The sequence below is a fragment of the Ctenopharyngodon idella genome, chromosome 14 (genome assembly GCF_019924925.1).
Source record: "Ctenopharyngodon idella isolate HZGC_01 chromosome 14, HZGC01, whole genome shotgun sequence".
Lineage (NCBI taxonomy): Eukaryota > Metazoa > Chordata > Actinopteri > Cypriniformes > Xenocyprididae > Ctenopharyngodon > Ctenopharyngodon idella.
This window is the reverse complement of record NC_067233.1, coordinates 28,437,521-28,558,036: the sequence shown is the minus strand read 5'-3', so window position 1 is coordinate 28,558,036 and position 120,516 is coordinate 28,437,521. Positions and strand designations below refer to the sequence as shown.

General features: G+C 37.0%; 7 protein-coding genes across 11 annotated transcripts; 3 read left to right on the top strand and 4 right to left on the bottom strand.

Moving 5' to 3' along the window:
• Positions 1 to 5,237: 5,237 nt before the first annotated feature.
• nsdhl (NAD(P) dependent steroid dehydrogenase-like) lies at positions 5,238 to 14,142 on the bottom strand. 2 transcript variants are annotated; one of them, XM_051860573.1, is made up of 8 exons: positions 14,028 to 14,142; positions 13,765 to 13,814; positions 13,206 to 13,367; positions 12,981 to 13,127; positions 11,344 to 11,472; positions 11,033 to 11,175; positions 6,821 to 6,923; positions 5,238 to 5,853 (listed from the first exon to the last, which is right to left on the bottom strand). In XM_051860573.1, the coding sequence occupies exons 2-8, from the start codon at positions 13,783 to 13,785 to the stop codon at positions 5,521 to 5,523; spliced, it is 1,038 nt and encodes a 345-aa protein (XP_051716533.1). In that variant the 5' UTR covers positions 13,786 to 13,814; positions 14,028 to 14,142; the 3' UTR covers positions 5,238 to 5,520. The 2 variants fall into 2 exon arrangements, with proteins under 2 accessions (XP_051716533.1, XP_051716534.1); XM_051860574.1 differs by having other exon boundaries at positions 13,944 to 14,045.
• Positions 14,143 to 14,812: 670 nt separating this feature from the next.
• cetn2 (centrin, EF-hand protein, 2) lies at positions 14,813 to 18,709 on the top strand. Its single transcript, XM_051860582.1, has 5 exons — positions 14,813 to 14,961; positions 15,426 to 15,584; positions 16,271 to 16,399; positions 16,482 to 16,619; positions 16,717 to 18,709. The coding sequence occupies exons 1-5, from the start codon at positions 14,959 to 14,961 to the stop codon at positions 16,804 to 16,806; spliced, it is 519 nt and encodes a 172-aa protein (XP_051716542.1). The 5' UTR covers positions 14,813 to 14,958; the 3' UTR covers positions 16,807 to 18,709.
• Positions 18,710 to 19,247: 538 nt separating this feature from the next.
• Positions 19,248 to 29,535, bottom strand: gcna (germ cell nuclear acidic peptidase). The gene is made up of 13 exons (XM_051860569.1): positions 29,391 to 29,535; positions 28,661 to 28,823; positions 28,382 to 28,562; positions 28,219 to 28,285; positions 27,139 to 27,188; positions 26,978 to 27,044; positions 26,817 to 26,893; positions 26,029 to 26,385; positions 24,779 to 24,944; positions 24,526 to 24,670; positions 21,072 to 21,207; positions 20,790 to 20,994; positions 19,248 to 19,849 (listed from the first exon to the last, which is right to left on the bottom strand). Exons 2-13 carry the CDS (start codon positions 28,748 to 28,750, stop codon positions 19,618 to 19,620), a joined length of 1,773 nt encoding a protein of 590 aa, XP_051716529.1. The 5' UTR covers positions 28,751 to 28,823; positions 29,391 to 29,535; the 3' UTR covers positions 19,248 to 19,617.
• A 4,920-nt stretch (positions 29,536 to 34,455) lies between these two features.
• Positions 34,456 to 40,431, top strand: med19a (mediator complex subunit 19a). Of its 3 annotated transcripts, XM_051859939.1 has the most exons (7): positions 34,456 to 34,844; positions 34,939 to 35,085; positions 35,253 to 35,386; positions 35,483 to 35,579; positions 35,674 to 35,768; positions 36,703 to 36,775; positions 40,211 to 40,431. In XM_051859939.1, the coding sequence occupies exons 1-6, from the start codon at positions 34,625 to 34,627 to the stop codon at positions 36,766 to 36,768; spliced, it is 759 nt and encodes a 252-aa protein (XP_051715899.1). In that variant the 5' UTR covers positions 34,456 to 34,624; the 3' UTR covers positions 36,769 to 36,775; positions 40,211 to 40,431. The 3 variants fall into 3 exon arrangements, with proteins under 3 accessions (XP_051715899.1, XP_051715898.1, XP_051715900.1); XM_051859938.1 differs by lacking the exon at positions 40,211 to 40,431 and having other exon boundaries at positions 34,457 to 34,844; positions 36,703 to 36,966; XM_051859940.1 differs by lacking the exon at positions 40,211 to 40,431 and having other exon boundaries at positions 34,462 to 34,844; positions 34,963 to 35,085; positions 36,703 to 36,966.
• On the bottom strand, positions 37,934 to 56,375 carry slc43a1a (solute carrier family 43 member 1a). The gene is made up of 15 exons (XM_051859937.1): positions 56,075 to 56,375; positions 51,935 to 52,089; positions 51,580 to 51,757; positions 50,159 to 50,214; positions 48,476 to 48,552; positions 46,568 to 46,660; positions 45,389 to 45,516; positions 44,279 to 44,376; positions 44,013 to 44,159; positions 43,886 to 43,921; positions 43,645 to 43,777; positions 43,172 to 43,301; positions 42,108 to 42,181; positions 40,446 to 40,569; positions 37,934 to 39,248 (listed from the first exon to the last, which is right to left on the bottom strand). The coding sequence occupies exons 2-15, from the start codon at positions 52,086 to 52,088 to the stop codon at positions 39,057 to 39,059; spliced, it is 1,620 nt and encodes a 539-aa protein (XP_051715897.1). The 5' UTR covers position 52,089; positions 56,075 to 56,375; the 3' UTR covers positions 37,934 to 39,056.
• Positions 56,376 to 79,500: 23,125 nt separating this feature from the next.
• On the bottom strand, positions 79,501 to 94,345 carry clcf1 (cardiotrophin-like cytokine factor 1). Of its 2 annotated transcripts, none has more exons than XM_051860861.1 (3): positions 93,925 to 94,345; positions 86,537 to 86,697; positions 79,501 to 82,633 (listed from the first exon to the last, which is right to left on the bottom strand). In XM_051860861.1, exons 1-3 carry the CDS (start codon positions 93,938 to 93,940, stop codon positions 81,674 to 81,676), a joined length of 1,137 nt encoding a protein of 378 aa, XP_051716821.1. In that variant the 5' UTR covers positions 93,941 to 94,345; the 3' UTR covers positions 79,501 to 81,673. The 2 variants fall into 2 exon arrangements, with proteins under 2 accessions (XP_051716821.1, XP_051716822.1); XM_051860862.1 differs by lacking the exon at positions 93,925 to 94,345 and adding an exon at positions 83,984 to 84,175 and having other exon boundaries at positions 86,537 to 86,655.
• Positions 94,346 to 95,816: 1,471 nt separating this feature from the next.
• ssrp1a (structure specific recognition protein 1a) lies at positions 95,817 to 118,494 on the top strand. Its single transcript, XM_051860404.1, is given in 19 exon segments — positions 95,817 to 96,002; positions 96,460 to 96,515; positions 98,410 to 98,479; positions 98,482 to 98,594; positions 100,354 to 100,459; positions 101,448 to 101,641; positions 101,725 to 101,825; positions 104,373 to 104,502; positions 105,745 to 105,848; positions 105,931 to 106,059; positions 106,481 to 106,702; positions 106,897 to 106,969; positions 109,452 to 109,581; positions 110,866 to 110,911; positions 112,177 to 112,312; positions 112,607 to 112,774; positions 116,985 to 117,079; positions 117,747 to 117,909; positions 117,987 to 118,494. Coding segments are annotated over 18 exon segments (2,106 nt in total). The 5' UTR covers positions 95,817 to 96,002; positions 96,460 to 96,461; the 3' UTR covers positions 118,059 to 118,494.
• Positions 118,495 to 120,516: the final 2,022 nt, after the last annotated feature.

Below are 120,516 nucleotides of genomic sequence, written 5' to 3'. Positions count from 1 at the left end.
GAATACTTTTTGTGCGCCAAAAAACAAAATAACGACTTTATTCAACAATATCTAGTGATGGGCGATTTCAAAACACTGCTTCATGAAGCTTCGAAGCTTTACAAATCTTTTGTTTCGGTTTGGAGCGTGTATCAAGTCATGCCCCCCAGTGGTGAACCACTGAAATTTCGAAACACTTAAGCGTAACGAAGCCTCTTTTACTGAAATCACGTGACTTTGGGAGTTTGATACACACTCCGAACCACTGATTCAAAACAAAAGATTTGTAAAGCTTCGAAGCTTCATGAAGCAGTGTTTTGAAATCGTTTGTGTTTGAAAAAATTTGTGTTCCGAAGTTGAAAGAAGGTCTTACAGGTGTGGAACGACATGAGGGTGAGTAATTAATGACAGAATTTTCATTTTTGGGTGAACTAACCCTTTAACAAAAGTTCTGATTTACTGACCCTGTTGTGTAGCAAACCTATTTTACTATGTATTTTTAAGAAATTAAAAAGTTTTCCTGAGGTTATTGTCACATGTGGTCTGCAGAAGGAGGAGTAACACAACAAACAGTCTTTATTCAGAATTCTTTAACACTTTATCCAGTGAAACTGAAGAATCTAGGGATTCTCAATAGCAACCTGTGTTCACAATATGAGCCTGATGAATCTTGACATTGTCATCCTGGAATATGGCCATGATACATCTTAATACATGGTTGTTTAAGAAAGGAAAAGCTACACACTCCATCTTTTAGGGTTAAAAGAACCGTTGCCAAACATATGACATGCTAGAAAAATAATAATCACTGTAATAATGATCCATCCATAGACTCTTACGTCTAGACTCTTACGTTTGCCTATTAAAATCCAAACAGCGCCTTTTTTTTTTTTTTTGGCTGGGCAGTGTATAACACTGTACTGGTACTGTACTGGTCAGATGAAGTCTGAGCATTGAAACACGTGCAACTAAGATTATTCTATAAACTCTGCTCTTTTTATCATCACTTCATCTCCTGCTTCTGCTCTTCCCCGGCTTTCTCAGTCAAACTCTCAGACTGATAGAAGACTTAATAGAGTTTTGGGTACCAGACAAGACTTTCTGTTAACAGGTTTTACTGGTTTTGGACACCAGATAAAAAACGGATATGTTCTGGCAGGGATTCGGTGTCCTGGGTCAGATCTGATATTTCTGACGTGGAAATCTATCCAATCTAACAAAACGTAGGAGAACTAGCAAACCACACTAAATGAGAACCGACAAAGAACTGGACTGAAACAGGAGTATATATACATAAACAAAGATAGAAAAGTGAAAACCATAAGTAACCATAGAAACAAACATGGACATAAACAGTAATGAAACCAAAACTAAATAGAGCGGGGAAACAGGAACTAAAGGAATCAGAGCATAAACCTGACATTTATAACATATGAAATGAGATTTCAGTCTGACTGATACACCGTTTTATGGTTGTCCTATCATATGACAAAAACACAGCTTTTGTTACATCAAAGGAAATCGCTTTGATGGACAAAATTGTTTTCAAAATATTAATATTTTGAAGCAAAGCTGCTTCACTACATAATTAAAAAATAATATTATTAAAAATACTTCATTTATTATCATTATGAGAACAGTAAGAGAGCTATACCAGCTTGACATTGTTTACTTTATGCCCCACAAACAAACAATAAATAATGTATTCATGTCATTGTTTGTAAGAACGTTTTTTTTTTTTTTTTTTTTTAACAAATTAATAGATTCACATCCAAGATTTTTTTTTTTAATTCATTTTGAATTCATTTATACTGATTCAAAACAACTCACACATATAGACTTTGTAAAGTAATGCCTGCCTACGTACTAACTGCTTACATAAACTTGTCAATGATATCACAGTGTTCATTGGAGGTGAACAGCTGAGTCAGTGTCTCTAAATAAAGATCGAGGGACCGATACAAATCACAATGTTTTAAACAAGTGAAGTGTATACAGTCTCTAGGATACTCACTAACCCAATGACTAGCATTCTGCTGCCATCAGACTCATTCACGCCCATGTGTACATGCAAGAGAGGTTTCAGCACTGGTGCGGTTTCATCATGGGTTACACCTACTGCTATAGGACAGAAACAGGTTTGACAACTGTGAGTCACAGTGATAGCGATTCATATCTTTGAGTGGGGAATGTCAGCTATCCGAACAACACCCCCACCTCCCATCCAACGCCTGCTGGAGGAATCACAAAAATTCTTCATTGGTGAAACTTTGCTGTCATCACTAAAGGACGGCTAGCATAAAATAATAATAGTTATACTTAAATGCAATTGAAGCTGTTGATGGGAGATATTGTATGGCGGAGGTGGAAGCGGGGCAGAAAGGAAAAAAAAGTAGGTATTAGTGTCTATTCATCCAATAATTACTCTAACGGATACAAGACGGATCATACATCATAATGATTACATTCTTTGTAATTACATTCTTTGGAAACTAGAATTTTGTCAACAGCCTTTCTATTATCTCACCAAAAGTTAATGAGGCACTTGATTGCAGGTTAACAAATGCTTTCCCCCCGTCAAGGTTCTAAGAACGGTAAGGAATGGTTCCAGTTATATTTCCACTTGAGCTTGATTCGGCACGGCACGATTACAAACCGCTCTCAACCCGGAATTCTCAGCACGGTTCAAAAGTATGTGAAGTTCACAGCACCATTGTTCTTGAATAAATTGCACGCTGGTATGTTATTGCGGGGACGTTGACTTTACATTTTCAAGCCCCTAAACATGACGCTGAACGAAACAAACCTATTTTTAATTTTACCCCTTCCATTTTCAATTTCCTTTAAACAATCAGACTCCTATGGATGCACAAAAGGGACATTTTAATGCTTTAGCCTTCTCTCGGCAAAATTTTGTGTCCTCCAATAAACTTTGCCTTTATTCTCAAAGAACTCAAGTTTTGAGAGTGAATGTTTCTTGGGGGAACGCAAAAGCATTAGAGCATTTTTCCTCCCATCTCAAATATTTTCTCTCATCACCATGTCCCTTTAGGGTTTCCATAACCCCTTACATGACCCACAACAAAAACAAACAAATATATACGTTCAATAAGGGATGCAATTGCTAGACTAACTACTTTCGACTTTTTCATCTCTGATGATTGTGCCAATGTAATTCATAAACAGTGATTAAATAAAACACTTCAAATTAAATATATTATTTTTGTTTGATATTAACATATTTGGGGGATGATTTTATGGTGACAAAATCTTTGTTTTTTTTACTTTACTGTACTGAAAGGTTTAATAGGTAGCCTAATGTCTGCGTCTGCTTCATTACTTTAATGGTTAAACTAATCAAGAGCAAAATAAAATGATAAATGTGTGCATATATTCCATGACACAAATGTATTTTATTACATTTTTGTTCCTAAAATCTACCCTTCTGCTGGGATCCCAAACTGACAATTGGATTGGAAGAAGATTGGATTTTGTGATCTAATCTGATTTCAGAATCCTTTTTTTCTTTTGAACAACCTGTTTTCAAGATTTGATCCAATCCGATAGCTGAAATCCAATCAGATTACTTTTGAACTAGGCCCAGGTCTTTACACTGGCTTCCAATTATATTTACAATTGATTTTTAAGTACTATTACTTGTTTTGAAATTACTCAATGGCCTAGGACCTCAATACACTGCAAATATGTTCAATGAATATAAACCTAACAGATGACTAAGATCATCAGGATCAAGTCAGTTAGAAACAGCAAGGGTTGACTCAAAACAAGCTGAGTCCGCTTTTAGCTATTATGCCACCTACAGCTGGACCCAGCTTCCAGAAGAGATCAGATGTGCTCCACATTCAAATCCAGACTCAAAACACATCTGTTTAGCTGTGCATTTACCAAATAAGCCCTGTGCTACAGATTGGACTGATTGCACTGTATCTTTCTATGTATCCTTCTCTTTATTCTTTTAATACATTTTAAATCAATTTAAAATCAATCAAAAATGTTTTATTATTTGCTTTGTTATTTTTATATTTTAGGCATCTGTTGTGATTATTTTATGATTCTTTTTAAAACCATTGTGTATGAAATGTGCTATATAAAAAAAACTTGCCTTGCCTCATATCATTCCAAACTATGACTTTCATGAATCTTCGAATCACACAAGATGATATTTTTAACTCTCTCTCATCATTTTTGTCCATTCAATTCAAAACTTTCATGCATTAAAAAAGTACAAAATGATATTGCAAAATGATTGTGGTTTAATCCACGTCTGAAGAGACAATATCACTTTATATGATGAGCAGATTTAATGTAGGCTTTTTTTCACATATAAAAAGTGATCAATGCACATACACAGAGCACATCAAATATGGTAAACAGAAGTTCAACCGTACTTGCATGATCTTAACTGCATTGGTTCTTGCACCAAGCTTTGAGCTTCTGTTTACCATATTTGATGTGTTCCGTATGTGTGTTGATCAATAAATTATGAATAAAATGGATTATGAATAAAAGTCTAAATTAAGGGTACATTTATACGACAATAATGTACTAAAAATGGTAACGCTTGTTCTTTGCAGACGACAACGATGTCAAAACTATTCCCATTCACGCGGATCTGCGAAGACAACTAAAATCACTGTATTCTGCTGCCAGGCCAGTAGTTGGCGATGTTACTTTGTAAAGAAACACTACGCGCCGATAGACTGAACACGTAATACACATGCGCATGACTCCACTTTTTTGCGTTTTTTTGTAGTTTACACAGAGACGATAACGGCATTGTTCTCAAAAAACTTGCACTTGCACAAAAGTTTGCATTTCAGGCCCCTAAAATGCAGTTGTCGTGTAAATGAATGGCCAAAATGCATAAAAATATTTCAGATTTTAGTTAAAGAAAACTGTGTTGTGTAATCTGTTCATCATAAGAAACATAATGTCTCTTCAGAAGACCTGTGGCTTGCTTCATATGGATTATATTTGCACAATGTCTTTATGAACATTTTGAAGAGTTTTGGTGTATTGAACCTTCAATGGAGGGGCAGAAACCTCTCATGTAAATCTCATTAAAAATATCTTCAGTATTTTTGTTTTGAAGATGAATGAAATTCTTAAGGGATTGAAATGACATGAGGGTGAGAATGTTCATTCCTGGGTGAACTATTCCTTTAAAAATGACAGGTGGTAAAATAGGAAGTGAATGCCATTTCATGTTGTATTGAAAAAGGAACGTGACAATTAGAAACTTGATTTGAAATTTATACTGCCAAGTTTTGAAAACCCAAAAAGCTCTTACATAAAGACTGAATACTCTTGGACCAAAGTCAGAAGAGACAAATGTCCATATCTGCCATCTGAACTCAACATCACTGTTGAGCTACATGCTGTTACATCCTGGTGAAAAGGTACATTTAACATAGGAATGATTAAGTGCATTGTTAATAAACACTGGTAATCCCACAGATCCTCATAGTGCCATTCAGCAAACAGTAATTATGTCAATCAACATTCAGCTTCACTGCGGTGTTATGCTCCTTTCCGTAGATGTGGGTAGCTCTCCACAGTGCGCACTATTGCTTCTTGTAAAGGCACCAGGGGTCGGTAACCCATGTCCTTCTTGGCACGAGCACAGCTGTAGTAGTGGTGGGTGCCAGCCAGAGCTACTCGCATGGGTGTGAAGGTGGGTTTGAGCTGGATGAGCGGCCTCAGTACTAAGGCCACCAGCCACAGCAGCAGGGCTATTCCATAGACCAGTGTGTAGGGCAGGTGGTATCGAGGAGCACTGTAGCCCAGACCCACCAGAATCTGGGACATGAAGTCCCAGAAACGCACCGGCTCGTCATTGGTTATATGGTAAGCCTGTTAGTACAAGAACATTGAAATTGGATACGGTACAGTTTTGGTTTAAATAAATATATTAAATTAAATTTTAATCTAAATTAAAAGGTTTTGGATTATACATTCATTGCTACCACAAGTTTCCTAAACATTTTGCCAATAAAGAGCTGTTTGTAAGTAGTGTCAAAATGGTAATTTTTGTCAAAAGGTCAATGAAAGTTCAGCAGTACAAATGAAAATAAATTTGCCACAAATTGGCCATAAGTTTGCCAAATAAATAGTTTTTGTAAGGGTTTCACACAGAGGAAGGGTTGTTATGCCATGATTGCTGGCAAGGCTGTGCGGCAGCATTTTTTCAGTAACGTTCAATTAACCATTGCTTAATGGTTTAAGCTACTGGTGTTTATGGTCAGGGAACATGGCCTCTCTCACGATACATAAACAGCTCATATTAGTTGCAATAGGTAAAAGAGCATTTATGATAATATGCTACTAGCAGGTAATTAGCCAGCTAATGTGGGTTACTAGTGGCTTGTTAAAGTAAGCTAATGAAACATATGTTTAGCTGTGTCAAGCTCCTATTGGCCATATGACATCTTACAAAAACTAAAACAGACACCTGGCTTTATTATTTTTTTTAGCATCACACTAAAAATAAAACATGTTTTACAGAGCATCTAGGAAATGTTCTCATTTTCCATGACTGGACAATTGCATGACAAAATTCAAGGTCTCTCAGGATGTGTCTGCAGAAAACTGCATATAGAAAAGGTTCATTGACCGTGACTGCACTTAATGAATGACTGAAAACCCCTATGAGAGAGTGTTTTTGTTAATAATGCATTTCCCTTGGATATGGAAAGTCAAAACTTGATGTGGGATGTTTACACAGTATACACTTGCGTGGGGCTAGATCTATGAATGCACATCTAGAAACATCTAGAAACACTCCTTCAGTCTCTCACATACTCACATACACATTCCATACCTGAGCGCAGAGTGGAGAATCAGCCTTAAGGTGTTCAGCTGCTAAAATATGCCCATGAACTACATTCTCCACATAGGTGAAGTCCACAAGATTAGATCCATCCCTGCATATAAAGAGCAAATCAGCATCAGACAGCAGTGATTTATCACATTATGTCCATCACATCAACATACAATGGGGTTTAATTGTCCACATTGAAAATCTAAGATTCAGTATCTACTTTAATGCAGGACATAAAGATATATATATAAAACTTAAAATGACAAAATGAATACACTAGGTCAATGATCAAAAATCAATCAAAAAACTAAAAAAAGGGTCAGATTTTCTTGCTTTCATTGAAGCACAAGATGCTTTCTGGATCATTCTCAAATCATGCTGGAGAACATTATCATCAGGTTTTGCTCATGTCATGTCATTGAATGCTGTCATTAAAGCAAATGCAAACACTGAAATCAGTTTGGCACTTTAAATCAAAACATGGTAAATGAAAATATTCCAAGATAGACTGGACATTTGTTGTCTCCCCCTAGTGGTCTCTCTAAGTTGAGAACCCTTTGCCACATTGAGCTTATCAGCAGATAACATCCCTTTGTGGAAGATTAACAAAAGTGTAGGACTGGGCATTGACACATATTTCATGATTCAATTCGAATTTGATTCACAAGCTTTTGAATTAATTGGGGTATATATATCAGGTAAGTACATGGCAAATTTCCTTAATCTCTTAAACTAATACTGTAAATTAGGCCTATACAGGGAACACCAGTAGGTACATCACTTACATTTAAATGGCACGAAAGTAAGTTTTTTTTATAACATTATAATAATAAATTTTTAATGACTTAATTGTGTTTCTACTCAATATTTTTATAAACATTTAAATGGTGGCTGCCATAAAAACATGACAGATTTTTTCAAAGTAATTCAATATTGAAGAACAAGCTAAGTAAAAATACAATGAATATGCAATTTAGTGCATAAATTTAGCAAAATGCTAGCTGACTAACGAGTTTTGAATGGCTTTTCTGAGGTAACTTAAAAATAATTGTGACAGTTTACAAGCTGTTTCACAACGTCCTTCTTGCAGTTTAAACACTGATTGAGCGATTACATGACACATGATACAGATTTCTGTACGTTGTACTGTATCTTGCAACATACCTTCTGATGTTCAATCATGTTTATTTAATGCTGTAGCTAGTATTAAAGTGGAAGAAATGATCGGTTCACGTGCGATTCGCGCTGCCTCTTTGTTTGATCTGAGGCGCTACAACGATCTGTCGCACCACATTAAAGAGTGCCAAAACATTATTTATTGCTTGAATTTCGTAATGAAATTTTAAGAATTTGAAAGCTGAGACTTTGTTTCAAATAATAAGTAACAAAGGACAAAGCTTACTGCAATTTATTGAATGGGAGGCGCTACAAAGCTTTGTTCATCAACTGAAAACAGCATAGACTGAAAAAAATAGATTCTTGGGATTTAAAGGGGTCATGACATGGATTTTTTTTATGCTCCTTGAGGTTCTCTTATAATGTAATAAAGTTTTTTGTACAAAAAACAAAAACAAAAACAAATATATATGTGGAAAAACAATTATTTTCAACCCTCATTCTGAGCCTGTCTAAAATGATCCGTTTTTAAAGGGCGACTCCTTAAAGGCTTGTCAGTGAACAGTCACTATTATAATTGGCTAATGTCACTGCATAGGAAACGGTATCAACGCCCACTTGCTATTGCATGCGAGTATGTGTTTTGAAAACATTATCCATATAAAACCATCATTTACAGACAAAGCATTATTAGGCAGCTGCTGTCAAATCCAATACAGCTGACTGCTTCATTTGTCAACAAAAGTTTCTTTGCAAACTGTCCATTACACTGTGCTTCGTTTACAAAAAAATTTGCAGTCAAATTCTCTGAACAAACATAATCTTCGGATGCGATCCAGGACTATCCAGGACCATCCACTTGTTTCCGATGATGGCATCCTTCTGAAGTCTGTACAGAGACGCAAGGACACGTCAAAGTGAACATTCCTTTCTATTTACTTTTTAATTCCACTTCTATTTACTCTTCCATTTGTCCTGTTGTCGGCAGACTCAAGCGAGGAGTAAAATAAGCAAGCATCTGTATACTGTATCCAGCGTAGGCATCGTCAGTCATTATAATGGGTTCTAACTGCTTTTGATGTGACGCTCACATCTAGTTAGGCAAATGTCAGCCGTTAAGCAACTGAACTCCAGTGGGCGGGGTCTATAGTGCGAAATGTAAAGCTATTCGTCGATGTATTGCTCTGGAGGCAGGCATATGCAAATGTATTTGCTTATGTGATGTCACAAATCCCCCAATATCCAAACAAGCTGTTTTTGGAGCATGATTAAATAAATGTTTTGTTTATAATGAGGAGGACGTTTAAGATCTGAAACTAGATGTTTTAATGGTACAAAGACCTCTTATAGGTCAAAAGATCAAGGCAAATTTGATTTCTCATTTCATATGGCAAGCAGGACGGGGCCGAGAGCCGTGGGAACGGAGCGAGCCTGTGGCACGAGTGTTAATGAGCACACCATACCGGTCTTGAGTCCCACGGAGGAGCTCCGGAAGGATAAAATGAGGAGTGACGACAGTGAAGGAGAGAGAACCAGGCCTGGACTTTATAGTTGTTGTGTTTTATTATGTTTATATGCGGTTGACGTCCATGAGGGGCTGCCGCTTTACTTCTGTTTTGTTATTTGTTTATTTTTGGTTTAAAGTTTGTTAAGCATTCACCGATCCCACCTCCTCCTTTTCTTATCAACAAACTTCATTACAGTATGTTTTCAAATATTCCTAATTAGATTAGAAAAATAACTGAAATATTGTGTAAAAATGTTTAAGTAACAGGTGTACACCTCAGTTGCTTTAATTCAACCGTATTAGCCACCTGCTCTCTAGCCATTGGTATCATTGAAAATTTAGCAACTGGTAGCCACTGAAAAACCCAGACTGGCAAAAACACGTCCATCTCTATCACAACATGTGGTTGCATACAGAGCACTGCAGAATTCACATTTTCCAAAACACTGCACACTGTACACAGTACAGAAGGCTGTATGACAGAATATTTCCATCATAGTAAGCACACTGCAGCACAGTCAATGGCACGTGAGAAAGAGAGGAATAGAATAGTTTTTTTTTTTTTTTTGTCATTATCTGTTTAGTCTCCTGCAAACTACCTCTTTAAAGGTGCAATATGTAAGAATTTTGCAGTAAAATATCCAAAAACCACTAGGCCAGTGTTATATATTTTGTTCACTTGAGTACTTACAATATCCCAAATGTTTCCAACTATTTGTAAATCGTGAGAAAATTGCAATTTTAACCAAGGCTCCGGGACGTGTGAGGAGTCGTCTGTCAATTGCGTCATACCTGCGTTACCCTCAGTTTCCGGTTTTATTTTGTAGAAACCATGGAAACACCAAAGACGCTTTAATATTTACGTTTTAATAGACAAGGGAACAACTGTTTTGATATATTTATAGACAGAAAAATAATTGTTGTTATATAGCTCAACACGTTTAGTCTTATTGTTTAAATCTAATTTTCTTGATTTTTTTTGCGAGTACCATGCTTTACCACGCCTCGGAGAAAAACACTATTTTGTGAAGTAGCTAACATAGCATAATCAGATGCAGCTTTATTTTTAGTAACAGTGATACAGCATTTTCTCCATCATACAATACGTTTTAAAATTAATTGCATGCCATTTATCATCACAAGCCATCCAGCATTTAATATGATATTCTAAAATCGATCTATCTTACTGTAGTGCGTCTCAAACAAGTGTCTTACAGCAGTAAACTATTGACTGAACAAAATTTGGTTTGCTTTTCAATATCATTGGGTAATTTAACACATCTTGTGGGTAATGCTCAGTTAGGTAGTTAGGTACTGGTGCAATAGAAATGCTCTTTGGTCTTTTTATTTTGTTGCTTTTTGCTCTGAAAACCATATTCTTTACCAATATTGTTAGTTATGTTACTACTACTATGTTTACTAATATAACATGGCATTTCACTGACATGTCAAAACGATTGCTGACAGTGAAGATAATATTCAAGGTGAGAGTCTGCCACCTAGTGGATTAAACCTGTCTGCACAGCTGTTTGAATGGGGTGTTACAGAGACCTTATAGGATCTTTCAGCAAAATGTCACCATCTCTCACCCGATGATGAACTTCATCTTTCCTTTGCGGGCTGAATCTACCAGGATGGGCACTAACTGAGGGTCCCGGGGGCCGAAGATGCCATGAGGACGAATAGCGACAGTAAAGAAACCTTTCTCTTTACTGCAGGCCTCCAACACCAACTGAACAGATAGAGACAGATTATTGATGATCATAATGCTTTAGAGACATGGAGGATTCAGCACATCAACCAACATTAATGAAACTAAATAGTTCATTTCAGAAGAGAGCTAAAGTTCAAGAGTAACGTTATTGGGAGAAATAATGCCACAGATATGATTCATACCCACCTTCTCCTGCTGGATTTTGGTCGCTGTATAATAATCAATTGGCTTTTTTGCATAAGGCAAATCCTCTTTACCATTCTTGATGTCAGTTCCTTCAAACACCACACTAGCACTGCTTGTCAATATTAATTTCTGTAAAAACATGTCAATAACATTATTTAAAAGAATATTCTGGATTAAATAAAGAGTGTTGAAAGTACCAAACGAAAACATATTATATACAATTTATGCATATATATATAAAATAATACATAATTTTTGATGTACAGAGTGAGTCATATACTTTATACTTGCGGTAAGATTTTCAAAATGTTTTTGAAAGAAGTCTCTTCTGCTCACCTAGGCTGTGTTTATTTGATCAAACATGCAGTAAAAATTGCGAAATATTATTGGGTCAGTGACATGACATGCATATTTTTGTGTCCAAGTGCATTATTTCCTTTTAAAATAATTTGATAAATTCATGACATATATCACTTTATTCTATAAAACCTATTTAGTTTGAATTAATTTTTATTATATTTAAATAATACATATTTTATATTTTGTTATCTTAAACCCCCAAAATGTCAGGTGGTGCAACTGTCCAAACAAGTGAACAGACTAAGAAAATGATTTAAAATGGTGTCTTAATAATAAAAAATTAAAAACTAAATACTGTAATCATTTTAGGTTTGAAAACTTTCATATAAACAAATTTTATAAATATATTATAAATGCATCATCCAGAGGACCTCAACTGATCCCTGCTGCAGTGTAAAAAGGTTTGTAGATCGGTCTCAAATACTGGTAAAAACTGTTCATTTCAAGCATGGGTAGGTTGGTACACTTTCCATGTCAGGTGATACAACTACAGTATATACAACTATTTGGTCAAACTGCCTGACATAAAAACAGTCAAAAAATTTAAATACTTTGAAATATTATTTAACAACTGAAACTTGTTTAAACACATTGTTCATGATTACATCAGTTTTGAAAATATTTTTTTTTTAAAAAACACCTTTTTTGAAGCTTTATTTGTCAATGACCCTATTACAATTTAAAATCTGTTTTCTATGTGAATATACTGTAAAATGTTATTTATTCCTGTGATCAAAGCTGAATTTTCAGCATCATTATTAGATATTTGTACTGGAAAACAAAACAAAAATACTGAGGAAGAAAATAATTTTTACAGATTCTTTAATAAATAGAACGTTAAAAAAAAAAAAGCATTTATTTGTATTAAAAATCTTTTATAACACTGTAAACGTCTTTACCGGCATTTTTGATTGATTTAAAATAAAAGTATTAATTTCTTAAAATGAAAAAAAAAAAAATATATATATACAAATCTTACTGACCCCAAACATATGAATGGCAGTGTAAATTACATTTATTTTTACTTAACACATTTTAATATGGGAGGGCCAGAGAAACATTTAGTTGAACTTCAGCTCCTTTACTCTAGCTTTGGTAGAGAAGTGAATATTATGAATTTGTGTAACATATCTTCACATAAATTGACTTGAAATCAAATAATAATTGGCAAACCTCCTGTTACAGACCCTTGAGCCTACTGTGATAGCATCACTTCCCAGTGCTTTCTGTGTAAAAGTTATATTCAATCTTACGCATTATATGGAAATAATACATACCTGTACTCCTGCCTCATGGCAGGCCTGTATGACAGTCCGTGTCCCATCAATGTTGACCCTCTGAAACAGAGCGCGGTCATCACTGCCTGGAGCAGGTGAAGCACAGTGAAACACTATAGACACTTCTTTCAAAGCCACCAGCAAAGCCTAAAAGAGAAAAGAGGAAATCAGCTAAGAGAGTAAAGACAGGGTATCGGTGTCAGACTGAAACTAAACAATCCCCACCTGTTTGTCACACAAGTCCCCTTGGTGAAATGTCACTCCTGGAAGTTCATAGGCCTGTCTGATGTCAAACACATTCACTGTGTATCCTCGGTCCACTAAACGCTCCACAAGATGCCTGCCCAAAAATCCAGATCCCCCAATAACAGCACAACGCTTGTTGCTCTGCGGAGGAAAATGTTCACATTCTCTAAAAGAGCAGGATTTATTGCCATTTGTCCCTTAGGGTGGCAGAAGCGAAGATGAAATATCTATAAACCACAGTGTAGAACAATTACAGGGAAATAATAAATACAAACATCCACAAATGACAATAAATTATACAATAAATAAAAGTGAATGGAATGTATGATGTTCATTGACAGTGAATGATTTGACAGTGTGATCAGCAGTGAAAGGTCAGGATGCACAGCACACATGGGACAGAAATTAAAGGTTTATTAATATTACATGTTCTCATATGCCAGTTTCTGCCAGTTACTGTGCTCACGTGCGCCATTCAAACATGCTGAATCTGAGCAGGTAATATTGAAAAGGTGTTTCAGGTGTTAACTATACTCACTGGTCTGATACGAGTTGCCATGTGTGGTCCTCTCAGCTCCCGACAGCAGTCTACAGATTAATAACAAATATTCATCTGTTTAATTACTATTCTTAAAACAAGCTGGCTGACCTTTAAACCATTTACTTCAGATTTTCTACTAGTTTAGGTTTTAGTCGGAATGAACCAAACAAACTTACTTTTACGAGCTGGTTATGCTCGAAGCCCAGTATACAAGATACAATTAATTCTAGTTCTGTAAACATTAAGTTAGCAGCACTCACCTGTATAACTCAAACTAGAGTAATGGTTATGAAGGAAACGCAAAGAGTTGTATAGGCAGAGAGCGGAGAAACATCTGATTAGTCGAGCCAACTATCAGGAATCAACCTGACATTTGAGTCTAACCAATGAGAGAAGGGCTACGTCAAAGAGCGCCACTCCGCGGCCCAATCAGTAAAAAGAACATTGTTATCTCCTCATGACATCACAATCACGCTCCTAAATGTGTTTGAGTTTATATATTATTTTTATATTATAGGAAAATTTAAGTTAATATAGTGTATTTGTTAATAAAATACTTTTATAAGATATACAAATAATAAAATAGAAGAATAACATGTAAAGGTAATTTACGTACACACAGACAAAATAAATTGCCTGATTTCGGAAAAGCATGCTGCTCTTACTGTTCTCACTATGTAAACATAATAAATAGTAAGAGTAGAATCCGCTGCCTGGTCTGTGTGCAGAAATAACATGACCAGTAACCAGTATGAGCCATTCAGAAATCAGTGCGGTAAAGATCGGCGTGTTTGTGTGGTAATATATTGTGTTCAGGTTTATGGATTTAAGATCAACTTTATAATGCCCCAAGTTATGTGATAAAAGTAACATGTGAACTGGATAGTATTTTATTCTCACAGTTTGCGTTATAATCGGGTGAAGATGCTTTTGTACGAATAGTACGAAATTACGAATCTTACTATGGCGAATAGACTTGATTAATTAGGTTGTGTGGAAGTTGTTTCCTGCAGCCTCCTAATTATTATTCATGAGCAGCTGACTTCCGCCCACTTGCCAACGTCTTCCTTTCAGCCAATCAGTTTGGACTACTGACCGAACGTCACGAAACGTAATTAATATTCATAAGCCAAGCCTTCACCATAGTGTGGTTTATATTATTCTCCTCTTGCTGGTATTCTCTCGGTTAAGATGGTGAGTCACGACGACGGCAACTATGTCGCAATTTGTGTGATTTGTATATTTATTTTTGCGAATAATCAAAGTAGTGTCACTCCCTTTTAGTGTCCGTTTAATTGCCATTATAGTATGTAAAAATTGTGTCACATATGTCATCGTATGTGTTGCTTATTATTGCTACTGGTCTTTCTTTTTAATCGGACAAAATACAGAGAAAATTGTCATCAGTGCATTTAGGATTGAATTTACAACCACGACTAATTAAATGCTAGTCTTATTTAAGAGCAAAGAATTTTATATTCCTCTTATTCTCGATTTCTTTCACCTAACAATCTGTATTATCTCTTATGTGCACCGTCTTATTTATGTTTACAGTTTGTGTATTGTATTTATATACTGTATTGTAATGCACACTGCACTGGACTGGTCCTATTTTAATAAATGTTCTATTTTATTCTATTCTATTCTATATAACACAGGCTACTAGTCCCAAAAGACCATCACTGGGGGCAGTAGCCCCTCGTAAAAAAGCCAATCCAAAGCCTGAACTGACAGAGGAGCAAAGGCAGGAGATCCGAGAGGCGTTTGAGCTCTTTGACACTGATGGTTCTGGTTATATTGAGGTGAAGGAGTTAAAGGTGAGATATAATGCCATGAATTTATTAAAAACATGGACACAGTTTGAGCAGTGTACATGCCAGTGTGCCATTGTTGGCTATATATAGTATATCTCTATACAGAGGGGTCCAAACCCTGAAACCGCGCTGAAAATATTATGATTGTCTTTTAAATTAGGCATGAAACTGAAGCTGCACTAGTCTTTTCTACCCTATTGTGACATATCCGAGTGAAATGGCTTCCCAAACAAGAACAAACGTAGGGCGGGGCTTGATTTTGTCCGTGGGGAATTGATTGGATGGTTGTGGTTTGCTATTGATGGATCTCATGTGAGTGACAGGTTGCCCCACCCTCGCTCGAGTAAACACGTCATCAGAGAAAAAAGAGAAGGTCGTTGCAAGAGGGAGGGGAAGTTATTTTGATTCAAGAACATGAATTTAGAAAAATATTGATGAGATTAATCATTTATAATAAACATTGCAATATTCCATCTAAAAAAAAAGTGTCAATTGATTTCAGGATGACTTTTAACTTGGAATGTTTTAGGATTTAAAAAAAAAATTAAACGAAAAATGTTTGCCATAATGAAATGAATACAAAAATGTAATAATTTTTAATAGCGCTGCCAGACCTTTGGTCTCCACTGTATCTTTATATGACATCTATATGTCAAACTTTCTGTGAGTAATGAAGAATTCTGCTCTAGGTGGCCATGAGAGCGCTGGGGTTTGAGCCTAAAAAGGAGGAAATCAAGAAAATGATTGCAGAGGTTGATAAGGATGCAACTGGAAAGATCTCGTTCAATGATTTTCTGGCAGTGATGAACCAAAAAATGGTAAGGTATTTTTAATAAAAATATTCTAGTTATTCCAGGCAGCTAGAAAAGAAAACTCGTATTGTTGTTTGGAAATCTCTAGGCTGAAAAGGACTCTAAAGAAGAAATTCTTAAAGCTTTCCGGCTGTTTGACGATGACGAGACTGGAAAAATATCTTTCCGGAATCTAAAGAGAGTGGCCAAAGAACTGGGGGAAAACCTCACAGACGAGGAGCTGCAGGTACAAGAACAGTCACACAAACCTGCTCATGATCCGTGATAGATGTTGTCACTATGAATTGGAAAACATTTTTTTTTTCATGTATGGCTGTCTTTAGGAAATGATTGATGAAGCAGACAGAGATGGTGACGGAGAAGTTAACCAGCAGGAATTTCTTCGCATCATGAAGAAAACAAGTTTGTACTGAATGTTATCAGAAGCACAGGAGTATAACAAATATTAATTTCTATGTAAACATATTAGAGTTTTTTATCCTTTCACTGTTTTATGCACCGTACCATTCCAAAACCTTGATGCCTGTCAACCCTAGTGGTCATATCAGATCTGTGCGGGTTTGCCAAATAGCCAAACGTCAGCTGTTTACACACTATAGTCTCAAATCTTACCGGTAAAGATAAAGGTAAACATAACAGAGGTTGTAGTGATTGAGTGAGTCATACAATGATGCACTCAAATATTTTGTCAATCTGTCATTCATTATATGAGCTAATTTTATGTTTAAAAAAAATACATTTGCATTAAAAATAAAGTTTATTTTTAAGTTTTTTTTAAATTATTTTTAATTTTAAAAATGATAATCACAAAAAATAAATGAAAAGTAAGATACATGGATGCTTTACTTGAAATGCGAATTTGGAGGGAAAATGTGCTTAATTTTCCTGACAATACAGACAAAATGTGCTTAATTTTCCTGAAATAGCTGCGTTTACATTCACCCTAATAATCGGGCTAGTAGCAGTATATAAAGTCACATGTAACCACTTCAATCCGAATAAATCGACCCAATCTGATTTGAATTTCATTCAGATTATAGGGGGTGGTTTCAAACCTTTCTAATCCATTCGATAGAACATGTAAACACATGACTGAATTGAAAACCGAAACTAGAATGTTCTGCGCATGTGCGAGGACATAGAAATGACGTACAGACGTATGACGCACAGAACAAGCTGCTGTCGTGTCAATCTAAAAATAAAATTTTCCTGCCAATCATCGTCTGTAAAATGGTGCAGGACAATGTTGTCCCACCAGTCCTTGCATCCACAGACACCTTGTTTTGGGCATGGGAAAGAGCTTTTTTACTGCTTGATAAACATCAGCAGCAAGGCACAAAGCCTCAAGTGCTCATCGTCTTCTAATTAGGACCCAAAATATATAAATATTAAAGGGATAGTTCACCCAAAAAATGAAAATTCTGTCATCATTTACTCACCCTCAAGTAGTTCCAAACCTGTATGAATTTCTTTGTTCTGCTGAACACAAAGGAAGATATTTGGAAGAATGTTAGTAACCAAACAGATTTCGCCCCCCCCCCATTGACTACCGTAGTAGGAAAATAAATACTAGGACAGTCAATGGGGGGGCGAGATCTGTTTGGTTACTGACATTCTTCCAAATTTCTTCCTTTGTGTTCAGCAGAACAAAGAAATTCATACAGGTTTGGAACTACTGATGACAGAATTTAAATTTTTTAGGTTAACTATCCCTTAAAGTCTGCCTTTTAAAACAAACAAAAAATAATGATAAAAAAAGAAGCGATGGTGAGATGATGTACGCACCAACAGCGGATTTCAAAAGATTCATTTCAAATATGAAGCTTGTTACATAAATCAACCCGATCACTTATTTAGAGTTCATGTAAACAGTATGTTCGGATTCATCAATTGGAAATTAAAGGCGTCCATAGCTACTGTCACAATATGAAGAATTAAAATGTTAAATGTATTTTTTCATATGCACTGATATATACATTTAAGTTTCTGCCTTGTGTTTTTTTTAAAAGTATTTATGAATAGTATATCACTTATTAAACAATTCAGAGACCTGTTGAATGATTATTATATTCAAGTTTACAATCCCTTCTGTTGACTTTCACTGCGCTTTCAGGGATGTCTGTACTACAGCCCTTCTCTGTGCCTCAGCTTCAATAGAGGAGATGTCTGCAGTTTTAGTAAATACATACGGTGATCCTGTGGTATTTTTCCTATTTGCACCATCTCTCTTTAAAATTAGTTTCATGTTTTTTTTATTTTTATTTGAGATGCTATTTAAGTATTATTTAAAATAAAATAAATTATATTAAGCAGCCATTGAGATTATTGGTGTTGACCTTTATTCCTCTCTCTTTATTGTCAATTTATTTTCTTGCCCAATTTGACTTACATGATGCAAGCAGAGAATCTTCCTATGGAGGGTAATATTCCGTGTTCAGAACCAACTTCAGTTGTGCTATAAATATATAAGTCTATACATAAAATACACTACCATTCAAAAGATTTTTTTAATTCAGCATTTTTTTGATTAAAGGTGACAATTTTACCAAAGATTTCCATGTTCAGAAAAAAATACGGTTCTTCGGATCTTTTGATGAATCCTGAAAAAAAATGTATGATGGTTTCCACAAAAATATGAAGCAGCAGAACTGTTTTCAACATTGATATTAATCAGAAATGTTAAGTAAAATGTTATTACATTTTACAATATATTACAGGTTATTTCAAATTGTATTTTTTCACAATGTTACTATTTTTACTGCAGTTTTAAACAAATAAATGCAGCCTTGGTGAGCATAAGCATTCAAAATATTAATATTTCATGGGCACAGAATAAAGGGGGGAAAAAAGAAAGTAATAAACCAATTGTTTATTCTGAAAAAATAAAACATCTGAACACAAATAAAACACAAGATGAGGCATAACTAACCAACATGACACACAGACACAAATAACAGAACACGCATTTACCTTTGATAGCAAGAGGTCGATCTTAAGATTTAACAACAAACTCATGAATATGGCTCATATCAAATTTATGGCCTTTGACCATAAATAAAGTTATTTCACAGTATAAAACAAATAAAAACAATCTGATGGAGGGTGACAGGCAGGCAAAAGTCAATATTTCAAGTAAGCTGATGTTGCTTATCAACAGAACTCAAACTAATGCAGCAATCATGATGGTTCGAGGTATGTGAGTCTTGTGTGTGTCTGATCAGAGATCAGCTTTGACTGAGACGTGTCTTGCTGGCGAAGTCGGCACTGAGTTTGCGCATGACCTCAGCGTGACTCTGGCCTGCCAGTTCCTGTCTCGCTGAGCTGTAGTTCTCCTTCACAAAGGAAGCAAAGGGTGTGGGTGCCCGGGGCTTTGAGGGAGTCAACAAAACCAGCTGTCCGGTGCACAAAGCACACACAAACTTCGTTGTGTCCAGTGACTTAGAGTGGCGGCCGATCCTGTGAGGGATATGAACACTGACTATTAGGGACAGCCATCTGTTGGTTAAAGGGTTAGTTCACCCAAAAATGAAATTTCTGTCAGCAAGTACTCATCCTTATGTCATTCCAAACCCGTAAGACCTTCGTTCATCTTCGGAACACATATTAAGATATTTTTGATGAAATCCAAGAGGCATCTGAACCACACATAGGCAGCAACAACATTGCACTTTTCAAGGCCCAGAAAAGGCATCGTTAAAATAGATCATGTGACTACAGTGGTTCAACCTTAATGTTATGAAGCAACGAGAATACTTTTTGTGTGCGCTTCCGGGTTCTATGTCAGAACGCCGTCTCAGTACTGCATCAGCATCACACGCATATGTCGTGCTGCTCACGTGAACAGCGTCAGCCAATAATGAGCCGGCGTTCTGCATAGAACCCAGAAGCGCTGCAGTGTCTCTACAACGTAAACCTCGTAGGAGACTGACGGAAGAGAAGAAATTGCTGAATAAAGTCGTTATTTTTGTTTTGTTTTTGCACACAAAAAGTATTCTCATTTCTTCATGGTTGAACCACTATAGTCACATGGAATACTTTAATGATGCCTTTGCTACCTCTCTGGGCCTTGAAAAGTGCAATGACATTGCTGCCTATGTGTGGTTCAGAAATCTCTCGGATTTCATCAAAAATATCTTAATTTGTGTTCCAAAGATGAACGAAGGTCTTGCGGGTGTGGAATGACATGAGGGTGAGTACTTTATGACGGTGAATTCATGTGACCAAACTGTTGTGAAATCTGTGTAGGAAAATATTTCGCTCACACAGAACTTCAGATCACATGGATTCCTATTAAAATGACTGGATTTCACCCATGGAAATTGCCAAACAATGGTAAATGTGACAGTACCTTAAAAATGTGACCCATAGCAGCAAATCAAGACAATTCTGTACTTACGTGTTCTTACAGCGGTTACACTGATATTGGTATTTGTAGTTGATGTCGTAACTGTGGCAGCGGGTAACCATCGGTAGCTCAGGATGTGCCAGCATTGCTTTATGGGCATGAAGCCTCCAGAACGGCCCGTGGCCGTCACGAACATTGTTTATGAGCCATGTGGCAGCATGACACATTTCATGGACTAACGTATCCCGTAAGCGATCTATAAGTGGAAACACACTGTGTTTATTGCCAAGTATCAAGAGCTGTTGAGAATTTCAAAACCGTAATGACAAGTACCTGCAGAGTCGCACACTTTGTCAGACAGCTCAATGCGGGCGTATCGTTTCCCAGTGCCGCGCTCCTGGCCTGAGATGCAATATCCTGCTGTCTTACGCATCTTCTTGTTCCATGTGACAGACATGTCGGTGGGAAGCTGAGGGGTTGGAATTTATATTTAAAATTAGTGATTTTAAAACAACCAGAGGCTTTTCCCCCCCATTCTGCACTACTGCCCTGCATCTTGAGTTTTAAAACGCAAAAAAACGCATTCTGTGTGAATGGTGGTTGTCGCCATCGGTCGGTGTCTGTTGGTGCAGTGTTAATTAGCCTAAAAGTATTGTGACTGGTTGCCAGTGCATTGCTATGCCATTGCTAAGGTGTTCTACAGGGTTTTAAAGAGTGTTATTATGCAGTTGCAGCTGGGTGCTTACTGGCTCAGGTTAAAGGGTTAGTTAACCCAAAAATGAAAATTCTGTCATTAATTACTCACCCTCATGTCGTTCCATACCCGCAAGACCTTCGTTCATCATCGAAACACAAATTAAGATATTTTTCATAAAATCCAATGGCTCAGTGAGGCCTCCATTGCCAGCAAGACAATTAACACTTTCAATACCCAGAAAGCTACTAAAGACGTATTTAAAACAGTTCATGTGACTACAGTGGTTCAACCTTAAATGTTATGAAGCGACGAGAATACTTTTTGTGCGCCAAAAAAAACAAAATAATGACTAATATCTAGTGATGGGCGATTTCAAAACACCGCTTCATGAAGCTTCGAAGCTTTACGAATCTTTTGTTTCGAATCAGTGGTTTGGAGTGTGCATTTAAGTGTTTCGAAATTTCAATGGTTCACCACTGGGGGGCGTGACTTTGGCAGTTTGATACACGCTCCAAATAACTGATTTGAAACAAAAGATTCGTAAAGCTTCAAAGCTTCATGAAGCGGTGTTTTGAAATCACCCATCACTAGATATTGTTGAATAAAGTCGTTATTTTGGCGCACAAAAAGTATTCTCGTCACTTCATAACATTAAGGTTGAACCACTGTAGTCACATGAACTCTTTTAAATATGTCTTTAGCAGCTTTCTGGGCATTGAAAAAGGGAGTGTTCTTGCTGGCGATGCAGGCCTCACTGAGCCATCGGATTTTATCAAAAATATCTCAATTTTTGTCTTCCAAAGATGAACAAAGGTCTTATGGGTGTGGAACGACATGAGGGCGAGTAATTAATGACAATTTTCATTTTTGGGTGAACTAACCCTTTAAAGAGGCCACCCTCAGGTCTCTATAATATTCTGGATTAGTGGTTGACCGATATATTGCCAAGGCCGACGTTATCAGCCGGTATTTGGCAATTTTTAATCATTTATCTTCTTGTGTGCAGAGGCTGCATTAAATGTCTGTACTGTAAATGTCTGTGCATAATGGTCTGTCCATGTGATGGATTCAAGTAGTGTTAACTAGATAGAATTCAGCTGTCACTGGACATTAGAGGTCAACCAATTGAGCGGTTTTGCCAATTAATCAGCACCGATAACCGATTGTTCGAACAATCCGTTATCGGCAAAAGTCCATATCGATGGTTTTTCCAGGTTGCGTCCATTGCTGGAGCGGCTGAGAAGTGTTCATTGTCACTATATAGCATGAGAGCGGCCTCTAGAGGCGAAATAAAACCATCACTGATGCCTCGTGGTGCTGCATTAGTAGAGAAAGAACAGCAGTATGTTTGCCATCGAGGTTGAGAGGACGCCAACATTACTAGTACCTCAAACGGTTAAAACAATGTGACAAAAACAACCGCAAGTCCAACCGAAATGTTTAATGTCACGATTGTTACCAATTTTAATTCGATTATATCCAGCTAGTCGCTTTTATGCATTCGTTATCCAGCGAAGTTGCATATTTAAAGCTAGTGATGTGAGAAAGCAAATTGATATGTTCATGCAGCCGAGAGAAACATTAAAGGATTAGTTCACTTTCAAATGAAAATTAGCCCAAGCTTTACTCACGCTCAAGCCATCCTAGGTGTATAAGACTTTCTTCTTTCTGATGAACACAATCAGAGATTTATTAATACGTATCCTGACACATCCGCGCTTTATAAATGGCAGTGAGCGGGATCAATGACTATGAGCTGAAGAAAGTGCATCCATTCACATCCATCCATCATAAACATATTCCACACGGCTCCGGGGGGTTAATAAAGGCCTTCTGAAGCAGAGCAATGCAATTGTGTAAAAAAAAAATATCCATATTTAACAAGTTATGAAGTAAAATATTTAGCTTCTGCCAGACCGCCTTCTGTATTCAAATTACGGAAAAAAAAAACGGAACTAGCGTCGCGTCACTTAAGTTTGTTTCCGTAAGTTGAATAGGAAAGGCGTAGGACGTAGGCTAGCATAAGCATTTTGAACTGCAAGAGTTTTACACTTTCTTTGCAAGTAGAATACAGAAGGCAGTCTGGCGGAAGCTAGATATTTTACTTCATAACTTGTTAAATATGGATATTTTTCTTACACAAACGCATCACTTTGCTTCAAAAGGCCTTTATTAACCCCCTGAAGCCGTGTGGAATATGTTTATGATGGATGAATGTGGATGGAGGCACTTTCTTCAGCTCATAATTGTTTGGTAACGCTTACTGCCATTATATATCGGATGTGTCAGGATATTTATTAATAAATCTCAGGTTGTGTTCATCAGAAAGAGGAAAGTCATATACACCTAGGATGCCTTGAGGGTGAGTAAAGCTTTGGCTAATTTTTATTTGAAAGTGAACTAATCCTTTAACAAATCAAAAATGTATCCTAGTTCAGTTCTTTTTTATTGTCACTGTAATACATATTTTGTTATTTTGATTAGATAATCAAGTGTTCTAAAATAGAAGCAAATCAAGTGAGAGTATACATACATTTCATTAACTCATTAACATTAACTAAGGTTAATAAAAGTATTATTCATTTGTTAATTTCAACATTTTTAGATTTCAAAGTTGTATCTCTTAACAGTTAATTCACTATGAACTAACATGAATGATCAAGATATACTTATATATATTTATATTAAAAAAGTACAGTACATTGTCATGGTTCAACACTTTTTTTTTTTTTCCCCATTCAGTATCCATTTTAAAAACTAATCGGTTGATTAATCAGTTATCGGCCAGCGTGGTCCAACCTAGTGATTGTTATCTGCAAAATCGGTCCACTTCTACTGGCCATGCACAAGTAACAACTTTAAATCCTTGATTTCAAACTATGCTGCACTATTTCCAGTTGGCCGCTCCATTAAAGGAGGGACTAAAGCAGAAGTCTCAATTTAACATGCAATACACACAGTGAATACGACATGAATACGGTGTGGGTTTAAACAAACCTCTAACCCTAAATATTAGACCTAGTGATATGAGTGCCTGAGCAAAAACCACTAATAATTACTACAAATGCAATTGCAGGTTTTCACATGTACCTTACTGTCAAACACGCTGGTGTTGTAGAGCTGGTAGAGTTTGCTGGTCAGCTCCTCTTTGTTCTGTTTGAAGCTGCGGCAGTACAACGATCCAGGTACAGACAGAGACTGCAGGAAGCAGCCTGGAGTTTTACAAACCACCACTCTGACAAACAGGAACAGCAGGATATGAATGTCATGAACGACACTGCTGATGGCATGTATACGATCCTCAGAAAGGCAGATCTGGGGAGATTCAGAGGGTCAGCAGTACCTGCTGTTGGGAGGAGCTCTGGGTTCAGTATGGCTCACTGGTCTGCTGCTGGGTGTCCGATGCACTGGGGTCTGGATTATGGACGGTCCATTAACTGGTAACTGGCTACCAGCTTTCTTACCCCTGGCAGATGGTGTCGACAAACAGGGAGGTCGTGGTTTGGGTTCTACATGGAGAGAGAAAAACAATTCTTAAAATAATCAATAAAAGAGAAAACAGAAAACAAAATACTTAGTTCCACTTGCAATTATAGCTGGAAACTATGCAGATATAATTTAGATCCAGACTTTTGCTGGAAAGCGATGTCATATGGGGATTTGTTTATCATTTTCAATTGATACTTCAAAGATTATCACAACTCATTTCAACAATAAAATTGATAACCTTTGGTAACCAGGGCTGTAGCTGGTGTATCCAGGGCAAGTTGTTGCTGTGAACCCCCTTGAAATCAGTTGAAATCACATTCCGGGGGCAAAGCAAAGGACAAGCACACTTATATGCATGTCAGTAGCTATGCATCCATCCATCTTTTTTTTTTATGCACATTTTGGGATATTTCATAAAAAATAAAATTAAAAAAAAAACCTAGATGGAAAGGTTTTTATTTGTATACAATAAGACAACGTGCATAAACTACAATGGAAACACATTTACCAAATAAATCCTTCGATGCGCAACAAAAACTTTATGTGATCTTGCCTAAGAAGAGGGTGTGATTGGATAACCAGCGGACCAATTGCACCACAGCATCTCAAATGTTGGTTTAGTGGTTCTGAAACGCCTTAGCCAAAGTCTGTCATCAGAATGACTGGATTTAATTCCCTCCCAGAAGCGTCTCATATGTTTGCTTTCCCAAAAACCAGCATCCAAATGCAAGTGTACATGAGAGTTTATTGCGTTTGATCTGCCGCTCTGAGACGCAATGCTTTTATGATGGAGGAAAAAACAGCAACAGCTTCTTCCCCGATTGCAGCAACTTTGGTACTTTATTCGCAAATGTTTTATGCGATATTCCAATTTTGTGCACAAGTTAAACGCGCAAATTTTGATGTAAACAACAAGCAATAAATGTTTTTCATTCATTTACCACACATCAAATCAAACCTACTCTAAAAATCTGCTTATGAATCCTGAATATTTAAGGTAGTCAGTATTGTCACTCTCATTCATAAGTGAATTGTGTCAACTACATTCAAGACTCCAAACAGGACTGAACCATATTCTGCTGCTGTGTGAACTGTGAGCCGTACCTGGAGGCGGCTTTGGGCTCGCAAGTGTTCTGCCTCCTAGACTCTGATTTTGTCTGACTCTGTCCAGTAAAGACTGGAACTCCTCCTCAGAGCTGCATGTGTCATCTCGACTGCTGTGTGTCGTCACAGTGACTGCTGGTGGAGGAACACGAGGTTTTGCAGTCTCCTCTCTGTTTTTACTTGTGGTGTGAAGTTCCTCTGACGGTGGACGGCTGTGTCTGGTCCTCCAGGTGCTCTTAATAACAACATTACTGTCGTCATCACTGTCGCTTAGGAAGACTGGAGAATTGCAGTGAAGTGGAGGTTGTTTCTCTGTCTTCTGAACTGATTTAGGAGTTCTAGCAGTCTTGGCTTTCCCTGTACAGAAGAAACAGAATTTGTTAGATACACTGTGTTCACAAAAAAAAAAAAAAAAACAACAACATTAAAACTTGATCTAGTGGCTATTATATATGAAAGGAACAGTGGTGTCTGATCCATGAATGAATAATTCACAACGGTTTGCAAAGTGGATCAACAGATTCATTAATTAACAGACACAAAGAATCACTGGTTTACAAATATGATGACCAGACATCAGAAGCAAATCCAATTTATATATATATATATATATATATATATATTTTTTTTTTTTTTTTTTTTTTGTAGATCTAGAAAGTGTTGACAGCTTTACAAAGTCTTATGCCATTTGGATCAAGGGAACATTTTTTATTTCAGCAAACGTCATTTGAGATCAAAAAGACCCCGAACAGCTTACACGGGTTAAACGTACTCAAAGATAAGCATACCTTTATTAATGGAAGGCTTCCTCTCAGTGACAAAATCATCATCAGATGACATGCTGTCCACTATGAAGCGTTTCAAACTAAGGGGTGAAATAATAACTGGTGATTGACAGTCATGGTGATATATTGAAGAACTGGTTTAAGGCAAATTGTGTTACACTGACCTGTCATCACTGCTACTCACAGACTGCGATCGCACTTTAGCCTTTGGGGTTTTCACTTGATTTAAAACTAAAAAAAAAATAAAAAATGCAAATGTAAAAATTGTGTGTGACATCTGTCAACATCAGTTATTTGATTTGAAAGCAGTTGATAGAGAACTTACATATTTCAAATTCATCATCACTATCTGAAGACAAAACTTTAATTGGTTCCCTAAGGGGAAAAAAAAAAAAAAAAGTTATTTAGCTTTACCTCGTGTCAAGGTGTTGATGATGTTAATATAGTGAATATATAGCCACAGCAAGCAGGGAGTCACTATTCACCATACAACAATCCCTACTGCCTGAAATTCCCTCTCACATGGATTCCTATTGAAATGACTGGATTTTGCCCTAGAAAATTTGCGGTAAAGACAGCGGTAAATGTGCCCACACCTTTATCGCTGTTATAAAATGATTAGTAGATAATACTATTAAAGAGGAACTATTATGCCCTTTAACAGTCTTGATTTTGTTTTTGGGCTCTACTAGAACAGGTTTTCATGCTTGAATTTTCATTATTTTCCCATATTTGACATTGTTGCAGCTCCTCTCTTCCCAGTCTGCCAGTAATGCTCTGTTTAGTTCCTGTCTCTATTGGAAACTATTGGAGAGAGTTGTTTCCCGTCCCCTCCTCCTCAGACTCGACGCTCACGTGGGTTGCCAGATTGAGGTCAAGCAACAGGAACGAGCGCAATTGCTAATGGAAGGCGAGGAGACTTACATACTCTAAGTTGATTTATCCAGTTTTTAATATGCTCCGTTCATAGAGATTTTTAGATTTTGGTCGGGTGGAATCTGCAATCTCTGACTCAGTTTGTTTGCTGGCTTTCATGGCTGTGTTTTCCACCAACTGGCAACCCGGGTGTCAATACAATTGGCTAAATTGGCAGTGGGCGGAATCACTCAGACGGAATAAAAAAACAAACAGACATTCCGACACGGAACGCACATTTCAAAGTAGAATAACTTTTCATGTTTCCTAAACATAAGCAACCACATTATGGTTTTTTTTTGTGTTTTAGAACGGTCACAAAATTATACACAGCACCTTTAAATATTTTTTGTAAATTAAGAAAATTCATTGAATACAATCCTTCTGCTAGGAAATATGATCCCCGATTGCTGTTTGTACAGCAGCTGGTTAATGTGTCTGGCATCAAAGCTGTATAGTAAAGTATGTTTCAAATTTATAAGATTCTCACCTTGGTTTCTGGGCAGCTGATGCAGACTGTTTAAATGTGGATTTTGGTGTAGCCTTTGCAGCAAGAACTGTGGAAATAAAAATCAAATATAAAAATAATAATTCATTCATTCACATAACATAAGAATCCATGCAAGCAGTTACAGTGTAAAACCGAAACTTACACTTATCAAAGTCCTCATCATCTGACGACAACAGCACGTGATCCTGTCGAGATGGATTCTCTTTCCCTGAGCCATCAGTGTCAGACAGCAGCAGTCGGTGTGCTGGATCTGAGCCTGAGAACGGGTTCGAGTTAAAACTGCCCAGCGCTGGACGTCTGCTCTTCTTCAAGCTCTTCCTCAACTGCAATAACAGCAAGAGACATTTGAAGGACAGGCTCTAATGAGACATCATGGGATGTGTTGTTTGTAAATGACATATGTTCATTATAAATACTACACCTTCTCTTCAGCTTTATCAAGACCACCATCTCTGTCCCAGCCCAGTTTTTCAGAGACTCTCTGAAAAAGCGATACAGTGCCGGAATCCATCGCCGTTTGAAATTTGGAAAACACCTGATCAGCACCTGAGCACTTCACTCTCCTGTTGTCACGGCAATTAAACCTGAACACATGAAAAAGAGATAAAACTGTGCAGTTTTAAAGAAAAGGCACTCTCTTGTTAGAAAGCCCCAAGGTTTGACCTGAAATGGTCAAATACATTTACAAATGTAAAAGAATCTGGACTGAGCTGCTGTAACTAATGATGTCTTCAAGTGTTATTATACTCAATCTAAGGCCTTTTCATGTGTTTGCATTAAAATAGATTAATAAATAAAATATTGAATATATATAATGAATACAATACATGATAGTTGAAAAGTATAAAACTATAGTAATATTAAACAATACAGTATTATAACTCTAATACAATATTCCAAAGCTGTGAATACGTGCAAAAATAGAAAATAAACATTAACATATAACTAAAATTAAACCATATAAGATAACAAATTCCAACATTTGTGAACGCTTAATATCTATTTATCATATTTGTCGGCGTTTTTCGTGTCCGCAACATCATCTCGCTTCTGTGGTTCACTTAATAATCGACCATGTGACAAACGCACACGCTTAACATACTAGCAAAAAGTTCAGCTTTAGCCAAAAATATTTCGTTTGCTCAACATACCTTGTAAAAGCGGATTTAATATATCGCGCCTTCAATCAAATGAGCAGAGCTTTAAATTTTAAACCATCAGCTCAGTGAGCGACCGTGTAACAACGTTCAAATTTAGCCAACCGGAACTTGTCATCAGCCTGAGGAAAAAAAAAACTTCCGGTCTCAGCAGCGCTCCTAGTTTTTATAATTATATAACACAGACCTAGTACATCTTAGTAGTGCATCTGATTTGCAAAAAAGCCTAATATTTCATAAATAAATACATTTTCGTTAACGTACAGTTTGTTTTTTCACAAATTAGGAATGAAGATTTTTCAAATTATATATCTGCTTTAATGCACTGTATAACAAATAATAACAAAAGCAGTCAAAAGGCAAATGTTTCGGTTTTAATGACAGAAAGAAGTAGCCTATTAACTTGCAATCTTTCAAAAAATATTTAATGTCTATATCTTTACAAACACAAATTCATAAATAAATAAATAAGCTGTTTTCATAAAATGTAAAATTTTTTGCCACTGTTTGAACGTAGAAAATGCCCACAGATGTGGCAGAAAACATCTGGGTCATGTTTGCATTTTCTGGCCATAATAGTGTATACATGTGAAAGAATTGAACAAATAGTTGTATCATGGGGCCAGTTGCATAAACATAGCCATTATGTTAAGACAGTAGTTGCGTCCCAAATGACGCACTATACACTATGCACTTATACACTATGCACTTATACACTATGTACTTATGCACTATGTACTCATCCGTGTAGTGCGTGAATTGTAGGTTATTTTGTCATTTAACATTGGAGTCTAATCCCCTCTCGCCCTCCGCAACGTAATTAAAGCTACGACAATTGAGTGCATGAAGTGTCCGACATTCCACACTTTGTTTTTTCCGTTAATTTAGTGCATCATCCGAGTATTTAAAGTGCACTTTTTCTTTTTGGAATTTCGCACTATTTGTACTTAAAAACGTCATAGAATAGTGCATAAGTATGTGAATTGGGACGCACCTAGTGTCTTAAGAACTAGTATGACTCACTAGCAGTTAAATTGATGACTAACTAGTTAGGCTGCATCTGAAATACTCTCTTTAGTAGGTAGTGGTACTTATTTTGAATAAGTAATTACTTATAAGAACTTTTACGACTGCTAAAAAAGTATATTCTAGCAAGTGTCTGTAGTATGAATGTAATCTGGATGTACTACATTCGCCATGTTGTCATTATCATGTGACCTACCAGCGTCAGTTGCGTCGCTTAACTGCCATTCACAAATCCTCTCCCGTGGCCTCATGGGATTGTAAGGCCCTGTCCCAAATGGCACACTTCATATGCACTTTCGGTCTTGTGGACTTATAATGGCTGCCGTGTGACCGTGTCCGTTAAGTCCATGAGACCGTAGGGTGTCCCATTTGTCACGCGCCCTCAATGCGCACTTTTGCTGAGCCCGCACTGAAGCGAGCTCCGCAGCAGACTTCTTCTCGACAGTCAAAGCAGCGTTATGTTAAGGAAGTGCGGACTCATATGAAGACCGTGAGTGTTTAGGGTGCTATTTGGGACAGGTCCTAAAGTGTCCATCGATTGCACACTTCAGAATCTCCCCAGAAGTAGTAGGTCATCTGGGTGCTTTTTGCCTACTCTTTTATGAGTACTGTGATTATATATTAGGGAAGTATGCAATTTCGGATGCAGCCTTAGTGGTTTATACACCCAGCCCCTGGCTGTGCTGTTGCATATGTCTATTTGTGTTTCCTATCCACCTCCCACTGATCATTTAAGGTACTGCACTATGTTTATGCAGTACAGTTTAATATGGGTTAGTCTCAGTGAATGCGGTCAAGAGGAACGTGCATGCACTTCCTTTCAGCTATTGATTTCATCATTTAAGCCTTAAAAAAATGAGCACTGAAGAAAGCATGAGCTGAAACGTCTGCTCTTTGATCTGTTTTTAAGACACTTTTCACCTTTTTGCACTTTTTTCACTTTGCAGATGTTAAATTAAAGTATTTTTGTTATAGACCCTTGCCCTGGTCTAATTGGATGTCTTTCAGTGTGCAGACAATTTTGTTTTTTGGTTGATCATTTAAGCCTTGGAAATGTTGTCCATAAGTCCTATATATATATATATATAATTTTTTTACTTTTTTCTTTTTTTTACTAAATAGTGATTTGAAGTGTTTATTAGATTGAGATTATTGCTGTATTTTTGTTGTAAGCACACTCAATTTGCATTATTACTAACATGCCATGTGCTAGCGGTGTAACAAATATGTTAATTTCACTTCTATTTAGGGCCCAAGCTCTTAGGGGCTAAGCTGGGCCCTATTGTTTTCCTAAGGTAAAATTTTTTCGGGCACTTTTTGGGGCCCTTAACATGGGGAGCTCTGTGGCGCACCCTTTTAAATGGTTGTGTTTGAGGGGCTTCAAACTGTCACACCAGATGTACACCTGTGAAAGGATTCTTGATATCTTGAATACTGTTGTCATGGCAACCTGTCAAACTTTATTCTTTCTGGGTGTTTTTGAGACAAATTGCATGAAACTCGACACACATCAGAGTTGTCAGCCAGAACACATGGGCAAAGCCTTAGAAATGGGTGTGTAGGAAGGGCTCAGTAGCGCCACCTTTTGACTAAATTGGGGTGTTAGTTTTACCTACAATCACCAAACTTGCTACACATATTGTTCTTATATATGAGCCAGACAACTTTCTAATTTACAGTCATTATCTCCGACCAATGGGAAGTCAGATATTTTTGTTTGAATGAGGATTTTTTTAATCTAGCTCTGAATTTTTAACTACTGCTCCAAACAGCTTCATACGATTCACACCAAACTTTCTCAACATGATGCCAAAATACTGAAGATGTTAAATTGTGTAATACATGTGTCCGTGAGTATATTTTATACTCTTGATGGTTTAGAGTGTAACCCTTTCTTTGCTGTGTGGTTATGCCTGCATTACAGGATATGAAATCTTTTAAGACTTAGGATCTGTTTCTATCAGTTTTAATGACAAAATAAAGGCATAAAACCAGTTAATTTGTAGTGCACTGACAACATGGTTTTATATAATTAGTTTAATAATAAGGTTAAGAAACATATTTAAAAATGATAAATACTTCTGGACTTACAAAATTTTGAGCTGCAAATGATAACTTCACACTCATTTGTAAGTGACCTATGACATCCTATGACCTGAAATTCATCTAAATTTAAATGATCTCATGGATGTGGCTATTGTAGTTCATGGCCATATTGGCACCAGCTGGTTGCAGTAAATGTGGCATTTTCAAACAACTTTGACATAGTTCTTGTATATTTACCAGCTTTACCTTCACCGGGGCTTGGGCCCGTCATCACTGCTTGCAGCTATATTTGTACTTATATCTCATTTGAATATAATTTCTTCATATGTATATTGCTTAAAACAATGTTAAAAAGGAACTATGTACAAAATCAAACTAATGTTAAACTGGATATGTGCATGTAAATGTAAACATAATGTTCATACATATTTTCTCTTCTTGTTTGTAGATTTACAACAAAATTGAGAAGAGCAATCACCAGTAAAGTCACAAAAGTTATGGAGACTGCTTTCTGGAGTTCATTTCTGAAGTTGTACACTATCTGTTAAGCCTTTGCTCAAGCTACGCAATTAAAGAAACTGTCTCAGAGGGAATCACATGACATCTTCTTTACATTACAAACAGTTGTCGAAAACAAACTCCCCCTTTTTTAAGTAGCCTGACTGCTCTAGTTTTGATGTTTGCTGAATGTTGTATGACAAGAGGCTTGTTAAAATAAGGTAAATACATCTACTAACCACATAGTCATATTTAAAAGATACCGAAAAAAAAGTCAGTTGGCGCATCAGTTCGCTCAGAGAAGCTGTCAGTCAATCATGATGTCACACTCCTATTTTTATAGCATCAAATAACTAAAACCAAACTTATTAAAAAAAAAAAAAGGACACTTGAACTTACATCAGCATGATAAAAAAAAAAAACTACATAAAATGACAGAAACATCTTTGTAAAAAATTTAATTATCCCATGATTTACTCACCCTCAAGCCATCCTACAGCCATCCTTCTTTCAGATGAACACAATCGGCGTTATATTAATAAATATGGATATTTTTCTTACAAAAACCCATCGCTGTGCTTCAGAAGGCCTTTATTAACCCCCTGGATGGATCACTTTTATGATGGATGGATGTAAAAAAAACAAAAAAACAATAAACAAATAAATTATTAGATAACAGAAACATCTAAAACAATAATTAAACATAAAAATTGTCATCCTTCAGGAAATAAACAGGAGGTAACTCTTTTAATGAAATCATAGTTTTTTTCAACAGTAGTGCAGTTTTAGCAGCTTTTTTGTTAAAGGCAAAATATGTAAAAATTTGCTGCTAGAGGTCGCTTATTCAAAACAAAAGCACCTTGTTTCTTGGAAACATTTGGGATAATGTAAGTACACAAGGCAACAAAATACATAACATTGTTCTAGTTGATTTTGGATATTTTAACCCAAAAATCTTACATATTGTGCCTTTAAGCCGTGAACGTGACCGGTGTTTTGTTTTGCTCTATCTTCTGCACTTCTGTGTTTGTCAGTGCGTCATGCGTCAGGTCAGAGATTACTCTTTTGGCATAAGTCGATTTGCGTAGGCCATCTGCCAACTAGTTATTTTAGTTTAGGCTTGAGGGAGAGAGTAAATCATGGGATAATTTTCATTTTTGGGTGAACTGTCCCTTTAATTCATAAATATTAAGTTAAAGTGAAACAGCAGGTGGTAGGTAAAACTAAAATTATATAATCAAGAACTGGAAACAATAATTCGGGAAATGAATGTTATAGTTTTATTTTTCAGTATCTTAAAATGACTAATTTGTGGGAGAGAATATAAAAAAGGTAGGGAGTAAGTCATTTTAATCCACACTCCATACCAGTGGTGGTGGTAATACACCATTTTGTTGTTTGTCAACCGCCAAAAAAAAAAACCTCAAAAGAAGAAAAAGAAGAACAGCAGGTGGCAGTAATGCAACATAATGGAACTGCAGTAAAACACCAAAGAAAAAACAGAAGGCTTTATGCCGAACGTCACATGAACAAACAGGAAAAGACTGACAGACAGATGCTTGAACACAGTAACAAACGCCTGTGACCGGCAGCAGTTCAGCCTTTTTATTTGTACTTTTTTGATATACGAATATATAAATGATTTAATTTCAGAAGTTATGACGGAGATATTTTCATCTTTGTTCGGACAAAATGATGCACAGCCACCGACGGGGCCAGCAGCTTTGGGGTTCGCCCCCGGAAAACCTCCGGCGCCTATGCCGCCCAACCAAGCGCCGGTGGCGTCTCAGATTCCAGTACAGCACGGGGATGAGGGGCCTACTCTGCGAAAACCCGGAGCCATGAACGAACCTTTCTATTTACTACGAGAACTGCCTGGTAAATACGTTTATGGTGTTTAAAAAGACCTGTATTGTGTCCATGTGTGATTTGTAATAATGTTATTTAACATGATACACTGCATGTGGATCAGCTTTTTTTGTTCGTTCTGATTCAGTTGGAAACGACCTGACAGGAAACACGAACCTCATCACACACTATAATCTGGAACACGCGTATAATAAATTCTGCGGCAAGAAAGTGAAGGAGAAGCTAAGCAACTTCTTACCAGAGTTACCAGGTAAAGCAATTCTGTTTGTGTTTGAGAGAGATAGATGCATAATATCCAACGAATTTAGTTCAAGTACTTGCCATAAATGATGATAAACTGGCATTTGACATATACCATGTTAGTACCATGGTGTTGTTATAGTATTTTGCCACTAAGATGTGTTGCCTCTCTTGCAGGAATGATAGACTGCCCAGGGGTTCAAGATGGTAGTTCTCTGCGCTCTCTCATAGAAAAGCCTCCGGTCTGTGGAAACTCTTTCAGTCCTCTGACAGGAGCTCTACTCACTGGATTTAGACTACACACTGGCCCGGTAAACTAGTTCACTAGTAGTAAGCTGCCTGCCTAGACAGCATATTGTTTAAAACATTTCAAAGCTTCATGTTTATAGTGTTTGTGTGTGCTGTAGCTTCCAGAGCAATACAGACTGATGCACATACAGCCGCCAAAGAAAAAGAGCAAACACAAACACCGACATCATCGACCGCAGGATCCTCTACCGCCAGGTGACATACTAATCTGATACATTTTCACATGCTGGTAGTCTCTGTGCATACATGCATGCATTAATTTGGCTGTATCCTGTTTTGTCCTGTACAGAAACCCCCTCAGATTCTGATCCCAAGAAGAAGAAGAAAAAGAGGGATGATGACCCTGATCGCAAAAAGAAAAAGAAAGACAAAAAGAAAAAAAAGGTGAATGTCAGGACAAGCTTACAACAGTCCAGCAGTCAAAAGTACTTTTAAACAAGATTGGGTCTTAGAGGACAGACTATATTTGAAAAAATAAATAAGTACAATAATAAATACATAAACTTTGGAGGCTGTTTGGCTTCTGTGTAAATGAGAATTTGCCCTTGTCATGGAAGAGTATATATTTCATAATTAATTTGAAGTTGCAGATTTTGTTATTTCATATTTTCATTTGTGGTTCTGTATTCATAATGTATATTTAAAACTTTAATTCTGCAGTTTTAATCCATGTGTAAATGCACTTTTTGATTGTACATATTTATAGCAGCTTTGTAAAGAATTAATTTAAAATAATTTTATTTTAATACAATAAGTGCTGTTACTGTTAACTAAAACTACTACAAATGTTTTCATTAATGGATGTAAAGCTAAAATAAAAATATAAATATTAGATTAAAAAAAACAACTGAGAAATGAGGGTATCAATGTTAGATAAATATCAGATTAAAAGACCCTAAATACAACAAACTGTCATAAATTTTAAGTACTAAAATTAAAACTGAAATAAAAATGAGAAAAAACTAGCAAAAATAAAAGCATAAAAAATTAAAACAAACTAAAACTACAATGACTAAAAATATAAAATTAATATAAATACAAAAAATTAGTTAATTCAATATATTAATAAATATATTTATAAACTTTAATAGTATATAAATAAATAATACAATATTAAATGTATAAACCTCAAAATCAACATCCAAAATATCAAAATGCCACCCAAAACACATCCATACGCTGTGGAATATTTTGCCTAGAATCTTACTAGACATGCCTATTTCTAAACTGCTTTGATCCATCTCGTTTGTAGATCCCTGTATGTTCTGTGCATGCTATTGAAACATCTGGTTTCTCTGAACACTCTTTTTCCTCTCAGAATCGACACAGTCCTGATCATCCTGGTCTTACTGGATCTCAAACCAACAACAGCAGCCTGAGATAGAACAACTGTGAGTGTGTGTGTGTATTTTTGTGTGTGTGTGCGCTTGCATGAAAGAATGTTGAACAGTGTTAGAGACCCTGATATGGACCAGTGTGTTTGACTGATGTTTACAAAGACTGAGTCTTTACAAAGATTTCTGCCATTTTTTTTTTTTTCTGAATATAAAGAACTTGAATGAATAAACTTTGTTATTCTTTACACATGCTTCAAATGAACTCTGTTTTTCACAGCATGATTGGTAACAGAGAAAAATACTTATTAATTGCACATTTCAGGCATATTACTACCAAACAACTTGTTTACCCAGTATGGTGTTCTGATCACATTTTTGTAGAGCCACAGTCATGGAAAACATGGAGATATCAGGGAAGAAAAAGTCATGGAAAGTAATAAATTCTTCAAAAGTCACAAATTTCTCTAGTCAGAATAATTTGTTTCAGCTCTAAAATCAACTAGAAGTAGTGCAGTCTCATTAAAATCACTTTAAAAATCCTTATCCACTCAGGAGAGGGCAGTGTTGCTTCAAATTTAGTGTAAAAACAAAATGCCTTATCGGAGGCAGATTTGCTTCTGTGTAAAAGAAATGCAGCGATAGTGCAGCCTTAAACATTCACCTTATGACAGAGCATATATTTCAATATTAATTCGACGTTTTAGAATATTTTCATACATGGTTCTGAATTTATAATGTATAACATTATTTCTGTAATTCCTGTGTAAACATTATACCTATTATATTGTGTAAATACACTTTTTGATGCTATACATTTATAGGCCTATCAGTTTTGTAGTTGTTTTAAAGAATCTTACTTGAATAAACCCAGTGTTACTAACTAAAACTATTAAAAATCATTTTCTTTAATTGAAATAAAGCTGAAATAAAACAATGTAAATATTAAATTTAAAAACTGCCTTACTAAAATAAAATGAGTACTAAAATATAAAGCAAAGTAGAAATAAAATAAAAAAGTGACAAAAGAACATACAATTGCTAAAACTAAAATGAAAATATAAAAAGAAAATCTAATTAACACTGCATATAATTTTTAAATAATAGGTGGTCAGTCTGGCTAGTTTTTGAATTGCAGGTACCACTAGATGGTGACAGTGAGACTCTTACATTACACTGACCCATCAAATGAAGACTCAAGTGAAACATTCAGAATAACTGTATGCATCTTTTAATGTTTTTGGTATTTCAAATCTGAGATTCTTGCACTCATGGATGGTACATGGATGCTGTCTTCCTCTCGCACATCTGTGTCTCCGACAGTCCCGTATGGCTTTATTGCTTCCATGTCCAGAAAGTTCAAATGGCTTTGGTTTCCCACGTCGCTTATCTTTAGATTTATATTTAGACTTTCAATAATAACATAAGGCACTAGTTTCACACAAATGGAAAATCAGGTCATTGGTTCCTAACCTTTTTTTTTTTTTAAATCTAACCTTTAAAAACAAACAAACAAACAAACAAAAAAAAAAAAAATCAACCCATCCCCCAAGCTCACTGCAAATAAAAGTAAAAATAATGAATACATGTATTATGTACACAGAGCACATCTACTTTCAGCTAATACACATTAAATGATAAATGACGTCACAATAACAGAAATACAAAAATAGTTCCCTTTCAATTGGGGGGAAAAGCTGAATACACAAAATTCATTTCTGTTGCTTTATAAAAATCTTGTTAAATCTGCCTGAAATGTTTTGCTTTGGGATAACACTTAATGTAGTGAACTAAAAGAGGAGAATAAAGTGATACACTTTAAAAAGCTCCATTAGCAGTGTCTTTGGTGTTAGCTGAAATGCTTGTGTTGATTGTCTCCCAAGTTTTTCAATCATAGATCAAACAGACAGAAAAACAGACACTATAATACACACGACACTCAACCCTTTCTCTTTGGTGTAGGAGAACAGATGCTGAACAGGCAGAATCCCCTCCGACTGCGAGTCCAGCGGTTGGCTGAGGTAGTTCATGTCCGTGAATCACAGCCAACGCGTGCGCAGTTCAATAAATATTCCTCTAAAAACTTATAAAAGAATTGCATACTTTTTACAGGCAGATTTTGAAATTTTCAATACGCAGTAGATCATCGAACAAGACAATACTGATCTGATGCCTGCTTTTCCAAGCGTCAACCACATGTCTTATATACAACAAAAAATGAAAAAAATTGCATGTTTAATGAGGACGTTGGAAGTGGAAACGGAGTTTGTCGCATCTCCTGCAATTGAGGTTGAAATGTGAAAGTCCTGTGACAGTCCTTTGATACTCCATTTCCGAGTTAAGCTTCCAGCGGGATGTGACCGTTGCTGTGTCCATTGGCCAGAGGCTGGGTTACAGCTTGATTCTCAACAGGAATGTGTCCGTTAGCTTTTCCTCTGGCCCTCATCTGAAGAAGTTGTCTGCGATGGTAGAACAAGTATCCCGGCAACAGGAAACCAAAGAATGAGAAGATCAGAAGCCCCACGTTGATCTGATTGGATTAAAAGAAAAAAAATTTAACTAAAGTTAAGCCTTGCTGTCTACAACCTAAATTGAGGGAAAAAAAATAAAAAAAATTGTAGGATTTACTTTGAAATAAATAAATAAATAAATAAATAAATAAATAAAATTATTTACCCAGGAATTGTTAGTAAATTTAAAAAAGAAACGGCAAGTAACACACTGAATTAAACTGAAATAGAAAAACAGACATTTTCTCAACTATTTTCTTATAACAAATTCAATAATTTTTTTTTTTAAACTTTGAAAAATTATTTTTTGCAGCTACTTCTAAGACGGCATCCTAACTGAAACTTATGAGAGACCGATCGATTTGGGAAAGGTTCATGTCATAGAAACGTTAAATGAGAGATGTGACAAGTGATTCCAATAAACTTTAATGTTACCAAGTTGTTATGCTATGCATCACATTCATAAGCATAAAAATACAAATTGGCTTAAATATATTAATTCGATTTAATGGTTTTATCGATACAGTTTGATGAAACTTGGGGGTCAGTAAAAAAAAATTTCAAGAAATTAATACTTTTATTCAACAAGGATGCATTACATTGATTAAAAATGACAGTAAGACATTTACATTGTAAAATATTTATATTTCAAATAAATGCTGTCATAAATCAGCACATGAGAATGATTTCTGAAGGATCATGTGACACTGAAGACACTAAAGTAATGATGCTGAAAATTCAGCTTTGATCACAGGAATAAATCATTCTATAACAGTTATTTTAAATTGTAATAATATTCCAAATTTTACTGTTTTACTGTATTTCTGTTCAGATATATCTTGGTGCACATAAGGGCTTTTTAGCTTTATTATTATTACTACAATTATTACTGAGACAACTCCTTTTTTCAATTGGTTCAATAAAAGAAAAGAAAAAAAATGTATCTGATGTATCTTGACTGTTTTGTTTTTTTCTTCCACAGAGCTTGTCACAATGCATTCTGGGTTTGCCCTCACCACAAAGGATTTCAGTTGTCATACAATACAAGCGTCTCAGAAGTTGTCATAATTTGTTTCTTACTTTTTGGAACGGGTCCATGATGCTTTAAAAAGCAGCTCACTTCATTTTGGAACAGAGCTATAGATTTAAATATAAACTGGATCTTCTGATTCTGGAAAATTCCTAAATATAACAGGTAAAAATTTTGCATTTCTTACCCAGTAAGCATCTCCCTTCAGAGGTCCCAACATAATTATGAAGAGGGGCTGCTGCAGTAGAGCCACCACAGCACTGATCATAGACTGCAGCCCGGTAAGAGTGCCAAAATGATTGGACGGGTACCTGCAAGAGAGACAGAGAATCAAACTGTTAGCAGGTTTCTTCATTTTGTGATTGCAATGAAGCATTGTGGCATTTAAATGACAGGTCAAAAATGTGCATGTGTGATTTCATGACACTAATGCCTAGGGTTGGGAACCGAGAACCGGTTCTCATCCGGAACCGTGCAAGATTTCTAAGTTTTGGTTCCGAAAATGGTTCTGGTGTGATGGGTGGGCGAAGTGCGGGGAGCGTATCTTTTAGAGACGTCTCACCTCGTGAATATTATAGCAATAAAAGCACTGAAAAGCCCTCGCGCTACTCATATACGTCAGATATCAATGCAGAGAGAGAGAGAGAGAGAGAGATGCACGATTAATCTTTAAAAGATCGCGTTCTCGATTTCATCACCCACACGATCTAATTCCTAAATGACAACGATTCACCCGTGTATATTAAACCTTTCACGCTGCTGTTGATCTGAAGAGTTGTCATGTGTAGATATAAACAGCTTCACAATCTTTTCAAACGCACAGTATCATTATTTCTGTGTGACAAATATTCCAATTATATCAGAAGTACACAAAAGTTTATTATTCAGATAGAAACGCTAATGTTACCGATCAAAATATAATAATTTACCTTCTGAAAGTAATTGGACTTCAAATAACAACTGTATCGATTGCATTGTTACGCCACTAGGTGGCAACAAATTACTGTTAAAAATGTGTCTATCACTGAATCACTCTTTCAGAAACAAGTCTTTATGAATCCAACTTACAAAAATATTGTTTCACCTGTCTGAATCTTACATGCGTGTTCAAGCATCTTATCTAATTTGTGGTAACACTTTACAATAAGGTTCATTTATGAACTAACTATGAGCAATACATTTGTTAATGTATTTGTTAATCTGTGTTAATGTTAGTTAATGAAAATACAGCCGTTCATAGTTTGTTTATGTTACTTCACAGTGCATTAGCTAATGTTAACTAATACAACTCTTGATTTTAATAATGTATTAGTAAATGTTGGAATTAACATTAACAAAGATTAATATGCTGTAGAAATGCAGTTCATTATTAGTTCATGTTCATGTAGGCCTAGTTAACTGATGTTAACTAATGAACCTTATTGTAAAGTGTTAGTGAATATGAGATTAGCAGTCTGTTAAATTCATTTTACAAGAATAATAAACACAAAAAGGACTGTTTGAGTTTAGTATTGTGCATTTTTCCCTTACTACTATTTTTTATTAGTTGTTTAATTACTTTAATGGAACCGGAATCAATAGGCAGAACCGGAACCGGAAAATTTCTTACGATTCCCAACCCTACTAATGCCTGTCACCGGGTCTGGATTTTACACATACTAAATATGCTACAATTCACACACAAACAGGGTAAACCTGATCCTGTCAAGTACAGTGTTATAACCATCCAAGTCTGTACTTGACAGTGTATTTAAACAACAGGTTTAGTGAAAGCAAATGAAAGGTGTGTGTGTGTGTGTGTGTGTGTGTGTGTGTGTGTGTGTGTGTGTGTGTGTGTGTGTGTACTTACACAGCAGCATACAGGCCTCCACAACAGGAGTGAATGAAGCCTCGTACCATAGTATGCAAAATAAACGTCAGAATCTGGACAAAGAGAATGACAGCTATAAGAATATTCCCAGGTGACACACCTACTGTAATTAAGCCAGTTTTACCTATGCAAATAAACTACCGTTCAAAAGTTTGAAGTTTTTTTTTTTTTTTTTTAAAGAAATTAACTTTTATTCAGCAAGGACACTATTTCAAAAATCTATTTCAAATAAATGCTGTTCTTCTGCTGTTCTTTCTATTTTTTAAAGAATCCTGAAAAATTCATCACATTTTCACAAAATATGAAGCAGCACAACTGTTTAACATTGATGGTAATACATTTTGCTGAGCATCAAATCATCATATTAGAATGATTTCTGAAGGATCATGTGACACTGAAGACTGGAGTAATGATGCTGAAAATTCAGCTTTGCATCAGGAATAATTACATTTAAAAAAATATCTGTATGTGTGTGTGTGTATATATATATATATATTATATAAATATATATATATATATATATATATGTGTGTGTGTGTGTGTGTGTGTGGTCAAACTAAAAATTATTCAGACATTTTTGATATATTTTTACTAGTGGGTGCAGTGCACTACAGTTCATTTATGTAAGTGAGGATAGCAAAATTAAGTAAACTGTGACATATTCTACCCAAAAATTCTTCATACAGTGCACTACCAGTAAAATTGATAAAAAATTTGGGACCAAAATTTATTCAGACACTTTAACCTGACCATGTTTTGCTTAAATGTTATCTGACATAATTAAGATTAATTATTTCTGACAGTTTAACTCTGAGATCTTGTCATATTTTATTACCATTTTTTTTAAACTAGTGTGAATAAACTGTCTTAAAAAATGAAATGTTCAAGGTGTCTGAATAAATTTTGGTTTGACTATATATATATATATATATATATATATATATATATAAAATATACACACACACATACATCAATTCAGCTACTTGCATCAATTGAGCTCATTAGTCTGCTAACAGTGTGTATGAAGTCGATTAGGTTGTTACCTGTAGAGGCAGGTTGTCTATGAGTGAAAGGATTCCAAACAGAATGAGCAGCAAATTTGTGAAGATGAAGGCTCTCATGGCATTGGTCAACTTCTGGATCTTTCTGTCACGCTTTGGTACAGTAACAGCTCTGGCAGGAGACAAGAAGTCAAAGAAGATACTTTATAGAACAATCAGGAGACTGTTCTTTTGCTTCCTAAAGTCAGCTCGGTATGAAACGGAAGTTGTGATAGACTTTTCTTCCTTATTGTGATGTATATCCGAGTGAAACAGCTACACGTACAAGAAAAAAAACAACAACAAAAAAAAAAAACTGTAGGGCAGGACTTGATTTTGTCCATGGGAACTGATTGGATAGTTTGTGGCTTGCTATTGGTGGATCTGATGTGAGTGACAGGTTGTCCTGCTCTCACGCCAGTAAACACTTCATCAAAGTAGAGACTACTGAAACCAGAAGAACTTAAATTTCTTACTCTTTTTCTATCTCTATTGTCTTCTGATCCACCTCACACTCTTTCATCTTCCAGTCCATGATGTATCCAATCAGAGGACAGGTGACCAGACACAAGAGCTGCAGCGTGCCAAAGATGGATGCATAGTAACTCACTGGAAGTTAAAATATAGTCATAATCAGCACATTTATCGTGCTCAGATTGCCCTGAAACACATTATTGGTTTCATTCATCAAACTAACAAAAGTTTTAAGGGTCTCACCTTCCTTATTTGCCTCCTCCTCCAGTTTTTTAGAGTCTAAACAAGACAGAAATGCATTTTAAGTCACCTGGAAAGATGTCAGGTTTAATAAATAGTGATAATGCACAAGTTCTGTTGCCTCACTTACCATGCGTCTCTCCATGGGTGACCAGGAACTCGAGCATCTTGTTCATGGCTCCCATAAAGAAGATGATTCTCAGCTGAGTCATTCCCATAGTGATCAGACTCCACAGGAAGATGGGAGAGAACACCGAGCGACGGAACGGGACAGAAGCTGAGAAAAAGATTTCCAGGATGTCATTTTTCAGAAGCCAGGACGCATCTTCAGCTACACATTCACACAAGTGTAACAAACAGTCTCCAAATATATCACTTTGTCTCAAAGTGTCTCACATTGTGTATCCTGAGCTACAGCAGGCAATTTCTCGGTTTCTCCTGTTGCCTTTTCAGCTGGTGTCAATTTGTAGTTTTCAGCTGATTGCTTCTTTTTCCTAATAAATGGTTGGAAAAGGAAGGAATTTTTATTCAGAAATCAAGACTCCATATTAAAGGTTTCAGTGATTCCCTCTCAAAGAGGGTAAAGGTTAGGTTGGCTGTTTTTAGGGAGAGTTCACCCAAAAATGAAAACTATCCCATGATTTACTCATCTTCTTTCAGACTAACACAATCGACGACATATTTAAAAATATCCTGGCTCTTCCAAGCTTTATAATGGTAGTGAATGGGTGGCCACATTTTGAAGCCCAAAAAAATCCATCTATCATAAAAATAATCCACACGGCTCCAGGGGGTTAATAAAGGCCTTCTGAAGCAAAGCAATGGGTTTTTGTAAGAAAAATATCCATTTTTAAAACTTTATAAACTTAAATAACTAGCTTCCGGCAGATGACTGTATGCAAACTGCGCAAGTTGACTTGCGCCACAAGAGTAACCACTGACGTGACATTTGACGTAGGTTGTAGGAGTATCGTAAGCTTAGATGCCTCTCACAGTTCAAACAAATAGAGCTGTGCAACAAACTCAAGCTCCTCTTCTCTTATATCAAAATCCTCCGACATTTCTCTTTAAAATTTCTCATTTTAGACTTCTAATGCGTCGGGTCAGGGGTTACTCTTCCGACACAAATCGATGTGTACAGCCGTCTGCCGGAAGCTAGTTATTATAGTTAATAAAGTTTTAAATATGGATATTCTTATTACAAAAACCCATTGCTTCACTTCAGAAGGCCTTTATTAACCCCCTGCAGCTTTATGGATTACTTTTATGATGGATGAATGCACTTTTTTGGGCTTCAAAATCTGGTCCCCCCTCCCCCCATTTACTACCATTATTAAGCTTGGAAGAGCCAGGATATTTTTATATCTCCGATTGAGTTAATCTGAAAGAAGATGGCTTGAGGGTTCTTGATGGCCTAGGATGGCTTGAGGGTTAGTAAATCATGGGATAATTTTTATTTTTGGGTGAACTATCCCTTTAAAAGGATTGCAAAAATCTTGTACTAACTCAATCTCTTCAGGGGTAGCAAACCCTTCTGCTGGCCAGTTCAGGAAACAGTTGAGGCAGACCAGACCTGCCAGGCCCGCCCACATCCACATGATAACAGTAAACGACACCCCGGCATCATATATCAGCTGGAGAAAGAGAGAGAGACAAAGACGAGATGTAATATTAATGATGTTTTTTTTCCATTTGTATGACATGCTTGAACGGGCGTGAAAAGAAAAAAAAAAAAGATTTTGCTTGTCTGCAGCATCTGGTTGATAGTATCAGGTTTGAATGAGGCTGAAGAAAGTGTATGTACCAGTACCACTGTGCTCAGCATGACAAAAAAATCAATTAACAATATGGTCCAAAATACGCTCCAGCATTTCACACACATTAGCAGAATATCATTATTCTTTAGAGTACTATTGACACAGTGACACTTCCAGGCATAAGGAGGTCAGCATGTACACTTCAGTAAGACGTTTGTTTTTTTTTGGAAGAAATTAATACTTTTATTTAGCAAGGATGCATTAAATTGATCAAAAGTGACAGTAAAGACATTTATAATGTTACAAAAGATATCTACTTACTGACCCCAAACTTTTGAACGAATACTGCTGTACTTTTTAACCAACATCAACAAGATAATTTTGTAGTTTTCACGAGAGATTACAAAAGGCAACGCCATTGATTTATCTTCAAAATTATACATTTTTATTGAATGTATTAATTCAGCTATCAAAAAAAAAGATTTAAATGATCTTAATTCATTTTGATAAATTCTGAAAAAAAAAAAAAAAAAAAAAAATTATATATATATTATATATATATTTATATATATATATATATATATATATATATTTATACTAACATAACATCAGATGTGTTCTAAATAAAATGAAGTACATGGGGTCCAATTTGATTTCATGTTGGCATTAAAATAATTTTACACTAAAGGATTTATTGAATTAAAATCTGGCCATATACAATCACAGCTCAAAACCTGGAATGAATGAATACCTTTGCTTTACCACTTTTATATTATGAAGTTTAAGGTGATGAGTTCTGCACATGTGGCACAGGTGTTTCACTTCCCCTTAATCTGATGCAATGTTTCATCAGAAGGTTTGATTCCTGGCACACTGTACACGTCAAACTGGTTTAACCTTTATTTACACACACAAAAAAAAATAATACCTTGACCCCAGGGAAGGTGACAGCCGACGATGCGTACGAGCCGATCATCAGTGACAGGACAGTTGAACTCAAACTTCCAAACATATTAGGCAGCTATCACAGGAAGAAAGGAAAAGAACATTGTTATCAGTCTAGGAAAATCATAAGATGCAGCTGATCCTACATTCGCAATAAAAAACTCGCCACCATGATGCTAAGGTGTTCTGGATGGTTGCTTAATGACAAGTCAAAAATAAATAAATAAATAAATAAATAAATAAATAAATAAATAAATAAATAAAGCGAACATCACTTGTCTAACCGCATCACATGTCTAACTGCAAGTATGAGCATAGTGATGCCTGACTTAAATACCAATAATTAACACACAATGAATAATGTGTAAAACGAAGACAGAGAAATGTGAGAAAAGCGGTGTGAGAAATATATGCTTCTGTAAGCAGGCAGTCCTGGCATGGATTGTTTTCAAAGAACTTCCAAATTTGTTTTCCAAGAACTTTCCAAGCAGTGCTTCGTTTTTACAGACTCCTGTAAACTAACAAGAGTGTGCTAGTGTGTTTAACTACCCAGTGTGAAAAGAAAAGGTTAAAAACACATACTTCTGAGAAAAAGCACATTTTTACTTCCTTGTGGTTTTCACACACAAACACAGAGTGGTACGACGTAAAGGAATTTGTTACAGAAGGTTGCGCACCTTAAAGATCAGTACAGTACCTAAAGAAATTTATTCATAGCTTAGGAAAGTTAATGAAGTTCTCAGTTGTGTTAATTGCTAATATCACATTAGCACTTTGGTCAGAGCGGGAATAATGCGATTAAGGTGTTTACGTGCCTGTATATTGCTATTAAAATCGGCGTACACCACCTAGTTTAATGCCATTATGCTTACTACGATTATGAGCTTAATCACATTGCTTTAATCGAAGTATTGCGTTTTCATGAGGTAAAGTTTAATCGCAATATTGGCAAAATCCAATTATAATTACAATTTTTTTAAATCTGAGCATAGAGTGATAATGCCGATTATGAGATTAGTGGGGCCCTTAGAAGAAACATCTGAAAAGGAGATTTAAGCAAAAAGTTTCCATTTGCTCTTGCCTTCATATCATTGCTGTCTAGGACAAAAAGTAAAGGAATTAAAGAGATTTTTTGGATTTTATTATGTGTAATGAGTACACAAAGTCATGGAGGTCATTGACCTGCTGATCACAGGTCAGTTTGGATAACATCATAACACATTAAATGGAACAGGGTAAATACAATGTTCAGTGCAATATCAGAACATGCTGCTATTTTTTCCATGCTGGTAGTAAATCAGTGTCAACAAAGACAAAGAGAGTCTTATGCCATGTTTTTCTCAGACGTGTACATCAGGATGTCATTGAAAAAAAAAACAAAAAAACAGCATGTGTTGTATACGTGCACACTACATGAGACCTGAGCAGCTCTAGATGACCAATGTGTATGCACAAGGTTAAATGTGTTTTGGCGTCTGCATCCGAGGGCAGCTGATATATATAGTCATTCTTTCCCACGCCAGGTGATATCACTAAACCGATAGGAAAGTCACAATCTGTTTGTTGATGAGTGTGGGTACAATGTTTATGCCCTTGTCTGTTTCAGCTAGAGGTTGATGGGAGGGAGAGGGCGTCAGAGAAGGCATGTGGGCAGTTTAGCATTCTGATTGGTGGGCACTGAAAAGGCCAGAATTTCTCCTTCGGTCATGTGCGTCGATCCTCTGACTGGCCCAAACACATAAATACACACATGCACACCCACACACCTGTCCGGACAAAATAAACTTCAAAAAGCTTTGTGTGACAGCTGCACTACAAAACATGCAAGTCACCACAGGTGTCCACCACCCCACGTGCTCTTTCACTCTACCATTTTCTCTTTTTTTCTTACCGTGAGAGACGTGAAGGTCAGACAGATCCCTCCAAAGCCGTTGAGTGACAGAGCCAGAAAAATGAGTGCAGAGAGTACTAGAACGAAAGGCACAACCATTATTACACAATTAAAACAGATATTTGGTCAACTGAAAAATGTGACAATGACTTTATTATGATGCATTATATTTTATGTGTCCACTGTATACAGTAGCATACATATAAATGCTAAATTTACTACTAAATGCTACATTTGAGACTCTGTATGACTGTGAACATATATTTTACAAAAAAAATTACTTACAATTTATAAAATTTACTTTGAATAAAAATACTACTTTAATATTTGAAAAGAAAATGCTCATTATGTGCTGCCTGTACATTTTAACATTTTTAAATTGAACGACCACTTCTGTTAATTCACCAAGTGGGCTAATGCTAATAATCTGACAATTAGGGGTGGGAATCTCTAGGCACCTCACGTTTTGATTCAATTAAGATTCAGAGGGCTGCGATGCAATGATAAAACAATTATCGATGCATCTTTTTTTTTTTCTATACATATTTTCTTTTTTCTCACTGTGTGACTACTTGGTACTTTTAAAGCAAATTATTTGTAATGATCCATAATGAATTACTTCCAATATCTTGTATTATTAAAACAAATGGAAGTGGTTTGGCAAGTCAACTGGAAGGTTACATTTGCCAACATATGTCCCAGCATTACAAAGAACCAACAGGAAAAGAAATGTGTGCCTGTAGTAGCATACTTGTAGTAAATTAATGCAGACTTCAGCATATTCTGAGTCACTAACATAAAATAATAGATTTTTAACCAACATCCTCCGATTATGTGCAATAAGCACAGCCATCAAGAGTCTCTTACGATGCCTATCCACTGATGTGAAGCGAGCGGAGCAGAGCGAGCCTTTTCAGTTCATTCCTATGGAAGTTTGAAATGAATTGAAAATGCTCGCTCTGTTCCACTCCCTCCGCGCCAGTGGACACGCACTGTCTGAGCACTGCACTTCCATGTTTCAGAGTTCTGCCTTTTGCTTTCCGTCAACATTACGCCCTACTGACAATGGTCAAAAATGGCTAATTAATTGACTCCCAATATATTGAACTCTCACTGCTCTATATATTGCTCTATGTTTCTATAGAATTTTTTTTTTTAATTTCTGAAAAAAAAAAAAAATATGCTTTATTCAATTCATTGAAATCCTCGGTTTTGAAGTCACAGTTCGGTACAGCAGATGGGGAGAAAACTAAACATAAAATTGCTTTTTTTTTTTTTTATTAAACAGTGGTTTACTGAACAAATTGTGTCTCTGTCTTTAAATATATTAAATTAAATTATAACTAAAAGTTTCATAAGAATAAAAAAAAGTGCAGAGTGGCTGTCATTTTCATGACAGATTTATTTAAACATACATTAAATAATCAAGACATCACTAACAGGTTAAGAAAGCCCTGTATCGAAACGGTTCGGTACGAATACGTGTACCGTTACACCCCTACTCAATTATCAAAATAGCCACTAATGAATTTTAAACAGTGTGTTGTTGAATGTTAAATGTTAAAAAAAAAAAAAAAAATCCAGCAATTATTGATTGATTGATGATTGACATTGATGATTGATGATATGACATTGTCATAATTTGAGGACTCTTGCACATTCTTAGTGTATTAGTGTACTCACCTTCAGGATGATAGGCTGACATAGACATCATCATACAAGAAACCGCAAAACACGTACTGAGAAAAAAAATAGAATACATGAATAATTGTTAATGAAACAAATACAGACCAAAATAGAAATACAAATGTAATGAAATACACTAGAATAATTAATGACGTGAATGTAAAAGTTATTTTATATGCACATATTAGCAGAGGTGTAAAGAGTACCTGAAAACCATACTTGAGTAAAAGTACAGATACCTCACATTGAAAATGACTTCATTACAAGTTACAAGTAACCAATTCCAATACGACTTGAGTAAAAGTCTTAAAGTATCTGATTTTAACAGTACTTAAGTATTTTACTCATACTGAATGTAGGCTCAAAGAAGCACTAGTCCTCGACACCTAAGAGACATGCCGGTGAAAATAAGAAAATTGATTTATAAGATGAGAAATCAAGTTTATTTTCTAAAATCAAAATAAAACTGTACACCTCAATATTGCAATAAATCAAGGTCGACACAACCTTTTAAATGTCTACAAACTCTCAAGTCTCAGTTAAGCTCAAGTACACAAAAAGGTCATAAGTAAACCAATATCCTTCAAAAAAAAAAAAGTAAAATTAAATAGTCAAAGTCTATACAGTCATTTCCTCATCTTAAAAATCAAGCACCTGCTGATGCACTCACATTCTTGTAAAGTAGCCTTGTTGACAAGTTTGGGCGAGTAAAGGCAAAAAGATATAGTACCTTAGATGGCGATATCGCTTCTTTATATCAGAAACAAACTGCTGCAGAAAAAGTTAGGTGCCATGAAAAATGTAATTTGTAATTGGATCACTCATCATAATGTAGTGGAGTAAAAAGTACATTTACTTGTTCAAAAATGTAGTCAAGTAGAGATTAAAAGTTGCCAATACTTTTGATACTCTACAACTACAAAGCAGCCAAAAAGATACTTAAGTACAGTAACTAATTACATTTACTCAAATACTTTACACCTCTGCATATTAGTCAGTGCTTTGAAATGCACATAAAGAGTCATGCAGTGACTCAATGACTCAAGGGCATTCTTGAAAAGAATTGTTGCTTCCTGATGGAGGGTTGGCATTGTAATCTAAACACAGTAAAGGCCCGACATACTTCAAGCGGAATCAAAGAACGAACTGCTGTGACGTCATTTCGAACAAAATCAGGCCAAAACTTGATGTTGTCTTACTTTTGTTGTGCATTTATTTTGTTATTGAGAGGAAAGCGCGCAGCACATAATTACATATTCATCTAAAGCCACTCTCAGCAGTGCGAGCAGCGTCAGATGTTCGCTAACAGTATATTGCTGGGTGTGTACTTGAAACTTCACGAAGAATGAAAAAGAATTTCACCGTGAGTATATCAGGCCTTAAGCAGTCAGAGCATTAGTGTGTATGTCTGCGTTCACCTTCCACAAAGGCGCAGAGGTCTGGGGCCGAACCGGTCCATGAGAATACCCAATGGCAGTGTGGCGGCACTGAGCAGAAATGAGCCAATGGTGAAGCCCAAGTTCAACATTTCATCCTGTTCCACACAGCTCAGCCATTCATCTGGTTTGCTAGCGTTCACACTCTCACTCTTATTTTCTACAGAAAGAGAGAGAGAGAGAGAGAGAGGTCAATGAAAGCAAGAGACAGAGACTTTATTAAGTTTTAAAGTCTCCAAGCAGTTCAGGTTTCCCAGGAACTCTAGCTCCATTTTCTTTTTGTGCTAGTTAGAGACTTGAGGTGGGGTGAACTCATCTGCTTGACTTCTGTGATTACCTGTACACAGGTGGGAGTAAAAGCCCTCTCTTTTGAGCATGATGAGCAGAGAGCCCCAGCCCAACAGCACAGCCGAACACAACAGATTCTCCAACACTGCTGTAACGGCCATCCACCAGCGCCTCCTGAACGCCAGTGTTAGAGAGGGAGCCATCCTATCAAACAGAGAAAAACAGGGTCTGTCAGTAAACGCACAGTGGCTTTTTTTTTTTTTTTTTCAATTTCTGCCAATCTTCTACCTTAGCAAACATTAATAATGAGAACAGGTTCTTTGGTAGCATGACAGCAACAATTCAACAACCGACATTGTCAAGTACATTTTGCAGTGTGTGTGTGTGTGTGTGTGTGTGTGTGTGTGTTCACTACTCACTACTCCTAATGTGTGTAAACTAACTTGGACGTGTTAAATGCAGAGGACAAATTCCAAGTATGGGTTACCATACTTGGCCTTCACATGTCACTTTCACTTTTTTCACTCTTTCATTTTGACTTTGATTTACTAGCATAGTCTACTGAGGATTTTAGATTTTTACAGATGTGCAAAATAGTGTATCTTATCAGTTTTTGTGGGGTTCAGTCATGTTGCCATACATAAATACTTAAGGAATCAAGTCTTTTCAATAAGAAACTATTTAAATGCAGTCTTAAATGTGTAAATAATGCTGCATATTTTCTTCTTTGCAATTTATGAATTCAGGTGATGTTTTCTGCTCCACATTCATTCTAAAACGCTTTAGGTATTTTATACTTGTATAAATAGTCTGTACTATAATTGACATTTATACATGAATATACTGTACAGAATACACATGTATTTTTATACACAATTGTTCAAAATGTTTTATTATATTTTTATGTTTTTATAAGAAATCTCTTATAAGGCTGCATTTATTTGATCAAAAATGCAATAAAAAAAAATTATATTGTGAATTTTTTTTTAAAATCTGAAATAACACTTTTCTATTTGAATATATTTTAAAATGTTATTTATTTCTGTGATGGTAAATCTGAATTTTCAGCATAATTACTCCAGTAATCAGTGTCACATGATCCTTCATGATAATTTGTCACATGATCCCATATGATAATTTGTTGCACAAGAAATATTTCTTATTATCACCAATGTTGAAATCAATTGGGCTCATTAATATTTTTAAGATACATTTTTTTCAGGATTCTTTGACGAATATAAAGTTCAAAAGAACAGCATTTATTTATAACATTATAAATGTCTTTACTGACACTTTTGATTAATTCAATGCTTCCTTGCTGAACAGAAGTATTAACTTCAAATCTTTAAAAAAAAATCTTATGACTCCAGACTATTGAATGGTAGTGTATGAATGATTTCTTCCTGAAAATTATAGACCAGTTGCTTTGGCTTCTGTCCTGGCAAAATGTATAGAAAGAATTGTGAGCAAACATGTTACATTATCAGCGAGAATACAATGCAGGTTCATTTGCTTTTATCACGTCATTATAATGTGAATATAAATTCTGTATTGATAAATTGGATCAAAGATTTTCTCTCACGTGGACCACAGAGAGTTTTTAATGAGTGGACATATTTTCAAATGAACTAGTTTTAAATACAGGGGCACCATAGGGTTGTGTTGTCACCACCCTTTTTCTCAATATATAGGCTATCAATGAGCTACAAATTAAGAATAATACATCTGGTCTGTTTAAGTACGCGGCTGATATGTTTCTGGTGCAACTCTGCTCAAAGAGTCAATTAATGAGTGAGCAAACCCATTTTAAAAAATGTGGTTGTTCAAGACTGTTTACTTGTGTATGTCTATGTGTATGTATATTTTTTAAGAAGCCAAAGGAGAATTTCCACATTAGTGAGAAAATAGTGAGAATGTGAGGTCTAACACCCACAAATTTTCATTCTTGAAATGTCTGGCACTTAGTGTGAGATGTGAAAGAAAGACACACCTAAGCCTAACATTTGCTACAACTTACTACCACAGACAAAAGGTGTGTCCAAACAATATGCATGTGCTGCTTTTTGCGAAACCACCAGCGATACAAATTAAACATGATGTTGTATAACAAATTAGAACCCTTAGTTTGGTTATTAAATCAGAGCCTATGTCTGAAAGGCTGGACAAATGCATATCTTCTAAATATAGAGATAACACAAGTTGAGTCCAAGTTTTTGTTTGTAAACCGGGTCAACTTATCCCATGACATTGACTGCAAGGGATCGGTCATTGTAACTTGGATAACCAAAAACACCCATTAACACACAAAGACACAACAAATAGAGAGAGAAAGAGATAAGAGTGGGGGTGGGAGAATACAGGCAATACAAAGAGGAAGACAGAAAGTAGAGAGAAGAAACTGCAGGGATCTCAGCAGGACACTGATTCAGCGTGTTGTGTTTAATACGATTAGACACAGTCCACTAGATGTCTTTGTCCTTAACAAACAAGCTTATGGAAGGATCTTTTTTGTAACTCATACGGCGGCACGTGCTCAAAATAATCTGCGCTTATATTCTCATTTCACTTCCTGTCAGTTTCACAGTGGTAGAAAGCCTTTCGCATTTAGACAGATTGCACTTTTTTTAATCTTCAAGAGGATTTTGATCAGTTGCACGTGTGTGTTTGTTTACAGTATGAGTGAAGACGGTTTGGATGTTCATGCTATCACATGTTTACTGAAAACACTAGGTATCTACTGTGAATCTCTTGGCAAACAGGTGTGTATACCACATTTCACACATTACAAAGTTAAAAAGTATCTATTAACAGCTCCGTCCAGAGAGTTCTGCATCACTCGACTGGAACAATTCACGTTCTGTGTGTGTTTACAGGGGACCAATAAGGTCCTCTAAGGTACGCCTGTTCATTAGTCTCTAAACAGACACCCTGTGTGTACATATTAAGAGCAGACACAACTTTCTCTAAATGTTTATAAGCAGAGGATGCTTTATAATGAAGTTCAAGTGCCAAAAGTGAGTGAAGTCTTGGGAGCATTTCAAGATTGGAATATGTGTCCTTAACTTTCCATTTGAATCAAATCTTTAGAATCTTTATGCTCTCTGGTAGTAATAGAATTGAATATTGTCGTGCCCTCCTCTGGTGAGATACTGAATCTTTTAAATGGCCAAATCTTTCATGCTCCCGCACAGTAACCAAATTGAAACTTTCTTAAAGTATGGAATACATTATGTGACTTTTAAAATCTGAACAGACTAAAACACTAGGCGAATGAGGATCACACACTAGACTTTCCAGACGTTCCGAACACAAACTCATCCAGAAGCATGCGCCTTGTTGCTGGGAGACGCATGACAAATGAAAACAATCATGTGCTCTGAAATTGTTTGACTAAATACATTTTTTAATCCAAAAATATTTCAAATGTCACTTCCATCTCAGAATGCTATTAAACACATCACTGGTGGAAATTTTAATGACATTTCAGAAATTGTTGTCCACTGTTGGACATTGTTAGTAGATATTTAAAAAATAGTGAGAGTGTGAGACCTAAATCTTCATCAGAAACAACTGAATCAAATCGCTCGAACGCCATTAATCGAATCGATTTCTCACTGAAGATCCATCAGTGAATCACTCCGCGGGGGAAATGGTTTCTGGTCTTGGCATACCCTTTCTAGAGCCTGAAATGCTGAGTGTTTTGTCCTCGCTGTTTCCCCTGAGGACAAAGGGTTTGACTTTCTCGACGTGTCCCAAGGAGAAACAACTTTAGTGTCTACTTTCTCGACGGGACTACAAAAACGAAAATTTTTCCTCAGCCGGTGAGATGCTCAAGATAGCGCCATATGCTTCTCACAACTACAATAAAACATGCCTGCCACTTTAAACCCAGTCTAAAGTAGAAAGTTAGCTCATTTGAAAAACATTTGAGCTCATTTAAAATCCAACAAAGGTACATTTTCCGTTTATTAAAAAGGACATATTTTAGAAGTAAGTAAAACGCGCGAAAACTCAATAAAAGCTGAACTCAACACTTATAGAAAGTCGCCACGTGTCTGTATTTGTAGTTACCAAAGTCTCTATTTACACTCGTCTAAATATGAACCCATCAACCCGCAAAACCCGTGTTTGTTTGTACATCTTTTACTTTTCTATAAAAATTACTATAGTATATATTTAAACAACTTACTTAATTCCTGTATAAATGCCAAATGTCAACCGTACGTTGTTTCCTGGTTTCCTCGGGTTTCGGCGCTAAAACAGAAGACAGATACTACAAATTCTCTTGTTGCCGCCGAAGTCGACTTGATAGTGGAGTTATCTGACCCTAGCTTCTGTTTCTTGTGTTCTCATAACGGCAGGCAGTGCTCTCCAGAGGTCTTCATACTGACCTCCAATATTTAACAATGATGGTAAGAAAGAGCAACACCCTCACTCCTCACTCCTCACTCTTCATACACTGCTCGCTCTCGTTAGTATGGGCAGTACTTACTGGCAGCCACTGTTCCTACATCAGCAATTAAAATTACTATAGGCTAATATAGCCTAACCACCACACCCTTACAAAAAATCGTTAGTTGATAGTTATTACTGTAAGAATCATACAGTAATATAACCTCAGTTAACATCTATTACTGTAAAAATCCAAAATTAAAACAGAATAGTCTATACCGAGTATTCTAAACCTCTCTGTTGTTTTGTTTACTTCTACATCTTATTTTATTTATGAGTTGCTATAAAGAAGCTGCCACTGTTTTAATGCAGTGACTAGCCGTAACTATGGTATTTTAACGAACTTGGTTACCATGGTAATTCTAAGAGTTTAGTTTGGAAGATTATAGATCTAAACAGACTACATTAATATACTTGTGTAATGTTATTATCCTAATAAACTTTGCTATTTTATTATTTTACATGTAATTGTTATGGTAATTTAAATAGGCTAGTTGGGATCTTGACCATTACTCAAAATATCTAATCACTAACAACCCACAAGGATATAACTACATTATCATTAAATATATCAATTATGAAGATTAATTACGCAGTGTGTGAATTTTCAAGGTTGCCATCCTTCAATTAAAATCTGTTGGTAGTAAGACAGGAAATTATATTACCAAATGTTGAAATATCTATATTATATAGTGCCCCCTGCTGATAAGAGCTGGAATAATATGGACATAAAAAATCACATCAAGTAAAAACTAGATTTTATTGTATTTTTTAAAAAACGATTGCTCGTCACTTTGCTCTTGATATGTATGATGTTTTTACATGTGTGATTTACCAACAGAATGAGGACAATTACTCAGAATTCCAGTGAGAAAACGTGCTAAACTTTACAAAGTGCTATTCATATACGATAACAATGAACACTTGTGGCAGCAACCATGGCCGAGATCAATAATGAGGTAACAGTGACCTCTGGTGGTGGATTGTAGAAACTCTGGAGGCTGAAGAAATAGTATCATGGTCAATTTTATCAGTGGTGAAGTCAAGGTTCTATTTAACTTCACTTCAGTTGTTTCATAATATAAGAAACTTTTAGGGTTCCCATCATGTGATCATTTTATGGATTTAGTTTAATTTTATTTTAGGAATTATTCAGCATGTAAATAAATTATCACTAAAAAAAGATTTTAAAAAATGAAAGTATTATACAATAATTTTTTAGCATAAAGTTTTTTTTGTTTTTTTTTTAGTCGAAAACCCTAGGGGTCTATATAGAACCCCATTAACCTTAACCTATGTTTATGAATCGTATTGTAAATTAATAGCCTATTAATAATAGTGGTCATCTTAACTTTATGTATGTCTTTATGTAGAATAGGATCTCTTTAAATTTTGTTTCTGGTTAAAATTAATAATTATGTCTGTAACATCAATATACAGTGTACTTATTTTTTGATGGCACAAAAACAGTTATTCTCATGTAAATATGAACTTTTATCTCTTATGTGACTGCAGATGTCCTGTTATCAGCTGAGCTGTTGATTAAGGTGTGGTGAGCAGTGACAGGCAGAAAAGCAAATGGATAGAAATATACAGTAAATGTAATTGTGTTTGATATGCAGTATATTTTTATAATATACTATAACTGCATTGCCATATTTAATAAATAAACACATTCCAGAATCAGATACAGGGCTCTTTTAATGATCATCAATGTCTATGGAAAGTGGAAAATTTTGAAATATTCTTAGTCTTCGTAGGTCATTTAAGATTGAGGAGTGCTGTGTAATCGTCTCTGAGCTGAAAGTTTATTTCAGCTGCACTCAAGGTGCATCATCTGTGGAAACCTAACCCTTCCTGACACTAATCAGCTGCTTCCTGATCAGACACATGTCTGTAATTCAAACAGATGGTTGAAACTGGCCTCCTCAAACTCTAAATCCACACTGCAACACACTCTCTGTCACAGGTCCTGAAAAGACATGGCATATTTCACAAAAACGGTGGATGTTTTAAAAAGCATTAGAGGCTCAAATCCTGTTTGATTAAAGTCACCATGAAATCAAAATTGACAGTTTTTTTTGAATGGAATATTGCAGTATTTATTATGAATGTTTTACAATGCACATCATTATTTTTATTTAAATTCATGTGCCCTCATAATCCTTAATCAAAATAACTTCCCCTCCCTCTTGCAGTGACATCTCTTCTCTGATGATGTGATACTGGCACAAGGGCGGGACAACCTGTCACTCATCAGATCCACCAATAGCAAACCCCAACCATACAATCAATGGCCCTTTCCCAAATGGCACACTTCACGTGCACTTTCGGTCTTGTGGACTTACAATGGCCGCTGTGTGTGTGTGTCCATTAAGTCCACGAGACATAGGGTGTCCCATTCATCATTTTAGCTTTCAGAAGGGTGCTCTTGAGCGCCCCCTTGCGGCTGCTATGCGCCCTCGATGCGCACTTCTGCTGAGCCCGCAGAGGACTTCTACAGTCAAAACGGCATTACGTCATGAAAGTGCGGACTGAGAGGAAGACCATGAGGGTTTAGGGTGCCATTTGGGATTGGGCCTATACCTGATGGACAAAAGTCCCGCCCTACATTTTTTCTTGTTTGAGAAGCCGTTTCACTCGGATTAGTCTCAGACGTCATGCCCACAGACTGTTGGCTGAAGGTCTGATACGTAAGACACACAAAATGGGAAACACTTCGGAGCTGTGTTCAAAATTGCCCCCTATACCCTCATTCACTATTCCCTATATTACTCCACTAATATAGTCCACCTGAAGGAGTGAATGTAAACAAGTGAGTGAATTCAGACACTGAGTGTGCCGGAAGGGCTGCCACTTTTGCATAGTTTGTGCTTGCTGTTTAATAATCATTTGAAACTAGCTAACTGGCAGCTCCAGTAGTAATGTAAACATTTATCTTGAACTCTGTCATGGAAAACTTAAACAATTTAATAATCAATTAAAAAGGAATTTACACCTGTATGATATTAGACTATAGCCACATTGGACCAGTGGTTTGGAAAATGGATGGATGATTTATCAATCTTCTGGCGCTATCTTCTGGCAAGACACTGGAATTCATTTAGTGCAACCCTCACAGTGCATTATGGGTATTCTCTAGCCGTTGAATGTACATCAGTTGTACACTCATTTGCTGCCACTTGGTGATATTATAAGAAAACATGGAATTAGTTTCCACTGCTATGCTGATGATATTCAGTTATATATTTCAACAAGACCAGATGAAATCTCCAAATTATCCAATCTGACAGAGTGTGTTAAAGAAGTAAAACATTGGACGAATAGTAATTTTCTTCTACTAAATTCAGATAAGACTATTACTTATTGGACCAAAAACTTGTACACAGAATCTCTCAGACTACAATTTGCATTTAGAAGGATGTACTGTTACTCCATCCTCCACAGTTAAAGACTTGGGTGTTATATTAGACAGAAACTTGTCCTGCGAAAATCATATTTCATATGTTACAAAAACAGCCTTCTTCCACCTCAGAAACATTGCTAAGCTACGGAATATGTTATCTATTTCTGATGCAGAAAAGTTAGTTCATGCATTCATGACGTCTAGACTAGATTACTGTAATGCTTTACTAGCTGGTTGTCTTGCTTCCTCAATAAACAAGCTACAATTAGTACAAAATGCAGCTGCTAGAGTTCTTACCAGGTCAAGAAAATATGATCATATAACACCAATTTTATCATCTCTACACTGGTTACCTATTAAGTTCCGTATCGATTATAAAGTATTGCTAATGACCTATAAGGCTCTAAATGGTTTAGCTCCTGTGTACTTAACCGACCTTCTATTGCCCTACAATCCTTCACGCTCTTTAAGATCACAAAACTCTGGACTTCTGGTTGTACCTAGGATATCTAAGTCAACTAAAGGAGGGAGAGTGTTTTCACATTTGGCTCCTAAACTCTGGAATAGCCTTCCTGATAATGTTCGGGGCTCAGACTCACTCACCCAGTTTAAATCTAGATTAAAGACGCAACTCTTTAGCCAAGCATTCACATAATGCATCTCATATCAGATAAATTGCACATGACTATCTTTGCTTAATGTAATGAACAGCAGCTACGCTATTTATTCTCCATTTGCTTTTATGTTTTACTAGAGTACATCAGCTTCAGTTTAGATCCAGCCTCTTAAGAAGACCTCAGATGACCAACACCTTTGAAGAGACGGTGCCAACTCCTGCGAGGACTTCAGATGACGCAATATCTGGATCAACATGAACACTCCCAATTTTCTATATATCCTAATTATTGTTAATATGTAATTCATTATTTCCAGGAGCTCATTGCTTCGACCTTCAATTAAACTGCTAACAGTGATTGTAAATTAAATTGCCTAAATTATTACATTATTAGCTAACTGCATTCTCTAAATTGTAATGTTGACATGCATTCTCTGTAAAGCTGCTTTGAAACGATATGTATCGTGAAAAGCGCTATACAAATAAATGTGAATTGAATTGAATTGAATCATTAATTGCGGTGCATTATGGGATTGAATGAGTGCACTCAATAGCATCCACTATGGTTTTGGACACCACTACAAATGGCTGTCCCCTCAAATAGTGCCCTATTTAAGAGTATAAGGAGCGATTTTGGACACAGCCCAGAAGTTTTGAAGTCGTCATCTGATTGGTTGAATTCTCCAGGATTTCCAGATGGTCTCTGGAAACAAACAAAGCCAAACCCCCTTATAGAAAAAGAAAGCCATTGTGTTTACAACTGTGACAATGAGTGCTTATCAGGATCAACTAAACGCTGGATTTTCAAAAGTGTGTGAAGTTCGCAGTGCCACTGTTGCTGTAAACTTGCACAACCTTCTTGAATGAAGAATCTTTAAGATGCACGTCAGTCTGTTATCGTAGAAACATCGGCTTTACATTTTCACGCCCCTAAACATAACCCGGAACAAAACAAACTGTGATTGGTTGCGTTACATGTCAGTCAGACGCCCTCTTGTGTGATTTTTGGCCAATGAAAGCTGTGATGGAGTCCAGACCTTCATTCTGAAGATCTGGCTTCGCGAGACTACACTCGAGTATACGTCACAAAAGGGAAGAAAAGACTATCACAACTTCCGTTTAATGCTGACTTTAACATATCTAATTAACTTTGAAAAGCTTAAAAAGCCATTTTAAATTATGAACTAATTTTAATGACTGAAACCACAGTGTAGAACTGAGAACTGTGTGACATTTTTTTTTTTTGCACACTCAAGAATATTGACGTCACTTAGATCTTTTTTTTTTTTTGTTAGATCATTTTGATGTTTATTTAATACTAGAACTGTTAACATTTCTGTCACTGTCTCCTATTTATGGGAAGTGCATATTACTTTTGAAAACCAGAAAAATAGATTGTAGCTCTTCTGAGTATTGTAACAAAATGATTCAATGATTAAGAAACCAATCATCTTTCTCAGTTAAGTCACATTGTTTGAATTTAAGCTTCTCGATGATGGAGGAAGCGTATGAATACAAGGGTTCTGGAAAACACAGACTAACAGTATTGATAAATACACTTAGAATAGATTACAGATTCAAAGTAATGCCTTCAGTTTCGATGACATTTGATTATCATCCCTGTGAACAATTAAAGCTTCAAAGCTAAATCTGCAGTCCAGTTTCAGTAATCAATAAATCAGTTCCAAATTCGGTGCTGATGTAATCCAATAATCCAAACATACGAGGGGCGTTCAAAGAGAGAAGTCAAAGATACAGATTAGGATCATGAACTCAAAATTATAAACAGAATCCAGACAGGGAAATTACTTCAGTATAGGAAAACATGCAAGACTTTGTACAAAAAAAGAAAAGAAAAGAAAAGAAAAGAAAAGAAAAGAAAAGAAAAGAAAAAAGTGGGATAAGAAATTGAATCAGTGGTGATGAAGAACAGTTGGGTTATTAACCATGGAGAGATACTATCAGTGAAGTCATCACTGATGCTTGACAGATGAAATCTGACACACACCAACTTAAATGAGGAGGTTATGTGTCATTTCTACTGGTCCAGCTGCTCCCTGTGTTTAACTTTCAATAAGCAAAGCAAAATATCTACTGCAAATCAGTGGATTTATACCAAAAACAGGATGCATTATTACTTTGCATTATTTTGCGTTAATACAAGGCTCTTGTCATGTTCTTTGTGTTTAGTTTCGTTTTCATGGACTTTTAGTTTGTCTTTAGTCACATGTTTCCTTTGTTCTAGTTTACCTTTGTTCTAGTTACCATGGACACTCATTTAAGGATCACACCTGCTTGACATTTAGTTTGTTATCTTGTGTATAAATGCTCTCTGTTTTCAGTTCTTCATTGTCCGGTATTGTTTGTGTCTTGTTGTGTCGGCAACACAACAAGACATCTCGTCGGCCATCCGTTCCTTGGATCCTACCACCATCCACTCCTCCATGGGCCCTTCCACCGTCATTTCCTCCCACCGTCATTTCCTCCATGGTCTCTCCCATCAGCTCCTCTATGGCTTTTGCCACCATCTGCTCCGCCCTGGTTCCTCCTATTCACCTATGGATTTCCAGCGCCTCACCAGTCCTTTGTCTTCTGAACCTCTACCCGTCTTCCCTCGAGCCATCCATCACAGAATTCCTGGGAGGGGAATTCTGTCATGATCTGTGTGTTTAGTTTCATTTTCATGGACTTTTAGTTTGTCTTCAGTCACATGTTTCCTTTGTTCCAGTTTGTACCATGAACACTCATTTAATGATAATACCTGCACTGTAAAAAATCAAAAGTTGTGAAAACTTAAAAGTTTAAGGCAACAAACTTCAGCTGATTTTTGAGTTTTCTTAGCTTGTTTTTGTAGGAGATTTTTGAGTTTTCTCAACTTTTTGTTGTATAAACTGAATACAACAAGTTGAGAAAACTCAAAAATCTGCTGAAGTTTGTTGCCTTAAACATTTAAATTTTCTCAACTTTTGATTTTTTTACAGTGTGCTTGACATTTAGTTCGTTGTCTTCTGTATAAATGCTCTCTGTTTTCAGTTCCTCATTGTCTGGTATTGTTTGTGTCTTGCTTCTCAACAAATAATCCAAACTCAAATAATCCAATACGAGAAGCAGGTAATGTGCAGGGTATGTTACCTGCTTCTCGTATTGGATGATTTGAGTTTGTTTTGTAAATAAATACTGTTTTGGAACCTTTTTCATCATTCTCTTCATCATCTGAACCTACACGTGACAGAATACCGGACCCAAAAAGGTGAAGATATGGAAATAGCATCGATTAACATTCCCCCTTTGGGAGTGTAACGTTTGTTGATACGGGAAGAAGGAGGCGGGAACCAGCGAACGTTCAACATAACTTTAATATATAAAATAAACAAATACAAAACGAAAGTAATGCCGTCAGACCCTCACGGATGTCTGCCGCCCACACAAACATAATAAAACATAACTTAAAGTCCAGGCCTGGTCCTCTCTCGTCCTTCACTGTCGTCGCTCCCCTTTTATGCTTCTGGAGCTCCTCCGTGAGAGACTCGAGACCGGTGCAACGAGCAGCTGACGCTCATTATCACTCACGTCACTGGCCTCGCGCCGTTCCCTCACAGCTCTCGCCCGCCCTGCTCGTCACATACCCCCATCGCCCCTCGCAGGCCAGGGGGTACTCCCGAGACTGCGCTCTACTCCCTGCTCTACTTGGACGGCAGCCACCCCACCTCATCCCAGGAGCACGGCAGCGAGCTCTCTGTCCCACCCGACGTATACTCGCTCCAGCACCACCGCCTCGGGCAGCCACTCGCGGTCTTCACACTCTCGTGCTGCCCGACCTCCTCAGCACCGCGATCCCCCTCAGCAGCGAGGGCTCTCTGATAGCATGTCCCTCCATCCTCCCGGGTTTCGGCACCAATATAACGTTTGTTGATACGGGAAGAAGGAGGCGGGAACCGGCAAACATTCAACATAACTTTAATATATAAAATAAACAAATACAAAACGAAAGTACTGCCACACAAACATAATAAAACATAACTTAAAGTCCAGGCCTGGTCCTCTCTCGTCCTTCACTGTCATCGCTCCCCTTTTATGCTTCCGGAGCTCCTCCACGAGAGATTTGAGACTGGTGCAACGAGCAGCTGACGCTCATTATCACCAGCCTTGCGTTGTTCCCTCACGGCTCTCACCCGCCCTGTTCGTCACAGGGAGCTTGCCCAAGCCCAACTGGGCTGGGATTTTTATATTTCAAGGAGGAAGGACCTTAGAGGAGTATGTGGAGGAGTTCATTGGCACCAGCCACCCAGGCTGGTGATGCCCTGGGGAAACTCCTGCTGGACACTGGCTAAATATACATCAGCTTCGCCCTCTAGGTCGGCAGATCTTCTTTTGGTGAGGGAGAAGTAAAAGAGGATCCAGCAGCCGGCGTCCGGTCCCACTCACCATCTGTCAACACCTCAGAGCCAGACCCAGCACCTACGCCTACCGCGGATACGGAGCCAGAGCCTAACCGCAGACCAAGAGTCCCAGCCATTACCCGCCACAGACATTGCGCCTGAGCAAAAGCCCACAGTGGAGCCAGAGCCAGCTGCCAAGTCCATCCCAGAAGCTAAGTCTGAGGTTGAGGCTGACCGGGTGCGTGAGCCTACCGCAAAAACCATGCCTGTGGGAAAATTGGTGGCAATAGATGAGGAGGAAAGCCTGATCGACTGGGAGTCATCCCTCGGAGCTCTCAGTTCCACCTCGGACCATCGACCAATTGGCTTGGCCATGGCTCCTTGACCCCCTCGGCTCCACCTGGGACCGTTGTCCCTTCAGCTCCACCGGGCTCCCTCGTCCCATCGGCTCCGCCCTGGTCAGTCATCGTCCCACCATCGCCACGGACTTCCGGGCTGTCTGCTGCACTCCATTCCTCACCCCTACAGCTCCATTGGGCTCCTCTATCCCTCAGGCTCCACTGGGGTCTTCACTCACACTGGCGTCACCTTGGTCCTTCGGCCCCATGGTTCCACCTCAGCCACTCGTCAGACTCCGCCTTGGTGTCCCTGTCTGTCAGTGTCACCGGGTCACTGGGCCTTCCAGTCTCTCTGCGTCAGCTCAGTCGGTCGGGCTCAAAGGACTACCTTGGCTCCTACCTCCATCACTGCCACCGTGGGTCGCATCCATCTCCTGGGTCGGTCTGGGATCTCGTCGGCCGTCCGTTCCCTGGATCCTACCACCATCCACTCCTCCATGGGCCCTTCCACCGTCATCTCCTCCCACCGTTATTTCCTCCATGGTCTCTCCCATCAGCTCCTCCATGGCTTTTGCCGCCATCTGCTCCGCTCTGGTTCCTCCTATTTACCACCTTATAGATTTCCAGCGCCTCACCAGTCCTTTGTCCACCTCCTGAACCTCCACCCATCTTCCCAGCTTCCAGATTGGTGGTGGTTGAGGAGATTCCCCCTTCCATATGTAAAGTGCTTTGAGTACCCAGAAAAGCGCAATATAAATGTAACGAATTATTATATTCCCTCGAGCCATCCATCACAGTGCGTGTGCCTTCCCGGGAGGGGCATTTTGTAACGATCTGTGTTTTTAATTTTGTTTTCATGGACTTTTAGTTTGTCTTCAGTCACATGTTTCCTTTGTTCTAGTTTCCCGCCATTAATCTGTTACCATGAACACTCATTTAATGATCTTGACATTTAGTTCCTAATTGTCCGGTATTGTTTGTGTCTTGCTTGTTTTGGAACCTTTTTCATCCTTCTCTTCATCATCTGAACCTACAAGTGACAGCTCTCTGGAATACTTGATTCTGATTGATCAGGCACAACATTCTGTCGTCAATAGCAATGCTGAATAACATACCACCCATCTGGGTATCTGAAACCTGTGCGTCTTTCATGTCTCTCGTGAAAAGCCATGTAATAAGTGTATGACTGTACAATATCCATTAAATTAGGGACATGTCGGAGTTCCGATCACCCTGTCAATGTTTATTCTTTGATAACAGTAGGCTTATTATTATGTGATTCAAGTTAATTTCTTTTCAGTCAGTAGCCCGAAATACGCTTGGACCTAAATTCACTTGTTTATTATTTCACCCATAATAAAATATGCAAAATAAGATTACAAAAAAGGTGGCTGTAGTAGACGATGCTATAACTGACCTCTTGTGTCTAGACACAGAAATCTACTGTTCTTGTTTAATATCGTAAAAACATTGTCCAGATGCACCTGTGATTTGTAATGGTACTGAATGGGTGTGATGTCATTGAATTACTGAGACTGAAGCGTGTGTTAAAGACTCCAGAGATCATCAGAACATCTGTCTTAAGCATTAGATTTGGCACACATTGTGCCAAATTATGACCGTATACTGATGAAGTAGCCTGTTTAGCAAGCCATAGCTTAGCTCACAATGTTCTGTGAGCCTGTCATGAATCCTTGAGCTGTATGTTAGGCAGCTGTACTTGCTAGAAATTAACCATAAAAATACAGTGGCATTACAGGCATTTTGGTGCCTATATAAGCCTATTTACAGTTCATAACTGTAGAATTCAGAAACAGTTGTTATTAACAACACCGGAAATAGCGTACCTTTGCAGCTATATACTATTAACAAACATTGTTCACACTGCTGAGAGTGACGTTTAGATGAATATGTCTGCTTTCCTCTCAATAACAAAATAAACACACAACAAAAATGACAGCAATGAGAAAACAGCAGTTAAGAAATAATCTGATCATAGTGATGTTTGTTCGTTTGCACAAGCTGTTAACAGGCATATTGTCGAGAGATAAGGTAATTAAAATTACACTGTTATGATAGGACTTTTAATTTAAAGTAAATTAAGAATATATCTGTCTACGTGAGACTATAGTTTGGTTAATCCCTTTAATTTGCATGATACGTGGACATTATAGTACCGAATATCCTGAAAGCATTAGTTTCATGTGTCATAGAATGGAACAGAAGCTCTCGGGAGCACGCATAACTGTCACATCATTTGGATTTTCCCGGCAAAAACCATGTCCATTTTATTTATTTTTACTGTATATCATAAGGCAGCTTACAGTTAACCAATTACATGTCTCTAGGACAATTTTTACCAAAGTAAAATGTGTAGCATTGTTAAATTTTGTCATATAAAATGTGTTATATTATATAGTTGAAATAGTCACTTGAATGACACTACACATATTTAAATCTAAAACTAATACTAAAAACTGGAGTTTTTTGCACATACTCTAAATGAAAAAAAGCTTATGTGTGTGATTCAAGTGTGAACCACACAGCCTCTGTCAGAATTTGTTCAAAATTGTGGCTTCTCAAATCTGAAGTGTTAAAAACAGTTAAAGCAAATTACAGGCTTGCTAATTTCAAGAAGCTGACACAAATTTTCCTAAAGACACTGGTGCTTTGTAAATGTCACATGTTGTGTTTGACGCTCAACCAGCCCACATCAGTGCCAGCACAAAACCCCCGGACCCACAGACACAGATCAGGAAATACATCACAAACAAGCATCTTCCTTCATCAGATTAAATTTAATTTCAGATTTTAAAAGAATAACACACCACACCCCTTATGAACCCCTTATAATGTTGTGATTTACAAATACACTCTGACAATAGCAGATCACCTAACAAACGATCTCAAATGCTTTGATGAGATTTAAATTCCTCTCAAATTAGACCTTATTATCATTCCTCAATTTCTCTGTTCTTAATGATGACCAGACTGCAATCAGTATGAACATATAAACAGACATCTTGCTCTTGCTCTTGCTCTCTCTCTCTCTCATGTGGTTTTAATTTTCGTCCCCGGGCAACGTTTGGAGTTTGGCTAAGCTTGAGTTTCATTGTAAAACTTCAGTAAAAGACAAACTCCACTTCCAAGGCAGAAACACAGGACTTGAGTTTATTATTATTTCTTCAGAAGACCTGTGAGGGGCCGACCGCGGGGCTCCTTTCTGCTCTCATTGGCTCTTAGGGGCCAGGATGGCCGGTTCACTCCGAGTCAAACAGCTGCTTTTCATATCCACTTGGTGGCACCAAAACACTTCATTTTTTATTAGCACTATATTCTTTGAATTTGTTGTGTATTTCATTTAATCATATTATTTTAATAAATATGCACTGCATTTGCTTTCTTTTCCATTGTAAGTATTGTGTTCAAGACTTTATTTCTGTATTTATACTGATTATGATGTGCTGATGTGTTTGTTAATCGTCCCCAATATTGAGTTTTATGTTTTGTCATGTCTATATGTGTCTTATTAAAAATTTATTTTGTGATGTTGATGTTCCCTCTTTTAGAGGCACACATATAAAACAGTGTTTGGTAATGATAAATAAATGACAAATCAAAATGTTATTAAACGGAAATTGCTGAACAATATTTCTAGTTGCTATGACAAGAAATATAAAAAAGTGACTGACAGAAATAGACATTTAGCATTTCAAGAACTCAAAAATCTCAATGCATCACATTACTGAAGAAAAAAAAAATGGTGTAGAATCATTTTTCATTTAGAAATTGCAAGTAAATTTCACAAATAATTGCACCAAATACATTCAGATACAATCTTTTTTTCTTTTTCTTTTTTTTCACAAATTCAAAAGCTTTTTTACAGTGGTCCTTAAACTTTTCTCAACTACACCGGAAAGCTAAACATTTTATTTATGTTGAGTCAAATTGAGAAAAGTCAGACATTATGTTGCCATGATATTTTGAGTTTTCTTTTTTTTTAAGAGTTGGGGGTGGGTTTTTTGTGTACACACTAGTATCAGACGACAGCGTTTCCTTCCAGGACCCGTGATGAAAACAGCCTCTTACATCCTATTAATAGATGAACATATAAATTTAACACATCATTATTTTAGTGATCATCATTATAATTAAGACTTAATCATTCGAATCAATTGATTTAAGACACAAGCGAGAGCAAGAGGTGATGTTTAAGGTGAGAGACTGATCGATGGCTTGTGACCTCCAGCGACACGGATGATGGATGACGGTGGAAGAGGAGAGAATGTGAGGGGGAAAAGCGTAGGGTAGGGTTAAACTGTAAAACAACAAAAGGTGTCTTAAATGTCTAAAATGGTGTTATTAAAATCCGCTCCTTCACCCATCCTGAGGATAAAGAACAATAGTGTTGTCATTCAAACAGTTAGCCCTCGTAAATTGTTCACACATCCTCCATTGCTCGGATAAATTGAGCCAAAGGAGACCAATTTCCCTCTCTGCAGACTCTGTAAACGTCAAACTGAACAAACCCCTCGACTTCTGTAGTCTTGTAAACTGTGCTGTATTTGCAGCGCCGCTGTTTTCTGCTGACTATGTGATTGCTCATGACAGAAAGTACTTTTGAGATCCAGCTACAGCGCTGCTGCCATAAAAAGCTTATTTAGACCAGATCAGCAATGAGCTTTGACAAGATAACAGTTCCTTTTGTCAAAAAACATTAGTTTTCTCATCTGCAGTGGGAGATCAAATTTGATTTGTAGAATTTGGTCATTCATAACATTGTGATCATTTTTATTGCTGCTGTGACATATTAAAGGGATAGTTCACCCAAAAATGAAAATTCTGTCATTAATTATTCGCCCTCATGTCATTCCAAACCCGTAAGTCTTTCGTTCATCTTCGGAACACAAATAAAGATCTTTTTGATGAAATCTCAGAGCTTTCTGTCCCTCCATAGAAAGCTACGCAGCTGAATCTTTGATGCTTCAAAAAGTTCATAAAGAGATCATAAAACTAATCCATATGAATTGAGCGGTGTAGTCCACATTTTCTGAAGAGACTCAATCACTTTATATGATGAACAGATTGAATTTATGCTATATTCACATGTAAGCTTTCATCAACTCACACATCAGTTGTGGTAAACGGAAGCTCAAGCACGTTTGCTTGACACGTGCGAGAACCAATGAGGTTCATTCTGGTGAGTTACGCAGCACTTTTGAGCTTCTGGAAGAGGTTTGTTTTCACGCGTCAAGCAGGTTTGGTTGAGTTTATGTTTATGTTCGCTGATCAGTGTTTTTATGTGAATAAAAGCCTAAATTTAATCTCTTTATCATATAAAGAGGTTGAGTCTTACCATGAATAGCTAAGGTACAAATTGTAGTCACATAACTTTTTATTAAAGCAATTAAGGCACAAAACATTTTTTGGAGAGAGAATTGTAGGCTATATATATTTTATTTAGAATAGAACTATTAGCCAGAACTCATTGAAAATCACTAACATGCTTCATCTCACTCTCAACTTTATCTAACAATTAAAATAAACCTGTTGAATTTATATTAAATTAACTGTATAAAAATCAATAAAATAAGTAACTTATTTTAATTTCCAAAAGTCAAAATGTAGAGCCATATTACTTATGGCCCTTTGGCTCTCTAGCGGCTGATGCGTAAAATTGCAATTTACTTGCGGAGACACTTTATTTCGGTATTTGCGTTGAGTTGTGCTTTGGTCTGCGTCCTCTGCGCGGATGAATCTGATCGTTTGAGGCGTACGGGTGTGTCCAGGATTAGTGTGATCCTTTGTAAATGCAAATATGTCACCAACAACATCAAAGCTCCCCCTCCAAATGAAAAAATAAATAACGAATGATAGACGGATATATGACAAATATGTCTTACGAGCAGGTAATAGCATATTTGACTTATTAAAAACATCATGTTTTAAATAAATAACGTAAGCCAGGCAATGGTGACTGTTAGACATAACGATTGCTATTCATATCAGATAGGCCTAATATAAAATACTGGCAAGGTAATTTTTTTAAAATAACAGTTGGCTAACAGGAAACCTACCACCGCCTGCTCTACATTATACTTATAGGCCTAGCTATATGACGCGCACAACCACGGAGGAATGACAGAAAAACGCAATTTCCCGGGGAATCCGTCCCGACAGCTCTAAAACGAAAATTAGCAATAAAGATTAATAAATTGGTAAAGTGAATCAAAAATAGAGTTTGGAAAATTGATATATGATGTAGGCCTACTCGTTCATTATTTAATTTTGTTCATTGCAAACAAAAATGCAGTAAGCATATTAATGAAGCTATTAAAGGTTGAATATTAATGAAGCTATTAAAGGTTTTAATAAGTAGAAAATACAAAAAATAGGGGTATTTTTCATATTAAATTCGTATTAAATAGTGGTATTTTTCGTATTTTCTGCTTATTAAAACCTTTAATAGCTTCATTGATGTTTATTTAATGCTTACTGCTTGAAAACACTGTTATTTTAGTATCATTGCTAGTTTTGAGACGTTTTTATTTTTTTATATTTTCGTTTACATTTTATTTAGCCTAAAGTGTTTTAGTTTTAGTTCTTTTAGCACTTCAAGTTAAACTAATGAAATAAAAAATGAAAATGAGAAACGTTGCCAAGTTATTTTATTCAATTTCAGTACAAGGTTTATTTTATTCGAAGTAACACAAATGTTTTTATGGTTTGTTTTAGTTATATAACTCTGCTAGAAAATAATGAAATCACTCAAATCACATTTGTAACTGGATTGACATTCTCAAAATGATCAAACAGGGTTGATAAAATTGCACATTTAATATAAAATAAATGTAAAAAATTATATATTTTAACAGTGCATATGTTATTTTCTTTGAATTCCTTGCTAACTCCTATTTAACTATAAAAATTGAAGTCCTGATTCATTGAAAGGGCCAAATGTCAGTTTGTCTGCTTGATTATAGACTCTTTGTCTATCTAAAAAATGTTCTATGAACAATGTTTTCTTCAATTTGTCTAGCTAAGCTGACAGGGGAATTTTCTAACATATGTTCATAGTGATATGTATATATACACTCTGTCAGTAGCTTAACTCTTGTCTTTAAGTCTGCATCCGTAAAGATCTCCAAAGGTCATGGTTTCATGTCAGAGTTCGTACAACTGACTTCTTACCGTCAGAGTCCACACATGTCTGTAATTTCTCCCCGATTGCTTCCCCAAACTTTGCGTATGGGTGTGCGTTTATGTGCATGTGTAGCTCCCTTTGCTTTAAAAACAGGTGTGTGATTCTAAACAGTATTGCTCAAGCATTTAAAGGAGGCTCCACTGACTTTTCATCTTTTCAACATGTTTCCACCTTGACAGTTCTAAATGAATGGAACGTAAACATACTCCTTAGACTTCACTGAATTCAATGGCAAAATACAATAGAAGTGTTTGGCAAGATATTTCTCTGTAAATTCTAACTTTAGTCACATTTGAGAAGGCTGTAGTGTTTCATCTATTCAGAAATAACAAAGGCACTTAATAAATGAAGATCTTAGTGAGGATTTGATTAATAAGGAAAAAAATGGAATTTCCCCACTGAAACTTCTTTATTCCATGGAAAACAAAAGATGCTCTGAAGAATGTTGACGCTACTTTTTTCCATAACTGAAGGTGAACGAGGACACAAAGTACTGTAAACATACACTCTTAAAAATAGTTTCCAAAAGGGGGTTTTTGCAGTCACATGCCATAGAAGAACCTTTTTTTTTTCAGTCAGCAGTTTATAAAAGAACCATTTTGTCCCCATAGTGTGAAACACTTTTTTTTTTTTTTTTTTTTTTTTTTAAATATATATAAAGAACCTTTTTCCACTATTTTTGTGGAATGGAAAGGTTCTTAAGGTTCTTCACAGAGCCATAGATACCAATAAAGAACCTTTATTTTTTATTATTCTGCATTCCAGGTCTTCTGAAGTCATATGAAAACTCTGACCAAAAATAGACAAGAATTTCTTTCCTCTAATTAAATGAGCTCCTAGTTTTAGATGTTCTGATGGTGGCACTCAGCCAACCTCATTTGACTGCTGTAAAAGTGGAATCACTCGAGGGCGTGCGCACCGCTCTCGAAATCCTCCGCCTGGGTCGAGCTGGGTGCGCGATCACTTGCTCACGCTCGCAGCGTGAGAAAGCCATTCTTCACCTGTCAGCTTGTGTTTGGGTCATGGAGAAACAACAGAGCGAAATGAAAGAGATAGAGGAGAAGCAGAACGGAATGGAAGAACATCACATGCTCATGTGGATTTTAAGGAACCGTTACAGTTCATTAGTTTATGTTGAAGATTCTTGGAACTTTTAAAAGCCTCCAAAAATAGGCCCAGCCATGTGTGTGTGGAGAGACAAATCAGATGTGTGTGTGTGTGTGAGTGTATGCCATGTTCGTAAGACAGTGTGGGAGGTTTTGTGACTGTAATCTTTGTCCTTCCATCTCTGACACTAAAAGCTTTTTATTTACCTCTCACTCACTTACTCACACGCTCACAGACAAACGTCTGTGTGTTCATCAAACTTTGTGTGTCCTTCACATTACAGTTGAGTTCATCTTCCCTGGCAGAGCTTAATACGATCACCTATGTCTCTTTCTCTCTCACACACACACACTCAAACACATGCTAACCGTATTTTTAATCTGACAAACTGCCAACATGCATTTTAAACCAAACCAATGGCTATTGAACTAATTCTATCAGCCAGTTTTTCCTCACTCAGCACTGTAGCTTTGTTACAAAACTTGTCTACCTAGACAGCATTTTAAAACATCAGGTGTGCTACAGATGTGAAGGTATTCCAATGCAGCCTCATTTTAGCTAAAATCAAAGGCATCATTTCATGTGTTGTTCAAAGGGCCTGTTTACACCTGGTCACTTCATGTGTTTTCTCTGATTAGATAGCTGTAAATACTATGTGTAAATACCCTCCGAAACGCTTTTGAGACAGATTTAAATCCGATCACTAAAACCACTTCAGGAAGTGGCCCGAGACGCATTCCAAACTAAACTGGAATAGTGTAAATGCATCTGGTTGTTGAATATGTAAATTTTACTCCTCCCAAAATGGTAAAAAAAAAAAAAAAAAACGTGTGAGAGCGTGTTAAGCTGCTTTTCCACTGAAATTACCCGAAACAATTTGTCCCAGGAACTTTTTTCCCAGGAACTTTTTTTCCCCCAGACCTGTTGCTGTCTGCGTTTCTATCGTGATCTAAAGTACCGCGAAAATTAGTCCTGTGACGTAGGACTGTGCTAAACTTTCCAGTTCCAGCTGGATTTCGTCCCTCACATATAAGCTTAATAAAGACTGAACCTCGTTGTTGGTCCATCAGTCGTATTTTTAAACTCCATTGTTGATTCGAATAGCAAACAACTCTTACTGCACGCACCGCAACAGACTTTTTAAAATGGTGGTTGAAATAAAATGTTGCGTGGAGTCAACCAATCAAAATGCTGCGTGAACTCAACCAATCAGCATGTTCAGGACCCATGTCCCACCGCCGAAAGTTCTGGAACTTTGAAAAAGTACTACCTAGCGAGCAGGTACTTTCTGTGGAGGGAATTTTTACTCGGAGCTTCATTTAGACCCTGGTTCCACAGAGTACCACTCCAAAGTTTCTAGTTCCTGGGGAATGTTCCTGCGGTGGAAACACGGCTTTATACAGGCTCTAGGTAGACAGATATGACAGCACTACTGCAACACGCATCGCCGCAGATGAGTAGCTGAGTATCTCTTCAGCAAGCTGCGAACACACAAATTGCCACAAATTAAACTAAAAGTTCGGCATCACATCCTGAAGATCAACGCATTAACTTCTTCATTAAAAGTAGTAAGACTAAATGATCCTACCAGTGCTGGTGTCGCTCTCTCTTCTATTGCGGTCTTTGATCTTGAAATTAGCTAATGATAGATAAAATGCAGCTCAAATCTTTTGCTCTTCGTTGACGTAAAATCTGCTAAATTTGTATATAGCACGGGAAACGAAGATCGGATTTATGACATATTTATGTGGCCAAGTGTAAATGGAACAGTTTTAACAAATCAGATAGCTATCCGATCAGTAAAAATGCATGAAGTGACCAAGTGTAAACAGTCCCAAAGAGAAGCCAATCCCAAAACACTTCTACAAGCTATAGTGGACAAACTCATCCAAGATGGCCAACACAGTAAATAAAAACATTGAATTGAAAACGTACCCAATGTTTGTGTATTTTTGTGCTTATTAGAGTATCAGGGTGTTAGCTTAGCAACATGTGTAAAGGAGAGCAGCTAGTAAGAGTTGTGTGAGTAAACCTCACTCCCCTGACCTCAAGAGGTGCATTAGCGACTGATGCTCGAGACCACGGTCTTTAGCGTCCTTGTTAGTGCGCCCGCCTCCCATGACGGAGGTGCCGGTTTGAGTAGGACCGGTTACATTTGGTGCCGTGACCCATATTGAAGTGAGGTGTAGGGGTGTGTGTGTAACAGAGGCCAGCTAGTAAGAGCTGTGTGAGTAAAACTCACTCCCCAGGCCTCAAGAGGCACACTAGCGACTGGCGCTAGAGACTGCGGTCTTTAGCGTCCTTGTTAGCGTGCCCGCCTCCCATGGTGGAGATGCTGGTTTGAATCTCGCTTGGAGCGGGTTGAGTAGGACCGGTTACATTTGGTGCCGTGACCCATATGGGAGTGAGGTGTAGGGGGGTGAGTGTAACGGAGGCCAGCTAGTAAGAGCTGTGTGAGTAAAACTCATTCCCCAGGCCTCAAGAGGCACACTAGTGACTGCCGCTAGAAACTGCGGTCTTTAGCGTCCTTGTTAGTGTGCCCGCCTCCCATGCCGGAGACGCTGGTTTGAATCTAGCTTGGAGTGGGGTGAGTAGGACCGGTTACATTTGGTGCCGTGACCCAGATGGAAGTGAGGTTTAGGGGGTGAGTGTAACGGAGGCCAGCTAGTAAGAGCTGTGTGAGTAAAACTCACTCCCCAGGCCTCAAGAGGCACACTAGTGACTGGCGCTAGAAACTGTGGCCTTTAGCGTTCTTGTTAGCGTGCCCGCCTCCCATGCCAGAGACACTGGTTCGAATCTCGCTTGGAGAAGGTTCAGTAGGAACGGTCACATTTGGTGCCGTGACCCAGATGGGAGTGAGGTGTAGGGGGGTGAGTGTAACGGAGACCAGCTAGTAAGAACTGTGTGAGTAAAACTCACTCCCCAGGCCTCAAGAGGCACACTAGTGACTGGCGCTAGAAACTGTGGCCTTTAGCGTTCTTGTTAGCGTGCTCGCCTCCCATGCCGGAGACGCTCGTTCGAATCTCGCTTGGAGAAGGTTGAGTAGGACCGGTTACATTTGGTGCCGTGACCCAGATGGGAGTGAGGTGTAGGGGGGTGAGTGTAACGGAGGCCAGCTAGTAAGAGCTATGTGAGTAAAACTCACTCCCCAGGCCTCAAGAGGCACACTAGTGACTGGCGTTAGAAACTGCGGTCTTTAGCATCCTTGTTAGCACACCTGCTGGAGATGCAAAGCAGATCGAGTATGACCAGTTACACATCCTGCTGTCAGACTGTACTGAAATATATTAATTGCTGCATCTGAAATCACTGAACGAGTAGACTACATATAATACAGAAGTTAACAGTTTTAAATGTAAACTTATTTGAAATGTTTTTTAAACTTAAAGCAATTAGTTTCCTCAAATTAACTGAGTTATCTTAACTCATTTGGTTTCACAGTGTAAATTATTTTGCATAGCCTACTGTTTTTCACCTACTAATATTGTAGAGACACAGGCATATTCAAGTGCTGGGAAGAGACCAAGGTTTGGCTGATTAGCATAATCTAGCTAGCCATCTAATTGTTAATAAATATTTTTTCACACAACATGTGCTACTTCTTTTAAAAACATTTGCTGACCCCAAACTTTTTATGCATAGTTAATATTTCAGAATAAAAGGTTTTACCAGTGTGGTTCTTTTTTGGAGAGCTATTTACCATAGGGTTAGCATGTGTTTGAGTGTGTGTGAGAGAGAAAGATACATATGTGATTGTATTAAGCTGTGCCAGGGAAGATGAACTCAACTGTAATGTGAAGCACACACAACGTTTGATGAACACACAGTGTGGTTCTTTTTTAGAGAGCTATTTAAAGCATAAAATGGACTGTACGCCTTCTGGTGGTGCCATCAACCAGTTAGATAATGTGAATGCTAACAGATAGCTTTCTCCAGGTATTATAGACCTCATTGGAGGAGCAATATTTGTACATAGAGCATTTCAAATCAGTTACTGGGTGTCATTTCAGTTAAGATGCTGACTATGTAGGCGGTAGATAGCAAGCAGCTCAGTAGGTGCAACTTTGTACACACATAGTTGACTCATTCACCCACATTCACACACACGTACACCAAACTCTCTGTAGACAATCCAAAACAATCCTCCATAATCTTTTCTGAAAGCATGTTGAATAACACTAAAACACGCCACGGTACATTAAAGTCTGTTTTTCCTCGAGGGCTAATAAGTCAACATTCACATAGATAAATGAACGGTGACTGACTGTGGTTACCGACTCTTATCTGGGAGGATAAATTGATTAGGCAATAAATCAGTCAACCTGTGCCCTAGGTTTCCCCCGCACCGAGCAGTTTGGGAGAGTCAGCCCAGCCCTGCAGCCAAAGAAGCGCGGCACAGCGGGGGCGCGGGCGCGGGCGCGGCAGGTGGGTGCCGTGAGGTAACAGGAAGGGCTGGGCCACAGGTGAGAGGGAAAGACAAAGCGGCAAGAGAAAAAACAGCAGGATCGAGGAGGCAGAGACAGACGGAAAGAGAGAGAGAGAGAAACAGGAATGCAGAAACTCCCTAGGCAGCGGCGCAATCCTCTGGAGAGAGAAAAAAGGAATTTTTATGTGCTGCAGGTGATCAGGGCTCGACACGGAGAGAGAGGGGGTGTGCTGGACGAGGATTGGAAAGAAAAACGGAGAAAGACAGTGACGACGAGCAGCGGCAGAAGGTGAAAAGACTGAATGAGAATGGAGGGAGCTATAAAGATTCACTAAATAGGCTGCTGCTGATGACCTGATGACAGACGAGTGATTTAATGCGTGATTGGCAGCGGAAACTTGCGCTCTGCTGCACATATGGCAGAAAGATCCAGGCAGACGCAATGGCGCGAGATGAGAGGTTTCGGAAAAGGGGCTTTTAAAGTAAAACAAATAAAACTACTTTACAGTCGCACAGATGCATAAACAGTCTCACACACACTCGCACTGATTCAGTGAAGCGACACGTGATGACACAAACACACACACACACAAGCGCACAATGCTTCCTTTGTTGCCAATGTGTGGTCATCCATTTAGGGGGCCGAAGCTGACTGGACTCTGCATTACGCATTTCGCTGAGTCTTCGGCCATGTGTGTGTGAGAGAGAGTTCCCCCTCACCAAACTCATCTTTTCCAGTAATTTGTGATAATTGCACATAAAAGAACATGTCACACCCCGTGTGTGTGTGTGTGTGAGAGAGAGAGTGTGTGTGGGTGTGGTTGTGCCGTGATAACTCCAGTGCAGGTGTGTTGCTCAAAGGGAAACACAAATTATCATTGATCCTTTAATTTTACCCCAAACATAGCCTGAGGAAAAGAAACATTAAGCACCTGAATATTTGTTCATTTGATTGTGTTTGTACTGTGATGTTTATGCCGTAAGTCAGTAGACATGTGACATTTTGTTTTTATCTTGTGTATAAATGTGTGTGTGTGTGTGTACCTACTACCTATCTTTTTGGGGACAAATTTGTACCCTGAAATGAGCTAAACCTGACAAAATCTCCCGTTGGGGACATCCTTATTTGTAAAAATGGAATTAAAAAAGGTAAATAAAGTTTTTTTTATTGTAATTTAATTATAGAAAGTGTTGGGGTTAGTTTTTAGTATTTATAATGGTCACACTTTATATTAGGTGTCTTTAAAAACTATGTACTTGCATCAAAAAATAATAACCGTTAGGTACAATGTACTTATATTGCAAAACACTTGTGCTGCTATTGAGGTGGGACACAGGTAAGGTTGGGGACAGGTTTGGTGGTATGGGTTTAAGGGTTAGTGTAATAGTGTAATTATAAATGGGACCTCTTTAACTATTTAAAAACAATAGAAGTCTATGCAATGTTCCCATTTAGATAGTGAAGTTAACGCGTGTGTATGTGTGTGTGTGTCAGTAGGTGAGCGCTAGGGAAGAGGAGAGGCGTGAGAGAGAGATAGAGGGGAAGAGAGGGATGAGAGGATGTGGGATTACATGAAAGAACGGAGTGGTCATAAATTTCTCTCAGACAGACGAATAAAACTCCTGCTATCCTCCCAGTCCCTCTGGTTTTTCCTCAAGGGGTAACAGTACACACACACACCCAAAGTGTAGTCAGTAAAGGTCTTTTGTACTCTCTGCAAAAAAACATGTGACATCATACAGTCGTACCCCAGAGAAATAAATAGTATTAAATAAATATAACAGACATATACACACATACAGAAATCAATGTACAGACTGTACACAAACACTCATATTTATACACCCTCTCATCTGCATTATAACTTGCGTTGAAATCTCTTATCTGTAGAAAAAAAACTGTGGTGGTAACATGGTAAAAGAATGGTAATACTATAGTACTTTGATATATATTATGGGACTGTATGATTATCATATTTATATAGAGTGGCATTTATATTATATCCAAGGTACTTTACTTCAGAGAATTGAAGAATACTATGGTGCAGAAATTTCAGTTTACCATGGTAGTTTTTTTTTACATGGCATTTCATAGTACTGATTGCCATGAAACTATGTTCAAAAACAAATGCCATAGTACTTATATACCATGGAACATCTCCAAAAACATGTCGTATCATGGTACTTTTTTGTGCTCTTTTATATCACTGGAGTATCATGTAAATGCCATAGTATATTATTATATAACCTGGTATTTTCATGATACCCCAATGAACCTTCAAGAATACTGTTATCTTTTTAAAAAATGGGAATACTATATTACTGAACGATTACCATATTCACATACCATAATATTTTCATAGTACTCTGTATCTTTCCTACAAGAAATACCATGGTATTACCATTGTATACTTCCAGAAGACACAGTATTATCATGGTACCATGCCAAAACATAGTAATACTGTGATACTTTGATATATACCATGGTACTGAATTATTACCACATTCATGTAAAATAATATTTTCATACTACTCTATATCTTTCCTACAAGAAATACCATGGTATTACCATTGTATACTTCCAGAAGACACAGTATTATCATGGTACCATGCCAAAACATAGTAATACTGTGGTACTTTGATATATGCCATGGTACTGAATTTTTACCACATTCACGTACCATGGTATTTACAGAGTACTGCATGTTTCTACAAAAATTACCATGCTTTTCTCATTGTACATTTCTAGAAAACAGTATTACCAGTACCATGCCCAAAAAAGTTATAAAGCTTTTGAATAATATACTTTCATATGGGCTCTTTTCTGTTCGTACACAACATCTGAGCATCAGATTTGTGTGTTTGTTTCCAAATGTGTAGGTGTGTATTTGTGTGTGTCTGGAAAAAGATGAGTGAGTGTCAATGAGGCATTACTGACTCAGTTTGTGAGGCAGCAAAAAACTCTCCATTGTTTCTTTAGTTATGCCACATTTCCTCTACTTTTCCCATTGACCCTTTCACTACTGCATGACTCCAAACATGATTCACTTTCCTTCTGCTGAATCATGTCTCGCTCTCTCAATGAGCGCTCTCATCCTTTAGTGACGTACTGTCGGCTCTTTTCTGTTTGGTGATTTAGTGCAAAGCGTGACCATCTGAAGTCCTTAGATCTCCATCCATAGAGCATGAATCAATCTCTTACTGTTCCAAAACTTAGTGAGCTGCTCCCACAGGCAGCACTTTATTGCATCATATCCAAGCTCCTGACATGGATGCGTTTTGACCAAAATCAGGCAGCACTGCATCTATCCTTCGCAAATAAGACAATCCCAGAATGCATTGTTAAAAGCCTAGTGAAATAAATTAAACATGGTGGCTGAATCATTAGAAATCTTGATTAAAATATATGTATAATTCATTCAATGTCGAAAAGTATCAATAGTAACTGCCTGACTATTTTACCCAATATTCTTATTGGAGTGTCATGTTGTTAGCTTAGCAACAAGCTATCAACAAACTCTGTTGGAATCAGTTGCGAGTTGGATCTCCCATGTGGAGAACTATTTGTAGAGTGTTCCGGATCATTCATTTATTAGGTTTCATCCCTGTTCTGCCTTAAGGTGTGGAAACATTTACTGTTGTTCAGCAAATTTTTGTGGGTGAAATCCAGTCATTTCAATGGGAATCCATGCAATTGGGAATTTTGCATAAATGCAAAAGATTTCCCCATGCAGATTTTGGGTTTGAAAGTGACTTCTGTGTGAGCTGTGCTTCATACATTGCTACACTATTGTCCGAGAAATTTCTCTAATAGTTAGAAGTCAGTTCATTAGGTTTTAGGTCCGAGCGTTTGTTCTTTTTCAAGCTCGTAGCCGTTTCTTAAGTCTGGTGAAGTCTTTTGCGGATCTCCACAGCCAGCTCTGCAGTTCTCGCAGTACCCAAAATCCCTCAACTTTCCGTGAGAAGTCATTAGGGGCGGGATGTGATGACAGCACAGGGGCCGCCAGCAAAGTGTGAACCTCAGCGGCCGGCCCTCCGTACTGATAGAGGAGCGAGAGAGGAGAGAGACCAGAATTAGGAGACGGGATGGAACGGCTAGATCGACGAGGATGGAGGGATGGCAAGGAAAAGAGTAGGGGCTGCTTTCGGTATCCATCTCCAACTTTTAAAGTTGTGTAGTTCATGTTGTTGTTCAGTTTTAGCGTTTTCTCCTCTTCCATGCTTAGCAGTCTTCTCCTTTTTCCCCATCTCTCCATTCCTTCCTCCTTCTCTCCCTCCTCTTTGGCGACCCAACTCTCTCCTTCTTTTCTCCTCCCTCTCCTCCCCCTCTCCCTCTCTCTGTCCCGCTTGAGATCCGCCCGAGTTGTTCCCTCTCTCACACCCGAGGCGGTCTGAGCGCCTTTGTTTCGAGGCACGTAACTCCGTAGAGGGGCGGGGCTGTTCTCGCTCACGCCCTGAAACTGTGACGACATGGGTGGGGCGTATCCTTGAGCGGCCGTGGCGTAACCTGTGGAGGGTGGTAGGTTGGTGTAGCCCAGGGCATTCATCAGGCCGGATATTGAGCCGAGTAACCCGCTGAGGCCGGAGCAGAAGTGTAGGAGAGAGCTCTGTAGGTACGGACACAGGGTGGAGCGCGCCAGATCCCTCACAGCACACAGAAGAATGCTGTATGCACGCTGGTTCTGTGCCAGACGGGCACCGTTCTCCAACCCGCGCCACAAGTCCACACGTGTAGCTGCACTGGGCACGGACAGAGAGGAGCTGTTGGGACGTGGAGGAGAGAAGCCGGGATCACTAAATGGAGGCCCAAGATAAGACAGCTGAGGACCAGAGATGAGGAGAGATGTTAGAAAACAATTACACTGATTCTGTAGCGTTTTTTATTCTGTAAGACCAAGGCACTTAAAGACCCCATGATATCAAAATTGTGAAAAAAATAAATAAAAGTACTTTATTGGCATTGATGGTTCCATGAGGAACATTTAACACATTTTCCATGGCACAAAATGTTATTTATAGTGGAAAAAATGTTCTTTAGATTATTGAAATATGATTCACTCCAAGAAAAAAAAAGGTTCTTTTAAGAACTGATCACTAAAAGGTTCTTTAGGGAACCCAAAATGTTCTTCCTATTTTGGAACCTATATTTTTAAGAGTGTGTACACCTAAAAAATGACTAAATAAACAAAAATATTGATGACACATATTGAATGCCAGGGTTTATACAATTTTTTTTCTAGTAAAATGCTCTCTAGTCTGTGAATGTTCTCTTAAATATTAAATACTATCTAGTTCTGACTAGAAAGTAGCCACTCACTGGATGTTGGTTGTTTGTTTTTGGTTTAGTTGGCATGCTTGTTGGCCAAAAATGAATATTCTGTAATACAAAAACTGTTTGGTTACCAACATTCTTCAAAATATCTTCTTTTATGTTCCGCAGACGAAAGAAAGTCAAGATTTGGAACAACATGAGGGCGAGTAAATGATGATAGAATATTAATTTTTGGATGAACTATCTCTTTAAAGTTGCGAAGAAATGGATGTAGTGACAAATCTTTTCTTCTGTACTGTGACATACATCTGAATGAAATAGAATATTGAAGAAAAAAATGTTGGCTGTGTACTTGGTTCAATGCATCGGTTGTTCACTGGATTTTGAGATTTGGTTGTTACACTCAAAAGTGGAAGCAGGTGATTGTGAGCTTGCAGGGGCGGGTTAAAAGGGGTCCTTGATTATGATTTTACTTTTTTTAACTTTAGTTAGTGTGTAATGTTGCTGTTTGAGAATAAACAACATCTGCAAAGTTGTGACGCTCAAAGTTCAATGCAAAGGGAGATATTTTCTTTTACAGAAATCGCTTTTTTAAGGACTACAACAAACTCTGAACAAACAGGACTACAACGAGATTCTTCCCGGGTTGGTGACATCACAAACCCTAAGATTTACATAAACCCTGCCCCCGGGAACACGCAACAAAGGTGGTGAGGCCATGTTGGGCTACTTTAGCGAAGAGGAAGAGTTGTTGTTGCCATGGTGTCATTTTACGCCGGACTGCTTCACAAATGAAGGTTAGTTCAACAATGGATTTGCACAAAAGATTAACATGACAGCACATATAGTCGATGAGTTGAATCAACTCCACAGCAACTATATAAATTTATCCACTGACCATTTAGAAATGTCCAGTTGCATTCTAAAAGTTGTAACTTCTTCCTGAGTCTCTCCATCAGTGTCCAACTCCGGTTTGAATAATGTAAGGCAGAACGCCGTTACTGACAATCGTCATTTTGGCTGCGTGAGATTCTCCAGCTTTGTTGTTGTTGAGCAACCGAAGTACGAGCTGTTAAAGCTCCGCCCTCTTCTGGAAAGGGGACCAGGAGCAGCAATTCATTTGCATTTAAAGGGACACACACAAAAACGGAGTGTTTTTGCTCACACCCAAATAGGGGCAAATTTGACAAGCTATAATAAATGATCTGTGGGGTATTTTGAGCTGAAACTTCACAGACATATTCTGGGGACACCAGAGACTTATATTACAGCTTGTTAAAAGGGGCATAATAGGTCCCCTTTAAGCGACTAAATGATGAGGAGAAGTCCTGCAGTTGTCAGCAGAGAGAAGTCTTTTATTTCACCAGAAGATATTTATGACATGGATAAAATTTGTCAAATTTAAAAAAGAAAAAAAGAAAAAAAAAGAAACATGCACGGACATAAAGATCTATAATATGCATTAAGAAAATAGTGTGAATTTAAATTTCATGCTGCTTTTACACCGCATTCCAAATTATTATGCAAGTGACATATCAGTAAGATTTCAGTACAATAAACATTCAGATTTTAGTTCTTCTGAGAAAATGTTTATTTATTTATTTATCCATGTCTTTTTAGATAACTGGTATCAATCTCAGACAAAATAATTTGCCAGGTCTATGGAAACTCTACTTAAAGGCTGTTGCACATTATTAAGCAAGTCACAGTTCTCATGCAATATGGTGATGAAGAAAGATCTTTCTGAAGATGAAAAGCATGAAATGGTGCAATGTTGTGCAAAAGGCATGAAAACAACTAATATTGTGTGAAAACTGAATGGAGATTATCAAATTATCATAAGATTTGTGAGTGATTTAGAGCACAGCAGAACTTGGTCAGATAAAGGCTTATTAATGAAAGCTCCTGTCAAAAAAATTATTTGTATTAAAAGAGCGGCTATAAAAAAAGCCAGTGTTGAGCAGCAAACAGGTATTTGAAGCTGCTGGTATCTCTGGAGTCTCAAGAAGATCTCCATGCAGGCTGGCAGTTGTGCGTAAAGATGCATTTCAGCCACTCCAAACCAAAGCTCACAAAGAGAAACATTTGGGTTTAGAAATACATGAAGACTCATTTTTAAATAGTTTTATTCACTGACGAATGCCGTACTACAATGGATGGTCTAAATGGATGGATTTCTGGATGGTTAGTGAATGGCCACCACATTCCAACAAGACTGTGACGTCAGCAGGGAGCTGGCGGGTGATGATTTGAGCTGGAATATTGGGAAGTGAGATGGAAGGTCCCTTTAGGGTCTCTGAGGGTATTAAAATGACTTTTCCAAGATATGTGGAGTTCATAACTGGCCATTTTCAGCTATGGTATAAAAAGGAGGATAGTGCCTTCTGAAATACAATGCACTATGCACTATCCCATGCTGCAAAAAAAAAAAAAAAAAAAAAACACAGCAATAAAACTGTTTGAAAATGTATTTCTACACCCACTGTAAATGTTTCTCTTTGTGAGGTTTGGTTAGTGGTGGCTAAAATGCATCTTTACACACAACTGCCAGCCTGCATGGAGAGCTTCTTCAGACTCCAGAGACACCAGAAGCTTCAAATACCTGTTTGCTGCTCAACACTGGCTTTTTAATATAGCCGCCCTTTTAATACAATTAATTTTTTTTGACAGGAACCTTCCCTAATAAGCCTTTATCTGACCAAGTTCTGCTGTGCTCTAAATCACTCACAAATCTTATGATAATTTGATAATCTCCATTCAGTTTTCACACAATATTAGTTGTTTTCATGCCTTTTGCATAACATTGGACCATTTCATGCTTTTCATCTTCAGAAAGATCTTTCTTCCTCCCCATATTGCATGAGAACTGTGACTTGCTTAATAATGTGGAACAGCCTCTAAGTAGGGTTTCCATAGACCTGGCAAATTATTTATATCTGAGATTGATACCAGTTATCTAAAAAGACATGGATAAATAAACAAACAAACATTTTCTTAGAAGAACTAAAATCTGAATGTTTATTGTACTGAAATCTTACTGATATGTCACTAGCATAATAATTTGGAACGCGGTGTAAGTTACCCAAAGGATATTGACTAGTTAATATGAAAAGGACAAGCCTTGATGTGTCCCACCCCAACTTCCTGTTTCAATAACAAGTAAACATAAACACAGTACACAAAACTGCTATCAAACCATTTAATGGGGTCTTTATACACCATTACCTGGCAAATGTTAGAAAAGTTACAAGACACTAGAAACAGCTAATTATAAAACTAAAGCATGAATCACAATACAGTCAGGGAAAGGGGAAAGAGATAATAATACAAAGAGTGAGTGAGGGGGAGAGGATCCACAGGAAAACATCTATAAACAAATACGTCACATTCATCGTCACACACTGGTAACACATACACACAGAAGCGCACACACAAACAGATTGTGACTCACGTAGGTGTCTCTGATCTCCTTCAGCTGGTGGTCCAGGTATTTGGTTAGCTCATATGTTCTCTCTATCGAGCTCCTCTCATTGGACAGAATGAGTGTGCGGTCCAGCGCCTGACCACACCCCAACGCAGCAGCCAAAAACAGCAGCACAGCAACGTGAGCAACTGAAATAGAAAGCAGTGAAAACTGGGATTTAAGTCCAGCGAAAATGCACAAATGACAATATAATGTCCAATTCTCTTGTTTGGTTCCTTTTTGCCATTTAATTTTGTAAAAATGCTTTAATAAGTGTGTTAATTCTCAAATAACACTGTGATATTGTTTGAGGAATAACACCAAGCAGAGAAAATCTGTCTGTAATCAGCTCTGAATAAATGTTTGGTTTATAAGAGTTCACAGAGATTATGGTTTGTCATTTTTGCAATATAGTGGTTTTAACTGTAATTCTTTTGAGGTACTCAAAATTAAACAGTTAGTTTTATGTTATACTTTGATTATAGAGATTACAATTTCATGTGGATATGTCTGGCACTGCTTCTGCTACTGGTCTCTGGTAGAGTTTGTTTGTAGAGAGAGAGAAGTTCTGCACAGGATTATTAAAGGGATTTATGTTCATATGAAGCGGGCCATGAAATAAATTTTACATGCAGTATATTATACCGATATGTTTTCATATATCTTTACTGCTAAAATGAACCTTACTGCAATATTTTGCAATAAAGTCAACATGAAATGAAAATTCACCCTGGCATGTTATTGATCTTATCGTGAGCGATTCATCCATGCATATGTTTCTTTTTGTCTTTTTTGACCTTGTAATTTTTAAAGAAAAAGTCATAACTCAATCTTCCGGTGAGTCCCTGCCCTACAATTTATTTTTTTCATCAATTCATTTTAATTGGATGCATGTCACTATACAGAAGAAAAGATCTGTCGCTACTTCTGTTTTTTAATGAGATCAATTTACAGTGGCCAAACATATTTAAACACATAAGCCATACTTAACATTTCCCGAAAGTAATCACTTAAATAATAAAAATTGGCATTTGCAGTTAAATAACACACTTAAAAATAAAAGTTCCAAGAGGTTTTTTTTTGCAGCAATGCCATTTAGAAGAACCATTTTTTTCTTATGTGAAGAGCATTTAAAAATCTAAAGAACACTTTCCTATTATAAAGAACCTTTTGTTAAAGGAACACTCCATTTTTTTTGAAAATAGGCTCATTTTCCAAAACGTGTATCATGTATCGTGCGTAATATCATTGCGCCTGCTGCACCCATGGTACGGCAGCAAAGTTCCTTGATTATTACGCCGGAATGACAGTATAGTTCCTAGCCATATCGGCTTAGAAAATCGCAACTTTCCGTTTTCCGTCGGTCTTAGTACATGATATAACTACAGAAGAGTCCAGTTTTAAATAGGAAAAATATCGAAACTCTTTGGTCATTTTTGAGCGAGATGCTAACGGTCTAATCAGATTCAATGAACTATGCTAAGCTATGCTAAAAGTGGTACCGCCAGACCCGGAGATCGGCTGAATGGATTCGAAAACGGTAAAACTCAACTGTTCAACTCTAGGGGAGTTGGAAAATGAGCCTATTTTCAAAAAAAGTGGAGTGTTCCTTTAAAGGTTCTTCATGGAACCATCAATGCCAATAAAGAACCATTACTTTTTAAAGGGCCATTCAAACAGAACACGTTTTTTCATTCCATTGAGCTACTTTTCCATTGTTTTTCAATGTAAACATGCACTATGGATGTGTTTAACTATTGTATGCAATACCAGTCAGTTCAAATATACGCAAATTTTCACACATAAACAACAAATCGGCGACACATTTGCACGTTGATTATGTGTTGATTACGTGTGAAAATTTGTGAATATTTGAACCGACTGGCATTCCATAAAATTTCGCTCGCATCTCGCATCTTTTGCAGCGTCTCGCACATAAACACGGCATTCTAAAAATGCGGCGCACAAGTTCAACTTTTTAAAAAAACTTGTCTCTAGACCTTGCTCTTTTTTCGCTGACCTGTGTTTTACAGCAAAAACGTGTTCTGTGTGAACCAGCCCTAAAAGAGTGTGTTAGGGCGCTTGTTAGAGATTTTCTCAGAGCTAACTTAACTTTTCTGAGCGATTTTTGCAATGACTTTTAAACATCACATGAACTAGCAACATAATTCTATAACATTTGTCAAACAGAAAGTGCCAATACATTTAGTCATCATTTTTAACCATATATCTCTAGTTTTATCATTTGACAAATAGCATAGTACTTTTTCTTAGCTCAGGGGTGTGAGTGTGTGTGGTCCTCTACTCTGGGACATGTTTTTGTTTTGGAGTGTGTGTTTGCAGGTTTCTGTTTTGGATTATGTGTATATACATGCCTGTACACAGACCAGTGCATTTGTTACATTTGGTATTGTGCGTGAGTGTGTGTAAGTGTGCCCATCCAGAGACCCTTTCAGACCCATGTCTTCAGAAATCACGCTGGGAAAATGGCAGCAAATGAGAATGAACCTCGAACTTCGAAAAGGGTCACACAGTGCTCCTATTATGTGTGTATGCGAGCCTCAGGGAGTCATCCGGCACAAACACATCTCACCCAGTGTCTCTGTTCTTTTTCTTTTTTGTGTCAAGCATTCAGAGGAACATGGCAGAGATGTGTAATTACTTGTTTGAGGCATTGTGTTTTCAACAGGTGTGAAATATGTGCACCTCCTCCCCTTTGCTTTTCCCTTTTATCTTTGTTCGTCTCCTCTTCTTGAACCCCCCATCATCCTCATGTCCATTTTTCTCTCAATTCTTTCAGCTCTCTTCATCACGATCACACGTTTTTCTCGCTGTCACACATTGTTTCTCTCTCCTTCCCTTCATATTCCCCCTGTCAACTTCTCCAGGTTTTTTTTTTTTTTTTACTTCTCACACACGCCTATGTTTCCTCCCCTTCTTTAAAGTGGCTTATCTCTTTTTTGCCCTCGGCCAAAATAACAACAGCTTATTAACCTCGATTAGCCTTGCCAGTTTTTCTTTTCAACTCTGTTCCTCTCTTTTTTTCCTCTCCCCTTCATTCTCCTCTAATTCACTCATTCTCCCTCAAGAGAGAAGAATTCTCATGAAACGCTCATCTAAAACGCTACCTGAAACACACACACACACACACACACACACACACACTCCTGACACACCTTTTCCTCAACCCAAGGTCACAATAATAGTCAAAGTCTTTCAGATAGATAAGTAACTGGGAGTGGAAGAGTTCAGCACTGCATCTCATATGGACCCAAAATCCTGATCCAACAAAATCGGCTTATTGAAAACATCGGATATCGAATGATGTTTCTCTGTGTTATAGTAAAAATCTTCCATTAAAATCTTATAAACACTGACTGACATCTTATTCTTATTATAATTGTCTTTTGTTCCAACGAATAACTGGATAAGTGTATTTTATTGCTCCAAGGTTTCTCTTTCAGAGCTCTGGAGACTTAGTGGAATTCTCTATGATGTTTTTAAAGCATTAACATTGACTCAAATGTTTCTACTATTATATTTCCTAGGAGAAATAGTATTGACAATTGTTAACATACAATAAATAAAGGTTCTTTATTGACTTCGATGCTTCCATGAAGAACCTATAACATCCAATGAAACTTTCCATAGCACAAAAGCTTTTTTATAGTGGAAAATAGTTCTTTAGGTTTTTAAAATGTTCTTTTAAATACAGAACTGTGATCTGAAAGGTTCTTTGGAGAACCAAAAATAGGCATTCTACGGCATTCCTTTTTGGAACCTTTATTTTTAAACTTTATCTTTAAAATAATGTCAATTTATGATCTCTGAAGAATTTGATGAGTTTATATGATTTCTAAATTTTGATCGCAGGCTATCTTGGCTTTGAGTTCTCTTCTAAAACTTTCACAGATGAATCTAAGACATATGTGATTACAAAGGTCTTTTTCTCTCAGGAGATAAAACTGTGATAGTGGAGAGATCTTGTTTTCTTCTTTCCTACGAAAGTAAAGGCGCCACATAACGTCATTATTATGATATCCATAATTCTAAAGAAAACATGAGTGGGATTTGCAGTACAAAAGTTATTTGATGATTACCACCGGGCAGAAATTGTACTTCTGATTGCTTAGAAAAGCAACATCACACATCTCCTCAACAATCAGCATTATATTCACAGTGTTTATTTCTTAGGGTTACTATCCATACATTTTAGCAATAATAATGGAGATGTTTCTTAGCAAACGCAATTTGTGAACTGCTGTTTTTCTCATGGCATAGTAGATATTATCGAGAATCACATGAAGAATGTTCTTCTCTCTTATTGCTTATTTGGATGTAAGCACAACAGCTCCAAAACAAAGCACTGGCATATTTACATAACCCCTGAAACAAATCCCCCGCGACTTTATTGAATAACCACGGCTTTCATTAGGACAGATCTGTGTGTGTGTGTGTGTGTGTGTGCATGTGTGTGTCTTTGCATATAGCCTACAGCTGGCAGCAATGATATTATGTCAAATCGGTATATCAGTCAGTTGCGCTGTCTTTCTCTCTGTCTCACACACATGCACACGTAGCCTTTCGCCTTCCATCTTCTGACTGATTTGTTGCCTCTGTGTTAACACTAAACAGACGAGTCTTGGAGGCTCCAGTCAACAATACCAAGAATTCAGCATTATGGTGCAATATCATAAAACAAGTTCCCTCCTATCACATCATATAAAGTTATATTGCCCATATGATGGGCTGGTCAGTTCAGTGCACAAAGAGGCTAGTCTTTCATATTCATGAGTGAGTGTGTGTGTGTGTTTGTGGAGGGGGTCAGGGTCATGTTGTGTGTCTGTGTACAGTTAAAGTAGAGATTTATGTGCAGTCTGCACTCAATCAAATGTGCATTCCTTCACTGACTAGACACACACACACACACACACACACTAACATGCAGGGCATTCAGATGGATGTTAGAATATAAATGCATCTTGCATACATGATGGACGTCTAGCAATTGTTTCTAGATATATCAAACCAGGTTTCATTCTCTCATTCTCACACTTGCTCTCTGTGATCTCTACAAGGGGACATACACTTCTCAATCTCCCCGTGGATACTTTTGGATAGTTTGAAATTTAAATTGATGGAAGTTGGCCTGAAACGTTGTCGGCTTTGCCAAGGACCTTGAGAACAAGGCAGGAATGGACAATAAAACCTGCGTTAAGAAAAACCCTAACTTTTTCCTTTGCACTTTCCTCACACGTTCTCCATCTCTGATCTTTTTTCTCATGCTTTTTTTTTTTTTTTTTTGTCCAGTCCAATTCCGGTGCACTATATCTCTACCTCTGTAATTACCTTTCTTTTTTCTCTCTTGCTTTTTTTAATTATCTCTTCCCTCCCCCCTCGCCATTTCCCCATCTCGGTGACTCAAGTTTCTCATTTAACGTCACCCAAAATGACTCGCTCTTGAAAATAAATATAACAAAATGAAGAGCAACTATCTGCACGTCAAATCTAGAAGATCAAATATGGAAATCAAACAGTTTGAGTTGGAAAGAAAGAAAGAAAGAAAGAAAGAAGTGGGAGAGAGAGAAAGGGGCTTGGTGAAGCGAGGGGCCATGTTAATTTGGGAAAAATGTAAACAGCATGTGTAACTGTTCAAACCGTGACCAACTCATTTTATATCATTCCCCTGTGCTCGCTCTCTCCTTTTTCTTTTAGAGGGAATCTGGGCTGCGTTAACCCTCTTTCCTTTCCTCCATCACTCCATCTCTCTCTTTCTCCTTAAGCCCTGCACTTCCTGAAGCTCTTCATCCCTCTGCTTCGCTTATACTCTCTCTCTCTCTCTCTCTCTCCTCCCCAAAACCCGGCTGTCTTGTCCGCATCTTTGCGTGGATTAAAATGCAAATGCATGGGGCGCTGTGACATGTTAATGGTTTGGGGCTTTTTTTTCTGAAACCATCTGTGTGAGTTTGACTGTATTTGGCAGTTTGGGCTGTGTGTGATAGATGCATGTGTATATGCATGTAGGGCAAGTGTGCATGTGGGACAAAATGAACTGTAACACAGAAAAAGAGAATGTGTGTGTGTGAGCGTGACAGACTGCTCTGCTGCTTTGTTCAGGCGTAAATCGCATCATTTCGTCACACACTCTTCCTACTTTTCACAGGCTCCCTGAAGACAGGTGGTATGTATGTGTGTGGGTTTGTGTGTTTAGACCCTGACTAACATGAATCATGTACTTTCTCATATCAGTGTCGGTTAACAAGACAGGGGTGAGCTTGCCCTATGAACCACATGCACTTGAGAACAAGAATAGAAGCATAACTAGTCTTAGTATGTGCGTGTGCACAGGTTTGGCTATGCATGTGGGGAACAGAGTTATGAAAATGCCTTCACAAATGTAGTTAAACATGACAAAAATCTTTGTCATTCTAATTCAAAGGCTCCTAAATGCTTTAAATCTTCCAACAGGTTTGTGTGAGAGTTTGTGTTAGGGCTTGGGGTTTAGAAACAACATCACCTCTCACTAGTGAAATCAGCATGTTTTTGAGTTTAATCCTGATATTTTTGGAAATACTTTTTAATAGTCTGTTATAAAAAGTCATTGTGGTGTGAAAAACAACTTTTTGTTTCCTTAAAATAACTACTTTTTAAAAAATAATTGTCTTATAGTTATTACAACAACCCATTCTCTATATTAATTTCTTTAATATATATTCACATTCTTCTTTATCATGTTATATGTTCAGTGAAATTGACAAGAAATTAGATTGCTTTACTCATTTTACAACACTCTTGTTTAGTGTTAGGCCTATAATTTTAATCTGAAAACACACGTATTATACACGTGTTCACGGCACCTTCAAGTTAGACCGATTTAACACATGCAAATAAACATAACTGACCTTTAGAGCAACAAATTAATCGATAATTTTACATGAAAAGCAAAGTTATTCCCGAGCTAAACACGTTTCGTTAGCTTAAACGAAATTCACTTATTTTGCTACACTGACTGCTTAGGCCTCTCAAACTCAAAGGCAGACTTTCAGGGAATCAATCTTTGATATATTTGAGAGCTTTAGAAACAGTTTTAAGAATAGAAAATAGTATCACATGCGCTAGAAAACTAAAGATTCATTCACTCTGTTTTCTCCTTCTGGCTAACAAATTTAGTTTAGCCTACACATAGGCTGCACACACACACACACACACACACACACAAAAACTATTGTGGACTAAAGGTTCCTAAAGCAACAAACAATTAGCTTATATTTATATAATTATATTTAATAATTATCTAATAATAATTATAATAATAATAATTAATTGTCAGTTAACCAAAATTAGTAACTGAAAAGCCAAAGTCGCTTATCACTTACCTTTCCAGCGATGCATTTTAATTGGACCAAATCCTCTATTTCCGTTCTGATCCGTTTATTCTTTTTGAGGTTTTGAAAGAGTTTTTGATTAAATAAAATGAAGCCCGTTATTTTCGTGCGCTGCCCGGTGATTTATTATAAACTCTCCCAAAGCTTTTTTCCTGTAGTATTAGTCTGCGTGTGCGCTATATAAAAATAAAAATATATAGGAAAATACCTGTCGTGTGAATGTAAAAAAAAAAGTAAATAAATGCAGTAAATAAAGTCTCTCGAGCAGAATGTGAGCGTGTTGAGTGATTGACAGCTAGTGGGTGACCGACCGCGCGCGCGTGCTCTGATATCCAGGTAAGTGTCGATGAAACTCACTGACTGACTGACTGACTGAAGTGATTTTATACACATGCCTGAGAGAAAGTTCTGTCCCCCTCTCCTCCTTCCCCAGTCCCTTTCTCCTCCTCCTCCTCCTCTTCTCTTTAGTGATTCACTGTTGATTCATCTTCTCTGAAGTGAAGGACCCTGCCACGAGACTCCGAAACCACAAAGCTGGGAGGAATTACACTTCTGACAGATATTTCATAATTCGTCAATTTATTTTCTCACCAACAACATAGCCTATGTTTTTTTTTTCTTTCGGATTTGGTGACTCAATTATAATTTGGCATTGAGTAATTCATTCAGAAAGGGCAGTGTTTAGACTGGTGTATTTTCTGACCTAGTATCTTGCTTTATGTGTCATGCCTCTGGTATTACCTTTATTGACAGTGAGATTATGATTTGAAGTGTGTTTGTGTACATGCGTGGGTTATTTCAGAGGTGTGTAAGTGGCGCTGGTGAGAGGATAAGTGGCCTACTTCAATTCAAGCATGACATTTAAAAAAGAACAGTACGAGATTAGCCCTGTGATTATCGCATAACACAGTATTGTTGTGAGCCGGTGATGTTTGACTGATTTGCCGTCACCTGATGTTAGATGTGATGATTCGTGATGCTGCTGGCGTCCTCTGCTGTTTAACACTGGTATCTTACACCATCTTTCATCTGAATAATGAAAATACACGGACAAAATTGCGTAGAAACGATTATTTTATCTTTAACTGTAGCTATATTGTTATTATAGCTTATAAACACATTTTATTATAAGCAGAAGCTAAAATAAATGTTAAAATCAAAAAGTCAGGTTTATTGTAGCCTTTTTTTCTTTTCTTTTTTTGCAGGTTGTTTCAACCCACGTTTGGGTCAAGTATGGACAAACCCAACCGTTGAGTTTAAAAATGTAATTTAAAATTTTAAACCAACGTTTGGGTTTGTCTATATTTGACCCAACCATGGGTTGAAACAATCCAGCATTTTTAGAGTGAAGAAAACCAAACGAATGCAGACTTTATTTTAATATTCAAGTAGGTTATTATTATTATTATCATCATTATTTGATGTTTATATTAATTTAATTTAATTAAGCAATTTTTATTATTTTATATTAATAATGCCACTTTAATATTAAACATGTTTTTTTTTTTTAGTTTTTAAACATTTTAAACATTTTTATTTTGTTCAGTTACAATCATATGTATGCAGAATTAATTCTCTTTTATAACCATATTTAAATGTATTTATAATTTTTAAATAAAAATGTAATTTAATGTCCTTTTTCAGTATAAGGTATAGACTGTTGCAATAGTTATTTAAGCAAACCAAAAAGCTAGTCAATTAATAATTTTGAAATTAAATTTGAAACTTGTATAGTTTGTTTTTGTTGTTTTCTGAAAAAAGACACCGATAATAATAATAATAAAAATTACTACCGTTGAAATGTTGACATTTTTTTTTTTTTTTTTTTACAGGAAACTCTTCTTAAAAAATATTCTGAAAATGTCAGGAACATGTGAGTGAGGAGTCATGGAAACGCGTGACCCTTCAATACTTCTTCCGGGTCACTGTCTTCAGAACCCGGAGGTCTGACGCGGGAAACCGGAGAATAGAAGAGCTTGATCTTTGCAGTTATTTGTTTGTGTATTCATCAAATTTCTTCAACACCGGGAAACACGCTTATACATTTATAAAGTCGTTCTTCACCCAAAGTAAGTGCTAAATAAGTTTATATAATTTACTGATGATCTTAAATCAAACCGGCTGACGGAATCGAGTCCTCTCCACATGTACGGCAGTGTGCGAGCGCAGCGGCGGTGTTTCAAAACCTAGTGAGCTTTCCTACATAGACAGCATTTCGAGCCTTATTGGCGCTTTAGATTCCCTTGAAATTGTCTCTAGAATTTAACCATTAAAACGCAAGATGGACAAAATTCTGTCTATGTAAGTAGCTCAGTAAGTTAGAGACACAACCACTGTTCTTACTAAAACAAAGATGAGGGAGAAACACAACTAGCAACTCCGATTCTGAATATGATTGGACACAATACAGCTCGTGAAGTGAATTAAAGCCTCCAGAACAAGATAAACTCTGATTTCAAACATTAAAACTCGTCTCTTGATGAATGCAGTGTTATTTCTGTTAATATTAATATTCATATTTTACAGAGATGGGAGACACTCTGGAGTTTAATGACATCCATCAAGAGGTGAAGGGATCTTGGGTAGGTGACACAAAACTTTCACTTGAATATAGAGTTTAAAAAAAAAAAAAACACGTTAAAACACGCACAGCAACTAGCAAACACTAAAATGACCCCTGGGTGTCGCAGTTTGACATTTCACCTCAACAGCGCATGGCTGTGACTCTATCTATAAGCTTCATATTTGATACATGAATTTCTAAGGCCTCTAAATGATCAACATGCTCAAAACTTTGCTGAAAAATCTGTTGTAAACTAATCTACTGATTAATAGTTCATTCTTTTTAGCAAATAAAAGGACTTTAAGAATAAATGTAAAAATGCCCCCCTTTGCTGTGAAATATTAAAGGATTAGTTCACTTTCAAATGAAAATTAGTCCAAGCTTTCCTCACCCTCAAGCCATCCTAGGTGTATATGACTTTCTTATTTCTCATGAACACAATTGGAGAAATATTAATAAATATCCTGATGCATCCGAGCTTTATAAATGCAGTGAGTGGGATCAACGAGTTTGAGCTGAAGAAAGTGCCTCCATCCACATCCATCCATCATAAACATATTCCACACGGCTCCGGGGGGTTAATAAAGGCCTTCTGAAGTGAAGCAATGCGTTTGTGTAAAAAAAAGTATCTATATTTAACAAGTTACGAAGTAAAATATCTAGCTTCAGCCAGACCTCCTTCCGTATTCAAGTTACGAAGAAAGTGTAAAACTTTCGCAGTCCAAAAAGCTTACGCTACGTCCTACACCTTCCCTATCAACCTACGGAAATAGCTTAACTGATGCGACCCCAGTTCCGTTTTTTACGTAAGTTGAATACGGAAGGCGGTCTGGCAGAAGCTAGATATATTGCTTCATAACTTGTTAAATATTGATTTTTTTTTTTTTTTTCCCCTCACACAAACACATCGCTTCGCTTCAGAAGGACTTTATTAACCCTGGAGCCGTGTGGAATATGTTTATGATGGATGGATGTGGACGGAGACACTTTCTTCAGCTCATACTTGTTGATAATTGCTCACTGCCATTATAAAGCTCGGATGCCAGGATAATAAAGTCAGGATATTATATTATTAATATATCTCCGATTGTGTTCATCAGAAAGAAGAAAGTCATATACACCTAGGAGGGCTTGAGGGTGAGTAAAGCTTGGGCTAATTTTCATATGAAAGTGAACTAATCCTTTAAGAATAAGTCATGTTGTTAGTAATATTTAAAGATGAACACTTAATGAACTGAAGCAACATTTCCTTGATTATCCATATATGATTTTTTAGAAAAGTCATGTTAAAATGTAAGTAACAAATATGATCCATTAGGCATTTGAGGAACATGTATTTGTTCATCTATCAATCATAATTTTTAGAATCTTTTAGAATTTCATCATACTTTTTGGTCATATAAATATCAGCAACTGCACCAAACTGCATATTTTTGCTCAGTTTAGGCCTCTGAATAAAAGTGTGAACTCTATATTCTCACTATCAACAAATACGATACAAAACACAACACATGTGCTGACATTTATTTTTAATGTCTAAAGGTTCAATAAACTTTTCCAAATAATTATTTTTTTCTCACTATTTCATGTCAGCCTTTAAAGGGTTAAAATCAATACACATGTATGCATTGTACAGTGTTGCATACTTTTGTCAAATGTAGTAGTCGTGTAGGTGTTCCAAGCATTGAGAAAATTTGCATACTGTTTACAGCAATATTATACCATTCCAAACATATAGTAAGTTAAACTTACTCAGAAACCTGCTGGGATTGGCTTTACATGGAAACATTTGGGAATGTACAAACAATATGTAATATGCATGATGATATATATAGCTATACAGAAAAATATCAGTAGCATAGCATATGATCTATAATTGCTCTCCATGCATTTCTATTTGTGTTTGTTGTCAGAATGATGGCCGTCTGAGGTTCAGCAAGCAGTCTGTGGTGTATAAAAGCCATAAAACAGGGAAGGTGGACAGTATCCGGCTCCTGAACTCTCTGCGGCCCAGTGGCGTCGGGTCTGCCTGGGTCATGGAATCAAACTGGCCACCAGCACTGGACACATCTACAAATACGATGGCTTCAAAGAAACAGTGAGTGTGTTGGTAAAATAATAGTTAGGGATGTACCGAAATGAAAATTCTGGGCCGAAACCTTTTTAAAATTTATTTTTCTTATTTTAAATTAGCTTCTTTTTTGAAATTCAATTATTTTAATACTTAGTTAAAAAAATAAAAAAATAAATAAAATATGTGTATGTGTGTGTGTGTGTATGTATATATATATATATATATATATATATATAATTTTTTTTTTTTTTTGGGGGGGGGGGGGGGGGGTGGTTATGATTAAATACACATTACAAGCATAGATACAGTACAACAAAGTTACAAATAAATTAAGGTCTAACTGTAGTGTATTCAGGTACAGACACATTATAATTAGGTCTAAATGTGTTCACTGTATAAATTAAATATAGATTAGTCTTTGTTAAAGCTGTCTTTTGTTGTTTGATTGACATTAATGACTTGATTAACATTCGCAGCAGGTATTTATAGGTTGCTGTCACTTTAAGACTGAATGCACCGATCTAATATACCGATATACAGCCGGTTTCTTTCTCAACTCTTTATGTTCACTTAAGACATAATCGACTGTTTACGAGAATACTTGTCGAGACTTGTATTTTGACAATTTTGTGTGTATGTGTCTGTTCGAGTGCACAGAGATGCAAAAGAGGAATCGATTCGCTGTTCGTGCGCCATCTGAAATGCGGCTCTCTGTGTGCATGCCCTCGGGGTGTGTGCGTCTGTGCTGTGCGCACAGATAACAGTTCGCAAGTGCCGAATTGATAGAGAAACTTGGCAGTTATTCCATGAAACACATGCGTGCTGAACTGTGGGGCATGGTACACACAGTTCAACTATGATCCGTTTAACCCCTAGCATAGAGTGGAATATTGAGTGGCGCATCACACCTCGCAGTTATAACGGCTAGAGCGAGAGTGAAACCCGAGCGCTGAACACTGAGGGGCGGCGGCTCATATTTTCATCTTTTCGTCTTTTTCTCTTTTGTCCAAAAACGAGAATGCCATTTTCGGCCAATAATTTTTGGTGGCCCAAATTTCAGTACATCCCTAATAATAGTTGGCCGATCATGGCTGTATGTCCATAAACGTAATATGTACTTTTATGCTAAAATGTGTCTTTTCTTCTGTGTCAATGGAAGTGCTGTGTGTGTGTGTGTATGTAATTCAAGATGTTACAGGAATGCTTTTCTCCAGGGGTTAATCACTGGCCTCCAATAATGGATTTTCTCTGTATGTGTGTTTGTATGATGTCATTGTGTGTGGTGTTTATACCGTGACTCCGGAAGAATCTGTAACTTGTAACGTAGACAAAGTTGACATGATTGTGTGTTTGTTTGCTGTGTATTGTTTAACAGCTAACTTTAAACCAGCGTCGTCATTGTCTTTACATTAGGATAAAAGGCAATATTTTGAGGATCAGGGAATGCTGGTTTGTGTAATGTTAAAGTGATGGTGAGGGATTCTGTAACCCAGTTCCAAGCTCATTAGCACACAGATGGACACACACACACCTGGTGGAGTGACATGTGGAAGCGATTGTGCAGTGCTGGATAAATAAACAGGCTGATTGAGCGTGCTCCGCATCAGCCTCCGGCCGGATTACACACACCTCCGCCATCCCAGCGGGCCGAGCGCCGCTGCCAACTCTCTTTATTAATGAACCTTGGGCTGGTTGTGAAAGAGAGTCATGGGAAGTGAGGCATTAATTCTGTTTATCTCTTCCTTCTCTTGCTCTCCCTCCGTTTTGCTTTCCTCCACCACAGGATTTTGAAAAAATCTCAGCGTTTTTTAAAGCGAACTACAAGGTCGAGTTGGCGGAGAAGGACCTGTGTGTGAAGGGCTGGAATTGGGGCACCGCCAAATTTACAGGTACACACACACATCTACGCATGCTACTAGTAATTCATTCAATTATTTTCATGTTATGGCTGATAAATGACCTATATGAAAGTTCTGTACTGTTTTGTTGAAATAAATTAAAAATGAATGACTAAAGTAAGTGTTATTAAACTTGTATTTTTAATATGAAATTTTAGATGTCATTCGATGATGGAAAAATGATCTAAATGTAAAAACAGTGGAAATGAGCATGTACAATTAAATTATAAAACAAACTCAAGTATTGGCCAATAACAATACGATACATATATATTCCAACTCTACTATGTTTATTTTATTTTTCAAAACATATTCCTAATATCACCTCTGGCATCAAAACTGCTTTAGAAAAGATGGTTAATTATTTTGTTTTGGGACAAAGTTTTTTTTTTTTTTTCATCAGTGCTGTTCTTTGGAACCTTGTTCATCAAAGAATCCTGAAAAAATGTTGTTTCCAAAAATATTAAGCAGTGCAACTGTTTGATACATTTTAAAGATCTGTTTCAACATTGATAATGATAATAAATGTTTCTTGAATATCAGTTCAGCATATTAGAATGCTTTCTGATGGATCATGAAGACTGGAGTAATGATGCTGAAAATTCAGCTTTGAATCACAGGAATAAATTATGTTAAGTTATTTTAATGGGTAATATTTCACCTTTTTACTGTATCAAATTGAAAGTTACATTTTTAAATTAATATTAAAAGGTTACTTTAAATTGTAATATTTCATAATATTACAACTGTTACAGTATTATTTTTGATCAAATAAATTCAACCTTGGTGAGCATAAGAGACATACAACATAAAACAAACATAAAATCTTACTGACATCAAACTTAAAAAAATCTGCATTTAATGACACTAAAATAAAAGTGCTAGGTGAGGAAAAGAGAAAAAAAAAAAGCTAATGTTGCCCGGTATGACATGGTCACCAATATATATTGTGCTTCTGACTTTTTGTGTGTGCGCTCAGGGTCTCTGCTGTCATTTGAGGTGAGCGACAGTCCTGTCTTTGAGATCCCACTGTCCAGCGTATCCCAGTGTGCAACGGGAAAGAACGAGGTAACGGTGGAGTTCCATCAGAATGATGATGCAGAGGTGTCACTCATGGAGGTCCGCTTCTATGTCCCGCCCAACACTGGAGACGACGGCTCAGACCCTGTGGAGGTCCGTGTGTATGTGAATGTTTTTCTCTGTCAGTGTGTATGCAGCTGCTGTTGGTGCTGATGATCTGTTTCGCGCTGTTGCAGGCGTTCGCTCAGAATGTTCTCTCAAAGGCAGACGTCATCCAAGCTACTGGAGATGCTGTGTGTATCTTTAAAGAACTTCAGTGCCTTACGCCGAGAGGAAGGTACGTTGTCTTTAAAGCACCGGTGTTACCACCATACACATCTTTGGCTAGAATGATTGACTAGTTGTTAAACAGGTTTTTCACCCAATTATAAAAATACTGTTGAACATGAAAATTCTGTCATTTACTCACTTTCATGTCATTACAAACCCATAAGACTTTTGTTCATCTTTGAAACACAAAGAAAGATGTTTTTAATCTGTAAGGTTTCTGTCCATCCATTGAAAGTCCCTAAAACATTCATGAAGACATTGTAAAAGTATCAAGGTCTTCTGAAGAGACACGATCGCTTTATATGATAAACAGATTTAACTTCACAAACTTTGATTAGCACACATACATAGAGCTCATCAAATATGGAAAATGGAAGATCAAATACGCTTGTTTGTGCGAGAATCAGTGAGGTTAGTTCTCAAGCATCAAGCAATTGATGTTTCTAGAAGATGAACATCATCTTATCATCATAAGGATGAGCAAATTGACAGAATTTTTGTGAACTATCCCTTTTAGGCTGACTGACTAGTAGGGCTGCCCCTTAAAAGTCCACTAACCGTTAGTCGACGAGAAAGGACTTAGCCGATGAAAACTGGTATTAGTTGGTTAGTTGCTGGGGGGAAAAAACTTCACAAGGAGGGTTGAAATCACGCAGTCTGTGACGTACAGTTCGTTAACGCCAGGAAATCCAAACATTCGTCAATCATTCTTCAATCATTGACCTCAAATATGGCTTATCACTTGAAACATGTAAGTAGTTTAACGCTCTAACATTAACCTAGATAAATGTGCGCTATTATTTGGCGCATATCCAAGTGTTTGTGTGGAATTGGAGCGTGCTTACTGCATGATATTGAGGAGCCGGTGCTATCACTTGCATTTAACTTAAAATACGCTATCATTTTTGGTCAGATAAGAATAATCCAACATTCGAAACTGTAAATGATTTGCTTTTATTTCTTTGAACTCGAATAACAAAACGTTGTGCTTTCGTAAATAGGGATGCACCGATACCGGTATTGGGCCCAATACCAAGCTCATGTACTTGTACTCGTACTTGTAAAAATACCCCCGATACCAAAGACCGATACCTCACGTGACGTAACTGACAGACACCGTTGGCAGCAGCATAAACAATGTCAGCTTCAGAGGTGTGGAAATACTTTCGAAATTAATGATGACAACACACACATTGCGAACTGCATGCTTTCAATCACAATTCGTTATCGATTAGTGAAGGTGAGATAGGTGGAATCGCGCTGAATGACACAGACCAGAAGCGCTCTCTCTCTCGCACACACTCTCTTTCTTGCGCGCGATCCCAGATCTCTCAGACAGAGCGGGATCAGTTCTCATTGCACCTGAATGGTCAAATGCACACATAGTTGTCAAAATGTTCATCGTGTGGAGTATCTCACGTAAATACAGTCGGTTATGGCTTAAGTCGACGTAAACATTTGGGTGAAAACAGGATGTGTGTCAGTATCTTAAAGGGACCGTAGCCTGTATTTGTCATTAATGTTAATAAAACAACAAAATATGTTAAATGTATACATGGTAAATAAACCTACTGTATCTGAAAAACAAGTTTATTTAATTTGTATCTCTATAGTATTTGTTTTATTGTTTGTAATTTGTAAATTTCTTTTTATATAACAATTATATATATATATATATATATATATATATATATATATATATATATATATATATATATATATATATATATATTGGTAATTATGCCCTTTGAAGGTTATTGGACACTGAAATTTTTGTTCTTTAAGTGATGACTTTAAGAAACTCATCATATACTTGCTTCACAGACATGAGAAATATATCTATGGAAAGATTGAAGTGTCTAAAATATAATTGAACTGATTTAATTCTAAAACAAATTTTCTCAGGTTATGTAATCCGTATGAAACGTGCATCTAGGCGCATACACTACTGGGGAGATGACGAGTCAGCATCATCGACTTCATCTCTGCAGCCGAAAACACAAAACACTAGTTTATCAATAGATTATTAAAATGTTCAGACAGTCTCCTTCTGTTTTTTCACACCACGTTCGTAATCATTACGTTTACCGGTGCGCTGCTGCAAGCTTTGTGTGCGTTTGAGCGCTGATTAGGCTATGTATTTTATATAGGCGATTAAAGGCTCGTTATTATGATTTATATGGTTTGTTAATATAAACACGCAAAATTAGTCGAATCGCTTAATTGAATGACTACTATTCGTCTAGAAAAATCTTTAGTCGAGGGCAGCCCTACTGACTAGTCAATTTTGAAAATGTAGTTTTCTACTTCCCTATTTAACACCTTGTCACCAAATGAAATTTTAAAACACTTTTTGAGTGTATATGGACTATTAACATATGGAAATATATATATATATATATATATATATATATATATATATATATATATTTTTTTTTTTTTTTTAATGTTTGCAATTTTATTTTGTGTATTGCAACCATCTGTGTGTTTCCAAGTGCTGCACACGGCCTGTATTTGAGTCTTTTGTTTGGCTCAGTTAGTGTTTTTCTTTTAGGTATGATATTCGTATCTACCCCTCCTTCCTGCACCTGCATGGTAAGACTTTTGATTACAAGATCCCCTACACCACTGTACTGCGTCTCTTCCTGCTGCCACACAAGGACCAGAGGCAGATGTTCTTTGTGGTGAGTTGTGCGTTTTAGTTTGCTGCTCCCCACCAGAGACAAATTAAACCTAACAATAGCTACATTTACATGCGGCCAAGTAATCCTTTTATCAGATTGATGGCTTACTCGGACTGAAAAGGCTTAATGTAAACACCGCAATTGATCTGACTGAATTTTCGAATGGTTTGGAATGTTTGTGTATATTTTAGGTTAAAAAAAAAAAAAAACTTATGTCAGAATATGCATAACAGCACTGCACATGTGCACAAGGTATTGTTGAATTCGACTGAGACAGATTTATTTATATGATTTTATATTACATAAATATCTGAATATTTGCTAAAAAAAGCTCTTCTCACATATATGTCAGCTTTTTGTTTAAGTATGTAATTTTGGCAAAGTTATAGTAGTTTTACTCACGGAGCTCCGGTGACATTATGACAGCAAATTTCTCAACTTCTGAACGCAGCAACTGCACACAGGGTTCCTGCGGGTCTTTAAAAAGTCAGTTGGATCAAATTTAAGGTCACTAAACAGTCTTAAGTCTCAAATGGTGTAATAAAAGTCTTAAATATCCTTTCAAGAGGTCTTAAATTTGGGGGTGGGAAATAACAGATTTCCAATAACCTGATTTGACCGAGTATGATTATTAAACTTCAAAAGGTGGTGATTGAATTCAAGAAATGTGAATGTTTAAAGAAAAACAATAAAAAGATTTTGTCAAACATAAGACATGTTTTATTCAGTACTGATGTATTGAAATTACATTGAGTATTTTAAACATGCAGTTACCCTGTTTTGCAGTTGAATGTATGCCATTTAATTAAGTAAAATAATCTAAAATGCGTGATTTGTTTTACATGATTACATGTGTGTGTGTTCTGTATGGACATACTGTATTAATTTTATTTGTGCAGGTTTTAAAAAAGGTCTTAAATTCGATGTTTAAAAACTCAGCAAACACCCAATGCGCCTGTGAACGAATGTCAATCAGATTGCTGCATTTATGGTTCATATAAACATCACTTTCTGAATCTGAAACCAGATTGGATTCATTTCAACTAGTGCCTGTAAAACATACCTAATGTGTTCTTTTATTAATGTGTCCCATTCTAAATAATGCATTGGTGTTGCTGCCACCTGCTGGTAAAATGTTGAATCACAGGTTTATTCATGATGACCTCAGTTAATCTGCTTCCTGGTTATTTAGATGGTTTATTCTTGATCTTTGACCCAGTCTTGATCCTTTTTATTTTCCAGATCAGTCTCGACCCTCCCATTAAACAGGGTCAGACACGTTATCATTTCCTCATCCTCCTCTTCTCCAAAGATGAAGACATCAGTCTTGCTCTCAACATGAGCGAGTAAGTTCACTGGACTTTCTCTGTCTGTCAAAGGTTAACCTCCATTAGCTCTGCTGATGGGATCTCTATCTCTTCTCTCTAGGGATGAGGTGGAGAAGCGTTTCGAAGGGAAGCTCAGTAAGAACATGTCTGGTCCGCTCTATGAGATTGTCAGCAGGGTCATGAAGGCTCTGGTCAACAGGAAGATCACGGTGCCTGGAAACTTCCAGGGGTAACGCACACAAGCAAATACTCTTATAAAGATATTATGCTTAGCATTTTTCTGTTCATCATTAGGGGTGGGCGATATTCTAGTATTATTTCTATTGTGGTTGAGCAAAGCACAGCTGGATGGTAGGAGTTAACCAACTTAGTTTTTGCCTGATTTTGTTCAAAATGACATCACGCTAGTTCATTGTTCGATTTAACTTGAAATATATTGGAGCCTTTAGGGAGAAAATGAGGAATAACTTGTTCGGAAAGGTTATTGCATATAGTAGCAAAAAAAATGTTTTGTCCAAAATGTTGATATAAATTGCTCCTATTACCCACCCCTAGTTCTCATTTTCATAATAGTGTGTCAAGATCAAGTTGAGCTCTTGTTTTGAAACAACTTCTGATGTCATTCTTTATCTGTGTGTGTGTGTGTTTAGTCACTCCGGGTCTCAGTGTATAACGTGTGCGTATAAAGCAAGCTCAGGGCTGCTGTATCCCCTGGAGAGAGGCTTTATCTATGTGCACAAGCCACCGGTTCACCTGCGCTTCGAGGAGATCTCCTGCGTTAACTTCGCCAGAGGAACCACCACCACTCGCTCCTTTGACTTCGAAATAGAGACCAAGCAGAATAACCAATACACCTTCAGCAACATTGAGAGGTAAACTACATTACTTTACCCATAAATCATTGCACCTTTCCATAGAAAACATAGACAGCAGTGTCCATCTCTCAATCGTAAGTAGATAATCTCTGCTGCAATCTGCGCCACCCTGTCCTAACTAGCCATGAGCGTCAAGTCAGTCCTCACTTATTCAGAAATAGCGAAGACCACCTCTCTTCTGTCTTATGTAGGGAAGAATATGGAAAACTCTTTGACTTTGTCAATGCCAAGAAGCTGAACATCAAGAACAGAGGATTTAAAGAGGTATGTTCTTTTGTTTTCAAAACATTCATTTTGGTTTAAGTCAAAATGCATAAAAGTAAAATGCACAGTAGGGCTGGGCAATATAATAAAAATGAATTAAAATTAAATCTACTTAGGAATGATTTGTCTATGTATCTGTTGTAGAGAAAAAGTCAAGCCGCCTTAAAGCAGATTTTATTCAGAGCAAGAATCTATCGAAGGCTCTGTTAACACCTGGTATTAAGATGTTTTTGGTCGATCAGATCACAAGTGGACAAGGGAGACGCATCTGTTTACACCTGGTGTTTTAATCCGTCTGTTTTGTCCATTTTCAGCCACTTCTGTCCTGATTTCTTCAAGGGGAGGGTACATGGGGGTGGGAGTAAATGTATGGGTTTATCCTGATCTTTTGATCTAATGGACAAAATAAACTCACCCAATTTACATATGAACGTGCCCAGAGATGATGGGAAAACATATGGAGAGTATCAGCTTTTATTTCTGCTCTGATAGCCGCAAGACCACACCGAACACTGTAAGTGCGTGTTAGAAATCAGGAATGGTGAGAGACCATTGTGCTTTGTACATTTTTCGTCTTCAAACAAAATCTGGGTCTTCAGCCGACAAAGTTTAAGGGCCCTATTTTAACGATATAAGCGCATGGTCTAAAGCGCACAGCACAAGTGCACTTAGGGCGTGTCCGTATCCACTTTTACTGGTTTAAGAACGGGAAAAATGTTCATCGTGCCTGGCGCATGATCTAAAAAGGTTGTCCCTATTCTCTTAATGAGTAATGGGTGTGTTTTGGGCGTAACGTGAAATAAACCAATCAGAGTCAGTTGCGCTCACGCCATGGCGCATTCGCTATTTACACGGCGGAATTTGCAAGCAGAAAAACTGAATGCTTCTCTAGTGAGGAAACGGATCTGCTCGTGCGTGAGGTTAAAGCGCGAGTAGACCACCTATGGGAAAAGCCGGATTCCACCAAAACATTTTTATCTTTAAGCACACAATAGTAATCTTTTACATTGTAATCCTTTTCTTTTTAATATTTGGCATGTTTGTGTGCTGCTGCACTTTCATGTGTGTATAATAAGCAGAATGTACGCGCGTTGTGCACCCGCATATAGGCGCATATTACTAACGTGCTCTTTAAATAACAAAACAAATATTGTGCCATTGACTTTAGACCAGGTTTCAGTTGGTCAATGGCACAGTCAGTTGCCTGAAAATAGTAACGCACCTCGTTTTCAGACCAGCACGCCCGTGGGCGCACAAATGGGCGCAAATGCATTTGCTGTTTAAACAACGTGGCGCAGGACGTGAAAATAATAACTGCGTCGGGCTGAAACTAGCCTGGCACCGCATTGCGCCGGGTGTATGATAGGGCCCTCAATCACGTCTGGATGGCGTGCTTCCCATAATGTTTACACATTAGGTCAGTAGGCGGAGAGTAGATGGTCTTTTGCGATAAACGCTCCATGTGAGCATTTACACTATGAAAACAATCCAGTCGAATGCGTTTTTAACTACCTCTGGTCGGAAGTGGACAAGCTCAAAACATTTTACACCCCGTTTACACCGGTATTTATCGTTCACTTGTGATCCGATCGACCAAACGCATCTTAATACCAGTTGTAAACAGGGCCTAAAACTACTCATTCTTTTTTTTCTTTTTTTCTTTTCTGTTCCTTCATGCTTTTAAACCAGTGCATGAGTGTGAGACGTCATATATCTGCAGCAGTATCATTTGGCACTTTGGTCAGAGCAGAAATGCAATTAAAGCATTTACATGCCTGTGTAGTGCAATTAAATTAGCAGTAACCATAACTGCAGTAGAATAGGAGTACTCTGCTTAATCACAGTATTGTTTACATGAGATTTAACTTAAACAGTACTGCTTTAATCACATTATAAAGTGAAAGGAAATGCAACCTATGATGTGAAATGATTCACTTGAACAAACAGTATAAAACAACTGATTTGCAGTTTTATTTTTATTTTTTTTCTCTCATACATTAAAATCATCACATTATTAGCAGTATTGTTTAATAACAAAAGAAATATAAAGTAAATATTTGATACATGGCCCAGCCTTAATGCGCAGTATCTATTTTTCATTTCTCAATTTTTTGTTTTTCTTTGAGTTTTGAGCTTGTTCTAATGGCTAATAGTGTTAGTGATCATGTTTTGTTCCAAAAGAGTTATAATTTAATAGATTATGTTAGGAGCTTTTTCTCTCAACCCAAAAGTGTACACATGCAGTGTTCACGCACAGATGAATGTGAAATACAAAACTGGTTTTAACTAAATAAACAATCCATTCTGTTGATGGATTTGCGCTCATGGGAATAAGCAGGAAGAGTGTTTGAACCTCTAATTCTATGATCCAGACTCTGTGTGTTTATTCTAAAGTGCCCTTGATGGCGACATGCTTTCACTACATTAACTTCCTGTGGACAGCAGCATTCACATAATTTATCGAACTGTTTGTGTGTGGTAGGGCATGAAAGGAGCAGATGGTTACAGTGACTCTGATGAAGACCAGCATGACGCTTACCTGGAGAGGATGAAACAAGAGGGCAAGATCAGAGAGGAGGGAGACGGCAGTGATGAATCTGAGGGCGATAGCGGTAATGACATGCCTCAACTAAAACAAATTGCAAACTTTATTTTTCAATAAATTAAATATGAGGTGCTAAACCTTAAAAAAAAAAAAAAAAACGCTTGTGATCCTCAGGAGGTAAAACTAAATGTTATGAGCATTTTTATTTTTTATTAAAAAGGACAATTACCAAAATGCGGTTATCAATATATGGTTAACCGCATTCTAGCAAAAAAAAACTGAACAAATTTGAGAGAAAAAATAGTAATGGGTAATAGGGTTTTCAGTTTTAGCCCAAATTAAGCCATCACTCAGTAGGCGCCACATTTTGGAACCAAATGTTGGTTTGCAGTTATCAAATTTCCTATAAATTCAAACAAGTATGTAAAGAAATTTTTCATACTAGAAAAGTATGTAAATAATTTTTTGATCTTATTTCTTAAGGTAACAGGGTTGAAGGCTGAGCTTGAAGAATGCAGTCAACACTGCAATTGTGTAAAAGTTAACTGATTGACATTTACTTGTCTTCCCTTTATGCTGTAGAAAGTCCAAATTATGTCCAAATTACCATTTTAAAAAAAAAAAAGTGGTTTTTTTTTTTTTTTTTTTTTGTAATGGTGGAAAATCATGCAGGAATAGTGGGCACAGTTAAATATTACGTTATGTTTAAAATGGATTTTAAAATTATTTACTATAAACTGAATATCAGTTCAGTAAGATGTAAGAATGAAGCTCAACCTTCAACCCTGTTATATAACAGTCTGGTTCTGGAAGTAAAAACTCCATTCATTCTCTCCATAGGGAAATTGATTTTGAACTCAAACTTACAAACCTTTAAAGACAGCCCTATTGTGAGCTACGAGTTTGTTAATCGATGGTATTTGCTTCTATTGAAGACATCAGCCCTCATTTTCAACTTCGTTTTAAAATTGTTTAACAGCAGAATTCGTGGTGAAAACTACATTACACATGATGCTATACAGAAAATTCCACCAATCGGAGAGTCGAAACAAGCAAAACACTCCAAAAGAGTCTCCCTACCTACACTCTCTAAATAGTTAAATATTTGTATACATGCATATTTTGCAATAAATTTTACAATAAAAATATATTGTTCTTACATATAATCAACATTTTTAAATCAGTAGTTTTATATTTTTCTATTGTTTTTAATTCAGTTTTCTAAATTAAAAACAATGAAGAAATATAAAACTACTCATTTCTGTATGTCAAGTAATGGAACTTCAAAGTGTATGTTGTTAGTGGAACGTTGAATTCTGTAGAGTAGTTAATATCTAATATTTTCCTGTAGATGAGTCTTTCAACCCTGGAGAAGAGGATGACGACGTTCCAGAAGAGTAAGGGATTTTAAATATTTATTTTCTTGTTTTTTTTAAAACGATTTGTCAATATTTCACTTAGTTGTCAAAATTACCGACATTGGTACCTAATTGGTACTGAAATTTTAAAAATGTGATTCGTAAACACACCTGATTGGCCATTGTGTTGACGCGCTCATCGGATATGTCTGTGATTGGCTTCAATGATGTTTACACTACCAGTCAAAAGTTTGGAAACATTGCTATTTTTAATGTTTTTGAACAAAGTCTCATTAAGGCTGCATTTATTTCATAATAAATACAGAAAAAACAATGTGAAATATAATTACAATTTAAAATTATGGTTTTCTATTTAATATACTTTAAAATATAATTTATTTCTGTGATGCAAAGCTGAACTGTCAGCATCATTACTCCAGTCTTCAGTTTCACATGATCCTTCAGAAATCTGATTTGATACTCAGTTATTATCAATGTTTAAAACATTTGTGTTGCTTAATATTTTTTTGGAACCTGTGATACTTTTTTTCAGGATTCATTGATGAATAAAAGGTTAAAAATAACAGCATTTTTTCAAAATATAAATCTTTTCTAACAATATAAATCTTTACTATCACTTTTTATCAATTTAACACATCCGTGCTGAATAAAAGTATTCATTTTTTTTTTTTTTTTTTTTTTTTTTTTTTTTTTTTTTTTTTTTTCAAAAAAAAGAAGAAAAAAAATTACTGACCCCAAACTTTTGAACGGTTGTGTATATTGTTACAAAAGATTTCTATTTTAAATAAATGCTGATATTTTTTTTTTTTAACATTTTATTCATCAAAGAATCCTGAAAAAGTATCACAGGTTATAAAATAATATTAAGCAGCACAACTGTTTCCAACATTGATAATAAATCAGCATATTAGAATGATTTCTGAAGGATCATGTGTCACTGAAGACTGGAGTAATGATGCTGACAGTTCAGCTTTGCATCAGAGAAATAAATTATATTTTAAAGTATATTAAAATAGAAAACCATAATTTTAAATTGTAATAATATTTCACAATATTATTGTTTTTTCTGTATTTATTATGAAATAAATGCAGCCTTAATGAGCATAAGAGACTTTGTTCAAAAACATTAAAAATATTAATGTTTCCAAACTTTTGACCGGTAGTGTACGCTCAACAGCGCTCAAAGCGTCTCATTTTTAAAACTTCAGTACCAATTGGTACCAAAGTCGGTACTTTTGACAACTCTACTTTCACTCTAATAATATAATGTTGTGTCTGTGCAGGTATGACAGTAACGCTTCAGCGAGTGATAGTGAGGGAGATGATGGTGACAGTGAAGATGAAGGAAAGAAGAAAAAAGTTGAAAAGAAGCCCAAGAAAGTGGTGAAAGAGAAGAAAGAGAGAAAACCACGGAAAGAGGTCTTGAACCTTTTTTTTTTTTTTTGCAACTTGTCACTAATATCTGATATGTCAGTTTTTACATATGAATATCAATGTGTCTTAAAGAGTGAAGGCAAAAGAGAGATGCACAGTGGTGCTTTTTACACCATGCCGGTTTGTTCTCGTCTGTTAAAACTGCACACAATAAACATCACTGTGAAGTGCCTTAATACATTTACTGACATCTGTTCAACAGTTCAGAAAACGAAACTGATGTTACCCCCCACTTTCACACTTTATTAAACTTCACTTCCTCTCTCTCTTGGCAAACAGAAAAAGGTGAAAGACGCAGGTGCTCCTAAGAGGCCGATGAGCGCTTACATGCTGTGGCTGAATGGCAACAGAGAGCGCATCAAGAGTGAGAATCCTGGGATATCAGTTACTGAAATCTCCAAGAAGGCTGGGGAAATGTGGAAGCAGCTAGGCAAAGACCGGAAAGAGGTTAGCTGCATTAAAACCCCACACACCAATAACCAGGAAGTCTTCACGGCTCCTATTAAGGAAAATTTTTGAAAATATTTGAACAGCTATATAATTGCATTGCTATATAACTGATGAACCCCCGGTTTCACAGACAGGGCTTAAGCTAGTCCTAGACTAAAATGCATGTTTGAGCTGTTTTAACTGAAAGCAACTTGTACTGACATATCTTAAAAATATGTCAGTGTCATTGTTTTGTCTCCAGCACACCAGCAATGTTTTTTTTCTAGTGTACTTTTATAAAAGCTGCTTAAATATCCTAATTGAACTAAGGCTTAATCCTGGTTTAGGCTAAGCCCTGTCTGTGAAACTGTGCCAAAAACATATTTAGTATATAATTCCATTTACTGAATGTAAAGATACAATTCTGCATTAAAGCCAGACTAAATTATGCCTGTTCTGACCCACCTCAACCCCTAGTATCAAAATATACAGTTTTAATTGCTGTTAATACATTTACAAATGCAAACAATCTGTGTAAAAACACCCAAATGCCACTTCAGAAGTGCTTCTGTACAGTGTTGGGTAAGTTACTTCAAAAAAGTAATTAATTACTAATTACATCATCAATGTTGTATTTAAAATACTTTTCTAATTACTCTGTCTGAAAAGTAATTTAATTACTCAATAAGTAACTTACTAATTACTACTTAAAATCCCTATAAACCTTGACCGGATAGACAATAGAAAGGAAACTCTTTTAATAATTTAGTCAAACATGGAATAGTTTAGCCTTTTTATAGCTTTTTAAAACATTTTAATTTTATTAAAACATATAATTTAAAAAAAAAAAAATTTTAGTAACAAATAGGGATGTCACTATACCAAAAATCTAGTAGTGGGTACCGATACCACCAAAAGTGCACAATACTCAATACCAAAGTCGATACCACTGTAAAAATATACAAATAAAACTGTATAAATTAAATATAAATTAATCCTTATTAAAGCTTTTCTTTTGTTTAATTATCATTTATAATACAGACAGCCAATAGTAGACAGTAGCATGTTTTAAAGACTGCTGTCACTAAGACCTAATGGACAGAGACAATATGCTGTTACACATGCTGTTCACATTCACATAACCAATACAAATATACTCCAAGATGGGCAATTTGACACTCGCGAGAGGCGGCTATGTGTGTGCGCTTTGGTTGAGAGTGCACTGACTGAAGACCGTCTCTCAGAGAGCGTGCACAGTTTTTTTTTTTTTTTTTTCTCCCCCCTTCTCTCTAGGACATAGCTTACATTTTACCGTAATGTTCTTGCCTACCTGTGTCAAAAAAGTGAAGTAATTGGATTATTTCCATTCTGAAAAACAGCCACTCGCTTCTGCCGGCGTCTTCAGACAGTGACTATAATGCAGCCAACTGGTTCGAAGCTGCGAACTCACGCGCAACTGCACTACAGCTAACGATTTTAAAGAGGCAGCGTTCACTTTTACCTTTTAGATGACAAATTTAGATTTTAAATTCAATGTTGATTTAAACAGAACTGTTGAACTAATTTACAGTATGTAACGCAAGTACGTTATAAGTAACTGTAATTAAATTATCTAAAAATGAACAGTAATCCCTTACTTTACTTTTTTAGTGGATAAGTAATTTAATTACAGTAACGCGTTACACCCAACACTGCTTCTGTGCCACCTTTTGTATTGTTAAAAAAAAAAAAAAGTTTTGATTTTAGGAAAATGGCAACATTCAGTACGCAAATATTACAGTGCCATTACACCGCGTTCCAAATTATTATGCAAGTGACATATCAGTAAGATTTCAGTACAACAAACATTCAGATTTTAGTTTTTCTAAGAAAATGTTTTTGTTTATTTATCCATGTCTTTTTAGATAACTGGTATCAATCTCAGACAAAATAATTTGCCAGGTCTATGGAAACCCTACTTAGAGGTTGTTCCACATTATTAAGCAAGTCACAGTTCTCATGCAATATGGGGAGGAAGAAAGATCTTTCTGAAGAATAAAAGCATGAAATGATCCAATGTTGTGCAAAAGGCATGAAAACAACTAATATTGTGTGAAAACTGAATGGAGATTATCAAATTTGTGAGTGATTTAGAGCACAGCAGAACTCGGTCAGATAAAGGCTTATTAATGAAAGTTCCTGTCAAAAAAATTAATTGTATTAAAAGGGCATCTATAAAAAAGCCAGTGTTGAGCAGCAAACAGGTATTTGAAGTTTTCAGGCTGGCAGTTGTGTGTAAAGATGCATTTTAACCACCACTAACCAAACCTCACAAAGAGAAACATTTACAGTGGGTGTAGAAATACATTTTCAAACAGTTTTATTGCTGTGGTGTTTTTTTTGCAGCATGGGATAGTGCATAGTGCATTGTATTTCAGAAGGCGCTATCCTCCTTTTTATACCATAGCTGAAAATGGCCAGTTATGAACTCCACCTATCTTGGAAAAGTCATTTTAATACCCTCAGAGACCCTAAAGGGACCCTCCATCTCACTTCCCAATATTCCAGCTCAAATCATCACCCAAGCATTCGTCAGTGAATAAAACTATTTAAAAATGAGTTGTCTTGTATTTCTAAATCCACTGTAAATGTTTCTCTTTGTGAGCTTTGGTTTAAAGTGGCTGAAATGCATCTTTACGCACAACTGCCAGCCTGCATGGAGAGCTTATTGAGACTCCAGAGACACCAGCAGCTTCAAATACCTGTTTGCTGCTCAACACTGGCGCTTTTTATAGATGCCCTTTTAATACAATTTTTTTTTGACAGGAACTTCCATTAATAAGCCTTTATCTGACCGAGTTCTGCTGTGCTCTAAATCACTCACAAATCTTATAATTTGATAATATCCATTCAGTTTTCACACAATATTAGTTGTTTTCACACCTTTTGCACAACATTGCACCATTTCATGCTTTTCATCTTCAGAAAGATCTTTCTTCATCACCATATTGCATGAGAACTGTGGCTTGCTTAATAATGTGGAACAACCTCTAAGTAGGGTTTCCATAGACCTGGCAAATTATTTTGTCTGAGATTGATACCAGTTATCTAAAAAGACATGGATAAATAAACAAACAAACATTTTCTTAGAAAAACTAAAATCTGAATGTTTATTGTACTGAAATCTTACTGATATGTCACTTGCATAATAATTTGGAACGTGGTGTATTGGTGGTCATATTTAAAACATGCATTTCTTAAAGGGTTAGCTCACCCAAAAAATGAAAATTCTGTCATTAATTACTCATCTTCGTGTCGTTCCACACCCCATTCCAGACCTTCGTTCATTTTTGGAATACAAATTAAGATATTTTTGATAAAATCCGAGAGCTTTCTGATCCCCCATGGAAAGCAACGCAATTACCACTTTCAAGGCCCAGAAAGGTAGTAAAGACTTTGTTAAAATAGTCTGTGACTACAGTGGTTCAACCTTAATGTTATGAAGCAATGAGAGTACTTTTTGTGCGCAAAAAAATAAAAAATAATGACTCTGTTCAAAAATCGATTCATAAAATTAAGGTTGAACCACTGTAGTCACAGGGACCATTTAAATGATGTCTACTACCTTTCTGGGCCTTGAAAGTGGTAATTGTTTTGCTGTCTATGGGGGATCAGAAAGCTCTTGGATTTCATCAAAAATATCTTAATTTGTGTTCTGAAGATGAACAAAGGTCTTACGGGTGAGTAATCCTGCTCCTGGAGGGCCTCTGTCCTGCAGAGTTTAGCTCCAACCCCTAATTAAACATACCTGAATTAGCTAATTAAAGTCTTACTAGGCATATTAGAAACTTTCTGGCAGGTGTGTTGTGGCAAGTTAGAGCTAAACTCTGCAGGACAGTGACCCTCCACCTCCAGGACCAAGTTTGGACACTCCTGATCTTGACTCTTTCCTCCATCAAAACACCTTGTTTATGGATTTTAGTTCTGTGGCAAATTCTATATTTTATGCATGCCATGGAGTTTAGTTTTCGGGAAAATTGCTTTCTTTCCTGCAAATGCAGAGCGACTGCTGCACCACTGAATACATTTATTAGCCACTTACTGAATTATTTGTCTGTGGTTTGCTTCATTGTGCCACAGACAGATGATTGAAGCATAAACTACTGATGCTGTGTTGTTATAGAGTCAACTGACTTGTTTATATAATTCAGCATTATGTTTAGCTGAATGTCTCTTGTGTGTGTTGCAGGAGTGGGACCGAAAAGCAGAAGAGGCCAAGAGACAATACGAAAAAGCCATGAAGGAGTACAGAGAGAGTGGAGGGGGAGCGGCATCTGTTACTAAGTGAGCCAACACACTCCAAGTCTATCGAACACACACTTTGTTAGAATCATTTTATATCTTAAAGCATTTTTTGCACACTGTGTATTGTTTATCATTTATATAATTTGCATTAGGCAAGATATCAGATTTTAAGACAAAGAAATCACTAGATTACTAAAGTTTCTTAGCCTCACCAAGGCTGCATATATTTGATTTATATAATAGTGAAATATTACAAAAATTATTATTTTAAAATACTACAATTTAAAAGAACTGTTTTCTATTTGAATATATTGTAAAATGTCATCTTCCTGTGATCATCTAGTCTTAAGTGTCACATGATCCTTCAGAAATCATTCTAATATACAAATAAATAGAAAACATTTATTTCAAGAATCATTTATTATCAATGTTATAAACCCTTGTGTTGCTTAATATTTTGGTAGAAACTGATACATTTTTTAGGATTCTTTGAATAGAAAGTTTAAAAGAACAGTATTTGAGATGGTAATCTTTTTTTATCATTATAAGTGTCTTTACTGTCACCTTTTATTCATTTAATGTGTTCTTGGTGAATAAAAGTATTAATTTAAAAAAAAAAAAATGTTCATTTGAACAATGGTGTATATTACAATGAGTGTTACTGGCAGCTCTGCTTTATATTGACAGTCATCGCTTATAATTTTAGGGAAAAGAAAAAGACAGGAGGAAAGGTGGAAGCTAAGAAAAAGAGTGGAGGAGAAAAGGAGAAAAAGAAAGAGGGCGGAAACGAAAGTTTTAAGAGCAAAGAGTTCATCTCCAGCGAGGAGAGCTCATCTGAATCTGACCACGACAGAGGCAGCAAACGCAAGGTGTGTGGCTGAATGTTTCCTCTTAAGATTATCAGTTATTTCGATTTGCATCATTTAATCTGCCTAATCTATTGCAGGCTTCTGATGATGAGGAAGAGGAAGCCGCCTCCACACCAGCCACCTCAGAGGAGGAGTCAGGATCTGACTGATGTCACACTGACAGCACAAAGACATTTCCACATCTCAGGTTTCACAAATGAATAATTGATGATTACTTGGACCAAGACTTTCTGCTTCCGTGCTGTATGCGCTCCACGCACATTGTTTCACATTTTTCCATTCAGACTGAGAACTTGAAAATAGACAAGTAACATTTTTCCCCTTCTTTGAGAGTGACATCAGCAACTCTCAGATTTTTTAAATAATTTTTTCTCCAGTTTTGATAGACTGTCATAATTCAGGGAAGTGTTGATAGACCTACTTGTAGAGGATTTTCCCCTCTTTTTTTTTTTTTTTCTTTTTTTTTTTGCAAATGGAAAAACTGCACTTCAGTAAATGTTTTGGTTATTTCATTAACGTGTTTTGTACTTTAAGCTATCAAAATGTTGACCACTGTTTTGCAATAAAATTTCAGTGAGTGATTAAGTGTGTGGGTGGTTCAGGCATACCCTACATTATGTCCCCACAAAGATGGCAGTATCCGAAGTCCTTGTCCTTTGCAAGGACATTTTTGGTTCCCATGAAGAAAACAGTTTATAAATCATACTAAATGTTTTTTTGACAATGTAAAAATGCAGAAAGTTTTCTGTGATGGTTAGGGCAGTGGTTCTCAAACTTGGTCACGCCCCCCCCTTAAACCTTTAAAAAAATCTGGAGTGGCTTGTGATGCCGTCTGCTGAAGTGGTGCTTTTCTATTGCTAGGAACTTATATTTTGGGCTTGTTCAGACAGTGCGACGTCAACGGTCTGAATAAGAACGATTCAGTGGAATTGCCGTTTGGTTGGGAACCACTGCTCTAAACTATGCAAAAAGTGGGTGACGCCTTTGTGTTCAAGAATATATGATTGTGTTGCTTTCTGCATAGCTGGTTCATCTATTGAATAAATATGCCAATGAGTGGGGAAATGACAATGTTCAAAACATGGTGCGAAAGTGAAGTGACACGTGTCCCATACTTGAAATTTGTGCTCTGCATTTCACTCATACAAGTGCACACACACAGAGCAGTAAGTATTGAACACATACCCGGAGCAGTGAGCAGCCATTTTTGCGGGTTAGGGGGTCAAAGGCACCTTAGAGCACCATTCATTCACCTCCCCCCACCTACATTTCCTGCCAGTACTGAGACTCGAACCCATGACCTTTGGGTTACAGGTCTGACTTTCTAACCATTACACCATATCATTCACCATATCACGCCACATGCAGTGTAGACAGCATCACTGATTATAATGGGTTCTATTTTCTTTTGTCGTGTCGCACCGCGCCGCATCCAGTGTAGACAACATCACTGATTATAAGTAAGCAATAAGGTAAGAGAGACTGTGCTGTATCGTGAGTAAGTCACGGCTGAAGGGTGTTGCTAGGCACGACGCGAAGTGGAGTGCCTACAACTCCTTCAGCCGTGACTTGTTCACGATACAGCACTAGCCTTGAGTAATTTATTGCTTTTATATAATGGTTACCACACAATACAAATATTAAAGCCAGAAATATGTGTCAATGCAACTTTTAGAAAAAGTTTACTTAATGAAAGCCTTCCTTCCGCCGGAAAAAATAGTCCCTGACCGTGAACAGCAACAGAAGTTACATTTTCACGCCATTAGATGGCGGCAAAGACTGACTTTATGAGTGTCAGTCAGTAGCGAAAACTTTTATATTGAAAAGACTGAATTGGTTTGAAAACGGAACAAGACGCAACTGACAAATGCTTTGACTAGCGCTGTCAGTCATGGGAAAACCCCTTAACTGTTAAAAGGACAAGATGATACATCGAACATTTAAACAGATTTTTTATTATGAACATAGGACTGACCTGAAGGAATCAAGGACAGGAACTAACCGTTTTATAATGGGTTCTATTTTCTTTTGTTGCATCGCACCGCATTCAGTGTAGACAGCATCGCTGATTATAATGGGTTCTATTTTCTTTTGTCGTGTCGCATCTCACGTCCAGCGTAGACACAGTGTTAGGCCTACAGAGTGTTGTAGTGATGACATATTTTTGTAAGTTGGAATCACCCTGGTTCCCTCAACAAAAACCCAATAGGATTTTTCTATTGGCATTTGGATTATTGCACAAAATAAGCTCTGTGACCAACAGAAGTCTATGGGTGCATCCCAATTTGCATACTTATGCACTATTCTATGACGTTTTTAAGTATAAATAGTACAAGTATTGTTCACACCAAAAATTCCAAAAAGAAAAAGTGCACTTTAAAGGATTTTTAGGACGCACTAAATTAACAGAAAAAATGAAGCATGGAATGTTGGACACTTTATGCACTCGACTGTCGCAGCTTTTATTACATAGCAGAGGGGGAGAGGCGATCAGACTCTGATGCTGAATGACAAAATAACCTTATAAAATTCACACACTACCAGGATGAGTACGTAGTGCACGAGGGTATAGTGTATAGTTTGGGGCGCAACTAATGATTCTTACGT

Bases quoted from the DNA above. Each gene is read 5' to 3' on its own strand.
- med19a (XM_051859939.1), top strand. From the start codon at position 34,625: ATGACGGAGATATTTTCATCTTTGTTCGGACAAAATGATGCACAGCCA. The intron at 35,580-35,673 runs GTGACATACTAA...TGTCCTGTACAG, and splicing joins GCAGGATCCTCTACCGCCAG to AAACCCCCTCAGATTCTGAT. The intron at 35,769-36,702 runs GTGAATGTCAGG...TTTTCCTCTCAG, and splicing joins AAGACAAAAAGAAAAAAAAG to AATCGACACAGTCCTGATCA.
- cetn2 (XM_051860582.1), top strand. The intron at 15,585-16,270 runs GTGAGATATAAT...ATTCTGCTCTAG, and splicing joins TTGAGGTGAAGGAGTTAAAG to GTGGCCATGAGAGCGCTGGG. The intron at 16,400-16,481 runs GTAAGGTATTTT...GGAAATCTCTAG, and splicing joins CAGTGATGAACCAAAAAATG to GCTGAAAAGGACTCTAAAGA.
- slc43a1a (XM_051859937.1), bottom strand. From the start codon at position 52,088: ATGGCTCCCTCTCTAACACTGGCGTTCAGGAGGCGCTGGTGGATGGCC. The intron at 48,553-50,158 runs GTGAGTACACTA...CTTTCGTTCTAG, and splicing joins GTCAGCCTATCATCCTGAAG to TACTCTCTGCACTCATTTTT. The intron at 45,517-46,567 runs GTATTATTTTTT...CTCTTTCTCCAG, and splicing joins TCACCTTCCCTGGGGTCAAG to CTGATATATGATGCCGGGGT.
- nsdhl (XM_051860573.1), bottom strand. From the start codon at position 13,785: ATGGCAACTCGTATCAGACCA. The intron at 13,368-13,764 runs GTGAGTATAGTT...TTTCCTCCGCAG, and splicing joins TGGCAACTCGTATCAGACCA to AGCAACAAGCGTTGTGCTGT. The intron at 5,854-6,820 runs GTATGGAATGTG...TTGTACTAACAG, and splicing joins ATTCTCCACTCTGCGCTCAG to GCTTACCATATAACCAATGA.
- gcna (XM_051860569.1), bottom strand. From the start codon at position 28,750: ATGGATTCCGGCACTGTATCGCTTTTTCAGAGAGTCTCTGAAAAACTG. The intron at 28,563-28,660 runs GTGTAGTATTTA...CTGTTATTGCAG, and splicing joins TTGATAAAGCTGAAGAGAAG to TTGAGGAAGAGCTTGAAGAA. The intron at 24,671-24,778 runs GTACTGCTGACC...CCTGTTTGTCAG, and splicing joins AGAGCTCCTCCCAACAGCAG to AGTGGTGGTTTGTAAAACTC.
- clcf1 (XM_051860861.1), bottom strand. The intron at 82,634-86,536 runs GTGAGTCACAAT...TCTGGTCCTCAG, and splicing joins AGGAGATCAGAGACACCTAC to CTGTCTTATCTTGGGCCTCC.